Here is a 136,349-nt window from a genome sequence, read left to right on the forward strand (position 1 = left end):
TCACCGTCGCCAGAGATGATGCAGACGATGACGGAGTCAACCTGGGGGAGGAGGGAGGCGAAGCACCCTAAGCGTAACGAGAGAGAGAGAGACAGAGGGAGGAAGAATTTAGCGCCATAATTTGGTAGCTTTAATCGAAAATTAGCGACGGAATTAGCAAGGGAAATATTTCATCGCAAATCCGTCGCTAATTAATGACGGATTTGCGATGAAATATTTTCCTCGCTAATTCCATCGCTAAGTTGCTACAGTTTTTGCGGCAAAAATTTTTGGCGCCAATCTATCGATAATTAGCGACGGATTTACGGCGGAATTTGTTCTGTCGCTAATTTCAAAAATATTTCAAAGATTGGCGAGGGATAATGTTCTCTCGCTAATTTATGACGAAAAAAATCCGTCGCAAATGTCTGTCGTTAATCAGAGTTTTTCTTGTAGTGGCATAACGCGTGTTCCTACACTTGATGCATTTTCTATACACATCCCCTTTTTCGAAAGATCAACCCAGGACGCAAAACTTATTTTTACATCATTGCGTACAAAAGGTTACCAAGATACACCAAATAATTATCTAAAATCAAAACCAAAATATCTTAATTTCAGCAAATTTTAAAATTACTAGGGCATTGGATGATGAAAATCTTTCTACTATCATATTGTCTCAGAAAGAAATGGCACAGTAGGTAAGCTCATCCCTAGAGCAATCATTCTACTGTCACTAAGTTGTATGTTTAGCTTATATAAACAGGCAAAAAAGAAGAGTTATAATTAGTTGGTGTAATCAACAATGTTTTGGAGTGTAAGCCTCACATATGTGACATAGGATTAACAGCAGCCGGTTAGGTCACTGGTTTATCCACTGAAAAGAAAAGGGCCCACAAGTAGGTGACTCAGTCATTAGCTGATGTACCCTTGTTTGGATATGGATCTTTAGGAATTTCCAAATCTCCTATTATTAGAATGAACTCTGAAAATCCCACTTTTCAGACGGGACTTGGCCAGTCCAAGTATACTACACACGAACTCAACTGATTAAGCTGATTTAAGCAAGTCTTGAGCCTTTTCAAAATGTGGGTGAACCCCGAGAAGGAACTGCAAAACTGGACCAAGGTCCAGATCCAATCTCTACCACGCTGCTAATCAATCAAGCTGGCCAAGTCTCTGTGGCAACACAATAATGTATTTTAGTAGGTATAACTGTTTGATGTTGGGAGTTTTCTTGTTTTCTTTCAAAAGGACACCTCAACTCATTTGAACCCAGCTCTAGTTAGATTAGGTAGGTTTTAGAATAGCCTTCCCCAACAAATTCGAGACTATGATTAGGAACATTAGTTGTGCAAGACAAATTATGTCCTCCCACCCGACCTCACCTGAGCTTCAATCAGGCTATGGACCGGGAATCAGTTTGGATCCACATGGGACTGTAAACATTTCAACCAAATCCATATTCAGGTTGGTCTGCATAATTTGTTTAAAATTGCACCCTTTACAGGATACATTTGAATTTGGAAAAGGTATATTTATGCTGGATATGGATCTGACGATGAAATATCCATATCTCAGAATAATCCTTTTCTGAGATTTACATGTCCAATGAAAGGCCGAGATCCAGATATGGGTCTAATTTTTGCCCAACCCTACTTGGATTATGTTTCAACCCCAAACTGAACTTGTGCATGCACCTTGTTGGTTAAACCCATTTGTTCTCAATCATTTTCATTTAAACTGGGTCTGACCAAAGTTGGTACTTCAGATCAAACCCAAGCCCGGCTTTAAACACCAAAACTAGGCATGTGAACGGGTCAAGACTGAGTTCAGTAAACTGAATCTGGATCCGCTAGCTATTCAGAATAGTTTAATATGTAATTGGGTTGGATTATGAGTCAACTTCAGATTTGGATGCGGAGACCAAAACCAAATCTGATTATTAGCCGGATGGTACCTGCTTTAGCAAATCTGATTAACTGGCTTTCTTCTTTTTTTTTCACGTAACATCTGATGGTGACGCGTTTAAACGAGTAATGACATCAACAAATGCAAACGTCTCTTTCTCATTGAAAATCATAGAACAAGAATGTAATGTTTGTTAGAATGAAGGGGTCGTGAGAAGTAGGAAGGGTCTCTTCATCTCTTTGTCTGCTTCTAACCATCCTTTTCCCTGTAGTTTCCTTCCTTCATGTGGTTCTTCTATAAATTGACATCAATTCAACAATTTTCTTAGTTTTGGTGGGGGGTGGGGGCTTATCTTTGTGATAAATATAAGGGCAACCAGCCCTGCAGGAAAATGTGTCGCTTTTCCCACGTCATATATGAATGTTTCATGAATCATAGAAAAATGACCATTTCCTCTTGAGAAAAGGCCATTTTTTGGTGAAACAAATGGGTTCTATAAGTTTGAATGGGATGGATGAAGATGATGTGAGAGACGAACTCAGGAAAAAATTGAAAGAGAAAAGGTATGTGCTTGTGCTGGATGATGTGTGAGGCTAAGGGGTTTCCCAAGCTTAAGTGACTTGATTTGTCGGGGTTGGAAAATTTGGAAAATTTGGTGTTGCCAAAGGGTGAAATGCCAAACCATAAGGAGCTTCCTATCAACGAGTGTCGGCAGCTAAAGAGGGTGCCACAAGGAATTCAATACCTCACCAACCTCAAAGAGTTGTCTCTCTGGGACATGTCACCTGAATTCTAGCAAAGGTTGAGGAAAGCTGGAGGCGAAGATCACTCCCTAGTTCAACACATTCCCTTAATCACTTTTGGGAACTAACCATAACGATGAACACGTCACTTTTTCAAGTGCCCTCCGCAGATTCAAGTGATCCTGCTTCCATTTTCAGTTAATTTCCTGTCGAGGACTTCATCTCAGCAAAAAGTCATGCCCACTTGCAATTTCCTTATGTGTGTACCACTTTATCTTCCATTGATGCCCGAGTTCAGCATAGTTGGCTGTTCCTATCAGGTGGCGGATAGGGACGGAAAGGATGTACACCACAATGACTGCTTCGACGATTTTCTGTTTCGGTTCCGTTGCTCTCCTCCATTGTTAAGTGTTTTTGTTTTTGTTTTCCTTTATCTTTTCCTGTGATTTGTCATTTCTTGTTTTGCATTGATGTAGAAAATGTTTAGCGTGGTGTTCAATGCAATTCCCTTGTTATTTTCAGTTCACCTTTGGCTTTTATTTCTCGATTTCTCTTTCTTGTTCAATTTTTTGTCGCTGTAAATCAGACTGTGTATTAAGAACTCGTTGACTCAGATATGAATTGGAGATGAGGGTGATTCTACACGGAAAGACATGGACAAACATGATGGCATGCATGCATGTATGCTTCAAATCTGTTTGCAGGTTGGAGGCCTCCTATGAGGGTGCTTTCTCTTTGTTATGAGTTGTTGAAAGAAAGCTATGCTATGAGTTGTTGAATCATCTGCAATACTAACAGGATTCTTTATACCATAAGAAACATCCTATGCGGAGTAGAAAACACCTTCTCAACACTAACCTAGTATGACATGCTATGAGTTGTTGAAAGAAAGCTTATGATCTTGTAGCTTTAATGACTTGGGCACATTCTGCGTAATTTACAGCTTTGTTGGAAAAGTTTTAAGACCTACTTGAATTGTTTCAAACTTTCAATTGATTTTTCATGATACAGTTCTAAGGCCTCAATTGAACTTCTAAAACTACTGTCGAAAATGATTACATTGAGTGATAAAAACTAAGAATATACAAGTTTAAAATAACTTACCCTGTTTCCTCTCGACTGCAGCAAATATACCTTCACCCTACCAAGAGAAGATTTTGTTTGATAGTTAATTACTACCATTATAGCATTCTTTGAGGCAAAATAAAGAAATCCACGTTCCGAAAGAATAGAGACCTCTTCGATGACCCATATGAATCTTCCATGTACCAAAATCTTCGGGACGTATGATGTGTGGCAGCAGTTTCTTAAAACCAGAGGCAATCTCAGAAGTGTTGCAACATAAGAACACTTTCAAAATGAAAAAGAGAAGAATAGCCATTAAAATCTTAATGGCTAAACACACAAATTTACAGCTTCTCAAGCTCGATCAACAAGTTTGACACCTTGATGAGGCACATAGACATGAATATCACATTGAAAGGGAGACAATGATAGGAGGACCTAAAATTCAGGTCAATGTGCCTCTTCTTTGTCATTTATCACAACAACAACACCAAGTCAGTATGTGGCATAAATTGACCCCATTAAGTCTAATAACTATGTAATGGCATCCATGGTTGAAAAGATATTCATTGTCCAGCAAATTGGTACTTCTCTAGGAACACAAAAGCAACGTGAAACCAGTAGAATCCAAGTAGGCAATCAGAGCATATAATATTGTCTCCAGGATTTCATGTTTCTCATGCCTCTGGCTACTAATATTGTAAAGACAATGAAGAAAATTTACATGAACAAAAAACAAAGACATTTACAAGATGACAACAATTTAGGTGGTCGCAGTTTATGCACATCACATGTAATAATCTCTTGGATTTCATGCAGAAAACTAATCAGTTTCATTAAAATTAAAAGGCCTACCGTTTCAAAACACTTCCATGATATGATTAACCAAGAAAAAGTTGAAGAAATCAAGTATCATGGAAAGAACCTAACTGTGTTTTTGAACAAAGTACAACCAAGCAGCAACAAACAAATTTGTCAAAAAAGAAGAAAATTTGAAGATGGACCTGACCGGAACCGAATCATTTTCACACCTTTACAGGACAAGGCACTTTGATATATCATTCGTAGACATGAAAATGGCATCAAAGGCAAGAGTCCTACCGTCAATGGCAAATCAATATGGATTGTCTATGTCTATGGTGCTCGAGAGATATTCTACGGGGTATCCATGATTGCATTATATGGCAGGGAAGATCAAAAGCTTTAAACCCAAATTAGGTGTAGTTTCACATCGCTAGGCTGTCAATGGATGTGACATTGGCCAGATGGGATGTTTGCTGGATCAGGATCAAGGTCCCACTGCCTAGGGATGCAAACAAACGGGTTGGATATGATACTGCATTCACAAGTTTGAGGAAAGGGATGTAGTTCCTTATGTGAATCATACTCTGAACTCATAATAGAATCGCGAATTACATCTAATATGTCTGTGATACTGGATCCTCTGATCTTTTTTACTGAAAAGGGAAAAGGATTCAAGTTGGACCTAGTTTGGGATCGTATTTCAACAGACGAGTTTGCCTGTTCCAACCAGGACCAATAGCGCCAGCCTTATTGTTATGAGCCCTAATCCGATTTGGATATATGAAACCTTGATCTGACATATATGTGCCAAATCTGGTTTGTAAGCTGGTTGGAACTCTGGTCCACTAGATCGCTTTTAGGTGGATCAAGATCCAGTGAGGTACACCAAACCAAACTCGTCCAATCTTTTGAGGGACATAAAACGAGTCTTTGTTGGATCTTGGATTGACTACAAATCCAGGTGACCAGTCAAGTTTGGGCCTTACTAGCAGTTGGACACTACCAAATGTAATCCCAATTGAGAGCATATAGGAACCATACTGACAAAAGCTTAAAACAACAATTATTGAGCTATAAATTTCTCACAAGAACCTATTTTTTTATTTTTTGGATTTTGGAAAATCTCATCAAAATTAAATGATAAAATAAAACATAATAACTTATAAGGAAAACATGGTTAAAGGAATTAAATAGTGATATAATAACTTATAAGGAAAACATGGTCAAAGAAAAAAAAACAAATGGGTGACAAAAGAATGATGCCCTTAATTGGTCTGGATCAACAATATAAGTACATGTATTTTACTTTGCATTCAGATTTTATATACAAAGAAGCTTTGATGTTTCCCAACATGAAGTATAGGATGGAACAATGAGCAGCATTCACAAACAATACCCTCACCAATCAAATTAATGAGATCCGTGAATAAGATAAAATGTATGCAAAGTAGTGACAAATATAACATCCATCAAAAAGAAAAACCTTAATGTGGTAGAACTAATCTAAAAACCATGAAAATAATTATCCTAATTTAGTCAACAAGAAAATGTGATGATTTCACATAAAGGAGGTCCAGCATTGGAAAGTAATGCAAACAAAAGACAAAAGCATAAATTCAATTCCTATGAAACACAAAGTGATCATTGATCAAACAGAAAAAACTCCTGGATATTTAAAAAAAAAATAGATATTAAGCTCCAATCCAAGCAGGGATTCTTAGTAAACAAAAACCAAAAACGTTAGAAACTCAGTCAATCACTTATGAACTACAACCTGCTTTTACCTAGGAGTGGACTCCACCAAAATGAAGGAACAACGCCAGTTTGCTAGGGTGTGAATGGAAGTTCCACTGAATTTTATTCCCTCGACGGAGGTTAAGATCATGATCAAATCAGGCCGACCCTACACATAGGCGGCAGCGTATGAGAACACCATTCATTTATGTGTTGTGTGTGGATCTATATCTCACACCGGCAACCGTGTGGGTCGAGACCGAAGATCCTTGAAAAACGGCGGAACCGGAGCCTAACAGATGGACTTTGGTCAAGGTCTCACGGTGGTACCAGAACCACCGTCGCTAACTGCCTCCTTCTTCTCCATCTCGGCCAAGCCCAACCATCGGCCCGCAGATCAGCATCTCTGTCACAGCAGAGTACTGCAGTTGGCACCTGCCAGAATCGAGGCCAAACCCTACTTCAGAGAGGACTATGTCCCAAACTACCGCCATGGCAAGTCCGACACCTGTGGATCCTCAGGTACAGGGCACAACTCATTAGAGAAGTTGCCGACACCTGGCATGCCTGCTCAGCAGGCGGTGACACCTGGCCTGGCTTCATCGCCCTTCTCCTTCCCTCCTCTCGAGACAGTTGGTTGGGGCTCCTCGTTCTTAAGAAACGTGAGATCAGGCCAGGTTGTTCGGTTGAGTATGAAATGTTACGCCACTGAAGTCGTACATGATACTTCAAGTATAATGTTTTGATGATGAGCAAGTGAAATCAACTGCATTTCAGCTAAGGCAATGAAGACATTGAAGAATTTGATAAAGAATCTTTGAAGACTAGTGTGCAAATGTTAAATTTATTTAAAGTCTTAGATTCTTGTAAGAGCCTTACTTAGAGTGCATATTTAGGTTGCATTTTACCTAAAATGTCTTTAGAAAAACTTTTCTAAAAGAACCCCTCATGAAAATCTTTTTAGAAAACTTTTTTCTTAAATTTACGTGTTTATTAGTCGACCAATAGACTCACCAGTCGACTAATCCTTTCGCGCCATATTTTCTAAAAAGTCATTTTTGTCAAATTAGTCGACCAAAGGTTTTATCAGTCGACTGGACAAAATGTCTGTTTTCTGAAAAATTTAGCAGCAGTCGACTAATGCTTTTATCAGTCGACCAAACAGAATGTATGTTTTTCAGAAGATTTTAGCAGCAGTCGACTGAAAGGTTTTTCAGTCTACTGATGATATTATCAGTCGACTAATTTTATCTCTAGTCGATTAAGTTTCAAATGTTCAGATTTTCAAACGGCTCGATTAACAGATCAGTCGACCGACGATAACTGTCAGTCTACTAATAACTAATTATTAGTCGACTAACTACTGTTTCAGTCGACTAATTTTGTCATTTTTCCTGAAACTTTAAAAAGGCATGTCTTTTCATTTTTCAAACATTTTGAACATTCAAAATGGACTGTTTTGGCACCCTTTCATACTCTCAACGTATGAAAACTTTCAACTATAAATATGAGTGCATTTTACACTCAAAAGCACTGCAATTTAATCAATTTGAATCAATTACTCTTTGCTTTTCACTCATATTCATTTTCTCACTCACGTGATATTTTTCACTTTAGTTTTTCACTCAAATTCCTTTGAGAGACAGTGAATTCGTGAGTAGAGTATTTCAACAACCTCAAAAGCCAATTGCATCTTATTTGCATTTATAAGAAGGGCTCATAGGTTGTATTATAAGTTGTTACTTGTTTTACTTTTCTGTAAAAGAAAGGACTCCTTGGTTTAAAGGAGTTGTTTGCTTTCAGTAGGGTTGTTACTGAAAGTGTGGCCGAATTTAGTCTGTATGATCTTGTAGTTACACAAGGTTGATAGTGGAAATCTCAAGCGGGTTTTGCTTGGGGACTGGATGTAGGTCGGGAAAGACCGAACCAGGATGAATTATTGTGTTCTTTGTGTGATTGCTTTGCAAATTGCAAAACACGTCAATATTCCGCAGACAATTTTTAAAAGCACTATTCACCCCCCCTCTAGTGCTCGTTGCTTCGATCTTACTGCACTTTCATTTGGTATCAGAGCAGGTTTGCTATTATTTTGATTTGATCATCATCTAGCATGGCAACTACAACATCTCAACACAAAGAAGAATGCTACTCTGTTCGTCCTCCTCTCTTCGATAGAACAAACTATGGATACTGGAAAGTGAGAATGACAATATTCTTACAATCCATGGATCTCGATATTTAGAGAGTTGTTTCAGATAAATACCAAATTTCATCAACTGATTTCAGTCGATGAACCGATGAAGAAAAGTAGACTGCTTCACTTAATGCCAAAGCTATGAATGCATTGTATTGTGTCGTTGACAAGGTAGAGTTCAATCGCATCTCTCAATGCTCTACAGCAAATGAAAGCTGGCATACTCTTCTCGTGACTCACGAAGGTACGTCAAAGGTAAAAGAATCTAAAATTGTTTCTTTAGTTCATAAATTTGAATTGTTTAAAATGAAGCAAAATGAATCTATATCGGACATGGTAACAAGAATGATCATTATAACTAACACTCTGAAATCCCTTGGAAAAGAATATTCACAAGTGGATTTAGTCATAAAAATTTTAAGGTGTTTAACTCCTGAATGGGAGAGAAAAACCACTGCTATTGAAGAGGCAAATGATCTAAACACTCTCACTCTTGAAGATTTGGTTGGTAACCTAATGACATATGAAGTCCAACTTCAAGACAGACAAGAAGAAGAACCCAAGAAGAAATCTCTTGCTTTTAAGGTTACTTCTGACTCTGAAAATTCAGAAGAAGATGAAGATGAAGATATTACCCTCATTATAAGGCAATTTAGAAGATTCATCAAAAAGGGAAGATTTCAAAGAAAGGTAAAGAAAGCAGATTCTTCCAATCCAAATGAAGTCAAGTGTTTTAATTGCAAAAAGGCAGGACATATCAAGAAAGATTGTCCTCTTCTCAAAATCAAGCCCAAAGACCAATTCAAGAAGAAAAAGGCATTTCAAGCATGTTGGGATGATAGTGACTCCTCTTCCGATGAAGAATCAAATGAAGAAGTCGCCAACATGTGCTTTGTAGCACAAGAAGATTCGGTAAGTCAATTTGACTATGATGAGTTACTAGAAGCATTTAATGATTTATATGCTAAATTTAAGAGTCTAAGTTCTAAAAACAAAGAGTTAAAAACTGAAAACTCAACTCTTGACTATCAAAACAAAGTGTTATTTCAAGAGATAGAAGATCTCAAGAAGGAAAACTCTTGTCAAGCATTTGAGATAAAAGAAATTGGAATTAGAACCAATCTCTTACAAAAAGAAATAACTAGTCTAAAAGAAAAATCAAATGATCTTCTTTCTATAGTGACCAAATTCACAAATGGTCAAGAGAATCTAGAAAGACTTCTTGGTTCTCAAAGATGCTCGGTTAATAAAACCAGATTGGGAAATAGCTTATTTGATACTCAAAATAGACCAAACTTTGTTGTGAAAAATCAAAGACAATATTCTCAACCATTTGTTCATAGAACTAAATTTTTTAGTTCTAATAGAAATGCATCTAATCATGGAACTTATAATGCTTATAAGCCTAGACATGATTACTCTAGAAATACTAAATCTTTTTATAGAAAGAATATTTATTATCAAAGGAAACCAAAATCCAAATGGATATGGGTTTTTAAGACTAACTCTCATGGACCCGAAAATAGAAATGGGTCAAATGATTTGTCTTCTAATTTTGTTGTAGGTACACAAAATAAAGAGCAAATGGATATTGGACAGCGGTTGTTCCAAACATATGACTGAAAGGCCGAAGTTATTTTCCACCCTCCAAAGTAAGGATGGAGGAACCGTCACCTTTGGTGACAATAACAAGGGAAAAGTAATAGGTATTGGTAATATTGGTAATCCAAAATTTCCCTTGATAGAAAATGTTCTTTTAGTAGATGATTTAATGCATAATTTATTATCCATTAGTCAATTATGTGATAAAGGTTTTCATGTTTCTTTTGAACATGATTTATGCTTAATTTCTGATTTTCAATCTAAAAGGATCATTTTTAAAGGTAAAAGAAGGAACAATGAGTATGAACTATATCTAGATGAGTTACCCATTTTTAATGAAAAAATGTCTTATTGTTTCAAATGAAATTCAATGGTTATGGCACAAGAGACTTGGACATGTTAACTTTAAAATTATTTCCAAGTTATCCAAGAATGATCTTGTTAGAGGCCTACCTAAAATACCATATAAGAAGGATCACTTATGTGATGCTTGTCAAATGGGAAAGCAAATCAAGAGTTCTTTTAAAGCAAAAGATATAGTTTCAACAAAACGTCCTCTTGAACTTTTACATTTAGATCTATTTGGACCATCTAGAATTCAAAGTTTGAATAGTAGCAAGTATGCTTTTGTTATAGTAGATGACTATTCTCGATTTACATGGGTGATTTTTCTAAAAAGCAAAAATGATGCCTTTTCTGAATTTTCCAAACTTTGTAGAAGAATTATAAATGAAAAATCTACATCTATAATTAAAATTCGTAGTGATCATGATGGTGAATTTGAAAATGAATCTTTTCTAAAGTTTTGTGATTTACATGGTATATCTCACAACTTTGCTTTTCTTAGAGCGGCTCCACAAAATGGAGTTGTTGAAAGAAAGAATAGAATTTTGCAAGAATGTGCTAGAACCATGCTTCAAGATAAAAATTTACCAAAATACTTTTGGGCTGAAGCAATAAATACAACATGTTATGTTTTAAACCGTGTTCTTATTCGAATACAGCATGTTCGGATCTCTATTATACCTAACTGCTAGTCGACCTGATATAATGTTTAGTGTTTGTATGTATGCAAGATTTCAAGCTAATCCAAAGGAATCTCATTTAACTGCAGTAAAACAAATTCTTCGTTATTTGAAAGATACTTCAGATTTTGATTTATTTTACCCAAAATCATCTTCCTTTGATTTAGTTTCATATAGTGATGCAGATTTTGCAGGAAGTAAATCTGATCGCAAGAGTACTAGTGGAACTTGTCATTTCTTAGGAAATTCCTTAGTCTCTTGGTTTAGTAAAAAGCAAAATTTAGTGTCACTCTCAACAACTGAAGCAGAATATATAGCGGCTAGTTTAGCGTGTTCACAAGTACTATGGATGAAACAGACCTTAAAAGATTTTGGTTTGAATTACTCCACAACAACTATTTATTGTGATAACACTAGTGCTATAAATCTTTCAAAAAATCCTGTTCAGCACTCAAGAACTAAGCATATTGAAGTCAGACATCATTTCTTAAGAGATCATGTGTTAAAAAGAGACATTTCGTTAAATTTTATTTCCACTAATGAACAACATGCTGATATCTTCACTAAACCACTTAAAAATGAAGATTTTATGAGAATTAGGAGAGAACTAGGCATTTGCTCATTTTTAGATTTATAAAATATTGATTTTTGAATAAAATCTCAAAATCGTACCATATTAGTCGACCGATAAATTTCTAGTCGACTGATGCTTTTAAATTTTTTAGAATGAGTCGCACCTTATTAGTCGACCGATAAAATTTTAGTCGACTAAAAATTTTTTTAAAATTTTTTAACTAAAGGGACCCGATACCCCTTGGATTTTTTCACCCGTTTTTTTTTTTTTTTTAAAAAAAAGGCATCACTTCATTTTCACACACACTTTTTTTTTTTTAAGAACGAAACCCTCTCTCTCTCTCTCTCTTCCGAAAAACCCTCGGAGTGCCGTTCGAACCTCTCCTCGCCGGAATCCTCTGGCCGTGACAGGGAAACGCCAGAATCCTCTTGCAGTAATCGGCGCATCTTCAGATCTCGCCGGAATCCTCTTGCCGTGACGGTGCATCTTTAGTCCTCGCCGGAATCCCCTTGTGGCAGCCTCCTCGCATCTGCCGTCATCCACCGCAGACTCCTACTCGTCTCTTCTCTCTTGCCTAAAATCTATGGAGAATCGACATCCCTCTTCAGTGGGTTTGTTTTGGCCACTACCAACGAATTTGAAGGCACATCGTTCACTTTGCACAAAGTGTTTCTGTTGCACGACGACGGATATCTTCTCCCGGCGGACGTCATTTGGAAGCCGACATCATTCTCTGCAACTGATTTTTTTGGTGAATCTGATTCAACCATGCCTCGTCAGAAGACTATATCCGCAAAAGGTTCTCCTCCGACTACACCTCCAGCAAGACATGGATTTTCTCTCAGATTACTCTGAAATCCTCTTTTATATGATACTTTTGGATCGATTTCTGCACTTCCTATTTTACCAAGCCAAAATGTCCTCTTTCATCTGTTTTCTCGTTACAAAATCAGAGAATTATTTTCAGGTATTTCACATCTTTTTGATGCCTATGCAGACACCCTTCACTATCCTTTTCTGATTCACTTGTTTTATACAAATTTACAAATTGATCATGAAACTAGAGTTCTTTCCTCTCTTGTTCGTGATGTTGAAATTAAGTTTGATTCTAAACTACTTGGAGAAATCCTAGAAATTCCACCTTCAGACACTCTTTTCAATACTGTTGAACTAAATGATGAAAGAATTTTTGAACAAATTCTTCTTCCCGGTGCACCTCATTGTCCTCCTTTCAAAAATACTAATCTTCAAACTCGTGCACGCATTGCTGGACGAATCCTTGCCCATAATGTTCTACCTAAAACTGGTTCTTTTGATTATTATTCCACAGATCTTTCTACGGCTCTTTATGTTTTATTTGAAAATATTTCTGTAAATTGGGCCAATGTGTATTTTACTAATTTGTGGAAACAAAAACCATTTCTTCCTTATGGATGTCTTCTAACTCGTATTTTCAGACATTTCAAAGTTCCCTTAACTAATGAAAAATATATTGAGCAAAAAGAGTTCTTTGATCAAACTATTTTTAAAAGAATGAAAATTAAATATCTGCCTTCTTTAAATGTTGATCAAACTGAATCATCTGAACCATCAATTTCTGAACCCTCACCATCTTCTGCGACACCTTCATCTCAAGTAAAACAAAAGAAATTTTCTACAAGTCAAGACAATGATGAAGTTTTGCAGCGACTGGAAGCTTTGGAGCTGCATCAACGCACTTTTCGTGAAGATGTGACTCAACAACTTTCTTCGATTCAGAAAAATGTTACTACAATCAAGGATTTTCTCAACTCACTTTTCTGATCTTTGTTTTGTCTTTAATAAACTTTGATACTTTATGGGTTGTAATATTTTAAACTTGTATTTACATTTTGCTTATGCTATTTCTGCCCTTACTCTTTTTTTATTATGACAAAGGGGGAGAAAAAGATAAAATTAGATACATGCATGGAAATTATAGGAGAAAAAGATAGACCTTGCAGGAGAAAAATAAAAAGATAAAATTAGATACATACATACATTTTTGAAAAATTTTAAAAAATGCATGAAGTAATGATGAAAATGCAATCCAATCAATATGTGATATATGTGCTTTGAATGTACTAAATTTTAATGTTTTGCAGCATATTGATAGGGGGAGTAAAATCTCCAACTATGCATCTAAATGCTTCATCTTTGATTAAGTTTGTCATCATAAAAAAGGGGGAGATTGTTACGCCACTGAAGCCGTACATGATACTTTAAGTACAATGTTTTGATGATGAGCAAGTGAAATCAACTGCATTTCAGCTAAGGCAATGAAGACATTGAAGAATTCGATGAAGAATCTTTAAAGACTAGTGTGTAAATGTTAAATTTATTTAAAGTCTTAGATTCTTGTAAGAGCCTTACTTAGAGTGCATATTTAGGTTGCATTTTACCTAAAATGTCTTTAGAAAAACTTTTCTAAAAGAACCCCTCATGAAAATCTTTTTAGAAAACTCTTTTCTTAAATTTACATGTTTATTAGTCAACCAATAGACTCACCAGTCGACTAATCCTTTCGCGCCATATTTTCTAAAAAGTCATTTTTGTCAAATTAGTCGACCGAAGGTTTTATCAGTCGACTGGACAGAATGTCTATTTTCTGGAAAATTTAACAGCAGTCGACTGGACAGAACATGTGTTTTCTGGAAATTTAGCAGCAGTCGACTAATGCTTTTATCAGTCGACCAGACAGAATGTATGTTTTTTAGAAGATTTTAGCAGCAGTCGACTGAAAGGTTTTTCAGTCTACTGATGATATTATCAGTCGACTAATTTTATCTCTAGTCGACTAAGTTTCAAAAGTTCAGATTTTCAAACAGCTCGACTAACAGATCAGTCGACCAACGATAACTGTCAGTCTACTAATAACTAATTATTAGTCGACTAACTACTGTTTCAGTCGACTAATTTTGTCATTTTTCCTGAAACTTTAAAAAGGCATGTCTTTTCATTTTTCAAACGTTTTGATCATTCAAAATGGACTATTTTGACACCCTTTCATACCCTCAACGTATGGAAACTTTCAACTATAAATATGAATGCATTTTACACTCAAAAGCACTGCAATTCAATCAATTTGAATCAATTACTCTTTGCTTGTCACTCATATTCATTTTCTCACTCACGTGATATTTTTCACTTCAGTTTTTCACTCAAATTCTTTTGAGAGACAGTGAATTTGTGAGTAGAGTATTTCAACAACATCAAAAGTTAATTGCATCTCATTTTCATTCATAAGAAGGGCTCATAGGTTGTATTGTAAGTTGTTACTTGTTTTAATTTTCTATAAAAGAAAGGACTCCTTGGTTTAAAGGAGTTGTTTGCTTTCAGTAGGGTTGTTACTGAAAGTGAGACCGGATTTGGTCTGTATGATCTTATAGTTACACAAGGTTGATAGTGGAAATCTCAAGCGGATTTTGCTTGGGGACTGGATGTAGGTCGAGAAAGACCGAATCGGGATAAATTATTGTGTTCTTTGTGTGATTGCTTTGCAAATTGCAAAATACATCAATATTTCGCAGACAATTTTTAAAAGCACTATTCACCCCCCCCCCCTCTAGTGCTCGTTGTCTCGATCCTACTGCACTTTCATGAACCCCCCCCCCCCCCCCCTTGTTTTTTACCCATTTTGTTGGATTTTTGTACCCTCAAACAGACCCAGGTCGTGGACTCAAGTTCGAATCATAGCCCCATGGATCCACATTTTTGGAACTGATATTCACCAACACTTTGGACCCTCCTTAGCAGGATTCAGTCAATAATGTCCTTAACTGAACACAACTCAATGAGATAAACAAGACCATGTGAAGTCGTTGAAGTAAGTCCAAAATAAATAAGTCTTTTGGATGTGTTTGACATAAAATCAACCACTGCACACATTGATTAATTATTCAGAGGTGTTGTCTGAGCTCATTATCTACCTTGCTAAGTCAAAGTTTCTCAAAAAAAAAAAAATTGTGAAGCACCTTGTAAAAATGCATGCATGAAGGTGAGAGTTGTATCAACTGAAAATGATGAAAAGACTCGATAAATGTTTGGTATTAATGAAGGTAAATAATTATTGAGTAAAAAAACATAGGTGAGAGTTGTATCAACTGAATTTGACCATACAAGTGTATTCAACATGGTTGTTTGCTAAGGATCTGACCTTAGATTACATTTTCTGACATGAGGGCACTATTAAACCCTTGGAAAACCTAATTACATGTTGCAATCACATTATTCAAAAGCCATTTATTAATCAACATACCATGCAGAACACATTCGCAGGTCTTGAACTACAAAAACTTGGCAAAGTTTTAGAGTAAGGGCCTGATTAGATTTACGGAATTGTGAGGAATGCAATTCTAGGAATTAAATTCTCAAGAATTCTTATTTCACTGTTTTGATTTTTTTAGTCAATTGAAATCAAAATCTCATTCCCAAGCAATAAACAAATTAATACATGGACCCAAAACCTAAGATTCTGAGTTCGGAGTACACCCGAAAGACGGTGACACCCTCTAAATTTTTATTTTTCAGGTTGCGAATCAAAATCACAGAGAAATTATGGGTATCGCTACATGTGGTACCAAGGGACCATACAATTCGAAGGATGCCTTGTGGAACTTTGATAGCATTGTTATTCTTATTATTTATGGTTTTACATGTCATAATTCAAGATAATGTTTAATTATTTTGTTGAATGGTACAAAGTTTGCTATTATTCGCCTGTAACTCGCTTGATCTATTTAACCAAAGTTTTAGTATACAAGTTCATTGTGATTTAAAAAAAAAATCATAAATTTTTGAGTTAAATATTTTTGGTGCATTACAACATCGAGCTTGATCAACCTTCTCAGTTCAGTTCATCGTCTCCTGAACCTCACTCATTCCCTACCTCACCCCTCGCTCTCTCGAGATCTCCAGATTCATTCTCATCCAGTTCAACTTCATCTTTAATTCACAATGATCCTTCTATTCCAATTGCTAGTCCAAGCATTCATCGTCTCCCTTATCATTCTCATCAAATATTCAAACAATCCATGACTGACTCCTTAAAATCCAAATCGTTCATGCCCTCTCTCTAACCTCTTATGTTTTTCAGCTTTCATGCCTCTCTTCTCGAACTCGAACCTTCTACCTTTAAATAAGCATCTCACTTTCTGTAATGGCAAAAGGCTATGGCCGCTGAATATGATGCTCTTATGTGCAACCATACCTAATACTTAGCCTCTCTGCAATCTCACTTTAATGTTATTGGCTACAAATGAGTTTATCGTATTAAAAGGCACTCTGGTGACATCATTGCTCGCTACAAAGCTCGTCTTATGGTCAAGGGGTTTCATCAGGAAGAAGACATCGATTTCTTTGAAACTTTCAGTCTTGTAGTTAAGCCTACTACTATTCGGGTTATTTTCTCACTTATTGTCTCCTTCAACTGGGTTTTGCATCAAATTGATTTCAACAACTCTTTTTTTCAATGGTTATCTTGATGAAAATATGTACATGTGCCAGGCTTCGAGGTTTGAAGATGTTAAGTTTCCTAATTATGTCTGCAAACTCAACAGTGCTATCTATGGACTCAAGCAAGCCCCTCGGGCATGGTAACAATGCTTGAGTACTTACTTACTTTCTCATGAATTTGTCATTTCACAGTTTGATGCATCATTTTTTATTTATAAATATCGTCTTCTTCATGTCTTTTTACAAGTCTATTTTAATGATCTCATCATCACAGGTAATCCTTCAGAAGCCATCACCCACATCATCACCAATCTTGACTTTACCTTCTCAGTCAAAGACCTTGGGCATCTAAGCTATTTTCTGAGTATTAAGGTTCACTATCTTAACCATGGAGTGCATTTGTCTCAATGTCTCTACATTCCCACTCTTCTCAAGAAAGCCACTATGGTTAATACCAAGCCTGTGACCACTCCAATGAGTTCATCTCTCAAGCTCACCACAGTGGACACTGCACTATTTCTGTATGCAACGTTGTATCACAGTATTGTGGTTGATCTACAATACTTGTCTCTCATTCGCCATAATATTGCGTTCATAGTCAACAAAGTTTGTCAGTACATGCATCAGCCTCATGAGGCTCATTGGACTGTTGTCAAATGCATTCTTCACTACTTGAATGATATAATTGAATATGATCCACTTTTTTGTTCATCTTACTTTCTTGCCCTCGTGCATACTCTAATGCAGATTGGGCAGGGTGCCCTGATGATTGAAAAATCACTAGAGGTTTTGTTATCTTTTTAGGCAACAATATCATCTCTTGGTTCTCCTGCAAACAACGCACCGTTGCACGATCTAGCATCGAAGCCGAGTACAAATCTCTTATCTGTGTGGCTTCTGATTTGTTGTGGTTAAAGTCATTATGCATGAAACATGGAGTTCACCTGCGCATCGCACCTGTTTTTCGGTGATAATATTGGGGTGTTATTCTTAGTTGCCAATTTTATGTTTCATGCTCGCACAAAATACGTTGAGATAGATCTTCATTTTTTTGAGATTATGTTCGCACCGAGAATCTCCAAATCCAGTTTATTTTCTCTGGCGATCAACTGATGGACTCACCAAGCTGTTATCTATGGTCAAGTTTCAAGACTTTCAATGTGTGTGCCCCCCATTGAGCTTGCAGGGGGTGTTAAGATAAGCACTAACTTTTCAGAGTTACGTTTAGAAGATTATACATAACTCGTATTGAGAAAATCACGTGGGACCCATGCAATGTGAGACGCAATAGTACTGTTGCATGCCACCAACAATACCATTGGGATTTGAACTTGCAACGTCCCAACACAAGATAATGTGCAGCTCCTACAAGACAAGCGGAGCCCCCCACCAACCAAATGTACCCACAACATCCAAAACAAAGGGAATATATGTATCAGCCAAGTAGAAGAAAACAATCTATCAAAAAGGAAGTAAATTTGGGGATGGACTTGACCCAATCCAGTACCATTTTCACACAACTACAGGGCAAGGCATTTTGTCATTTCTGCATCAAATGAAAGCCCCTCCATCCACTGAAAATCAATATGGATTACCCTTGTCTATGGATATGGTATCCATGATTGCATTATATGGCAGAGACCAAAAGTTATAAAAGGGTTAACAATGGTACATCAAAAAGTTCATTAGAATCTCTGAAGAAATGAGGTACGTGTGATGCACAGCTCTGGGTTGAGTGCAGGGATGTCAAATCGTATTCAGATTGGATATCAGTCCAAATCGAGATCTTCTATTATAGGCAGTATTTAGTCAGACTTGGTAAAGAACAGCCGCATCTAGTTACTAGTTGAATTTGGATGTGGCAGAAAGCTTTGCATTTGAATATGAATCCATTTAGTATCTGAATAATTTTAAGTGTAAATTCCCATATCTGATTAGCTATTTTAGCTAATCAATCTGGATTCAGCAATAATGCCTTACATTTGCCCTTAATCTGATTGGACATACCAGACTATGTGGGATTTGCTAATGTCAAGATAGAGGTCAGGAATCAGTGAGCTGGCAACACAAAGCTCCCTTGATCGATTGGAAGGCTTCAGTACCTACATCCGTTAGATATAAGCGGGACTGGTATTTCAAGTCTTCCAGAAAGTATTTACTAAATACATAGCTTGCATCATTTATTTGCTGGTGATATTGATGGTATTGATTGCGTGCCGGAGGGTATCAGCAATTTAAGAAGCCTAAGAACCTTGCTGACTATAATTTGTTCAGGAAAAATGAAAGCGAAGATCACTCTTTAGTTCAACACATTCCCTTGATCACTTTTAAGAACTATCCATACAGATGAACACTTCACTTTTCCAATTGCCCTCCGCAGATTATATTGATCTTGCTTCCATTTACTGTTAATTTTCTGTTCGGGACTTCATATCGGCAAAAAGTCATGCCCACTTTCAATTTCTTTAGGTGTTTACCACTTATCTTCCATTGATGCCTGAGTTTGGCATAACTGGCTGTTCCCATCATGGTGGCACATATTTGACAGAAAGGAAGCGAAAGTTTTCACGCCCCGTGATTCTGTGTGCACCACAATGCTTGGTTTGTCGATTTTCTATTTCGGTTCTGCTACGCTCCTCCATTGTCATGTGTTTTCGTTCTTGTTTTCCTTCATCTTTTTCCTACTTTGAATTTGGATTTATGTCTTGCTGTTTTGTGAGACGTTGAATACATAGAGACAGAAGGAATGCTGTTTGTTAAAATGAAGGGGTCATGAGAAGTAGGAAGGGTCTCATCGACTCTGTCTGCTTCTAACCATCCTTTTTCCTGTAGTTTCTTTCCTTCACGTGGTTCTTCTAGAAATTGGAAATGGTCAAGTTTGTGTGCTTTCTTATCACCGCGTTGCCAAAATTGACATGGTACCAAGCATTAGTTAGTAGCAATTCAACAACTTTCTTAGTTTTTTTTTTGGGGGGGGGGGGGGGGAGATTTTCTTCTTATCTTTGTGATAAATATAAGGGCAACCAGCCCCACGGGAAAATGTATGAATGTTTCATGAATCATAGAAAAATGACCATTTCCTCTTGAGAAAAGACCATTTTTTGGTGAAACAAATGGGTCCTAAAAGTTTTAAGATCGTTTCAAGCAATTCACTAATCTCTCTCATAAAAAACAACCACCCAGTGATTCTGTGTGCACCACAATGCTTGGTTTGTCGATTTTCTGTTTCGGTTCTGCTACGCTCCTCCATTGTCATGTGTTTTTGTTCTTGTTTTTCATCATCTTTTTCCTACTTTGGATTGATGTCTTGCTGTTTTGTGAGACGTTGAATACATATGGCCAGAAAGAATGCTGTTTGTTAGAATGAAGGGGTCATGAGAAGTAGGAAAGGTCTCATCAACTCTTTCTCTGCTTCTAACCATCCTTTTTCCTGTAGTTTCCTTCATGTGGTTCTTCTAGAAATCGGAAATGGTCAAGTTTGTGTGTTTTCTTATCACCGCATTGCCAAAATTGGCATAGTACCAAGCATTAGTTAGTAGCAATTCAACAACTTTCTTAGTTTGAGGGGAAAAGATTTTCTTCTTATCTTTGTGACAAATATAAGGGCAACCAGCCCCACTGGAAAATGCATGAATCATAGAAAAATGACCATTTCCTCTTGAGAAAAGGCCATTTTTTGGTGAAACAAATGGGTCCTAAAAGTTTTAAGATCGTTTCAAGCAATTCATTAATCTCTCTCATAAAAACCAAACAACGAGGTGGTATCCCATGTGGTAAGCGGGGTCCTGTGTCAAGCTGAAGGCTCAGGATCGAACCCCTCTGCCACATGGGGCGGCTGTTGTTCTTGTAGGTGTCTCGGCCTAACCCCAACTTTGCCTTTGAAGAAAAAAAAAAGTTGAGGCTAAGCATGCTCTACCAAAGGATGTTGGTCCACCACCACCAAGTGGATGCTATCACAACTATGGCAATGGTGGGTCCACCATCAACACTTGTGATGGTAGAATGTATACAAACCAACATGGGCAACCTTCAACAAAAGAGGCAGTGATAAACAATTGTTGTTTATCCAGCGATTCTGGCATCGGTCATATGCATGTTTTTTTACAAACTATGATAAACAATTGTTGTTGGATTTGGAATTGAAGCTTATTCGATATATAACTTGATCCAAACTCTTTTGCACCACTCTTACGGTGATAAATTGGTCTGCCTTAGCAAAATTGAGAGAGAGTTTAAAGCTAAACCCGAATATTAATTGCTCTTTTTTTTTTTTTATGACGAAGGAAGTCTCACTGAAAACCAAGTCACTTAATGGGCCCGTCTCCCTGATTGGTAAAACTCCAGGTTAAAGAAATGACCTCTCAGGCCTATGTGCCCCCAGCCGAGATAAAGCAATGGCACCCCCACATGCGCCAACGGGATTCGATCCTAGGCGTTTAATCCTAAACACAAATATCTCAAGGGCCCAAATTGGCTATAAATAATTTTAACATTATTTTTCACAATCATGTAGGGATGGCAGTGGACCGGGGGAAAGCGGGGCCCCGCCTCGCCCCGTTTGGACCGGGGATGAAGGGTATGAAACGGGGATGGAGGCGGGGGTGGAGGATAAATTCCATCCCCGCCGCGGAGGCGGGGCGGGGGTGGACGTGCACTTTTCCCCGCCCCGCCCCGTCCCCGCCACGATCCCCGCCTAATCCCCGCCCCAACCCCGCCCCAACCACTTTTCCCTGCAATATCCCCGCCCCGCCCCGCCTCCGCCCCGTTTGGACCGGGGATGAAGGGTATGAAACGGGGATGGAGGCGGGGGTGGAGGATAAAATCCATCCCCGCCGCGGAGGCGGGGCGGGGGTGGAGGATAAAATTTTGAGGCGGGGCGGGGGTGGAAACCTTGTCCCCCGCCCCGCCCCGCCCCACTGCCATCCCTACAATCATGCCCACCTTGTGCTAGATTATGAAATCCATCACTATCTTATCTCATTTACCAAATTTATTCCCAACTTATAAACGAACCTCCATATTCGTTACCACCTTATACGGATTCCAAATTATTCCCCATCTTATGAATGATTCTCAAATCTGTCACTGCCTTGTGCTTTTTCGTTATTCATTATTGAGGACAAATTTGTCATTTCATAAATTCTAATGTTCTCCGTTGTTTCAGAGTGCAGTAGTAACCTCAAGGATGATTTTGTAATGACTAATGAAAAAGCAGAAAAACTCTCATAAGAAAAAAAGTTTTGCTTATAAGAGTTTTTGATATAAGTTGTTCAAAAGAAAGTTTTTCACTTGTTTGTCTAGCACGAGAAAAACAGAATGTGAAAAAATGAGAGGGAAGAAAAAGAGGGTGGTGGTGGGTAGTAGTGAGCATAGTGGCAAAAGTTAAAAATGGCACAATCTCGGTGGGCTTCATCAAAATCTCGAGAATAAAAAATAAATTTAAAAAATAATTTTTATAAAAAATATAAATAAAACGCATTTAAAACTAAAATTCTTGAGGGTGTTCATGATAAATATCTTTTAAAAATATAAATATCCTGATATTTGTCACGGTTTGAAAATCTTGCGAGAAATTGCAATTTTAAACTTTCAGGCAATTTCTCGTTATATATCGGCGATATTTGTCACAAAAGTAGTGAGATAGATGGTGGCGGTGATGGTGAGATGGTGGGTGGTAGTAGTGGTGAGATGGGTTTGGCAGCCTCTGGTTGTAGACTAGCACAGTTTGACGAGCCCTAGCTTCCACCGACAATGGACAATTCTATAAATTATGAAACTATACAGAACTGCCCATTTATCGATGAAAGTAGTAAAAATTAGGCTTTTTACTAAAAATCAATGGACAAAGGAGATCTAGAAGTGAGAGAGAGATGTTCAGGTCCTCGACAATCAATGGACAAAGGAGAAAGATACGCTTTTTACTAAAAATCAATGTTTAATGTCAAAAAATGAGAGGGGCAATAGAGTAATTTTAGTCAGCTTAACCATGGGTAAACCCACATGAATAAAGAGAAACTGGTGTTTGAGTATTAGTCGGCTAACCCAAAGTTAAGCGTGTTTTTGTAAATAAGTCAAAAGTGAGAGGGCATTTTGTAAAATTTTGTAAATTATATTCAATCCTAATTCAACAAGGTCGCCCAAAGACAAGTTGATCGTGGACTGAATGTGAACAAGCAAGCAGACCACGTGGAACATGCACGGACAGATAAAGTTGAATTATATTGAATCCTTTATATGCAACTTGCATGAAAAAAGAACCAACGAGGGCTCCATTTGTCTGGTAAGAGCAGCCAGTGCACGTCACCTTGTGTAGGATTGTTGCAATTGATCAAATCCCAATGGTATCGTTGTATAACTGGTTAGCGATCGGAAGCTTGCCATTCAAGAAAGAAAAAAAGCTATAGAATAATTATTTAAACGAGCAAGTGGGATCGAATAAAGTGGTACCGGTCGTTGTGAAACTTAGTCTCATATTCATACCAGTTCACTAACTCAATTAAATATTAAACTGCTTCTGACTTGTGAAAGAAGGAAAGAATCATAAGAAAATTGAAGATAAGAAAGAATATTTTGTTTGTATATAAAAAACTTGTTTGTTTGTTTACATTACGGCAACCATTCAACAAAACACTCTCATTACATGCTGCCTTCCTATAGTACGCCGACGACAATCTCTTTCCATCGGCTGCCTTTCCTCCACCTTCTTCAGCTTGTACCACCATTTCCGGGTCTCTCTTTTTCTCTCTTTATTTATATATATATATATATATATATATAAGATTTTTATTTGGTACAAATGATTAAACCATTTTTTTTGACAAAAAAAAACACGTTTTTATGAGTAAAAAAAATAGATGCCTTCATAGCCATTAATTTTTTTAATCACCGAAAAAACCTGTTTATGGGCTGGATCTTGGCTATCAAAAAATAGGTTCCTACCAAACAAAACCTATAGATCTCATCTATGATGTAAGCTGTGACAAAAAAAAACGAACAAAGAGGTTCCACCCATTTACTAGGTCATTTGCACATACAAACGGTTTTAGCAAATCTCTCTCTCTCTCTCTCTCTCTCTCTCTCTCTATATATATATATATATATATATATATATATATATATATATATATATATATATATATATATATATATGGGTCTGGTCCATTCTCCTCTCTCATATATGATACAACATAGTTTGGTTTCTTGGTGTTCAAGGATAAGACACAGTTCTCTTTTGTTCAATTTTTCAGTTTGTATTTCTCATGATATATAAAACCAGAAAAAAAATATTTTCAAAAGTTGTATCAAAACTTTTGATAGGTAAATTTTTCTTTTCCTGTAAGTTTTTTATTGGTTCCAACGTGTGCCAACATAAACTTGATCTAGAAAAGAAAAAGGACAAGTTCCAAGCAATCGCTGGAGAGAGAAACAAAGATGGTTGATTTAGTTGTTGGCTTTTTTGGTCAAAAAGTTGACAACTTAGAGAGTTGTAGTGGTTTTGTCTAGCTTGAGAAAAACAGAGTGGAAAAATGTGAAAAAAGCCAAAGAGAAGAAAAAGCGAGTAGTGTTGGTGGGTGACAGTGAGATGTATGGTAGAGAATGTAAAAATAAATTTTTTTTTGGTAAAAAATATTCCTCCACCCTTTCTTTTTTATAAAAGAATGTTTCCTGTAAAAAAAATGTACTTTTTAGGAAAACTCTTTCAATTATAAAGTCTTGTCATATAATTCATACTAATTTTCTAATTTGCATCACTTTTGGTACATTAGACGTGCCCTCATAGTAGATGGAATTATCAATGGCTTAAAAGTTTTTAGTAAAAAAACGGTTTGCATTATTTTAAATTTTTAAAAAAAAAAGTAAATCTAGGGTCTCAAAAAGTAAATGTCCCGTAACTCCATGTACAATTAGCAATTGAAACGCCTCTCCATTCTCACCCTCCTGTAACACCACCACCACCGCTAGACATTCATCTCTGGCTCCACAACTCATGTAATCAACAATAATAAAAAAAAAATCTCAAAAAGAAAACCTTAATCTTCACTAAGGATGCACACGGAACCGAGTTGGCTCGGGCTCAACCCGATTAAAGCTCAGCTCAGGCTCGTCTGCTTTGTAAATGGGCCGAGCTTGAACTGGTGTATAAAAGCTCGAATGAGCTATCGAGCCAAGCTTAAACGACCATGTCGAGCCCGTTAAAGCTCAATTCGTTATGAACCCAATATATATAATATTTGTGCAGATAAATTCAATAGTTTATTGTTACTTTAATGGGTAGGGCGTTAGACTTTTCTTTAGATGGTGTTGGGTTTAAATCTCGTCTTTTGCCTTTTCTGCTAAGAATTTTTAGTACGTGTACAAGTTTTTCAGTATCAATGGCCAAAAGACATACTTTGGCTTAATGGTTGGTCCTACTTCTACGAAACAATTTTTTACTAAATCTTGTTGAAGTTCAACTCGAGTTCGGACAATGCCATACACGGGCTTGGACAAAGTCATTTTGAACCAAGCCAAGACTTGACTCGAACTCTGACCATGTGAATCCCAAATCCTCACCTAGATAGAACCCAAATTCCATCCACCAAAAGTTAAAAGATCCTAATATTAAGTGAAACTAGAAAAGGAAAATCCACATAAAGAGATCTTGAGGTGAGAGAGATGTTCAGGTCCTCCGGCAATCAATGGACAAAGGAGAAAGATACTCTCTATTTTTTTTACTAAAATCAATGTTTAATGTCAAAAAATAAGAGGGGCAACCGAGTAATTTTTAATCAGCTTAACCATGGGTAAACTGACCTGATCAATAAAGAGAAACGGGTGTTTGAGCATTGTTTTGCAAACCCAAAGTTAAGTGTGTTTTTGTAAATAGGTCAAAAGTGAAGTGAATTGTTGTAAAATTTTCAAAATTATATTCAATCCATCTTCATCAAGGTCACCTAACAATAACATGGACCAAATTAAGTAGGAAAGAATAATAAGTGAAAAGTGAAAATATAAAAGAACATTTTATTTCCTACTAGGAGGCTATAAAAACCCTTCTTTTTTTGCACAAACTCTCATTCCATTGGCTGCCTTTCTCTCGTGCTCTCGCAAAAAATCTCATTCAATTGACTGCCTTTTTCTCGTGCTCCGGCAAACAATCTCATTTCATCGGCGGCCTTCATTTGTACCGCCCTTTTCAGGTCTCTCTCTCTCTCTGATCTGGAAGACATGGTTGCTTACAACTTGGTGGTTTGTTTGGATGGCATGCAATGATGCTATTTTCCGTCAAATTCCGGTCATCCTTAATCATCTTGTTCATAAAATCCTGGTTGACGTATATGCGATTTTACGTATGCATCTTAGAGACCTCTCCTTTCATTTGAACAACGTTCACTCAACTGTGGTTTCTTCTAATCCAACGGATCCTGGTTGAGCTGGCTTTGTTGTTTGCTGCTAGCTGTTTGTAGTTTCTTTTTCTTTAGCTTTTGTTTTTTCCATATTTTAGTTTTGTTTCTATTTTGTTCGGTTCATGGGTTCAACATTTTGTTGATCTTCATGAGTATTAATGTTGATCTTCTTTCGACTCTCTCTCTCTCTCTCTCTCTCTATATATATATATATATATATATATATATATATATATAAGATTTTTATTTGGTATAAATGATTGAAGGGATTTCATGATGCAAGTTGTTTTGACAGAATCTAGACTCAGATGTATTCAGCATGCTCAATTAGATTTAGTAAGAATAAACTCACATGTTTTTATGAGTTAAAAAAAATGAATGCCTTCATAGCCATTGATTTTTAAATCGCTGAAAAACTTGTAGCTATGATGTAAGCTGTGTGAAAAAAAAACAAAATAAAGGGTACCACCCATTTGCTATGTCGTTTGCACATACAAACGATGTAGCAAATCTTAATCCATATATATATAATTTTCATTTAGTACAAATGAGTTTTCTTACAGTCTAGTTTGAATCTCATGATGAGAGTTGTTTTGGCAGAATCTAACCTCATAGCTGTGTTTCACTTCATTCTCGATTTAGTAGGAATGGAATCTTTGAGCATTTTTTTCGATAAAAAAATATATTTTCATGAATCGAAAAAAATGGATGCCTTCATAGCCATTGACTTTTGAATCGCAGTTATCAACTGAGTTTAAATATATATATATATATATATATATATATATATATATATATATATATATATATATATATATATATATATATATATATATATATATATGAACTGAGCTTAATTGGGTTTATAAAGCCTAACCGAGTTGGACTACTTGTTCAAGCTGCTTGTTTAAGTGTACCGAGTCTAAATCTTTATTCAAGCTCGGCTGATTTATTTTTCGAATGAGCTTGAGCTGAGTTTAAACGGGTCAAATCAGACGCAAGCTCGAGTTATCAAGCCAACCATTCAACAAACTGCCTTCTTCTCGTGCTCCCCAAAACAATCTCATTCCATCCGCGGCCTTCCTATATCCTCACCTTCATTTGAAACCGCCCCTTTCAGGGGTCTCTCTCTCTCTCTCTCTCTATCTATATATATAAGATTTTTATTTGGTATAAATGATTGTACGAATTTCACGATGCAAGTTGTTTTGACAGAATCTAAGCATGCAAAAATTTAGTATGAATAGACTCTTATAGCATCTTTTTTCAATGAAAAATATATTTTCATGAGCTAAAAAAAATGAATGCTTAAAATAGCAGTTGATTTTTGAATCGCCGGAAAAACTTGTAAACAAGCAGCATTTTGGCAATCCAAAAATCTGTTCCTACTAAACAAAACCTGTAGCTAAGATGTAAGGTGTGAGAAAAAAAAAACTCAAACAAGGGGTTTCACCCATTTGCTTGCTAGGTCATTTGCACATACAAACGATGTAGCAAATCTTAATCCACACACACACACTATATATATATATATATATTAAAATTTTATATTATTATGTCAACATAGCCTAATTGGGGGTTTATCGAGCCTAACCGAGCTAGACTACATGTTCAAGCTCGCATGTTTTATCAAGTCTAAATTTTTGTTCGAGATCGGCTCATTTAGTTTTGAATGAGCTTGAGTCGAGTTTAAACCGGTAAAATCCCACACAAGCCTTAGCTAGCTCGGCTCATTGGGCATCCCTAACTCCAGTTGACTGTTGTTATTGTTGTAAACGATCCAAGTTCAACTCTTTAACCAATCTTAGCTTCCACCTACAACGGACAATTCTAAAAATTATGAAACCATACAGAACTTCTGGTTTATAGAAAAGTTTACAACTACATCTTCAATTCACTAAAAACATGTTTAATATTTGAAATTTTACAATAAATTTTTTTTTTTAAAGGCAAAGCTGGGTTTAGGCAGACACCTAGCAGATATCCCTTAAGTCCCAAGTAGCAGGGGATTCCAACCAGAGCCTTCAACTCGTTGCCTACCTGAATTAGCAAAAATAATTCTCAAACAACACTTCGTAACCCAATTAGGTTCATGGTTAGGCTTAGAGAAAGTACCTGATTACCCCTCCTCTCTCTTTTACCGTCCGCTTACAATGGATACTGTTGACAATGAGGATTTACTCACTGTCTCTCTTGCCACCAGAGTTGTTCGCCAGTGCACCTAACATCATTCTCTGTTGTTAGCTTTCTTATTTAAAATGCCCCTCCATCCTCACCTCATGTAACCACACCACCACCACCAGCACCATGTTGGGCATCTTTCAAGGTGTTCCCACCATATCCATGTAGAATTAATAACTAAAACGCCTCTCTGTTCTTGACTAAAATAATGTTTAATGTCAAAAAAATGAGAGGCCCAAAGTAAATGAAGAAAAAATGGGTGTTTGAGCATTATTTTGCTAACCTAAAGTTAAGAATGTTTTTGTAAATAGGTGTAACACTGAGATTTAGGACCTCAGGAGTTCGAGTTTGATTGGTATTACTTTTCAGAAAAAAAATACAAAGTTTACGTCGAGAAAAGTTGGTTAAGTTTTTTTTTCCTTCTAATTCACAATAACTCACTTTTTATTATAAAGTTCATCATTTATAATAAAAGAAATAATAAATATATTATTGTTCAATGACATAAAAATAAAAACTATTGATTTTCTGTCGAAGAAGAAGTTGATAAAGCCATGCTTATGTTAGTGTGCGTAAAACCTACACTTATAATAAAACAAGCGGTGAGTCTACAACTCACTAAAAAATAATTGTAAACAAATGAACTTGCAACTGTAATGTGCTTTATGCCCTTAGTTTGAGTTTAGTTTTTGACACACCACACAAGTTTGTATATTTTAATTACTCCCATTAACTCTTTTAAACACTCGATCACCACAAACTGTCACTAGATCGGTTATATCGGTTATAGTTGTCTATGAAAATAGCAATCTGCGTAAACCACCTCAATTTTACATGTTGGCTAAACAATGAACCATACGATCTCAATGGTTTTCAGACCACTAAACACTACAATGAAACAAAAATGAAACCCCATTAATAGCTAATCGTGAGGTCAAGCTCTCAATCTCGGTATTGTTCATGCTAAATCCTAACCATAATGATTATCATCATACATGGTCCTTTAGAGTCCCAAACACTGTATGAACGTAACCCCAAGTCAAAAACTAAGTTCAACACACTTAACTATATTCTCAAACTCATAATTTACGCATTCTTTCACGAGTGATATCGTGAATTGATCATAACGGATCTCACTTTTTAATCTTATAACGACATTAAGATTCATACTCATCTAAAAATGTAGTGTCTTCATATTGTTAAATCACCGATGACCCACTCTCCATGGTGACTGTACTCTGATTGCGAACCATATAACTTTTTTCATAGATCGCAATTTTCAGGATTTAAAAGGTTATGCATGATGAACTCAATATAATCATTCATATATCATGAATAAAATAAATAAAACTCTAATATAAAAATAATTTTTTACAATGGTATCGTTGTATAACTGACAGGGCCAAAATAAACTTTGAAGAAAAATAATAATAATTGCGAACAATTATTTAAAGGAGCAAGTGGAAATGGTAACAATCAATGTGAAACGAACAAGTGGGATGGACTAAAGTCTATAAACTCAATTAAATTTTAAATTGTTTCTGCCTCGGGAAAGTAGGAAAGAATTGGATAGGAATCAAGTTTGACAAGATCTAGATCAAAATCGAGAGTCAATCCAGTTTATGACTAGTTTGGTTAAGTTCTGGCTCATGACTAAAGTGGTAACAATCAATGTGAAACGAGCAAGTGGGATGGACTAAAGTCCACAAACTCAATTGTTAAATTGTTTCAACCTGGTGAAATAGGAAAGAATAATAGGAAAAGTGAAAATAAGAAAGAATGTTTTATTTCCTACTAGGAGGCTATGAAAACCCTTCTTTTCTTGCATCAAGGCAACCATTCAACAAAGTATATATATAAGTTTTTGAAATAACAGAAGATGTGTTTAATTGACGGTGGTGGCCTGCGCTGTAACAGAGGCAAACACAGATGTTGTTAAGTAAACAACAAAACACAGGGGAGGTGCTGAGTACCTGAGGCAACCATTGACGGTGGTGGGGTTCGACTGGAGCAGAGAAGGCCCAACCAGACGGTGATGGTCGATCAGGCAAAAGGGGGATTTCTGCTCAGTCGGGCAGCAGTCACCATGAGAACAGACTGAACCAAATGCAGCTGGTGAGTAGACCTCTTTTCGCTTTAGATTGCACACACACACTTTTTCTGATAAGGGTCGCTCATGATAACATAAGGTTGGAACGCTTTGCATAACCGTTCTCCCTTGATCCCATGTCAGTTTATCGGAAGCGATCAATACAGATGTGGGAATGAATCCACATCGTGGATAACCACCATGTAAATCGTGGTAGTTAATCCAGCATTCTCTCACTTGATCCGACGCTAAACCCTTTAACCAGAAAACCTTATGAGAATAACTTGATGAATAGAATGACCTTTTTATTCTATTTTATAGGTCCTTAGTTGAATATTTAATCTTTAAGAGATTAACAACAAAAAATAATGAGAATCAAGAATTAAAAGTGACACTCGACATCATCTCGATGTCTGGGACCAGCTCCAGTCAACTTACGTGAAGATTTTCACTTTTATCTTCTTATGGTTGATGATTTTTCTCGATTTTCATGGTTTTTTCTTTGTGCACTAACTTACAAGTTTTTGAATGCTTCAGAGCCTTGAAGTTTGTTATTGAAAAGCAACTGCAAACCTCCATTCACACCTTTCAATCTGATAATAGAGGAGAGCTCATCAGTTGTGAGTTTGAAAACTTCTTACGAGACCATGGCACACTATATCGACTTTTGTGCCCGCACACTCCCGAGAAAATCAACCTTGCTGAACAAAAACATCGGCATGTTGTGGAAACTGGCCTAAGACTACTTTATTCTTCGTCTTTGCCACACACTTTTTGGGTCGAAGTTGTTCATACTATTGTCTATATCTTTAATTGACTCTCTACCTTAGTCTTTTATCGTAAAACTCCTCATGAGCTACTTTTTAATAAATCACCTACCTATGATCATCTTCGCGTTTTTGGTGCCCGTTGTTGTCCCCTATTAACACTATATTTCCCCATCAAATTTCACCCCAAGATCATCCCCTGCATCTTTCTTGGATATGCCTCTCGCCATAAGGGCTATCTATGTCTTGATTCGTCTCGTAACCGCACTTATGTTTCCCGCCATGTTTACTTTGATGAGTCCACTCTTGGACTTGTACTTTTAGAACCCTGTTCCCCTTCACCTTGCTTCTCTATTTGGAGTCTCTCCCTCACCCCACCCCCACCACACGTTATTCTTCCTCCCCCGAATTCCCTAACCCCTGGCAGCTTTTGAACCACCGCCACCACCTCTGCCATATTCCTCTCTTCATCCTCCGTCCTCCACTCATGGTATGAGTCCCACAACTATTACTCGACTCCCTAAACTAGCCCCACAACCTTCATCTCTACCAACCATTTACGAATCCGTTCTAAACCGCTCCCTGACCATGTTCATCCTGATGAGTTGTGGAGCCAGATTCATAGTTTTTGCCTTTTCAGGAGGGGGGTCCGGGGGTTCCTCCCTGACGCGGGGGTCCAGAGGGGACGCGCTTTTGGCGGAGGGTTATAGGGAGGCAGTGCCCCCCTAGAAGAATTTTTTTCTCAGGCTTATGTTTGAGACCCGATTTATTATGGATCAAGCTCGATTTGGTTAGGGTTAGGGTTGTCGCCTTGCCTTGTATAAATTCTCACTTTTCTTTCCTTCTTGTAACTGTCGAAAAAGAGCAATAAGATCTCTCTCTGGGCGGCCGTGGTTTTTTACTCTCTCTCGGATTTGAGGAGAGTTTTTTTCACGTAAATCTGTGTGTTCTTTCTGTGTTTTGTTTGATTATTCTTGTTCATTGTTTCCTTCAGTTGTTTCTTGCTTGCGGTTTTCCTAACAACTGGTATCAGAGCAAGGTTTGTCGAAGCAAGAATGGAAGAAGGAAAGATAAAGATCGATCGGTTCGATGGCAAGGATTTCAGTTTCTAGAAAATGCAAATCGAGGATCTGTTGTATCAAAAGAAACTGTATCAACCTCTATCGAAAAAGAAACTGAAGACAATGGGAGAAGCAGAATGAGTATTGTTGGATCGACAAGCCCTAGGTGTGATTCGTCTCACCCTGTCTCGCAATATTGCATTTAACATTGCAAATGAGAAGACAACGATGGATTTGATGGCGGCATTATCAAACATATACGAGAAGCCATCCGCCTCTAACAAAGTGTGTTTGATGCGGCGGTTGTTTAATCTGAAGATGGTTGAGGGAGCTTCTGTGACAAATCATATCAATGAGTTCAACACCATCACGAGCCAATTGAGTTCGGTGAGCATCGATTTCGATGATGAGGTAAAAGCTCTCATTCTACTTTCCTCTTTACCCGAGAGTTGGGGTGCGATGGTAACTGCGCTGAGTAGTTCGTTTGGCCAGAAGATGTTGAAACTCTTAGAAATCCGAGATATAATTCTCAGTGAGGATATTCGGAGTAAGGAGTCGGGAGAATCCTCAGGCGCTGGCTTGAGTTTCGAAGGCAGAGGGAAGAACTTCCAACGGGTCGGGCTTGGGTAGCATGTGAGTAAGTAGACCATGCCAAACATGCAAGGTTGAATCATATTGAATCCTACATTGTTTATATGCAACTTGCAAAGAACAACAATTATTAAATGTCCTGTGTGACTCCAGCTGGCTTCACCAATTATTAAATCGGGACATAAGAAGATGCGACATCACATTAGGGGATAAAAACTAAATGTCTGATGAAACTCCAGGCACACCAGCCGGATTAGAGCCTAGCTCGGCTTGGACAGAGAAGGTGTCAGTTCAAGCTCGACTTGAGCTATAGCCTAACCGAGCTTAAACAGCTTATGACAGGGCTAGGCTAAAATTCGAGTTCAAGCAAGGCTCGGATTGAGCTGAATATATTTATAAAAAAATAATGTTTCTTCTTATTTTTATAAAAAAATAAGTAGCTAGTGGAATTTAAACCCAAGTCATTTTTTAACGAGGCTAAGGCTCTCTCATTAATTTTTTTATATAATTATGTAAACTGAGCTTAATCGGGTTTATCAGGACTACATGTTTAACTCACTTGTTTACGAGTACCGAGTCTAAATCTTTATTAAAGCTCAGCTGATTTATTTTTAGAACAAGCTTGAACCGAGTTGAGCTCGGGGTAGCTAGGCTCATTGTGCATCCCTAACTCCAGCTGGCTTTAGCAGACATGACATGAAAAGATGTGATATTACATCACAAGATCTCTCTCTCCATGATTGGGCAGCCGCTGCTGCTTATGATTGTAAACGAGCCGAGTTTGACTCCTTAACCAGCCCTAGCTTCCACCGAAAATGTACTAGTACATAAATTATCAAACTATACAGAACCATTTGTTTATCAATGGAAGTCATAAAAAATTATAGAAAAATTTATAAAAACATCTTCAACTTTTGACCTATCCACAAAAACGTTGGTAATATTTGAAATTTTACATTTTTTTTTTAAAAGGCAAACTGGGGTTTGTCACATATAGCATAGGGATTCTAACATTGGCACAGGACACCACTTACCGCATGGGATACCACCTTGGTGGTTTGAAATTTTATAATTGCCTACCAGAAATAGCAAAATAATTCTCAAACAACACTTCCCATAACTCAAGTAGGTTCAGTCATGGTTAGACTTAGAAAAAGTCCCTGATTACCCCTCCACTCTCTTCTACCATCCAGACAAACAGACGACTCTAAAACCTAAAGATATAGAGATTTTGACATTTTTTGAAGAAACAAACATTGTTTTCATACAATTCCTAGATTAAAAAGTGTTGTATTTCAGACCTAAGTCTATGTGAGCATGCATAATTCTCCTCAATATGGTCCTACCAAACCATGCCTAGTCTACATGCAATCCATGTCAGCTGGGTTCAAGTCTAGGCTCCTAGGTTCACATGATATCAGAAATTAAAGCTGATATTCTATAGAACATAATTTTGATAATTGAGTTAAGTTAAAACACATAATTGATCAGACAAAGACAGGTCCCATCACGGTCGCCAAACCTATTATCATAGCAAATTTTTTCTCCTCTCTTGCGAGAGAGAAACAAATTTCGCGAGTCAAACTCGACCAAAGTTTTGAAAATGGTTTTGAAAATTATTCGCCTCCGTTTTGAAAATTTGCGGGAAAATTTCGTGGAATGGGATCCGCCTGTCGGTACGAGGTTCAACTGTTCCTGGCGCCTTTACCAGAGATAATTGAACCAAGGATCAAATGTGCGCTTTGACTAAGTTAAATTATCTAAATTATGCTCTATTTTCCTAGAATGCACAGAGAATCAGGCTTGTGCTATGAAATCTTGAGAAATAATGCAAGTTTGAGAAAATATGATGTTTGCTTGAAAAATTGAGATGCATTTGAAAAATGGTTGGAAAAGTGCTCGAAAATGAAATTCCTGGGAAAACCATTAAACTTCATTGGAAATCAGAAATTTACATTGAAAAATGAATTCTCAGGAAAACTTGAATCTTGGGAAAATCGATTTTTGAGATTTGGAATTGCTTTTATGAGGAAATGGATTTGAAAATCTTGAGAAAATCAGGAAATTCATTGGAAAACGATTTTTGAAATTAAAAATGGATTCTCAGGAAAATGGAAACTCTGAGAAAATCGATTTCTAAAAACTTGGGATTTTGAAATTTGAGAATGTTAAAACATTGAAAAATCTTGATTTTCACTTGGAAAATGCTTTGAAATGTCATTTGAAAACTTAGGATTCTGAGAAAATCAAATCCTGAGAAAGACTTAGGAAATTTTTGAGAAAATTGATTTTTTCTGAAATTGAAATTGGAATATGAATTTAAAAATAATGCAATTTGAATAATATGAATGAATGAATATGAATTTGAAAGAGAATTTCAATTAAGGAATTGGGAAATCCTTTTGAGTTTTGAGAAATGCAATGCATTTTTGAAATTAGACTAAGTATGTAGGCTGAATGTGGCTAATATGAAGATCATAAATCTATGTTTCATTTATATTCTGACTTTGGCCAAAAATACAAATTCCACCAAGTTTATAAACTCTATAAGAACTTGTGCATGTGCCATTCGTGTCAACCATAGTGAATTTGAAATAAATGCATATGAATCATACATCAAATATTGAAAATTGCTGAAATTAAACTATATGCAATGCAGTCCTATTCTAAGCAGAAATCTAAATTCTTATTCCAAATTATTACAACTTGATATTACATTGAATTGAAAATAAAGAAAATTAAATTAAATTGCTAAGTCTTCTTCTTGAATGTTCCTGCAAAACTTGAAAACAATGTTAGCACAAAAATGTAGGTTTATCTAAATTTATCCAAAAATATGAGAAATTATCGGATATTATTCAGATATAAACCCAGAATCATACCCCCTTGATATAAACATGAGAAATAAGTAATAAATTTCGAAAATAAACTTGTAAATTCGAAATTGGGGTCAAAATGACTAAAATGCCCCTGATGACTTTGAAATCAGGGTTTTCTGAAAGAAATTTTATAAAATTGGAAAATTTGAAAATCAAATGAAATAAATCAAATATAATATGATGAAATATGATGATATGAATGAATATTTATGAAATTAGAATTGAAATTTCGAAATTTAGGTCAAAATGACCAAAATACCCCTGATAACAAGACTATGGCCTTGAAACTAGGGTTTTCTGAAATAAATTTTGCAAATTTGAAAAATATGAAATGCAAATGATATTGAAATTAATCCTAGTATGATTCTATATGCTTATTTACATGAATAAATCCCTAAAATGATGAAAATATCATAAAATATCAAAATTAACTTGATTTTCGCCTAATTTTCGCTTCTGAATTTAAAGAAAACTAACATATGAAGCAAATGAACTCTAAATTAAACCAAATTTGGCATTAACACCTAGACTAACCCTAAAAACATAATGGAGCTCGAAAATCTATTTTTTTTGTATTTTCTTAATATGGAAAATAGCTAAAATCCTAAGAAAATCAAAAGTTTACCTAAAATACTGATTCTAAAGGAGATTTTGGATATCAAATTTCCATAAAAATTTCCCAAATTATATGGGGTGACATATGAGAGTAAGGCAAGGATTTTTTCCTTTTACACTTTCTGGTTTTGACCTATGGTCGGAGATGTACAGCTCCGGCAAGTCGGATCAGAATCCGGCAACTCTAGGGTTTGGAAGAAACAGACAGGTTTCAGTATAAAATGTGGGAAAATAGCAGAAAGATGAGAAAATGGCTGAAATTGTGGAAAACTGTCCCTAACAAACAGAGAAAGATTTTCTCTTTTTACATAATTGGAATTCGGGTTATGGTTTGGAAATGCTCGCATCGTTATTAGAGATCTGGATCTCTGGAATTTCAGGATATTGGAATCTGTCAGACAGAAAAGCAATTTTCGGGAAAAATACTGAGACAGTTCCAAAAATCCCCAAATTTTGGGAAATGACAGGAAAACATGTTAGAAATAACTTTTGTGTTGAAAGTTTTTGCAGAAGGGCTACAGATTGAGCGGACTCGGTGCATTAGAGTCTGTCTACACCTTGACAAAGGAAAATCGAGATTTTCCCAGGGTTCTGGGAAATCCGATTTTTTACAGAGGTCAAAACTAATTAGAAAAACCTCAAAATTTTCAGATCATTAGTAGACTCAATTATGAATCCACTGTGATTTTTGGAGAATGATTCGAATCCCCCACAAGGGTGAATCCGAAGGTCTGTGTCTGATAAAACAGAAATTGAAAATTCCAGGGAATTAAATTCCAGGGAATTAAATTCCAGTTTAGAACATGATTTATTGAATGGGGTTTCAAAACCAGATTTGACTTGGGTTTTTCATAGGAAAACAGGAACACATAGATGCATTTAATAAGAAATTATCAGAATTTATGGGCAAGAAATCAAATATGAAATGCTGACTGGATTAGACACCAGAACTAACCTCTACAAACTAAAAGATACATATTAATGAAACTAAACAAGATACTTATAAAACAATAACATAAACTAAGTATGGTATCTAGAGTATGTAATCTATATAAAAACAATAATAAAATAACAGAAAATCGTGGAGATATGAATTTTTATATTTATATTGGCTTTTGAAATGAGGGATTCAATCCATTTGAACGGATGAATCGCCTCATTCGTATAGCCTTGTCATACCAACATTTCATGTGGCTTAAACCTATAATGCAAGGTCAATCCAATTTTCATTTTTGATTTCTCATTGTATTCATAACACAATACTGAAGAACCTTATATTATTATTCAGCAAGAAAACAATAATCAAAACAATGAGAAGAATCGATATTTACCTTAGGAAGGGTGGCCTTACTTGAACCGGCTGAAGGAAGAGGCTATGGAGCGTTGGCTGGAGGTCTTGGAAGAGCTGAACTTGCTGCAATGGATGATGGCAGAAGGTTCTGCATGAAAAGGAGTCGCTGCAGAAGCTGAAGGTGGCGTTGTAGTGGTGGTTTGCGCCGATGGCTGGGATGCAGCGGGTGGCTGATGCTAGTTAGAAGTGGAGGTTGTTGTTCTTGCTGTAGAGAGGATGGAAAAGATGCAGCCTCTTTGTTGGTTGAAGGTTGCCTTAGAGATAGTGCTGGAGGTGTTGCAGACTTGCTGAGGATGGCGTGCTTATGGTGGAAGCTGCTGGAAGTAGAAGATGGCTGCTGGCTGGTGCTTCAAGGTGGAGCAATGGCTGCCACAAAGGGAGGAGTTGCTGTGTGTATAGCAGCAAAGGAGAGAGGGAGATAGCTAAAGGGAGAGAAAGAGAGAGAGAGAGAGAGAGAGAGAGAGAGAGGAGCAGTTGTTCCTTTTTTTTTCTCTTTTATGATAACTTAGGCTTTAATGTTCTCCTCAACTTAGGTCTTGATAACCTAATGAAAAAGAAGATCCCACCCTTTACGTGAATGGGTTGGAGGCTAGGGAAAAAGAAGGAAGTAAGGGAAGAAGGAAAGAAGGAAGGGAAGGAAAAGGAAGAAAAGGGAAAAAGAAAGGAAAGAAGGAAAAGGAGGGAAAAAGAAAAAGGGAAAGAAAAATGATAAAAAAATGGAAAGTGGGGCTAGAGGCTTGGTTGACCCGCTTGTGGGTCCCACCTCTCTAAAATAAAATAAATAAATAAAAATCAATAAAAAAAAACAAACAAATAAAAAGAATCTTTTTTTTTTAATAAAACAGAAATGTAAATGAATGGGCCATCTCAGAGCAAGTCCAAATTTCAATTTTGAAAATCATTTTGAAGATTAGAGGGGTAAAATAGTCTTTTCAGAAAGTTTTCGAACGAAACGAGCTATTTTTGGTAGTTTTTGAAATGAGCTCGGATTTTGAAGTTCAATACCTCGTTGCGAAGCAAATCCAGTGTAGAATTTGAAAATTTGAGTTTGAAATGAATCTAGATTGTTTTTCTCGAGAAAATATTTCCAAATTTAGACTCCTGGGGTAAAAATGTCAATTCTGGAAACCCAGGGTTTGAAATTGATTTTTGAAAACTTTTAAAACTCAATCTGGATTGAAATTTATAAAACAGGAGTTCTGGACTTCGAAAATGAAATGAAATGTGATGAAATGTTATGAAATGCTGAGAAATGATATGAAATGATTAGTAATGACATGCGAAATGCAGACCCTGAATGAAGAATTTTGGATATTAAACCCCGATTGGCAGTTGTACTAGTTCAAAAGGTGTTAAAATTGATAAAATTTGCAAAATGATTCAAGAAATGGTTTTTGGACTCTACCGAGCTAGAGTGACACTGAAAATTAGGGTTTGAGTTAGATTAAACTGAAATGAGCTGGGTTTTAGAGTTTTAGAACCCAAATGAACTGACCAGACACTGACTCAACTGACCTTTCCGACTAAATTTTCAAGAAAAGCTGTCATTTTTAGAGAAATGGTGCGGAATGGTCATTGGAGTGAAGTGAATTACAAATCTGAGCTGGGTTTGAGCTATAACAAAGGTCAGTAATACTGACATGAACTAAAATCGAAGCTCGAACACTAGCTCAATTGACTGGATTCAACTCAATTTCAGTTAAAAGAGCTGAAATGGACTAAAATGGGCTCCTAGACACTTGGAAATGGTTTTGAACTGAAACTGGAGCACTTGAACTTCTGGTAAGCTCAAGTTAGACTCAGAGGAATAGGATTGACTGTGAATGACTGACTCAGAGACAATTGGCTTGGATTTGAATGAGAAATGAGCTCATTTATGAAGAAACAATCCCATTTTGGCAGGAATTGTCAAAAATGAAAATGGTCTTCTCACTGTCAGCTCAGATGAGCTTGAAATGACTAATATTTTAACTATTCTGAACTGACCAATAAGCTTGGTTGACTCCGACTGACTGGAGTCCGGGATGACCTAGGGGTAAAATGGTAATTTTCCTAGTGAAAGTGGGTAAAATGATAATTTTCTAAAACTGACTCGGGGTTTGACTCCTACACTGACCTAACAGGGTTGGCACTGCACTTGGAGGGTTGTTTGAGAATGGATGAGGAAAATTTGGGGTGTTTACAATAACAATTTATACAAAAGAAGACAAAATGTTGAATGCGATTATTAGTTAAGAATGCTAAACATTACAACAATTTACTGCAATGAAAGTTAGATGCAAATGTGATAACGATTTGTACTAAGGATAACGATATGCTGAATATGATGATTACTTGAGAATGCTAAACATTACAACAATTTATGGTAATGAAAATTAGATGCAAAGGCGATGACGATTTGTACTAAGGAAGACAAAATCTTAAAGCGATGATTACTTAAGAATGCTAAACATTACAACAATTTACGCTAATAAGAGTTAGATATAAATGTGATAACACTTTTTAATAAGAAAAACAAATTCCTAAAGCGGTGGGCCAGGGGAGGGACGGGCAGCAGAATGGGAGGCGATGGGCCAGGGGAGCGACGGGCAGCGGGCGGCGAGCCGGGGGGAGTGCATCGGGTGGGAGAGGACAGTAGCCGAGGGAGTGCGTCGGGCGGGAGAGAAGAAACAAAAAAGAGAAAGAAGGGTTCTGATTAGGGATTTACGTGAAACTTAGCGATGAATTTGACGACAACCTACTTCCATCGCAACTCCATCGTAAATTTACATGACTAGTTAGCGATGAAATATTTCTGTCGCTAACGTCGTCGCTACATAGCCACGAAAAAACCTCTGTTGCCAAATTCGTCGCAAAATGCTGTGGGTATTGCGACAAAAACCTGACGTCGCTAAGCCATTGCTAATTAGTGACGGATTTGGCGACAGAAGTTTTTTCGTCGCTATTTTCATAAATATTACGAATTAGCGACGGATTTGTTTCTCTCATTAATCCACCGCAAAGTTGCGACAAAAAAAATCTGTCACAAACTTCGTCGCTAATGGCCATTTTTCTTATAATGTTATACAATGAAGGTTACAAGTGGCAAAAACATCAGATTTATTCTTCAAAAAATAAACTCATACCTTTCTGGTAGAATTATCAATGAAGGTCACATAGTATCGTGATCCTCCAAGGGAACAAACAGGGGCCGGTCCCCAAACATCAGTGTGTACCAACTTCAATTTCTCTGCCCTCGGTTCTCTTTCGATCTTCGAGAAACTGACTTATTTCTGTTTGCCTAACACCCAATCCTCACAGAAACTAATGTGTACAGACTTCAAGTATGGCAATAGTCCCTTTGATGCTAACACCTTCATCCCTTTCTTGCTTATGTGCCTGAGTCTACAATGCCATAACTTAGCATCTGCTTTCGAACTCACCGAAGCAACAATATCTCGATCGTTATCAGTCATGTACAGGGTCCTCAATTTTCTTCTCTGTACAACAACCAAGATTCCTTTCACAATTTTCCAGAAACCATATCCAAATACCGTTTTATATCCGACACTATCCAATTGACCTATTGAGATCAGATTTCTCTTTAAACTAGGTATATAACGAATATTATGCAATGTCCATTTGGACCCACAAGCAGTCCTAATATGCACATCACCCCTCCCCATAATATCTAACTACTCATCATCAGCTAAATAAACCTTACCGAGCTTTTCGGCCATGAAGTTGTGCATAAGCTCTTTGAACGGAGTGGAGCGAAAAGAGACACCTGAGTCTAGAATCCACGACTTGATTGGACTATCCACGCTCAAGATCAGAACGTCCTCAAAACATGTAGTTTCTTCAACTGTCGCATTCATAGACTGAACATTGTTCTGGTTCTTCTTCTTCTTAGAGGCTTTGCAATCCTGCTTTAGATGACCCTTCTTATCATAGTTTCAACACACAAGGTCACCACGAGGTCTCGATTTACTCCTTCCCTTTGACCTTAACTTACCACAATTTAAACTCTTGCCCCGTTGGAAGTTCCTCCCTTTGCCTTTGAAACTCAAGGCAGCGCCTGAGGATTCTCCCGACTCTTTTCTCTGAATATCCTCATTGAGAATCATATCTCGAATTTCCAAGAGTTTCAACTTTTTTTTTCCAGACGAACTGCTCACCGCAGTTACCATCGCACCCCAACTCTCGAGTAAAGAGGAGAGTAGAATGAGGGCTTTTACCTCATTATCGAAATCGATGCTCACCGAACTCAACTGGCTCATGATGGTGTTGAACTCATTCATATGATCTGTCACAGAAGCATCCTCAATCATCTTCAGATTGAACAACCGTCGCATCAGATATACTTTGTTAGAGGTGAATGACTTCTCGTACATGTTTGACAATGCCGCCATCAAACCTGTCGTTGTCTTATCATTTGAAATGTTACACGCAACATTGCGAGACAGGGTGAGACAAATCACACATAGGGCTTACTGATCCAACAATAGCCATTCTTCTTTACCCATCGTCTCTGGTTTCTTTCTCGATAGAGGTTGATACAGTTTCTTTTGATAAAGCTGATCATTGATCTGCATCTTCCAGAAATCGAAATTCTTGCCATCGAACCAATCGATCTTTATCTTTTCCTCTTTCATTCTTGCTTCAACGAACCTTGCTTTGATACCAGTTGTTAGGAAAACCGCGAGTAAGAAACAACCAAAGAAAACAATGAATACGAATGATCAAACAAAACACAAGAAGAACACACAGATTTAAGTGAAAAAACCTCTTCTCAAATATTTCGAGAGAGAGTAAAAAATCACGGCCGCCCAAAGAAAAATCTCATTGCTCTTTTTCGACTGTTACAAGAGGGAAAGAAAAGAGAGAATTTATACAAGGCAAGGGCGACAACCCTAACCCTAACCAATTCGGTTCTGATCCATAAGAAACTAGGTCTCAAACATAAGCCCAAGAAAAAAAAATCTTCTGGGAGAGGGGGGGGGGGGGCACTGCCCTCCTATAACCCCCCGCCAGGGGTGGCCCTCCATGAACCCCCGCCCGCTAACCGTGTAATGGGACCCGCATCGGGGGAGAACTCCCGGAGCCCCCTTTTGAAAAGGCAAAAACTATGAATAAGGCTCCACAATTCATCATTTACCACATCACCACCACCGTAATCAACAATCCAAAAAATCTCAACAAAAGAAAACCTTAATCCTCACTAGGGATGCACATTGAACCGAGCCGACTTGGGCTTGGCTTGGTTAAAGCTAGGCTTGGACTCGTTCGCTTTGTAAATAAGAGCTTGAGTTGGTATATAAAGTTAGGATGAGCTGTCAAGCAGAGCATGAATGACCAATCGAACTCAATATGGCTCAACAGACTTAATAATGCTCCAATCATTGCAAACCCAATATATATATATATATATATATATATATATATATATATATATATATATATATATATATATATATATATATGCAGATAAATTCAATAGTTCATTGTTCTTGTAATGGGTAGGGTGTAAGACTTTTCTTTAGAATGTGTTGGCTTCAACTTTAGTCTTTAGCTTTTTCCGCTAAGAATTTTTAGTATGTATACAGTTTTTTTCAGTGACAATAATCAAAAGATGTGCTTTGGCTTTATGGTTGGTCACTTGGTTAAAGATTAAATTCCAACTCTACAAAAGAATGTTTTACCAGATCTTGTTCAAACGCTGAGTTTGGACAATGCCTTACAAGCTCGTCTTCGAGCTTGACCCGAACTTGAACAAAGTCATTTTGATCTGAGCCGAGTTTGAACAACCTAGCCTTGCTCAAACTCAGGTGGTGTGCATCCCTAATCCTCACCTAGAAGAACCCAAATTGCATCGACTTAAAGTGAAAAGATCCTAATATTAAGTGAAACTAGAAAAAGAAAATCAACAAACAAAGATCTAGAAGTGAGAGAGAGATGGTCAGGTCCTCCACAATCAATGGAGAAAGGAGAAAGATACACCTTTTTACTAAAATCAAAGTTTAATTTCAAAAAATGAGAGGGGCAATATAGTAATTTTAGTCAGCTTAACCATGGGTAAACCCACATGAATAAAGAGAAACTGGTGTTTGAGTATTAGTGGGCTAACCCAAAGTTAAGCGTGTTTTTGTAAATAAGTCAAAAGTGAGAGGGCATTTTGTAAAATTTTCTAAATCATATTCAATCCTAATTCATCAAGGTCGACCAAAGACAAGTTGATCGTGGATAAACAAGCAAGCAGACCACGTGGAACATGCACGGACAGATAAAGTTGAATTATATTGAATCCTTTATATGCAACTTGCAGGGAAAAAGAACCAACGAGGGCCACTGGTAGGAGCAGCTAGTGCACGTCACCTTGTGTTAGGATTGTTGCAGGATCAAATGCCAATGGTATGGTATCGTTGTATAACTGGTTAGCGATCGGAAGCTTGCCATTCAAGAAAGAAAAAAAGCTATAGAATAATTATTTAAACGAGCAAGTGGGATCGAATAAAGATGTACCGGTCATTGTGAAACTTAGTATCATATTCATACCAGTTCACTAACTCAAATAAATATTAAACTGCTTCTGCCTTGTGAAAGAAGGAAAGAATAATAAGAAAAGTGAAAAGCGAAGATAATAAAGAATATTTTGTTTGTATATAAAAAATTTGTTTGTTTGTTTGCATTACGCCAATCATTCAACAAAACACTTATTACATTTGGCTGCCTTCCGATCGTGCACCGACAACAATCTCTTTCCATCGGCTGCCTTGCTCCACCTTCTTCAGCTTGTACCACCATTTTCATGTTTCTCTTTTTCTCTCTTTGTATATATAAGATTTTTATTTGATGGGACTCTTGCTCTCTTTATTATGCAGTTGTGATGGGACTCTTGCTCTCTTTAGCTCGGTTTTACTTTCACCTGAACCCACCTCTTTCAAACATGCCATTCTTGATCCTAAGTAGCGCTCAACCATGCAAGAAGAATTTACTGATTTATAGCTCAATCACGCGTGGCACCTTGTTCCTTATCTTCCTCAATATATTGTTGGCTCTAAAATGCGTCTTTTGAATTAAACATCACGCTGATGGCTCTGTTGTTCGATACAAAGCTAGACTTATTGCCAAGAGATTTCATTAAGAAGAAGGTATTGATTTTTTTGGGACGTTCAGCCCCGTGATAAAATCTACCACCATCCTTGTGGTTATTGCCCTTGTGATCTCGTTCGCATGGCCTCTACATCAATTGGATTTTAACAATGCATTCCGCAATGATCTTCTTTCATAAGATATTTATATGGCACAACCTCCTGATTTTAAAGAGAGTTCTCATCCTCATTATGTTTGTAAGTTGGATCGTGCTTTGTATGGTGTCAAACAGGCTCTACGTGCCTGGTATCACCGCCTCAGCTCTTATCTTCAGTCCTGCGGATTCTTGATGTCTCTCTCTGACGCTTCTTTGTTTATCTTTTGGGGTGCATTGATTATGTATAATATCTTTGTCTGCGTTGATGATATCATAATTACAGGAAATTTACATAACCCCATCAACAAGCTAATTTAACATCTTAACCGTGCCTTCTCCGTCAAAGACCTTGGGCATCTAAGCTATTTTTTGGGCATTGAAGTGCTTTATGCTTCCTCAGGTCTTCATTTATGCCAACGTACTTATGCTCTAAATCTCCTTCATCGTACTTCTATGGCGGATGCGAAACCCATCTTCACTCCCCTCAACTCCACTACTCAGCTACTTAAAGATTATACCTTTGTATTCCATGACCCAACACTATACTAGAGTATAGTCGGCGGCCTTCGGTATCTTACCATCACTCGGCCTAATATTGTTTTTGCTGTCAACATGGTGTGTCAATTTATAAATCATCTAACGGTGACTCACTGGTCGACAGTCAAGTGTATTCTTCGGTATGTTAAAAACACCATTCAACATGGTCTCTGTTTCTCACGATCCTCCTCGTTTCAGCTTATAGCTTATTCTGACATTGATTGGGTGGGCACTGTTGATGATCGCAAATCCACAAGTGGTTTTAACATATTTTTAGGTACCAATTTGATCTTTTGGTCTTCCCACAAGCAAATGACCAAAGCTCGCTCCAGCACTGAAGCTAAATACAATTCGCTAGCCTGCGGTGCGTTAGAGCTTCTTTGGCTACAGTCTCTTCTGACTAATCTTGATTGCGCCCCCTCTTCATCACCTATATTTTGGTACAATAATATTGGTGCACCTTATCTTGTTGCGAATCCAGTGTTTCATGCTCGCACTAAACATGTTGAAGTCGACTTTCACTTCATACGGGATCATGTGCAAAAGGGTCATATCAAAGTTCAATTTCTCTCATCACCTGACCAACTGGCTGATGTGCTCAAGAAGCCTCTTCCGTTCTCCAGATGTATCTTTTTCCATGACAATATCAAAGTCGTTGAGCTTGCATGGACATGATAAGGATATGGTAGACACTGGTACTTCAAAAGGTAGTGAACCTCTCCTGTGTCCAAAATATTCCATCACATGAAGAGTCCGATCAATAATGGATTCAACAAGTTTAATGTATGAAGAGTCTGGTCAATAAAGAGTTCAACTAAATGTTGTTGATTATCGCTTTTGATAATCATTAAAAAAAATAATACTTTCAGAGTTATCGTTAAACCATTTTACGGTGTTCAACCTATAAATAGCCTACTCAGCTATCTCTAAAAGAACACAATGCAATAGATATTTTCTTCTCTTTGCACCAAAATCGAGATTGTTATTATTGATCGTGTTGGGAGAGGGACTTCTTCTTTGACCCCTCCCACGACCACTATTAAAATTATGGCTTCGGCCTCGATCTTTGAAAGTGGTGAAGGCTGTTATTTAGATGTTTCAGGAATCTTGATATGAGATAGAAGCACGCACTTTTCTTGATTGACACTACAAGAAAATTGTTAATTAGCGACGGATATTTGTGACAGATTTTTTCCGTCGCCAAGTTGTGGTGGATTAACGAGAGAAACTAATCCATCGCTAAGATTTGCAATATTCACGAAACTAGCGACGAAACACTTCCGTTGCTAGTTAGCGACAACAGGTTTTTGTCGCAACACACACGATGGGTAAAGACGAATTTGGCGACAGAAGTTTTTCTGTCGCTACTTAGCGACGACGTTAGCGACCTAACTGGTCATCTAAATTTACGATGGCATTGCGACGGAATTCGGTCGTCGCCAAATCCGTCGCTAATTTTCGCGTAAATCCCTAATCAGAGCCCTTTTCCCTCTTTCCTGTTTCGTCTCTCCCGCCCGCCCAACGCAATCCTCCGCTGCCTGATGCAATCCCCGGTCCGCCGCCCGGTCTGCCGCCCCCCACCCACCGCCCAATGACTCCCAGGTAAATCCATTTTTAGGTTTTTTCCGATAAAAGGGGCGCCTGCCCCTTTTATTTTTTTCGGCAGGGGGTGGGCTCCCCTGCGTCGTTTGTATTTTTCGGCAGGGGGCGACCCCCTGCCGAGTTTTATTTTTTTCGGCAGGGGGGCGACCCCCCTGCCACTTTTTTTTTTCCGACAGGGGGGGGGGACCCCCTGCCTCATTTTTTTTTCCAGCAGGGGGTCACCCCCTGCCTCATTTTTTTATTCGGGCAAGGGGTCGCCCCCGTGCCTCTTTTTTTTTCGGCAGGGGGGGCGACCCTTGCCTCATTTATTTTTTTCGGCAAGGGGTCGCCCCCCTGCCTCGTTTTTTTATTCGGCAAGGGGTCGCCCCCTACCTCGTTTTTTTATTCGGGCAGGGGGTCGCCCCCCCCCCCCCCCCTGCTTTTTCGGCAGGGGGGAGGGAGGCGACCCTGCCTTATTTTTTTTTTCGGCAGGGGGTCACCCCTCCTGCCTTATTTTTTTATTTCGGTAGCGGGGCTAGGGGTCGGGTGGCGCCCAGCGATCGCCGAGTTCCTGAACCACGGCATCACCCCGTGACTGCCATTTCGGGGGACGATCACTGCCTCCGAAGACCTTGTGTTGCTGTCATACATCGCTGGCCTACTGACTGGCCGGCCGAACTTGAGGGCGGTCGGGCCGAATGGAGAGGTGGTCAACGCCCGGAAGGCATTCCGCCTCGCCAAAATCTCATCCGACTTCGATATTTATTCTAATTTTTTTCCTTTCGACAGAGGGTGACTTCATTTTAACACAGTGTCTTTTGCAGATTTCTAAACGGATCCTGCTTGTGCCCCGCCACCCGTGGTAAGTAAGTGACAAAAATAATGCAAATCGGGTAGATACCCGTGATGAGTAAGTGATGCAACCGTATCACATGTTATTTAATTTATTGGATGCAACACTTTACTGTTCACATACTCACTTAGTTGTTGATATCTAGAACTGCTTTTGTTGGAGTTTGGAGATCATGCTGAGCATGATTTTAATTTATGAGAATAGAAGTTTTCTTATTTTTGGAGTATGGATTCCATGCTAGGCATGGTAGTAGTTAGCGAAATATTGGAGTGTGTTTGCTGCAGGTACATATTTGACATTTTTTTGATATGAATATTTTTGATGTATTGCAATGTTTGATGTGATTGTATCCATGCTTGCATGTAGTTACTTTCAATTTGATTATGACTTACATGTGAAATTGTATAATGAAAGCATGCTTCAAATGAATGTATCGTGTTATGAATAGTTTGCACATGAAAATATTAAGTTATCAATGCACACGTTATAATTCTTGTGATTGTATGACATCATATATTGCATGATAAATTTGATATTTTCTTCATCATACTGATGATTCTCTTTTAACTGGTTAGGATACTATTCGTAACATCATACGACAAAATGACTGCAAACCATGAATGAATGTACCGTAGGATAGTTGACAATGAGTTATCGCATGAATATATGGATGGTGTTGAAAGTTTTATTGAATTTGCAACGACAAGTGTCAGTACAGTGGATCCTACAAGTCAAATTAGGTGTTCCTACAAGATTTGTAAGAACAATCGATTTGTAGAACCTCATGGCGTTAGACATCACCTATACAGGAAGGGTTTTGTGAGCGATTATCAGAATTGAATGTTTCATGGTGAAGAATTTAGAAACAATTTTGATGCACGGTTGAATATGGTGCACGATAATCCATATATGGATTTGATATTTGATGTGAATGATTTAAATTATTTAAATGTATTGTAATACTTGATGTGAATGATTTGAATGTATTGCAATACTTGATGTGAATGATTTGAATGTATTGCAATGATGTGAATGATTTGCAAGTATTCAAATGATTTGAATGATTTGAATGTATTGTAATACTTGATGTGAATGATTTGAATGTATTGCAATACTTGATGTGAATGATTTGAATGTATTGCAATGATGTGAATGATTGGCAGGTATTTCAATGATGTGAATAATTTGAATGTATTGCAATACTTGATGTGAATGATTTGAATGCATTGCAATACTTGATGTGAATGATTTGAATGTATTGCAATGATGTGAATGATTTGCAGGTATTCCAATGATTTGAATGATTTGAATGTATTGCAATACTTGATTTGAATTATTTGAATGTATTGTATTGATGTGAATGATTTGAAACAATTTGAATGTATTGCATGACATTTTTTATTTGTTAGAATATGGTTCGTGGAACTTATAGTGGTCGTTCATCCAGTAGTAGCCAGGCTCAACCTTCATCTTCACGGACTCCTTTGATAGGTATATCATTTAACTAATTGGATGCTTGATTAGTTGAAATGCATATTCAAAGAATTTCTAACATATTTTTTTACAGATGATATTTCGCCTGTACATGACCCACCTACACCAGTTGATCATAAAAGTCTGGAGCCAACACAGGGTGCAGAGTCTTCTCAGTCTGGCATAAGAAGACTCATTCGAATAGTGTATATCGATAATCGACCATAAGTATTTCGTTTTCACTTATTACATATCTTATAAATATTATATATTGATATTTATTGTGTACAAATTCATGTGCAGCACAAGGTTTGAGCCACAAGAAGTAGTACGCGATATTAGGAATTCACTTCTTCAACATCTACCAGGACCGGTCGCTCAATAGAAAGAGTATCCAAAAGAGGTGATAGACAGAGTGTGGTCCTCATTCACGGTATACAGTCATTCATCATAGTTAATGTGTTTCATATTTAATTTTTTATTATAGTCATGTCTACTAACTTTCTGAAAATATATATAGTCTTCGAATCGCTTCGCGACTACGATGGAGGAACACGATGCAAGGAAGGTGTGGCTGCCAATCGATTTGCAGACATGCTGCACAATATGAAGACTGCAGCAAAAAAAACATCTGGCGGAATAGATGATCCAATACAGTGGAAGGGTCATGGCCTTATTACTGTCAGGAGAGATTATTGGGAGGGAATGTGCGACAAGTGGGCGGGGGATGCATTTCAAAATCACTCCGCGACGGCTGCATAAAATCGAGCGAAATTGCCCGAAGCCCATCTACACACAGGTGGATCTAGGACTTTTTGGAGCTACCTGAAGAAAATGGTAACTCATCAATATATATTGTCAATTTTATAAGTATTGTTGCTTATCATTTCACTTCACAGGAAGCAAGAAAATGAGGCATTGTACCATACAAGGATATGTTTGTTGAAACACATAAACGTAAGACCACGACAGAGTTCATATCAGAGAAGGTGAGAACGACAATGATATATATTTATTGTATTAATAATCATTGTAATATACAAGTTATCATAAACATTGTAATTCTTAATTATTAATGCACTGTAAACATTATTTTGTAGGGGGCATATGAGCAACAGATGGTAGAGCGATATGGCGATGACTCTACTCAGCATCCATCATTTGATTCTGCAGCATAAGTGACTGCAGCAGGTGAACCCAAAAAGGGTCGTGTGTTCGAGTTTGGGAGTAATATGAACACCTCACAAGTCGTTGCTTCCTCCAGTCACGGCTCACAGACTTCTCTCGTCGACATCAACTCCAAGCATCATATTTTTTCCGGTGATGATGTACGCCAGATCGTTAAGGACGCAATGCGTGACTACTTCCATGAAACAATTGCGGACATTCTCTAAGATGAGTTCAACAGTTTTTTGCAGAATAGGGGAACTTCGATTGCAGGTGCCTCTCAGGTATGACAGTTTCATGTGATATATTGCATGTCGTTAGATTTCATATCACTTTAATTGCCTTAACTTAGGTGCATTGGATATAATTTATTTCAGTATATTTGTTTATCAATACTGACCTTTTATATAATATTTCAGTATAATATTTTTATTGCCTTTGAACACATATGAGCATGATAGAATCACATATACAGTTTTTTTACTGCCTTAGAACACATATGAGCATGATAGAATCACATATATAGTTTTTTTGCTGCCTTTGAACACATATGAGCATGATAGAATCACAAAAACAGTTTTTTTACTGCCTTTAGAATACATATGAGCATGATTGAATCAGATATAAAGTTTTTTAACTGCCTTAGAACACATATAAGCATGGTAGAATCACATATACATTTTTTTGCCAGCCTTAGAACACATATGAGCATGATAGAATCACATATACATTTTTTTTACTGCCTTAGAGCACATATGAGCATGATAAAATCACATATATAGTTTATTATCTGCCTTAGAACACATATGAGTATGATAGAATCACATATAAAGTTTTTTGACTGCCTTAGAGCACATATGAGCATGATAGAATCACATATACAATTTTTTGACTGTCTTAGAACACATATGAGCATGATATAATCACATATACAGTTTTTTGCCTGCCTTAGAACACATATGAGCATGATAGAATCACATATAAATTTTTTGACTGCCTTAGAACACATATGAGCATGGTAGAATCACATATAGAGTTTTTTTTACTGCCTTAGAACACATATGAGCATGATATAATCACATATATAGTTTTTTGTCTGCCTTAGAACATATATGAGCATGATAGAATCACATATAAAGTTTTTTCACTGCCTTAGAGCATATATGAGCATGATAGAATCACATATATAGTTTTTTAACTGCCTTATAAAACATATGAGCATGATTGAATCACATATAAGTTTTTTTACTGCCTTAAGAGCACATATGAGCATGATAGAATCACATATACAATTTTTTTACTGCCTTAGAACACATATGGGGATGATAGAATCACATATAGAGTATAACTTATTTCAATATATTTTGTTTATCAATACTGACCTTTCTTTTCTTGTGTAGGTTGTTGGCGATAATCAGCGTAGTGGAGCTTAAGGGACAGATCAAGACAATGAACAAGAGGACGCACAAAATCTTGGCGATGATTAGATTCATGTATTGAATTTGTTCTACCTTCTTTTTGTTTCAAAAATGTAAATGTTGAATTGTAAATAATTAAAACTTGCGAATTTTAAAGTGGATTGATTAATTGTTTTAGTTTCCTTTTATATGTATTTTGATGTGTACTTTATTTTTTATTCACAGAAAATATAAATTGTATAGGAAATATTGTATCACGAGAAATTTTTCTCGATATTTAATTTTCAAATATAAATTTTTTTATTTTTTTTCTTTGTTTGCGACGGATTAACGACGGATATATCTGTCGCTAATTAATATTACTGTTGAATGTAACAATGGATTAGCGACGACTATAAATTCGTCGCCAAACCAAAGTCACCGTATAGTAACAACGGATTTGGTGACAGATGTTGGCATTCGTTATTCCGTCGCAACGTAGCGACGGAACGGGCGACAGATACAGTTCGTCTCTACTTAGCGACGGAATGAGCGACATATATATTCCGTCGCTATTTAGCATCAAAAAATTCATGATGAAAGATATCCGTCGCTAATGCGTCACTAATCTGTCGCTAATGCGCCACTAATCTGTCGCTAAGCTGTTTAGAGATGGCTTAGCGATGGATTAACGATGAATTTAGGTCATCGCTAATTCACAGGTTTCTTGTGGTGTGAGACAGATCATATAAATTCGTAAAGGAGTATGATATTGCATTGGTGGTGACAGATGTGACAAAGCTTTCATATTCATGAAGAATATCGTTCAGCGTAATTTGGATTAATTCTTCATGGTCTACAAAGTGATTTGTAGCAGCAAGTAAGTTTTTTAAAAAATTTGATGCTATATCCAAATATCATAACATATCTAAGCTTTCTTTCTTGACGAAAGTTAAGTCTTTCTTTAAAATATCAGTCTTAAAGAAAATTGATACCCATAAGCTTTTTCTAAAAAAAAGTCAAGACCTAGGGTTGTCCAACATGCTCGGCTGACCACAAGTAACTTGTAGCCTGCACCCAACGGGTCAGGCCGCCCATGATTAACTTGTAGCCCGTGCCCCAACGGGTCGGGCTTGGATTGCATGTGAGTAAGTAGACCATGCGAAACATGCAAGGTTGAATCATATTGAATGCTACATTGTTTATATGAAACTTGCAAAGAACAACAATTATTAAATGTCCTATGTGACTCCAGCTGGCTTCACCAATTATTAAATCGTGACATAAGAAGATGCGACATCACATTAGGGGATAAAAACTAAATGTCTGATGAAACTCCAGGCACACCAGCCGGATTAGAGCCTAGCTCGGCTTGGACAGAGAAGAAGTGTGGCAGTTCAAGCTCGGCTTGAGCTACAGCCTAACCGAGCTTAAACAGCTTATGACAGGGCTCGGCTAAATTCGAGTTCAAGCAAGGCTCGGATTGAGCTGAATATATTTATAAAAAAACCAATGTTTCTTTTTATTTTTATAAAAAAATAAGTAGTGGAATTTAAACCCAAGTCATTTTTTAAAGAGGCTAAGACTCTCTCATTAACTTTTTTATATAATTATGTAAACTGAGCTTAATCGGGTTTATGGAGCCTAACTCAGCAGGACTACATGTTTAAGCTCACTTGTTCACGTGTACCGAGTCTAAATCTTTATTAAAGCTCAGCTAATTTATTTTTAGAACAAGCTTGAACCGAGTTTAGCTCGAGCTAGCTAGGCTCATTGTGCATCGCTAACTCCAGCTGGCTTCAGCAGACATGACATGAAAAGATGTGATATTACATCACAAGAGATCTCTCTCCATGATTGGGCAGCCGCTGCTGCTGCTTATGATTGTAAACGAGCCGAGTTCGACTCCTTAACCAGCCCTAGCTTCCACCGACAATGTACTAATGCATAAATTATCAAACTGTACAGAACCATTCGTTTATCAATGGAAGTCATAAAAAATCATAGAAAAATTTATAAAAACATCAACTTTTGACCTATCCACAGAAACGTTGGTAATGTTCGAAAATTTACAATTCTTTTTTTTTTTAAAAGGCAAGCTCGGGTTTTCTAAAAGGCAAGCGTTGGTAATATTTGATATATGTTGAGGTCCTTTCACAATCAATGGACAAAGGAAAAAGACACCCTTTTGTTTTTTTACTAAAATCAATATTTAATGTGTCAAAAAATGAGAGGAGCAATCGAATAATTTTAGCCAGCTTAACCATGGGTAAACCCACCTGAATGAAAAGAAACGGGTGTTTGAGCATTATTTTGCTAAACCAAGTTTAAGCGTGTTTTTGTAAATAGGTTAATTAAAAATGAACTGGGATTTTGTAAAATTTTCAAAATCATACTCGATCCTAAATTCATCAAGGCCACCTATCAATAACATGTCGTTTACTGAGACAAGTTTGATCGTAGACTGAATGTGACAAGCAGACCACGTGAAACCATGGACGGACAGATAAGGTTGTCCTTTATATCCAATTGGAAGATCGTCTCTGCTTTGGTATCGTTGTATAACTGGTAGGGCCCTGATTGCCTTTCTTTCAAATAAAAAATAAAAAAAATTTGCCAACAATTATTTAAACGAGCAAGTGAAAGTGGTAACGGTCAATGTGAAACGAACATTTTATTCGTCAACTAGGAGGCTATAAAAACCCTTCTTTTCTTGCATCAAAGCCAACCATTCAACAAACTATCGGCCTTCCTCTCGTGCTTCCGCAAACAATCTCATTCCATCGGCGGTCTTCCAACATCCTCCTCACCTTCTTCTTCAGGTATCTCTTTCTCTCTCTATATATAAGATTTTTTATTTGGTATAAATGATTGTACGAATTTCACGATGCAAGTTGTTTTGACAGAATCTAAGCATGCAAAAATTTAGTATGAATAGACTCTTATAGCATATTTTTTCAATGAAAAATATATTTTCATGAGCTAAAAAAAAATGAATGCCTAAAATAGCAGTTGATTTTTGAATCGCCGGAAAAACTTGTAAACAAGCAGGATTTTGGCAATCCAAAAATCTGTTCCTACTAAACAAAACCTGTAGCTAAGATGTAAGGTGAGAAAAAAAAAACTCAAACAAGGTGTTTCACACATTTGCTTGCTAGGTCATTTGCACATACAAACGATGTAGCAAATCTTAATCCACACACACACACTATAATATATATATATATATATATTAAAATTTTATATTCTTATGTCAACATAGCCTAATTGGGGGTTTATCGAGCCTAACCGAGTTAGACTACATGTTCAAGCTCGCATGTTTACGTGTTTCAAGTCCAAATTTTTGTTCGAGATCGGCTCATTTAGTTTTTGAATGAGCTTGAGTGAGTTTAAACAGGTAAAATCCCACACAAGCCTTAGCTAGTTCGGCTCATTCACATCAGAAGAGAAAAAAAAAAGCTCTCTCTCGGCCAGCCACCTGTTGTTATTGTTGTAAACGAGCCAAGTTCAACTCTTTAACCAGTCCTAGCTTCCACCGACAATGGACAATTCTAAAATTTATGAAACCATACAGAACTTCTGGTTTATAGAAAAATTTACAAATACATCTTCAACGTTTGACCTATTCACTAAAAACATGTTTAATATTTAAAATTTTACAATAATTTTTTTTTTTAAAGGCAAAGCTGGGTTTAGGCAGACACCTAGCAGATATCCCTTAAGTCCCAAGTAGTAGGGGATTCCAACCAGAGCCTTCAACTCATTGCCTACCTAAATTAGCAAAAATAATTCTCAAACAACACTTCATAACCCAATTACGTTCATGGTTAGGCTTAGATAAAGTACCTGATTACCCCTCCTCTCTCTTCTACCGTCCGCTTACAATGGATACTGTTGACAATGAGGATTTACTCACTGTCTCTCTTGCCACCAGAGTTGTTCGCCAGTGCACCTAACATCATTCTCTGTTGTTAGCTTTCTTATTTAAAATGCCCCTCCATCCTCACCTCATGTAACCACACCACCACCACCACCATGTTGGGCATCTTTCAAGGTGTTCCCACCATATCCATGTAGAATTAATAACTAAAACGCCTCTCTGTTCTTGACTAAAATAATGTTTAATGTCAAAAAAAATGAGAGGCCCAAAGTAAACGAAGAAAAAATGGGTGTTTGACCATTATTTTGCTAACCTAAAGTTAAGAATGTTTTTGTAAATAGGTGTAACAATAGGATCTGGGACCTCAGGAGTTCGAGTTTGATTGATATTACTTTTCTAGAAAAAAAAATACAAAGTTCACGTAGAGAAAAGATGGTTAAGTTTTTTTTTTTTATTCTAATTCACAATAACTCACTTTTTATTATAAAGTTCATCATTTATAACAAAAATAATAATAAATATATTATTGTTCAATGACATAAAAATAAAAACTATTGATTCTCTGTCGAAGAAGAAGTTGATCAAGCCGTGCTTGTGTTAGTGTGCGTAAAACCTATACTTATATTAAAATAAGCAGTGAGTCTACAGCTCAGTAAAAAATAATTGTAAACAAATAAACTTGCAACTGTAGTGTGCTTTATGCTCTTAGCCTGAGTTTAGTTTTTGACACACCACACAAGTTTGTATATTTTAATTAGCCTCATTAACTCTTTTAAACACTCGATCACCACAAACTGTCACTAAATCGGTTATACCGGTCATAGTTGTCTATGAAAATAACAATCTGCGTAAACCACCTTAATTTTATATATTGGCTAAACAATGAACCATACGATCTCAGTGGTTTCCAGACCACCAAACACTACAATGAAACAAAAACGAAACCCCATTAATAGCTAATCGTGAGGTCAAGCTTTCAATCTCGGTATTATTCATGCTACATCCTAACCATAATGATTATCATCATACATGGTCCTTTAGAGTCCCAAACACTGTGTGAGCGTAACCCCAAGTCAAAAACTAAGTTCAACACATTTAACTATATTCTCAAACTCATAATTTACGCATTCTTTCATGAGTGATATCGTGAATTGATCATAACGTATCTCACTTTTTAATCTTATAACGATATTAGGATTTATACTCATCTAAAAATGTAGTGACTTCGCATTGTTAAATCACCGATGGCCCACTCTCTATGGTGACTGTATTCTGATTGCGAACCATATAACTTTTTTCATAGATCGCAATTTTCGGGATTTAAAAGGTTATGCATGATGAACTCAATATAATCATTCATACATCATGAATAGAATAAATAAAACTCTAATATAAAAATAATTTTTGACAATGGTATCGTTGTATAACTGACAGGGCCCAAATTACCTTTCAAGAAAAATAATAATAATTGCGAACAATTATTTAAAGGAGCAAGTGGAAATGGTAACAATCAATGTGAAACGAACAAGTGGGATGGACTAAAGTCTATAAACTCAATAAAATTTTAAACTATTTCTGCCTCGGGAAAGTAGGAAAGAATTGGATAGGAATCAAGTTTGACAAGATCTAGATCAAAATCGAGAGTCAATCCAGTTTATGACTAGTTTGGTTAAGTTCTGGCTCATGACTAAAGTGGTAACAATCAATGTGAAACGAGCAAGTGGGATGGACTAAAGTCCACAAACTCAATTGTTAAAATGTTTCAACCTGGTGAAATAGGAAAGAATAATAGGAAAAGTGAAAATAAGAAAGAACGTTTTATTTCCTACTAGGAGGCTATGAAAACCCTTCTTTTCTTGCATCAAGGCAACCATTCAACAAAGTATCTATATATATATATATATATATATATATATATATATATATATATAAGTTCTTTATTTGGTATAAATGATTGTACCAATTTCATGATGCAAGTTGTTTTTGACAGAATCTAAGCATGCAAAAATTTAGTAAGAATCGACTCTTAATTTATCTTTTTTCAAGGAAAAATATATTTTCAAGATTTAAAAAAAAATGAATCCCTTCATAGCCATTGATTTTTTAGTTGCCGGAAAAACTTGTCTGGATTTCGGGGATCCAAAAATCTGTTCCTACTAAACATAACCTGTAGCCAAACCGAGCTAGAGACTACATGTTTATGTGTATCAAGTCTAAATTTTTGTTCAAGATCTGCTCATTTAGTTTTTGAATGAGCTCGAGTCGAGTTTAAACGGGTCAAATCCTACACAAACCTTGGATATCTCAGCTAATTGGGAATCCCTAACTCCAGTTGGCTTTAGCAAACATGACATGAAAAGACGTGACATTACATCACAAGAGAAAAGAAAAACTCTCACCATCGATGAACAGCCACCCGTTGTAATGGTTGTAAACGAGCCAAGTTCGACTCTTTAACCAGTCATAGCGTCCACCACCGAAAATGGACAATTCTATAAATTATGAAACCATACAGAACTTCTTGTTTATCAATGGAAGTCATAAAAAATTATAGAAAATTTTACAAAAAGGTGTGTTTGAGCATTATTTTGATAACCCAAGGTTAAGCGTGTTTTTGTAAATAGGATAAAAGTGAGACTGGATTTTGTAATATTTTAAAAGTTATACTCGACCCTAATTCTTCAAGGTTGCCTTTCAAAGAAACTAAAGACTCATCCTGTACTTCTTTTTAGTGTTCAATTATAAAAAAATAATATAAATAAATATATTAATTTTATTATATAGTTATGTGAACTGAGCCAAATTGAATTTATTGAGCATACCTGAAGTATATACTGCATGTTCAAGCTCGCTTATATAGAGTCTAAATCTTTGTTCAAGCTCAGCTTATTTATTGTTTGAAAGAGGTTCAAATCCGACAGAAGCCCGAGCTTGCTCTGCTCATTGTGCATCCCTAACTCCAGCTGGTTGTATCTGACATGCCATGAAAAGATGTGACATCACATCACAAGAGAAAAAAAGATCTCTCTGGGCCAGCCACCTGTTGTTATGGATGTTACGGTGGTAAATGAGCCGAGTTCGACTCTTTAGCCACCTGTTGTTATGGATGGAAGTCATAAAAAAATTATAAAAATATAATTGTATGAGTTTCATGTTGCAAGTTGTTTTGATAGAAATCTATTCTCATGCATGCGTTCGACACTCTCATTTTAGTAAGAATTAATTTTTAAAGCATTTTTTTCGATGAAAAAATGTTTTTATGAGTAAAAAAAAATAGATGCTTTCATAGCCATTGATTTTTCAATCACCTGCCGGCCCAATTCAGGCGATCCAAAAATCTGTTCCTACTAAACAAAACCAGTAGCTATGATGTAAGCTGTGAGAAGAAAAAAATGAAACAAGGGGGTTACACCCATTTGCTAGGTCTTAATCCACATTATAAATATATGGTCGACTCTCCCTTCTCTCATATATGATACAACATATAGTTCGGTTTCTTTTTGTATCTATGGCAGAAACAACGTATGATGCAACACACTTCTGTTTGGTTTTCTCACAATTTTTTTAGTTTGTATTTCTCATGGGAGAAAAAAATCTTTCTAAAAAGTTATCACATCAAAACTTCTCGCAGGCAAAATTTTCTTTAGCTTCGAAACATGTGCTAACATAAACTTGATGTAGGAAAGAAAAGGACAAGTTCGAAGCAGTGGTTGGAGAGAGAAACAGAGATGGTTGATTCAGTTGTTGGCTTCCTACTACAGAAATTGGACAACTTGTTGGTGAGCGAGTTGCAGTTGCTGGGAGGAGTTTATGAGGAAGTGCGAAAGTTGAAAGATGAATTAGAGATGATGCAAGGCTTTCTAGAAGATGCTGATGCAAAGAAAGGCAGGGACAAGGGGATCAAGGCATGGGTGAAGCAAGTAAGGCGTGCTGCTTATGATGCGGAAGATGTTATTGACGAATTCACGATTCGATTTATGAGTCGTTACAAAGGTGGTGGTGTTAAGGGTTTTCTTAGGAGATCCACTGGCAAGGTGAGTCTATTAATAGCACGTCATGACCTTGCGAAGAAGATACAAAAAAACATTGTCAATATCAATGAAATTTCACAAAGGGCAGAAAAGTATGGCATAAAAAGGGGACCTATTGATATGGGTTTAGTTGCTACAGATCATGTGAAGAGGAATGGTGATGCATATATTATGGATCAGGGTACTTTTGTGGGGTTCCAAAAGGATGTGGATTTCTTAATAAAAATATTGGTAAATGCAGAAGAGACAAGTAGTGAAGTTCCTAAGCTTATGTCCATTACGGTGGCAGGGATGGGAGGATCTGGGAAGACCACCCTCATAACCAAAGTTTATAATGATCCAAAAGTGAAGGAACATTTTGATTGCCGTGCTTGGGTACCAGTTTCCCAAAGTTTTAAAATTAGAGATCTTCTAAAACGCATGCTCAAACAGTTCCGTAAAAAGAGGGAAGATGATATGAGAGACAATGAGAAGGATGAAGATCATATGAGAGACAATGAGAAGAATGAAGATGATATGAGAGACGAACTCAGGGAATACTTGAAAGAGAAAAGGTATGTGCTTGTGTTGGATGATATGTGGGATGCACAAGCTTGGGATGCCATCCAAGCTGCATTGCCTAAGAATTTTAATGGAAGTGTTGTTATAGTTACAACTCGTATAGCAAGCGTAGCTTCTGCACTTGAAGCCAGTGATGTCTCAAATTTGAATCATCAAATAAAACCTCTAACCACAGATGAAGCATTGGACTTGTTTTGTAAGAAAGCATTCAGGAGTGAAGATCCAGTTCCTGAAGAACTAAAAGAAGTATGTGATAAGATGCTGAAGAAATGTGGAGGTTTGCCGCTTGCGATTGCAGCACTAGGAGGCATTTTGTTTGGGAAGCAAAATACACAATTGGAGTGGGAAAAGGTGTATAAGAGCCTCGAGTTTCATTTGAGTGACGGTTCTCCGTACGGAAAAGTAGGAAACATCTTAAATCTGAGCTACAATGAATTGCCCAGACACCTTAAACCATGTTTCCTCTATTGCAGTTTGTTCCCCGAAGATCATGTGATTGATAAAGAGAAACTCATCAGACTTTGGATGGCAGAAGGATTCATAGAAGAAAGAAGAAGAGGCATGTTAGCGGAGGAGGTAGGGGAAGACTACCTCATGCAACTGATTCATAGGAGCATGCTATTGGTTGCAGACACATACGCTGATGGGAGCGTAGGATTTTGTGGAATGCATGACCTTATGAGAGACCTAGCAATGAGGATAGCAAAAGAGGAGGAGTTTGCAAAAACCGAGCAGGAGGACATTGCGAAAAGTCGACACTTATCCATCCACATAACAGAAGAGGAAGAAGAGGTTAATCAGTTTCTTTCAAATAATATAGGGATGTCGAGCCTTCGCTCACTCCTTACTTTTGGTTATGCAATACGGTCGTTGTCGTTGCTTCGGATATTTTCTAGTTTTAAATTACTAAAGGTATTAGATTTAGAGGAGGCCGGAATCAGTAAGCTACCCGACGAAGTGGTAAAATTGATTCATTTGAGGTACTTGAGTGTATCTGACAACAGGAAGCTGAGAAAGCTCCCTCGATCGATTGGAAGGCTTCAGAACTTACAAACATTAGATATAAGGTCGACTAGAATTACAAGTCTTCCAAAAAGTATTTGCCAAATACAAAGCTTGCGCCATTTGTTGGCTGATGATATTGAGAATCTTACTGTGGGTATCAGCAAATTAACGGCACTCCAAAGCTTGCATCTTATAGATTGTTCTGGCAAAAAAATACTTAAAGAGATTGGGAAATTGACGGCACTCCGAAACTTGGGAATAGCGAATATTGATGGGGAAGACAAGGATGAACTTGGTGCGGCTCTTACAAGGATGACAAACCTCTCACGTTTGACACTCTCTTTCAGATTCAATAAATCAGTGCAAGTGCCCTCAATATTTTCGTCTGGTCAAGTTCCGCACCTACAATTCCTATTCTTGGGAGGGGGTCTACAGAAGTTACCCCCCGGGGTTGGATCACTGACTAACCTTGTCACATTAGACTTAATCGAGACCGATTTAAAAGAAGACCCGTTTTTGTACCTTCAATCATGCCCAAATTTGGTACACCTTCTTATGTTTGATGCTTACAAAGGCCAGCAATTAGAGTGCGAGGCTAAGGGGTTTCCCAAGCTTAAGTTCCTTATTTTGTGGCATTTGAAAATTTTGGAAAGAGTGGTTTTGCCAGAGGGTGCAATGCCAAACCTCAAGGAGCTAGATATAGACATGTGTCATCAGCTAAAGAGGGTGCCTCAAGGAATTCAATACCTCACCAACCTCCAAGAATTGTCTATCTGGGACATGTCACCTGAATTGGAGCAAAGGTTAAGGAAAGATGGAGGCGAAGATCACTCCCTGGTTGAACACATTCCCTTAATCACTGTTAAAAACAATCCATAACACTTGACTCTTCCATGTACCCTCCGGAGATTCAATTGATTCTCCTTTCATTTACTCTTAATTTCCTGTCCGGGACTTCGTATCGGCAAAAAAGTCAAGGCCACTTGCAATTTCTTAAAGTGTGTACCACTTTATCTTCCATTGATGCCCGAGTTTGGCATAGCTGCCTGTTCCTGTCATGGTGGCGCATACAGACAGAAAGGAAAAAAAAAGTTTCCATGCCCACTGATTCTGTGTGAACCACAATGTCTGGTTTGTCGATTTCTTGTTTCAGTTCTTCTACTCTCCTACAATGATTGATGTGTAGATATTTTGCCTGGTGTTGAATGCAATTTCTTTTTTATTATCAGTTCACCTTTGGCTTTTATTTCTCGATTTCTCTGTCTTGTTCAATTTTTGCCGATGTAAATCAAACTGTGTATTAAGAATTCGTTGACTCAAATATGAATTGGAGGTGAGGGTGATACTACACGAAAAAAGACATGGGCAGCCATGATGGCATGTGTGCATATGTGTTTGAAATCTGTCTGAAGGTGGAGAACTCTTATTGGGTGCTTTCTCTTTGTTGTGAGTTGTTGAAAGAAAGCTATGCTATGAGTGTTGGATTCCTAGGTCGGATCCCCTAATGGTGATGGCCTGCGCTGTAACAGAGGCAAACACAGAGGTTGTTAAGTAAACAACAAAACACAGGAGAGGTGCTGCGTACCTGTGGCAGCCAATGACGAGCTGCTGTTGACGGTGGTGGGGTTCGACTGGAGCAGAGAAGGCCCAATCGGACGGTGATGGTCGATCAGGCAAAAGGGGATTTTTGCTCAGCTGGGTTGCAGTTACCACGAGCGTAGATTGAATCGAATGCAACCGGTGAGTAGACCTCTTCCTACTTTAGATTGCACACACACACATGATACCCTCACGGTTTGCGTAACAGTTCCCCTTGATCCCATGCTAGTTTATCGAAAGTGATCAATCCATATATGAGAATGAATCCACGTCGTGTAAATCGTGGTGGAGTTGTTGAATCATATGCAATACCAACAACATTCTTTATACCATAAGCAACATCATATGCAGAGTAGAAAACACCTTCTCAATAATAACCTAGTATGACATGCTATGATTTGTTGAATTAGAAAACACTTTTTAATAATAATATTTTTTATCATTTTTACATTGCTTAATCGGAACTCAGGTTGGGTCTGGGTCTGATATAAAATTTTACAAAGTGTACATGAGTCCATGTATTAATCAACCTTCGGGTCGGGACCCAAGCTTTAATCAGGTCTTATTTATGATCATAATCAGACTTTATAGAGTTTGTTTTGGGCCAGGTCCAAGTAAACCCGACCCATTGACACCCCTAATTACTCCATGCTGATTGGGTTTGATTCATATCATTAATACATTAAACTGGTGAAAGGCTAGGTTATTCCCATTAGGACAGCAAAGCAGAGTTGGATCTGGGTCTGAATCCAGCCCAAATTCAACACATTTGTTGCCCTGAACTACTTATAATAGTGTAAGGCACCTTTGTGTTATTTTGGCAAATATGGCATGGTGCCTACTTGTCAACATTCCATAGACATGGCATCCTATAGCCCATGCAAATTAATCATTAGTGTCAACATCATTTTGAAATATTTATTGTACCTTTTTTATTTGAATTTTCCTCCTGACTAAAGGTAGAACTCTACTTATACTTTGACACATCAACAGATGGAAATTGAGGTTACCCATATTGTTGTTGAGGGTGGTTTGTATCAATCTCCAACCTGGATCGACCCATATTGTTGTTGGGTCAAGGTCCAATCATGTTTCATAGTAGATCCAAGTATATTTCATTGGCTGGGTTCCCTCTAAGTTCAGTCATCTGGTAAAAGCCTATTCTTCCCAAAAGAAATTGGATACAGAAACGATTCGGTCCTTGCTTGGATTTAGGGTTTGGGTGGTGTCCACGCCAAGAAATGACCAAGTCAGATTTGGGCCTGACAGGGGTCGCAACCCAGTATGCAATAAGTGTGCACTTACTTTGGTTTGTCTTTGTTCTAATGGGTCAGGGTTAGATCTGACCCGGCCCATTAATGGCATTGAAAACAGAACCAGCCTACTTAATGCATTATTTATAAAATTAGGACCACATTGAATAGGTCAATTAAATGAACAGGTTATTAGGGATGTCAGTGAACCTAGAGGCAGGGGACAAGGTCTTTAACAGGCAGACCAAAACCAAATCTGATTATTAGTCGGATGGTACCTGCTTTACCAACTCCAATTCTTTGAACTATGAGTTTACGAGCCCCCTAAATCTAGATCCAGTTTTACCAAGCCAGACTAATTCATGGTCAGGTCCATTACACATGATGATGAGGACTCATGGCACCTTGAGAAAGCAATCGGCTAATATGCTGCCCACGGGAGAATTCGATCCCAGCTCCTTTTTACTGGGACACCTTTCATAAAACCCTGCTGGCCAGGCATTTCTTTCCAAAGAGTGTTTGGATTCAAGTGAATTTTATATCATGAGAAGGAGAAGCTTCTCATTGAGAAAATCATAGAACAAGAATGTTATGTTTGTTGGAATGAAGGGGTCATGAGAAGTAGGAAGGGTTTCATCATTTCTTTGTCTGATTCTAACCATCCTTTTCCTTCTCCGTTAGTAAAATAATTAAAATACCATTTTGATAGTTTGACCTCTTTTTTTCAAGGATGTCAGTGGACCGAGGAGAAACGGCGCCCAACTTGGATCGGGAATGAAGGACATAGAAATGGGAATGGATAGAGGTTAAAATCAAAACCAGTACGGGGATGAAGGTAAGGATGGAGGGCAGAGCTGCTTTTGTTCCTCAAAGCGGTTTTGTTTGGCATCATTACACTTGTAATGTGATCAAGTTAGTGAACTCTAAGTGGTTTCAATTAGTTGGTGTGCACCGCCGCTAAAGCTCATATTTTCGTCTAAACATTTAGCATCTTTAGACCACCACTAAATGTTTTTTTAACATACACTTGGATGTGCCAAGTGCATCAGACTTTCATCTGACAAAAAGGGCATAAAGAAACATACACTTGTAATGTGATCAAGTTAGTGAACTCTAAGAAGTAAAATATCAACCGTTGATATTGCACTAAAATTTGTATATTTACATTTTTACATTCAATAAATTTGAAACAAAACTTATATTTTAATAAATAAGTAATGATAAACCCATTTCAGATCAGATTTAACATAGAAAGCCTTCAAACTATGATTTTTGGAGAATCCTAACAGTGACCTAACAGAAAAGGCGGCAGCACCATCCCCGTTCTCATATATATATATATATATATATATATATATATATATATATATATATATATATATATATATATATAGCTGTCAATATTATTTATTGTTTTTAATGAAAAAATAACGTATTTTTTATAGTTTCTATGTAAATATAAAAAAAATCTATAAACACAACGTTATAAATGTAATCTACATAAATTATTTAGAAGAAAAAATAATTTAATGGAAAATATGTGAACAAAATTTTCAATAAACCAATGTCTCACAATTAGGGGTGTCAACGGGTCAGGTTTGGTTCAGACCCAGGTGAAACCAGACTTGGATCAAATTTTCGGGTATGGTATTGTGTCCGGACTCGAGTTTAATCATGTCTACTATAAGAAAAACCATACCCGGACCTGATTAAAACTACATGAACCAAACCCAGATCATACACGGTAAAACCATATTTTTTATCATTTTTACATTGAAAATTTGTGGGTCTTAAACTCGGGTCGGGTCCGGGTCTGGTATAAAATTTCACAAACTATTCCCAGGTCCATGTATTAATCAGACCTTTGGGTCCAGTCTCGGGTCTTCTTATTTATCACCATACCTGGATTCTATAGGGTTTGGTTAGGATTGGGTCAGGATAAACCTGAGCCTTTTGACACCCCTAATCACAATATACAATGGTTTCGTGACTCAAAATTATATTTCTATATAAAAATGACACAATTCAAGATGTAATCCTTAACAAACAAACCACCTTGAATGCATCTACGGGGTCAGGATGTTTAAACATCTTTTTATGAGGATTGAAGAAACCACTCCAGGATTAGAGATTTAGTCATATTGGCTATGCTTTTACGGCCTCTGTCTAGATGGTGTAAACCCTTGAGCACCCCCTCTCAAGAGAGTCATCGGGGGAAGCATATCAGGTCATGCTGAACATGAGCGTTTTTGCTCATGCCGACATCGTGGCCGTCTGTTTGCATTTTAGATGAATGCCACGTGGTTTTGTTGACTTTTGAGCTTTTTAAAATGCAAATTGGATGGCCACGATGTTGGCATGAGCAAAACCGCTCATGTTCAGCATGACCTGATCTGCTTCCCCTTGCTACGGCATCAGAAAGAGGCATGAGATACCCTTAAACTAAAAAAGACAGGCAAGGGGCTGTTTGTTTGGCAGGAATTGTTGGTGCAAGTCACCTTGTGTTGAGAGGTTGCAAGTTCAAAAGCCCAATGGTGCCTTGTAAAACCGTGGGGGTCTGCCTAAACCCAGCTTGCCTGTAAAAAAGAGATGAGCAAGTTGGGGTTAGGCAGATTCCCACATGATATACAACTATACTATTGGGATTTGAACTTGCAAAGTCTCAATACAAGGTGATGTTTCCTCACTTTTTAATTTTGTAATAATTTATTACTTTTATAATATTTTTAAAATATTAAAATATTAAAAAAAGTTTTTTATTTAATTTAAAATGTTGTGTGTTCTTCCTCTCTTATTTTTTGAAAAAAAATCAAACTTGCTATTAAAAGCTATGATAAGAGATACCATTTATTTGGTGAAAAGATCAGGTGCAATATGATTGCACAAATATTTGTGCATTAAGCACCTGAACACCCCTCCATCTTGGGGACAGGCCTGTCGACTGTGGGGCCCAAGGCTTGATGGAGGGCCATCAGGTGCCTAATGCACAAATTCTGTGTCATACGATTGCACCTATCGGGACTCACTTATTTGTAATGTAATCAACCACAAATTGGAAAAAAGTATATGAAACCCCCCAAGGGGTTTGGCTTAGTGGGATAGACTGGCTGTCGGTCTAGGTTCAAATCCCATGGGTGTCATCCTTTTGCACAAGCCAAAGCTTGGCAATTCTCTCATAGCGAGGGGTAAACTTTATGAGTTTTAATTACACCACCAAAACAACGGTTAGAAGTATGGCAGGTAGAGCCAGCACAACTAGGTCTCTAATTCTAAAAGGTGATTTTTTTTGTCAAAAAAAAGAGTATTAGTAAATATTAAATAATGGTTCTTTTTTGTCGAAAAAAAAGTATGAGTAAATATTAAATAAATAAATAAAATTAAGGATACATCAATGAGTGATGATCAGGCCTGATAACGCTTATTCTGCACTTGAAGTGTCATGGTGTATCCCGTGTCGTATCGTGTCATAATCGAAACACGTATTCTATAAGCGATTGTGTGGCATAAAAAAAGATAATCCGACTTGGATGCATATTCCAAAACAGAAGCCCATAAAAAATTTCTACATTGTCCTTTGACTCAACAATATTTTTGGATTATCACTCCCGCGGTTATTTTCCCAAAAAAAAATGCACAAGCTTGGAGGAACATTCCGGCGAACAATTGCCGGAATCCGTTCGGCATCTTTAATTCGGTGGCAAGCAACGAACACGTGCACACTCGTCTCGTGGGCCCCACAGGGTGCCGTCGCCATCGAGCACAGCTGGATGCTCGGGACCCAGCTGTTTTATCAACCATTGGTCCGTTCTCCCAATTCAATGAAATTTCAAAACTACCCCTCGGCTTCTTTCCGGTATATATAATCGCCCCCCCTCCCTTCCTCCTCTTTCGTCTTCACGCAGGCGGTGACGGAAAACCGCGTTTCTTGACCCATTCCGGTTTTCCGTCGAGCCCTTTTAAAGCACAATTCTTCAACAAGAACCAGACGGAGGAACAAGAGAGATGCTTGGTTTTCTGTCAATCCTGCCGTTACTCCTCCTCGTGCTCTGCGCCTCGCCGCTGACGCAATCCATCAGGTCATTCCCGAATGGCGGTTTTCCTGGGTACGCCGAGGCGCCGGAGTACCGGAACGGAGAGGGGTGTCCGACGACGGCCCACCGGCGGAGCGCCTCCGTCTGCGACCCCTCGCTAGTGCACATCGCGATGACGCTCGACGAGGAGTACCTACGTGGCTCGATCGCGGCCGTCCATTCTGTCCTGAAGCACGCCTCCTGCCCGGAGAGCGTCTTCTTCCATTTCGTCTTCTCCGGCGACGGCGATCGCCTGAGGACCATCGTCCGGTCGGCGTTCCCCTCGCTCCGGTTCAAGCTATACCGGTTCCAGCAGGAGGAGCGGGTGCGGTCGCTCGTCTCCGCCTCCGTCCGGGCGGCGCTTGAGCAGCCGCTGAACTACGCCCGGACCTACCTCGCCGACATGCTGGATCCCTGCGTCGGCCGCGTCGTCTACCTCGACTCCGACCTCGTCGTCGTCGACGACGTCGCGAAGCTCTGGGGCTCCGCCACCGCCGGCAGGCCGGTTGCGGCGCCGGAGTACTGCCACGCGAACTTCACCAAGTATTTCACGGCGAATTTCTGGGGGAGCCCGGCGATGACCGCGAATTTCGCCGGGCGGAGCCGGGCGCCGTGCTACTTCAACACCGGGGTGATGGTGATGGAATTGGGGGCGTGGAGGGTGGCGAGGTACAGAGAGAGGATCGAGGGGTGGATGGAGGTGCAGAAGGAGAGGAGGATCTACGAGCTCGGGTCGTTGCCGCCCTTCTTGTTGGTGTTCGCCGGAGAGGTGGAGGCGCTGGACCACCGGTGGAACCAGCACGGTTTGGGAGGGGACAACGTGGTGGGAAGCTGCAGGGGGCTGCATCCTGGGCCGGTGAGCCTGCTGCATTGGAGCGGGAAGGGGAAGCCGTGGGCGAGGCTCGACGCCGGAGCGCCATGCCCGTTGGATAGCTTGTGGAGCCCGTACGATCTCTCTTTGAGTGCCGGGAAGGCTGCGACGGAGAGGGGTATCTCGGCGGTGGAGTGAAGGTCAGGAGGGATTAAATGGTGGGACAATTTGTGGCTCTTCGATTGGTCACTGGTGGATCAGATTTGTTCGTTGTTTGATTGGTTGATTCTTTGGGGAGAGATGATTGTACAGAAGGGAAGGACGGTTCGTTTTCTTTTTTCCTTTTCTCTCTCTTGATTCTTGTCTCTGTTTGTATTGATTTTTAGTCTTTTAGGTTCTTTCTTATTTGATTCGTTTGTGTAGAATACTGATAGCGTAGATTGGTGTATTTGTATGATGAGAGGTGAGGGAGAATTACTTTCTTTCTATCGCCTCCGATTGTTGTTGGTGGTTGTGGTGGTGGGTGGGGAGGATGAGATGGATGCAGGGTACTTGGAAGGGATCATTTGCTGAGATGATCATTTGTTGTGATGTTTGTAAACAGTTAACTATCAGATTTGATAGATGGACGAATAATAATGGGAAAAGCATTCTTTTCTGTGTTGAACTGTTAATTTTGTTTGTTTTGTTGTCTTTATTTTCTTGCTGCTTATTCGTTTTGGCAAGTGGCACATCTCTTGTCTCCCTAGCCCATTTTGAATTTCAAACTATGAAGCAAAATTGGTTATGGTCTGATTGAATAGGACAGTGCATCCTTGCAGGCTTCCAGCTTTTTCTAAATGATTGATCAAGGAGTAGATGAACTTGGCTAGCTCAGCATGGATATATACCATTGTTAGCAGTGTATGTAGCACTCCGGAGGTTCTAGCCCACAAAGGCTCTGTACACTTGGCTAGGTAGGTCAGCTTTAAGAGTTTCATCAAGTTGGATGGGATTAGCAGAGTGGGATTAGACGGGTGGTCAGGGTTTCATTCTCACGGATGTCAGCTCCTTGCATATAAGAAAGGGCAAGGTTATTATGTCTCTTGCTCTGCAAGGAGACTCTCTAGGGGTAAGGGGTGCACCATGGGTTTACACCTTTAGGAAAGCTACCGTAAGTACAATAGGCATAGGCAGCGCAACTAGGCCTTTGATCCTGGGGTGGTTTCCTCATTCTTCCTAGATAAAAAAAAGTTCAATGATTCCCAAGATTCAACTCGGTCTGGTCTTGGAAAGAAAACTGTAATTGAGCTACCCAGCCATGGTAGAGGCCAAGTCCAAGGTGTGGGGTGAACTAGTTTGTGAGCAAGCATTTGGATCTAGACAAGGCCATTTTGCAGAGTGTTTCTTCCACAGATTGACCTCTCAAGCAAAGACAAGTTCAACTATAGTTTGCTAGCACTAGAACATCTCGGCCACACAGTTGAGCTCACCAACCACAAGGCGAGTATCCTGCTCAACCACCTAATTGAGTTTAAGCTGAAAGTCAGCTGATACTTTCCCCACAAATAGTTCACTTATCAAACATTAGTTTTTGACTGGCCTGCACATCATGAGCCCACCGGGCTCCTCAAGTAATCACCCTAAGGGCAAGCCAACTAGACGTGCCGTTCAGCACGGGTGGTTTCCTTCACCATAAAAAAGAAGTGCAGAGGTCTAGCAGCATGACAGGAACAAGTCTTTGAACACTTGAATCACCACTAGAGATGTAAACGGTTTGGATTCAAATCAGATGTGGCCAATACCATATCAGACTAATAGGATGCTGCCCAAACTAATTCAGATTCGGATCAGAATGATGAGATGCTCATACTAAATCCACTTTTTTTACATGTATTTGGATTCAGATATCCATCAAATCCATGTATCCGTTTGATTCAGTAGCAAAGAACCAAAACCATGTTCACATCCGATTATAATCTGGTAGGGTTTAGCTTACCAAATCTGACTAGACGGTGGGAGTTGATCCGATTTTCAAATAAAATCTGATCCATTGACATCCCTAATCACCGCACAGAAATGCAACGCACCCGTATTATCAAAGGGTGAGGCAAAGTTAGAGACAGCGCAATCAAACAATAATTCCATTCACTCCTGCAAATGGTGGGGGCCAGGGCTCTAATATATATATAGCTAATGCAGCATTGATCCCACTGTTTTAATAGTAGGAGCAATCAACAAACTATAAATGAGTTGGTTTGTCGTGCACAGAACTACCTATATAATATGCTATTCTTTGTATGAAAACAGAACTTCAGAATCTCGAGCCAAAAAACAACTCATCCCTCAACATGTGTGACAGCTGAGTACAGCTAAATGACCACCATATTCAAAATTTGGCAACATATATTATATAGGCATAACAGTTAATATAGGCCTGCTCAAAATTTGGCATCTTATATTGTATAGGCTTCTTTAACAGTTTTTATTTTTTGAAAGATAATTGAAGAATTCATTAACCAAAGTACATAATATATGCCTGCTCTCACGTGAATGGATGCGCACACACACACCCATGCAAGTGCTCTCGTTCGGTTGAAATTAAATTAACCAATTATAAGCCCATGTCATAGGATACGCCAACTTATCCCCGTGTCGTATCCCCTTGCATATTATTCAAAATAAAAATGCTAAGTACAGCTAAACGGGTACCATATTTAAAATTTGGGATCATATATTATATAGGCTTAACAGTTAGTATACGTCTGATCAAAATTTGGCATCATATATTATAGTATTCACATTATATGCAGCATCGATGCATGGTGGGCATGCCGCGACCTGCTTGACAGTCACCCATCTTGGCTGTTCTCGTGATGGGTATGGTATCCATCTCGAGAAATGTTGAGATGGATGGTCATCAGCAGTTGAGCTGCCTGCTAAGCATGTCGTGCCGCTGCATACAAAATTACCTCAATATATATTATGTAGGCTTAACAGTTAATATATGCCTGCTCTCACGTGAGTGTTCGCATACACACAGACAGACAAATATGCAAGCGTGCAAGTGCTGGCATTCGTTGAAATTAATAATAAGTATAAGTAATATAACGTGCAAGTAGCGTCCCCTGTCAGCATGTGCAAACCCAAGACAAACATGCCTGTGACACCTATGCCTTTCCCAAGTGCCCTACAGCAGGAAACAAGCATTCAGTTCTCCCAGAAGAAAAATATGCACCATGTGGTCAACCACCATTGCAGATCAATGATTAATACATGAGAAGATGAATCCATCCCCTCCATTTTCAAAGGGAGAAAAAAGAAAGATACAAAGATACAAAGATGCAAATATGCAACATGAATCCGCAGGAAAAATTTCAGTTAATGGAGAGGGTAAACAAAAGACTCTGCAAAACTGATTGTGCTACTTGTACAGGATTATATTCCAGGTAATAGTAGAGGCCAAGAGCTTCCTGCCAACTTTATTATTTCATCTGCGATTCAGATGAAGAAAACATGTAATGGGTTGCTTTTCAATCACAGCAGAGCAGCTCTCAGCTCATGTCTGTCAGCTCCAAATGACTGCAATTTATTGATTCTAGCTTAGTATTTAGTGATTCTGTATAGAGTGCAAAAGAAAAGTTGAGGACAACATTAATGTCTTGACGCACCTGAGCTCCAAGTCCCTTTGCATAAACATGTTCAAAGAGTGCAGAAGGATCAGGCATTGGGCTCTCCTGTTAAAGGCAAAATGATATGTAATAAGCTAAATTAACAACTAAACTAAGAAAATGTAGTTACAACCATAGTCACGCATCTCATTCTTCGGAAAATCACGTCGAGGAAAATCTTTCAATATGTTTAGAACTTTGGTTTTCCTCAAATCAATCTCGACATATATAGAATACATAAAATCTGTCACACGAATATGGCTGTGAATACATGAATAAGGTCATTTTTATAAAGTTTCCAGCATCACTTGACTATAAGGGGATACAGAATGGGAGTCAAAATGGAGCATCCATGTGACCTAGCATAAATTTTATATATATATATATATATATATATATATATATATATATATATATATATATATATATATATATATATATATATATAAAGAACCAAATGAACTGTTATTATCATGATAATATCTTGATAATATCACGTCAAAAATGCAATATTTTGAAAATAAGTGATATTTTGAAAATAACATGTTCTTCTAGGCATCATATGGGCCTTCAAAAATCTTGCGATAAAATCACGATATACTATGGTTACAACAGGAAAAAAGTGCTCCAGATCTAATAATGAAGCATTAAACTATGAAGTGCTAACCTTAGCTTTTGCAATGGCATCATCAACTTCTTTTCTAACCACTTTCTCAATGTCCTGCAAGAACACACAAATAAGTTTTCTCAATGCTAAAACAACAATATTGTGTGGCAGTTCCCTGAAAATTTTCCATTTATGCTATCCTTGTATGGTTAGACAAGTGTGCTGGGTTCACTATGGATCATCTATTTTGAAACTTTTAACCATATACATGCACCATATAGGAGAAAAGTGGAAAACCTTGAGTTCAGCTGCGCTAGCGATGTCATGCGCTAATATCAGCTTTCTGATTCGTTCAATTGGATCACGCTCCTATCAAGCAGAAGAATTGAAGCAAACAGTTAAACATATGGAAAACAAGCAATGCAACAGCCAAACTAATTTGCTCCAAATTTATGAATTACCTGTCTTACACCAGAGATTTCATCACGTGTGCGATAAGTGCTTCCAGGATCTGACATGGAGTGTCCGTGATACCTATACGTGTCCATTTCAAGGATCTAAAAAAGGCCAATATTAGACGATAATTAGATACCTTTGTTTGATAAGAAATGGGTAGGCATGCACCAGTTAATATGTTCAGTGCTCTCCCAAGGTGGAGGCAAATGGCCAAAGCAGGTTGCTGAAAAGCATAGAGGAAGAATAAGAAGAAAATAAAGAGAGAGGCCTTAACCTGTTCATCTGTCCTAACCGGTTCCTAACACAGCTGCATGTGTTTTTGCCTAATTATGAACTTGCAGATGTATTCTCTAGAGCTTATTTTGTTGGAACATGCATTAGATTAGGTAACTTTTCACATTCGGGTGGCCCTTTGGAGAGATTTAAAAACAATAGCTCATATTGTACCAGAAATTTACAATTGAAAAATCAAGTTTCTTGTTATGTTCATTTGACTCAAAGCAATTTTTTAGTAAATAAAAGAACATAAATGCCTGTAGGTTCAGATTAAGCAAGCGGTTAGTTAGGATGAGAGAGAGAGAGAGGTGTCCTAGAATATCTAACTATAATATAGGTTGGGAATTTGAGTAGAAAGACAAAGGCCAGACACAAACTTTAGTCCTGTCATACACTCTAATAGCTCAGCTGTGCTCAAAGAAAGATCTTGTCATGATAATCATCTTCATGGACTTGACTGCATGAGATCCAATTCAAACTGACTTGACGTAACATGCCATGGAATATAGGTACTCCCAGCCATTTGCACCAGCCTGAAAGACATTCCGTGTGGGCCTCAGCCTGAATCAGACTAGGACAGCCTAATCAAAATTTTCACTTTCAATGGTCATCCATCTCATGACCTAGGATGCTAGGCAGGTGGTCCAGGTTCAAATCCCATGTGCATCACCCCTTGCGCAAGCCGAAGCGTGGTGACTCCCTAGGGGCAAGGGGTAAGCCCACAGAGTTTGATGCTGCCAGGACAGCGACCGGAAGTACGGCAGGCAAAGCCAGCGTGGCTAGGTCTTTGATCTTGGGGGTGGTTTCTCTGTCCAATATAAAAAAAAAGGTCACCCATCTCAAGGCCCAGAATCCTAAGTCTCTATCATCAACATCCGCCTAAATTGTCATGGATAACATACATACAAGAAAATAAAAAGTATAATCACAGAGGTCAAACATATGCATTTTCACAGGTTCTACTGTCCATCTATTATCATACATGCATAAGGTTTCCAAAGGCAATAAGCTATTAAGATACGTAGTCATACTCGTACACACATCTGTGGTGGACCAATCACATGTAGGGTGCCTTTGAATCCCCATCCACAGACGCACCAAGCACGGGCCCCATGCGCATCCATGCACCCACGCAAACACGAAACGCGCAGACTCTAATTTGATGTATGCCGCTGTTCCATGCCCCCTCCCTTTCACCACTGAACAGCAGACGGCTAATTTTTATGGTGCATGGACAGGAAGGGACAGTGCGTCCTGTCCTCTGCTGTCCGCAATTCAAACGGACCCGTATACAACGAAGAAAAATCTGCCTGAAACACATGATTGAGAAACCACATATAACAAGGGTTTAAGGATTCACAAAAAATGTCACATGGGTAAGATTGATCAATGTAGTGCCAATGCATCATGAAGATCGTGGGACCATGCAAAGCACGGAGTGAAGTTAATGTAGTGAGGATTATGTCCAATGGTACCAGCTGGAGTCTTGTTTATGTGTTAAGTATCTCACCTGATGACACACACCAGAGTATAATCACCAATCGTCCTTGTGACATTGTCTGGTGACTGGGACATCACCTAAGGTTATAAGATTTGAAACTGCCACTAATGATGAGAGGACAGAGTAGATACCAATGTTGTAAGTATCGTTGCTATGGGCAAAATCGATACGACACACACTTGTATCATGATACGAGTATGTGTATCCGTATCAGGTGTATTGTACGATACAACCCTGTAACGTACTGTATCGTCCGATACATGGTGTATCATATAATATACCTTCGGCGCACATTAAAAAGGGAAATCGTATTTTTTCCTTTTTGGGTTTTAAAGACCTCTTAAGGGACGACTTCATCACTTGTGTAGAGGCCATTAGAGGGGTATCCACGCACCATAGGAGTCATGAGAGCGATTTGGGGGTTGATCTGTATGCAAGGAAGAGGGTTTTGCGGTTTGCTCAAGTAAAAGTCATTTCCACCATTTTCTCACTTAAGGAAGTGGGTTAAGGTAAAATCCCTATTATTTGTTTCTTATTGAGTTTATTCTGGAGATGATGGCATCAGATGATTCAACATGGCAATAGGGCACTCAAGTAATGAGTAAAAACCATTTAAAATCGAGTGCAACTATTTCCAACATATTTTTTCAGATGGTATCTCTCGGTTGAAGCATTATTTAGCCGGGACACATCACAATGTTGCCGCCTGCACGTCAAGCCATTTGTCGGGTGCCGTGAAATGACAATGCCAGCAATTACTCATCGGTCTAAGAGAAAAAAGACAAGAAAAATAGATGAATGAGTCAGAAATGCAATATGGGCAGCCTGAGGAGGATGCATATCACGAAGATGAGCTCCCTACTTCTGATCCTATAACTCCTAGCATAGCATTAGAAGTGTTCATAAACTTGGTTATTTTGGTTTTGTTTATGTAATATGAAAATAAGAGTCTTGTGACATTTTATTAATTGCAAGATATTTAATATATTGCATTGTTCTTGTGAGATATGCATGCAATATTATCTATATGAGTTGATGTTTGATGATGTCTTATGTAGCTCATAGAGACATAAATGCTTCATATGTGATTTTTGTTAAGTTGTATATATATATATATATATATATATATGATGTAATAGTTAAGTACCCATTAGGGATATTTTAGTTATTTCAATTCTTGTAATACGCTATGCCCATTGGAGGTAAACTATTACTTTATTTTATTCTTTTCTTTTTGTCTTTTTCTGTTTTTATATGGACTATTTAGTTAAATACCAAATATAGTTGTTAGGTTCTTTTTGACTAGTCAATAGAGCTGTTGGAATAGTCCAACAGCTATATTTATAGTTGTTGGAATAGTTCAACAACCCTATTGAGGTATTCCCCTCTCTTGTATGTGTATAAATAGGGGCTTTTATCCCCTTTCATTTTTCAATGCTTCTCTTAAGCATTTATGCTCAATAAAGATGAATATTTTTATGTTTTGTATTTTTCTATCTAGTTCTTTAATGTTTTATATGCACTTAGTGCTTTTGTTGGTTATTGTATTGTCCCATAGTGGACTTGTGCTTGTGCACATTGTAATTGTGATCTTGTGAGACCTTAGTGACATTGCTTTGTGCTTGTGCACTTTTGTGATTGTGATCTTGTACGCCCTTGGTAGCATTGTTTTTGCATTTTTTGTTATTTTATTACATGGTATCAAAGCCAAAAAAAAAATCATTTTGATATTTTGCTTTTTTTGAGTCTTGGGATTTTTTAGTTTGAGATCATGCTTCGTAAAGGATTCATGACCGTTGTATGGCTTGTTTGTTGGGGTGAGTTGTGTGCACCTCGTTTTATGTCAGTTTAAATTGTCAACTTGTAGTTTGTCTCTAACTGACAGTTATGTGATTTCTGATTGTGTGAGTGTATTGAATCGTTCATTTGTTTTTTGCCATTGCCTTTATTATAGATGCTTATAATTATGTTTATCTATGATGGTTATCTAGTTATGAAACCATAGTATTTCAAAAGATTGTTAAAGATTAATATTTTTATTAGTGACACTAGCTTGTTTTCGTTGCACACTCTTTTACCTCGTGTGTTTCCTCTTATAATGCCTCTTATCTAAGTGTCATTATATGTAGACCTTAGTTGTCAAAGGCGACAAATAACATCTTTTTTTTTTGTTTTCTTCTTCTTCTCTCCCTCGGAGAAGAAAGCAAATGATATGTCTTTAAAAAAAAAGCTTAGGCTTTAAAAGCCTAGGTGACAACCTAGGCGGTAACAACCTAGATGGCAATATAGGGCCCCATCGCCTAGACTTGGTCGCCTTGGCGGTGGGGCTACGCCTAGGTGACTCCTAGTATTCTGTCTATTATTGAGAAAAATAAGAAGACATTATTTGTCTATTGTTTGTATTATGTCTATTGTTGTTGTTAATTTTTTTATATACATGATTTTATTTTTTGTGTATTGTCCATTCACATTATTAGTTGTATGGTTTGTTTATTCAGTTATTAATTTATTCTTAATTTGTTTGAGCAGGTTAAGATTATGTAATACAATTGTTTTACAATGTTCAACAATATATTATTTGTCTACTGCTTATTATTGATTAATTTTATGTTGTATACATGTTTCTTTTTATGTTTTTTTTAATTTTTTTATTTTTGGTACCTCCTATGCTTTTTTAAGGGCTCACCGCCTAGGCTCTGCCTAGCGCCTATGACAACTAAGATGTGGACAAGAGATATTTATTCACATCTTTGTGTGTGTTTTTAGCTCATTAGTGGTGTTCTTGTTATACTCTTGTTCTAGTCGTTGATACACAAAGGTGTTCTTGATATTTGTGAGAATTTAAATATCTTCATATTTTTCGCAAATTGGTATTGATTTGCAAATATCACTCTTTGTTACGTGGGATTTTTAAAATCTCTTCTTGAAATTTCTAAACTTTTACTAGTTTTTCCTTGTATGGAAGATGTTTATAAATAAAAATTTCAAGCATTTTTTCATACTTGTGATGTTTAATAAAAATCATATTCTTTATATTGTGAGCCTTCTTGTATGTGTCCCTTTGTGGGTTTTGAGAGTGTGTTTCTTAAGTAAATACTTGTGTGTTGTCCACTAGATATGGGACACTTTGGTTTGTAATTGAATGCTACTTGATTCTTTACATTAAATTCATGCATTCTATATGCATTTTATTGATAAAAATAGTTATTTTTATTGTCGTTTCATGTGCATTAAATATGCTTTAATTGCATATGTGTGTGTGTTTCATATTAATTAGCTTGTTCACATTATTGTTTGCATGAATTTGATTAGCTCCTCTCTTCGTGAGGTCTCTTTTTGAATTGTTATATTTTATATGCATGTTGCTATTTGAAATGCTTGGGATATCATTTATGCATAATTGTTTATCTCTTCATGATGATTTATATATCCTTTAGTGATCGCATCTTCTTATTGATCAACATTTATGTCTTCTTAAAAAATATATTGATTTTGAGTTTATGGTTTGATTTCATAAAAAATGATCCTTGAGGAATACTCCTCTTATCTTTCTTAATGATTATCTCATGTTTTTAAAAATTATTATCCTTTTCTTGAACATTCTACTTAAGTGTTATTCTTGTTTTGAAAATACATTGTTTTTTAAAACTTTATAACTACTAGGTTAGGATATTTTCCCTGTGTAATTGGAACCTTTGTTTTGTTCTCTCTGCAAGTTCTTAAAGATGCGATGGATTGAGAAATGAATATATTTGATGCATCATATCATGAAGATGGAGACAACTGATGAAGGCGTTTGTGGATGATCATAAATGAAGACATTTAGAGACTTGTGTTTGCAAAAGTCTCTGATGTGACATAAAGATGAAGACTTATAATAAAGACACTTGAAGACTTTGATCCTTCTCGTTGATTTTTTTTGTATTTTAAAACTTTCGGTATATCACACTGTAAGTTTGAAGGGGAGTGCTAAGTTGTATATATATATTATTTATAAATGATGTAATAGGTAAATACTTATTAGGGGTATTTTGGTCATTTCAATTCTTATAATAGGCTATGCCCATTAGGGGTAAACTAATATTTTATTTTATTCTTTTCTTTCTGTTATTTTTTATTTTTATAGGGACTATTTGGTTAAATACCAAATATAGTTGTTAGGTTCTTTTTTGACCAATCAACATAGAGTTGACTAGTCAATAGAGTTGTTGGAACAGTCCAACAACTATATTGAGGTCTTCCTCTCTTTTGTATGTGTATAAATAAGGGTTTTATTCCCTTTCATTTTTCAATGCTTCTCTTAAGCATTTATGCGCAATAAAGATGAATATTTTTCAATTAAGTTCTTTAATGTTTTATATGCACTTAGTGCTTTTGTTGTTGCCCTTTGCTGGTTATTGTATTGTCTCATGGTAGACTTGTGTTTGTGCACATTGTGATTGTGATCTTGTAAGCCCTTAGTGACATTGGTTTGTGCTTGTGCACTTTTGTGATTGTGATCTTGTAAGCCCATTAGTGGCATTGTTTTTGCATTTTGTGCTATTTCATTTCAATTTTATGGTTGTATTTTATTCAATTCATCATTGTTTCATGTGTTATGATTTTTTTAGATTTTTTGTTATTTTTATTTTTTTAGAATTTTTGAAAAACTCTTATTAAAAAATTATGATTTTTTATGATACACTACATATCTATCTTTGGGTCCGACCGATCCGGGTAACGATATGCTACTTACAACTTTGGTAGATACAGTCAGGTGATGTACAAAATGCAATTGAGATTTAATTTCATATTTGCACTTATGGTAAGACAAAATGCTTGGGGATGGTATACCTAAAAAGTATGCTGTTCCACATAAAAAGAACAAAGGATCAGATGTGACAATTTTGATGAAATATGTATAAAGAACAAGACAAGAAGAATGATGAAAAAATGGGCAAGTATTGCTCCAGACATTTACCATAGTAGATGAGCAACAATCAAGCATTGTAGCCAATTAAAGATGAAATCTATATGCTAAAAAGTTAATGATCCATGTGGGAGCGATAATGACTTGTCACCTGTTACACACATTTCTGATTTCAAAGGACAAGGCATAGAACCTTGGCGCACAATCAGATTATGGGGAAAAGGAAGTGAACAAGAAATGTCAGTCATGCAATGTCTATATAAAGGTTTAAAATGACCAATAATATTCTGTACATCACCTACCCTAAGAAAATGGTGTGCATTGCTAGCATCTGATAGAAAAGAAATGAAAGAGCATGATCTTTTACTCACTATAGGCCCGTTCTTCACGGCATGTTCTTTGGCAAATTTACACGCCTGTTTAACAGCAAGAGCGTCCATCCCATCCACCTGTTGCAAGAAAAACCAAAACAGGGTGAAATGATACCATCAACAAAGAAGAAACATAAGGTGTATCAGCATTAACAGATATTTGATAAATGAGACAATCAAGCATCATCAACGTCGGTAACGAAACATTTCATGTAAAGCATCAACATATCCATCCCATGTTGGTCTATGTGCTTTCGAATTTTGGGCCCAAAATTGACCCATCTCAAGCTGGGCATAAAATGGACAATCAAGTAAACCATCCCTACTAAATCAAGGGCCACTGACCTCATTCTAGGATTCAACATCAAGGGGAAAAGAAAAGCCAGTCAGCATTTGAATTAACCTATCAGTTAGAGCACAAATTCTTCTTGAAAGCATTTTCAGGCTTCAGGACTTGGGAAAAAGGGCTACAAACAACAGTTTGGTATTGATAATGTAAAGACTTGCCCCATTAGCTCATATGGCTACTATTCACACTCTAGTAGCTGTTTTCACCATTAAACAGTGAGACCCTTGGCAGTTGAATGTGAAGAATGTCTTTTTCAATGAAGACTTAGACGAAGAAGTCTATATACAGTAGCTACATGGTCTGTTGGATTCTGAGGATAGCATGTATAACCTATGAAAGCTTTATATGCTCTCAAACAGGCACCTAGGGCTGAGTTTGAGAAGTTCACTACTGCAATTAAACAATTTGGGTTTCACATGGAGTTATCACGACTGAGCCAAGTTTGTTTTTCATCTCCTCGGGGACAGTGTTTTACTTCTGTTATATGTTGAAAATATGATTATCACAAGACATGACACTTATTTGATAGTTAGCATAAAACAAAAACTTGGTCAGATGCTTGAGACGAAGGACTTAGGTTTACTCCTTTACATTTTTTAGTTTAAAGATTACATACTCCAAAAAGGGATATCTACTATCATAACACAAGTATGCAATTGATCTACTACCTCAAGCTAGACTGACAGAGGATGGGAAGCACGTCGACACAGCCATTGAAGCAAATGCTAGCTTCAGATAGACAAACGGTGAGCCGTTTACTAATCGTACAGTATGATGCCAACTAGCTGGGAGCCTCATTTATTTAACCATTTCACAACTTGATATTGCCTATCTAGTGAATCTCGTCAATTAGTTTATGAAAGCACTCCATACAGTTCATTTAGCAGTACTAAGGATCATTTGTTATATTTTAGACACTGCACACTATGTATAATTTTCTTCATCAATCTAATTACTAGCGCTTAGAGCTTATTATGATTCTGACTGTGGGGGATGAAATAACAATTATAACACTTGGTTCTCTACTACTGGCTTTTGCATCTTTCTTGCAGACTTCTTGATATCATAAAAGTGTAAAAAGCAGCAGACGATTGCATTTTCTATAGCGAAGGCCAAGTATTAAGTTATGGCACACACTACAACTGGGATTGTTTGGCAACAATGGCTTCTTAGAGATATGGATGTTATCATGTCATCATCATCCAACTTTCAGATAAGACAAGTTTCTTTTGGATAAACAAATCTGACAAGTACTCAACTGTATCAAGCGAAGAATGGTTACCAACTACTTGACTGTATTTTCAGTCTATGCATGAACATTCATTTTCTGAGCTATCAGATTTCAAACCCAGAGAATCCACATTAATTAAAAGCATTATTTAAACCACATCTAACACACCACTAAAAAAAAAAGCACGAACAATTTATATCGCAATCAGTAACCTTTAAGCCCGGAACGTAGTCCCCACGCTTGTAGTAAGCTGGACTTTTGGCTGCCCTCCATTCTGCAGTTCCCATTCCATCTACAACCAAAGAAATTCAACAATCAGAACTTTGACGACAAACAGTATTCCTATCTATTCTCCTACATCACCACAATATCAACAACTTTCATCCGAACTAAAAAGAGAAGCCCGAAAGGCCACACAAATCTTTAGGATCAATCAAGAGTCTTCTGATATCGATGTCTACACAGAAACCATCCATAATCATTAACAAAGTACAACCGAAAACTCTTAAGAATTTCATGCAAATAAGGAACTTCCATCTCTCTCGATCATTAAACAAGAAGCGTTTCACAACCTATTAAATTTCACCCAGACAGGACCTTGGGAAACCTAGCCCACCTCAAAAATTAGCCATCAGCAACCACGAACCAAATCAACGTAACATAGTAGTACAACCACCTAACCAATTTCTTGCAGAATGATGATTACATATAGTCAATTCACAATTAATCTGACTAGTTAGCAATCTTAGAAACCTTATCTCCCATCAAAATCCATCATTCAACATAATCACAAAGAAAACTAACCTAAACCCTAATATCTTTGCGGCATGAACTCAATTGTCCAATCATTAAACCAAAAACAACAATTCACAGGGCAATCAACCAACCATGAATCCAGGACAAATACGCAGCTTCCCCCGAAATTAAAAGACGAATGGATAAAAATCAGCATAGAAGAAGAAGAGGGGGAAATCGAAGGAATTAAGAGATCCTCACAGTGGTTGTTCTCGCAGATGAGAATGGCGGGGAGGTCCCAGAGCGCGGCGATGTTGAGGGCCTCAAAGAGCTGGCCCTGGTTCGCGGCGCCGTCGCCGTAGAGCGCGAAGGTGACGGCCTCGTCCTTGACGTACTTCTGCGCAAAGGCGAGGCCGCAGCCGAGGGGAACCTGGGCGCCGACGATGCCGTGGCCGCCGTAGAACCCGTTCTCCTTCTTGTAGAAGTGCATCGACCCGCCCTTCCCCTTGGAGCAACCGGCGGCGCGGCCCATGAGCTCGGAGAACGCCTCGACGAGGGTCCCGCCGCGGGCGAGGTAGATGCAGTGGTCGCGGTAGGCGGTGATGATGCAGTCCCGGCGGGTGATCGCCGCCTCCATCCCGACGGCGACCGCCTCCTGGCCGTCGTAGAGGTGGCAGAACCCTCGGATCAGCTTGGCCTTGTAGAGCGAATCAGAGGCGATCTCCATCCGGCGCATCATCGCCATGTCCCGGAAGAACCCCACGAGCTCCGCCGGCGTCGTCTCCACCGACCGCGACGGCGGCTCGATCTTGTGCCCCGTGAACGGCACGCTCGTCTCGATCGTCAGCGTCTTCGAGTCGTCGACGGAGAACCACCGGCGGTGAAGGAGGGAGGTAGCGGTGGCCGTGGCGGTGGCAGGGGGGAGGCGGAGGAGCTTGGAGCCGGCGCGAGCTAGGGAATTCATGATTCCGGCCGGGCTTTGCTCCTGGTTTCTCTTAGGAGTTCCTGTTTGGAGTTCTGCTTAGCTCGGGTTCTTGAACGAATTCGCAGAGAAATAGATTGAGTGCGACGAAGGACCCGATGCAGATATGAGATGTGGAAGACGACGACATTGCAGGGGAATGATTCAAGTGAAACATGAACACATGCAAAAGTTAAGCCCTGCAATATATGCCTGCCACTTTTACAGAATCAGGGTATTTTTGTATTTAAATGAAAAATATAGTTATTTTGGTCACGTAGTTTTTTCGCAAGCGATATTTTGTAAAATTCTTCTTTTCAATTAATTTCCTTTTTTTATTAGAAAAAGATTTTTGGTCCCGGGACCAGGAGACTCGGCTATCGGTCCGGATCGATACAAAATTTGAGAAAATTGGGCAAAAGTGAGGAACCAAGATCCAAAGAGGAAATGTGGAGCATAGACCCCAGGGGTTCTAACATCTACGCTGCCGGCACGATGACAGTAGGTATGCCCATTGTTGAAAATTATTATTCGGGTCGGCACTTTTTATGCCCATTGTTGAAAATTTGGGTTAGGGTTGGGTTGCATATTTCAAACGAACCAGACCCATTGACAGCCCTAATTGGTTCGAGGGTTGAGACTATGCAGGGTTTATTAAGTAGGTCCATGTTCAGGTCAGCTGTATTTCTGTTGGTTCAATGTCATACAAATCGGGTTACAACTGGTTCGAATCTACGAGATTTCTAGCTCTAAGACAGTTCGTGATCCGGTCTTATTAAGCCCGGTTCCGTTTGTGGACCATGAAAAGTCAATGTGGACTTGTAACTTGGATCATGGTTCTATGAATCGATGGCTTGAGAAGGACTCACGGGTTGGATCTTGACTAGCCTGGTTTGCCCAATCTCGTATGCGCGACACAAATTGAACCTGGTGGGATTCCTTCAACTGCTTTCCACGGGTCATGATCCATTCCATATAAGGGAGTCCAAAATATATAGCCACCGGACCCAGCCAAGTTTTCAGGATAGGCATGGATCGGGCTCGATCAGACCTTCAATTTTGAATCCAGTACCTTATTATGATTAGATGGATTTTAAAATAAGGCAGAAAGGATTTGAATTCATCCAATCAGAGCTTTCATATTCCAATTTGGATCATATTAACTGCTAAATATGTATCAGATCAGGATCGAACCTGATCCATTTTTACCTTTGCATAAACATCCATGTTTCTGATGGATCCAATAGGATTTAGCAGTTAATATGATTTGGATCCAAATACAGTTGCTTTATCAATTCTAAATTTGACCTGGATCCAGGTTTCAGTCCTGTTGACTAGAATTTGAATTTTTAGTTTGGGTTCTTTACAACTTTGGATATACATAAGTTGACCTTGTATGTGGATAAGTTCGACCATATTACATCTAATTTGATTCCATGCACATGTGGGTGTCCCCAGTTCATTGTGGTGTGTTGCCTTAACATATTTATAATATATAGCATCTGGGCTCCAAATGGGTCAGACTGAGTCTTAAAGTGACTATTTCGGATCCATATACATGTTCAAATGGATCCAATCAGTATGGATCTGGATCCATATGAATTGGATATGAGTCCATAGAAACCTGACATTGCCAGCTAACTTGCTCCATTTCTCGCAGAAAAAAAGATTGGTTTGGGCATGCCTCATTGTGGACCTACACTGAGGATAGAACTAACAAAACTAGGTCTAGCCAACATGTTGGAATCACTTAGGAGGATCCAGACTCCAGATCCATTTTTTTCATATACTAAAAGTGAGGGTCCAGATATGAGTCCAAATTCTGGTTCTTTCCTGCATTCAGATTTTTCAGACAAGGGAAAAGAGCATGTAATGGGTTGGTTCTGATTTTTCAGACAAGGGAAAAGAGCATGTAATGGGCTCCCACCCCAGTCAATAAAATTTTATTTTTTGATTATTTTAACAATTAAAATAGCTTTTTATTGAAATAAATATGAGTTAGGTAGACTTTATACTGGGAAGGAAATGATTTATAAGACACAAACCTATTAAATTATTTGGATATTCTATTTGATCGTCTTGTTGGAGGATTTGGTTTGTTCTATATAAAAAATATCAAGAGCACTAGGTTGTTTTTCACTCCTACTTCTAGTGTATTTAAAAATAGAAGGTTTAAGGTTAAACTTGTCATTAGCATCCTAAACATTAATTTGAGGTTCTACAACAACTCATCACATAATGTAAGAATAAAAAAAAACTTTCAACAAAAAATATATTTTTCAAAACATAATGTTTATTATTTTTTAAATCATAACGCATACAACCTTTTTGGTTTTTCAAGATAACTATGTAAAACACAGAACCACTTTAGAAAAAAAATCGGTAGTTATGATCACATGCTTTAAACCAAGCTGAGAATGGAGGAAGGAGAGACTGAGATAGTCGGAGATAGGGGATCGGGCAGCCATGGCTGGCCTCCTTAAGGGGACCTACTGCTCCAAATGCAATAGGGTCATCCACCACTGAGAACAACTGTGGAGTTAATGCAGCTCCAACCAGACCATCGCAGTCTTAAACCTACTGCAAGTGAGGAAAAAGATGAGGCTACTTAGCTGGGATAGACCTTAGTGTCATACCAGAAAGAAAATGAAATAGGACGGCCGACTCCGCAGCAATCAGTTTGAAGCTTTGCAAGAGAAGGAAAGGAAAGCCCAGATGGGGACCAACAACTGTCTGATGGAGGGGCAAAGGTGAGGTGATGATGGACGTTTATAAAAGCTTCCGAAAGGAGGAAATTCTGGTAGGCAATATGACAAAGGAAAGAAAGCAGAAGGCCATACAAGAGAGGTTGCCCCACTTCAAGAACCAGGGGACAGGGGACGGTGACAGAATAAAATTGTATGGCCATCTCAGAATAAATGATTGCACATGTTTGTTGATTAGGGCATCATCAGGATTGAATTGAGTATGCAGCCTTTGTGTATATGATATGATGTATGCATGATAATAACAAATATGTAGTATAAGCATAAAAATGACTCATGAGTGATCTTGGGTCCAATGAATCTCATGGGTGCCTGCGAAGCACCAAAGAAATAACTGACTGGACAATCATACACATAATCACATAATTGTCTCAAGGAGGTCGTGCTTAAAGTCACTCAGATATGGGGTTTGAACTTCAAGTTGTTTGAATGAGTTAAAATAGCATGTGTTATATAATCTTCTCTAGTGAAAATTGGGTTAGTGAGCCTGTCTATTGAGGGCACTTGAAATTAATTCATGAGCTTAATAATTAAATAATACCTACGACTCATTCAAACTCGAGACTACTTTGGAGAGAGTGGTGGTACATAGGATCGGTTGACCGTTGTCGTTTTGGAGAGTTAGGTGTCTCAATTGGTCCCTAGTTTCTGATTGTATAGGGTTGGACTACCGTATGACCTAGGTGATATGTCATAAAACTCTTTATAGTAGGAATCGATTTCATATGGACCACTAAGAGATTCTCTCGATCACAGACCGCTTCAGTGAAATCTCTGAAAGGAGTTCGAAGATTCTTCAAATCGATGAAGCTAATAAAATACATAGCATAATAAACACCTCATTGGATTAATTGAATAAGAGTTAGGAACCTAAGAGTGTACCTTCAAGGGTAGAAAAGAGAAACAAATTATTAAGTACAGAATCACTAGTTTTGAGACAGTCTTTGCATAAATTTATTGGTTTACTTTGGATTTGTTTATTGTAGCATAATTGTTCTGAAATTAACTCCAAGCATGATTGATTGTGATAATGTATTTATGCATGTCATGATATACTATGTAGCCCACAAACACCAAACATGTTATGTATCACATCTTAAGATTCATGAAGGTTAAGGATCAACTGGGATATTAACCAAGTTCCTCATTGTTGCTATATTGAGACCGACTTCAAGATTCCAGACTCGATAAATCAAATCATTAATAATAAAAAATGGTGTCCTGGAATGCCTCATCGGTTCATTTGGATGGATAATAATGAATTCTTCACGTCTTATGGTCAGGTATCTAGCAAAATTTAGCTAAAGAGGGACTTCAAAAGTCATCAAAATATCACCCCCTGATTGGTTTCAGGAAAACAATGAAATATAAATTATTGTAACAGGATTTTACAAATTAAATAAAATTTGGTAGGGGCCTGACTAACCCTAGCTTGCCTTTCAAAAAAAAGTTTGTAGTTATGATTTAGTTTTATTTTAAAAAGTTTTTATATATAAGTAATGTTTTTCAAAAATGAAAAAAGCATTTTATTTATAAGATAATTGTTGTTAGAGCAGCTTTAACCTAAAAATATTTTATCACATTGTTTAAAATAAATAATATTTTAATTTCTCAATGATGCACATATATTTTCTTTCAGCTAAACCATTTTGTTGATCAGAATTAAGGACAAGACTTTTGGTGAACATATCCATTTGAATCAAGATAATTTTGAAATTATTTCAAAGATACATTTTTCTTTGAATCAATATAAAATATAGAAATGTTTAAACTAAAGGTTGTTTCTATGATGGTATTGTACCACCATAACTTATGATAGTATACACTTGATTTACATAGATATAAGTTTCAAACTAGATCCATACAAATAAGAGTGCATACCAACATATGGTATCATGGTACAAAACCACCTTACATTTTTCTTAAATTAAATTGGTTTTTGATAAAGTTGTAAAACATCTAAAAGTAGTAAAATACTTCAGACTTATTCTTAAGAAAATAAATTCAGGTATATATAGAGTGATCATCTAAAATAATTACATAATATGAAAAACCTCCTTTAGAAACAATAGGAATAAGACCCTAAAAATTCTAATTTAATAAAGTTGCTCTTTCTAAAAGATAATGATTTCATTTTTTAAAATACACAGTCAACATAAGTAAGTTTTCAACATTATAAAAATTTTCTAAATTTGAAAAGCAAGGTAGTTTTAGTAGATTAGGATAATCAATCTTTTGTGTCGTGAATTACTATCATTATTTTTAGTGATATTACAAAAGTTTTTAAATAACTTCAAAAAATTCATGTAGGAGAGGCTCTATTCTCTATCACATATTCCAATCAGCTTCTTTGACTGATGATTCTTCTCCCAACCACCCCTTGATGAGAAAAAAATATTACACCTTTGATCAGAACTTTAAGAAATCAAAAGAAGATTTAAATTTTGGTAGATGTCAAACTTTTAGAGCAAAAGAATTTTTTAATTTTCAATGTTTCTTATAATTTTTACATTGAGCAAAGTTTTATCGGTTTTAAAAACAAAAGAATCATATGAATTGGTACAATAATAGGTGAGAAGATCCATATTTGAGATTATATAAAAGGATGCTCTAAATTTAAAACCAAAAATACATGCTAAGATGCGAACAGATAAAGAGATTGATGTAGAGACCACACCTCCTATCAAGGTAATGAGCACTTTAAGTGTAATTAAAGTGTCTCCACCAATTGAGATATGGATAAGGACTCAATTTGTTTGGAGCCATCATCGATCCACCCTTATTTACTTTTTGGAAATAGCCAACAGAAGCCACATTTTTTCTTATATTTCTTCTTTAACTTTGAGTAATAAGGTTTGATATATCTAAACTCATTATAAAGATGGCAAATAAGGTTTTTCTTTTTATCTCCACCAAAATGTTACTTCCCACATAGTAGAAGTTTATAGGTCCCAAAATTGGAACCAATCCTAGGGACTACCAAAACTCTTTCTTTTGAGTTCTTAGGCTCCACCATGGTGCACACCTCTGCCCAAACCTCATGAAGAGGTAGAATCTCATACCGATGAATGATAACAACTTGCATATGCTCAAACATGGCTCTCAATCTTTTCATAAATTGAAAGAATTGTTCATTATTAATTTCTTTCTTTCTTTGTTGTAAATCATTTAGAGTATCCCAAATTGGCTAAAGTCTAGTTGTTCATCTCATAACCTTTTTTAAGACACCATAATACCCTTTAATGAACTTGTCTCTTTGTTTGTAAGAATGGATGTGGTATGTAATTTCTCTCACTTGCATGTAACATCTTTTGAGTATACATTTCCTTGAGAAATGTTCATATTTTATGGACTCTTTTTCCAAGCGTAAAATATTGACACACTCATTCATGCTACTAATAAACTAATAATGAACCTAGGCATGTCCAACTTTCCATACTTTCATGGCCTTCCAATAATCGGCCAATGCTTTCTCTGCCTCCATCTTTGAATGTTTCCTCGATGCCACTGACTTTTTTGGTGAGAATGAGTTGTCGTTCCAACATGGATATGACCACAAGGTGCCATATTCGACTAAGAATATTTTAATGAGCATTGCTCATATAGGATAGTTGGTCTCATCAATCTTGATTCAAACAGCCTCTTTTTTTTCCATCATGATGAGAGAAGATAATAAAAAAAGGAAGTGGAAAGGATGAAGATCCCTCAAACAATGCTTCAATATCATGAACACTTGAAGGTCACAAGCAATACGATCACTTGAGAAGAAAAAGAGTGTCTTCAATCACGAACAAACGCACGAAGAATTAAGAACCAGATATTTGAAACAATATTTTATTAATCCTTCCAATGCACAAAATTCCATTAAAAATCATATTTACACGATGGGGTTAAACCCTTATTTGTAAGAAATACAAGCACTATTAGGGTTTGCACATGTTCAAGCTCGGCTCGGCTAGAAATATCATTGCTCGAACTCGGCTCGAGCTTGAAGGACTGTTCAAGCTTGGCTCAGCTTCGAGCTTGAGCAGAGCTTGACTGCATTCCAAAAAAATATATTGTATTACATTTTTCAAGGACCGGCATTTGAACCCGCCACCTCTAAAGAGGGAGGTACAAATCCTTATCACTAGATAGGTTAGGGTTGTACCTTTCTAATTTTAAAAACAGAAATTATATAAAAATAGATTTAACAGTCGGATTGTTCAAAGCATTACAACTTGTCAGTGGCATGATTTACACAACTGGATTGTTAAAATTAAAACAAATTTAGGCAGTCGCAGGATGTGATCCTATCACCTTTGGGTAAAGGCTATCGTCATGCCCGTTAAGGTGAAAATACTTTTAATATCACATGATAAACAAATATATACACACTACATACTACATGATCAAGCATAAACGAGTTTTTTGAGCTTAATCAAGTTCAACAACTGGATTAATCTTGGCTCATTTATCTAAGTCGAGCCTGGTCTTATGTTCAAGCTTGGCTCGTTTATCTTCACGGACAAGCTTAAACCGAGCTCGGGATAGCTCGACTCATTGTGCACCCCTAAACACTAGCCATTAGAGAGGAGTATGGTTTCAGTCATCCCCTATGCCATCCCCCATCTTCATATCCCTCTTAAATCTTATGATGCAAGTTGTTTTGATCAAACTTTAACAAGAATCAACCCTTGAATCGTATTTTCTTGCCAAAAATATGTTTTTCTTTAATAAAAACAATTTGTGATTTGTAGGCAATTGAGTTTTGAATCGTGAAAAAATATTTCATGATTTTGGTTATTTAAATGTCGAGCTTCACTAAATGAATGATGTAGATGACATATGGACTCTGATTTGATCAAAACAACCCTTTTTATGTTCAAGTTGGGGGATTAAGGCCCCCCTCATTTAAAGTAGACAAACCCTACTGACAGCTATACAACCACCCATACCAATGGGGTTGGAACTTGCAATGTTCCATCACATGACGACTTGCACAAATTTGTCCGACCAAACAGACGGAGCCCCCTTTGTCAAAAGGACTTGCATCAATGAAAATCTTAAAGAGGGGTACGAAGATAGGGATGACATAAGGGATGAGTGGAACCCATTTGATTAGAGAGGGTGCAAGTGCTTGTTCATCTAGTTATTAGGTCCTGAGCACTAACACAAACTAGTCTAGAAGTGGATATAATAAAGATTAAGTACATGAAAACAATACAAAAAGAAACATGTGTATAACCTAAGTGCTTTAACAATCAACACCCCGTGTGTACATATGTGTACAACGTACAAAAAATTACTGTATTGTCTTGTAAAAATGGTGTGTTATAGTAAAAACCTACAAATATGCCAAAGTCCTAATGTCCAAAATCATTGATTCTCAACTTTTTAGGATCATTTGCACAAATATATTGCAAACCTCCCAATATAGTTAAACTTACCGAGAAAATTCACAACATATTTTCGTGAACCTCCTGATATTTGCACAAACATGTTGTGAGCCTCCAAATATAGTTAAAATCACTAAAGAGATTTGCAATATATTTGTAAAGACCTCACATTTGTACAAATATGTTGTAAACATCTTAATATAGTTAAAATTATTATCAACATATTTATGCAGAACTTCACACGTTCGTACAAATATCTTGCGAACCTACAAAAGATTAGAATAAAAAAAGAGTTTTCCATGATATTTGCACCACCTAGATATATTTGCACAAATATCTTATGAACTTCTGAAATATTAAAATCAAAGGATATTTGCATGATATTTACATGGACCTTTTGACATTCGCAAAAAATATCTTGACATCTTATAGTTGTATGATTTAATACCCATATAAATACTTGTATTTTTTATAACTATTCTGAATCTTTTTGATGATTTTAACTATATTCGAAGGTTCACAACATATATGTGCAAACATGAAAATGTCTATGCAAATATGTTGTCAATCTCCTCGATGATTTTAACCATGTTGAAGGCTTAAAACATATTTGCATAAATGTGAGGAGGTTTATACAAATATGTTGTGAATCTTCTTAGTTTGATTTTAACTATATTTAGAGGTTTGCAAAATATTTATGCAAACATGAGAAAGTTCTCACAAATATGTTGTGAATCTTCTTAGTTTGTATGTTGCAAATCTTAGTTTGATTTTAACTATATTTGGAGGTTCCCAAAATATTTATGCAAACATAAAGAAGTTCTCACAAAAATATTGTGAATCTCCTCGATAATTTTAACCATAGTATGAGGTTCATACAAATATGTTGTAAATCTATTTGGTGATTTTAACCATAATTGGAGGTTCGCAACATATTTGTTCAAACGTGAGAAAGTCCTATATTATGAATCTTCTTCGTGATTTTAACCATATTTAGAGGTTTTCAACATATTTGTGTGAATATGAGAAGGTTCTCACAAATATATTGCAAATCTCTTCAATGATTTTAACCATATTCAGAGGTTCGCAATGTATCCGTGCGAATGTAAAGAGGTCCATGCAAATATATTATGAATCTCTGCAGTGATTTTCACAATGTTCATATGTTTACAACATATTTGTGCCAACGTGAGGAGGTCCGCACAAATATATTGTGAATCTCCTTGCTAATTTTAATTATATGTGGAGATTCACATCGTATTTGTCAGGCCCTCATGCAAAGAATTTTAGATACTTATGAGTTTTTGCTAGAGTTTTCCATATATTTTATGTATACATGAATACAGGCGTTGGCTTAAAGAGCTCCAACTTGAAGGAGGCATCACAAGTTAGAAAAACAAGAGAAGACGTTGGCAGTGGCCATTGAGCAAGAGTGGAAAACTAGAGGTTTTACATGAAGGGATGGTTGAGGTCCTTGCAAGTGTGTGCCAGAGAATCCATCTTTATATATATATATATATATATATATATATATATATATATAGAGAGAGAGAGAGAGAGAGAGAGAGAGAGAGAGAGAGAGAGAGAGAGAGAGGCGTAACTAGGTTGGTTCAGACCCGACTACAAATCGGGTCTAAAAGAGTCAAACCCGACCCAATCTAATTCGGGATTGAGTACGGCTAGAAATTGTGAACCCATATGGGTTAACGGATTCCGGTATGTATTAGGTCGAGTATAATTGGATAAGCTCTTTAATAGACCCATTTTGATTCAGGTAAGGTTGGGTTCAGGTATGGGTATGATCAGCTTGAGTTCTAACTGGTTCGAGTTTCAGCTCGGTTATTGATATGATGTTCTAAACCTAATTGCCCACCAATAAAGAAAATATGTTAACTAATGAAATCAACTATTTGTTAAGAAGATTATATGAAGTTTATTAATTAATCTAAATTATAATAAAAAAACTAAATATAAAAAGAATATTTGCAACCAATTATTTGAAGTTGAAACAAAAAGACAACAATGATATATCATATTCAAAATGTATCATAATTTTGAGTTTGGTTCAAGTCAGTTCACATATAAAAATGGTTTTGGTCGGTTCATGTACAAAGCAGGTTCGGGTTCAGGTTGGGGTCAATTGACGAATAAAATGAGTTTGGGTACATAATCGGGTCAGTTCGGTTTTACAATATGGAGAATCATTTGGGTCAAGTATAAAAATAGGGTCGGGTCCAAACGGGTTCGGGTCTTCATTTGCAATACCCAAGACCCAGCCAGTTTTCATTAGGGATTTATATTTTGAACCCAACCCGAACCCATGGGTCCACTAAAATCAGGTCAGGACAGGTATAATCGGTTTCGGACGTCGGGCTGGGTCAGGTCCAACCCAGTAACACCCTTGTAGCAGATATTAGTAGCCATGACATTTATGAAGAAATCTCAATATTTCCAGTTCTCCATAATAGAAGATCTAACATTGCATTAATGCATTCATACTAAAAGAAAAAAAAGAGAGCACGTGCTACAGAAAGGACACAGAAAGAATCTGTTTTTTTCTTTTGCATGACAATTTCTTTTAGAATAATAATGTTATGAATTTCATATAGAAACAAAGAAAGGAAAAGGGCATGTGCATGATAATATAATTAATATAATAGTTGGCTGTCCTAAAAGAGGACAAATGCAGCCATCGTGAAGAGGTTCTGTAAAATGAACTATGAGATACCATACAGGAGTTATGCAACTCAAAATATGAGTAATACTTTCCTTCTGTTCCATGAGAAATGAATGACATACCTTCCAGCAAAGAATCAGAGTGACTATCATGCTTTGAGGTATCCCTGGGATGTGAGCTCCAGTTCTTACCACCTCAGGTCACGAGAAAGCTCAAACTCTATCATGCGACCAGAATTCTCCCGGAATAAGAGCACACACATCCTTGAGAGTAAAATTCAATAATAAGGCTCATATCACCAACATTGGCTGCAAAACATATCAGGTTGCGCAATGAATCTGAACTAACTTGTTGACTTCTGACAGTTCTATTTAGCTCAGCGGATAGGTTTTTCTTGCCACGAAGTTTTTTCCATTAGAGATCAATGAAATTGAGCAGCACCAAAGAAGAAAAGAAAAGATCATAATTCTTCATATACCAGATTTGATTTGGGTCCCTCCACAACTTGCATATAACACCAAGGGAGTGGTCATAATTCTTCATATAACATCTGCAAATTTAGTCCAACAAGCATCAACTACCCAAAAGCAACTAAGAGAAGGTCTGAAAATCAATTCAAGATTTGAAAATGACACATATAGACACACACATGCACATGCGCATGCAGAGTTTGTGTTATTGTCCATGTATTGGCTAACAGTCCTTGCAGAAAATTAAAAAATGTGCAAAAAAATAGAAAAATACCATAACATGTTTAGTTATTTCATACAAGAATTTCTTCAAGAAAATACATGAGCAACAGATTGAACATATTAAGATAATGGTTTCAGGTATCTTCTGATATCTCAAAGATATTCAGGAAACAACAGGAAATTCCACGAAGAGTTGGATGGAACATTGAGATCCTCCACGCTAATGAACTATTCTTCCAAAAAAGTCACAAGATGATAAGACATGGTAAGAATATCATGGTATGATTGATCATATGTACTTTCTCACATATCATTTCTCAACATAAGGTTATTTGTGCACCACATAGACAGTCAACGTCCTTATGATGACAATGGTTGGATTAGGTTAACTATGCAGAAACAATCTTGGATGTAAGTACTGAGAAAAATAAGTCGCTAAAGATGGTTAAATGTGATAAACCTATGGCCAAGCTGTAGCATTTTAACCATGGGATATCTTTCTGTTTGGATAATCAAGCAGCAGGGCATAGGCCGCCCTGCATTCACTAATATTTAATAAAGTTGCACAATTACAAACAACCACCGTTGGCATGGTACAAGACATCCATCACCCCTCAAGCTTCTTGGATATCACGACTATGTTTCAGCAGTCCTTTTTGTATCTCTTCTCTTCCTCATTAAATACACTAAATGGGATAGGATAAAATAGAATGAACCTATTAATTCTAAAGATAAACCAACAAATTAATAAGCAGTCACACACTTGGCAGCAAATTATTGATATCATATTCCTCAAAAGAACCAACTTATTTATACAGTTCCAGACAGATTTCCCAACGTCCTCTTCACATCCAGCTCTAATCCTGGGAACTCAAAAAACATAATCTCGTGATTTTCTATAAAATGCAGAACTATGTGTTGGCAAAATAACATAGACCAAATGCCTGACCAGTCCATTATCAAAAAATAAAATTACCAGATCAGTCTCCCGATGATTCAACCCAAGATCAGGGACCCACCAAACCTTTTCCATTGTCCAGACTCCAGACATATACTATTTCTTGCAGCACTTTTCACCTACAGTACATTCACTGTAGTTAAATGAATGTTGACAAACGAAGGCAGCATCAGATATGGATTATACCATCAATCATGGTCTGTGTGCATACTAGGAAAGAAAGAAAAGACAACAAAAATTATATAGTAGACTTCCCAAATAAAGATAGTAGATTTCAAATAAAGCTTTATGAATTGTTTCTTTCGTCAGTGCAAACATAAATTCATTGTGCAGTACATCAGCACCAAGTCGCTGTTTGCAACACCAAAGTCTACAAAGATTTCTATTGTGCAGATCACCCATCCGAATTCAGTGTCTACTGCAGATTTATACAAGGGTAGGAGAAATTTCCTGGCCAGATGTATTTAACAAAATATTAATGGTGTTTTTCCAGATATTGAATAAAAAAACTAATTTTCTGAGTGAAGAAAAGAAAAAGAAAACGAAAAGGAAACTGTAGAAATGAAGTAACTGGTAAGAAACAACTTTACATGCATGATGTTCATCAACTACATCTTGTTTTAATTGTCACCCATCCAGTGATGTATTTGAAATAATGTGTTTTTGTATAATTTTGAGAAAAAAATGTGAAAATGTTTCTTCTATTGTTTGTTTAAAAACTCCTTGGGGTTTTCTGACAAAAAACACTGATTTTTAAAGTTCTACCTAGAAAAAATCCTAGACAAGATATTATCAAGATCAATGATGGTGACTGCAGCTTTAGTAAATCAAAATTGAAAGAAAATTACCTGCTAATCAAAGGAATCCATGAAGCAGCTAGGCTTTAGGATCCAGTAACTTTATTTGGTGGATCAATGTCACAGTTCTAATCTGAAACCACCATTATCCAATTCAAGAAACTGCTAAATCATGTTGTTTGCCAGGATGTTGAAGTCTCGCTAGCAAATCCTTGCATGAAATACTAGTGTTTCTCTTTGCAAAGATTGGAAGCAAGTCCTTCAAGTTAGAATGCTCGTCATCTCTACAAATATAGTTCAAGATAGTTGTGATCATTTTGACATCAAGAATGATATCATTTGCTGCCATTTGATGGAGCAGGTCAATAACTCTCTCTGTTTCACCCAGTGCTCCGAAACCCTTGACCAGAGAATCATATATAACCACATCTGGACTATAACCCTTTGAAAGCATATTTTCAAACAATGCAGTGGCTTCATGCAATTTTCCAGCTTTGGAGTACCAGTTTATTAAGATTGAATAAGTAACATTATCAGGAACTAAACCCTTTCCAATCATATCTCCAAGCAACTCTTCTGCATCTTGAAGGTCTCCTTCTCTGCGTGCTCCATCTAATAGAGTATTGAAAGATACGATATCAGGCTCACAGCCGTCCTCGTTCATTTTGTGATATAAGCTCACTGCTTCCTGGAAACAACGTCCCTTGCACAAAGCTGACATCAATGTGTTATAATCAAAGAGTGTGGGACTGTGATCATGATCTCTCATTCCATAGAAAAGTCTTTTTGCAGTGCCAATCATTCCATTTTTGCACAAACCATCTATCGTTACACTGTAAGTAACAGCATTTGGCTTGAGTCCCATGTCAATCATGTTTTGTTGAAGCTTCATCGCCTCATCTGCATTGCCTATCTTGTATAACCCATCAATCAACATGTTAAAAGTCACAACATTGTGGAGGTTCTCTCTCTCAACCATCTTAGCAAAAAATTCCATTGCTTCGTAGATCCGGCCTTCTTTGCATAACCTGTGGATCAGTGTATTATACGTCACCGCATCTGGTCTAACACATGAACCATCAGCAGAACTTGCTTGAAGAACTTTGTCAAAGAGTTCCTTTGCTTCATCAACTTTGTGTGCATCACAAAGTCCAACCATCAATGTGTTGTATGTTACCACATCAGGATTTCTTCCTCTATCAATCATTCTATTAAGAAGCCTAATGGCATCAGACATCTGACCTTCCTTACAGAGTCCATTAATCAAAACATTATATGTCACTACACTTGGTTCCACTCCTTTCTGCAACATTTCATCAACCAACTCCATGGCTTTATCCACCCTTCCATCTTTACATAGCGCGTTGAGAAGTCCTGTATATGTAACAACATCAGGATTGAGATCCTGTCTAACCATATTATCATACATTTCTATTGCATTCTTCCAGTTGCCAAACTTACAAAAACCATGAATCAAACTCGTATAAGTCACAACATTAGGAGATATCATCTTCTCATGCATCTCGCCGAATAGTTCCATAGCCTTCTTAACATCTCCTCTGTTACAGAAACCATTTATAAGCGAGCTATACACGAAAACATCAGGATTAAGGCCTTTCTCACACATCTCCACTAACAAGCCCAAAGCTTCATCAAATCTACCATTTTTACAAAGACCATCAATGATAATCGTGTAAGTAGCAACATTAGGACAACAGTTATGCTTCCCCATTTCAATCAGCATCCCGAACGCCTCCTCCAATTTCATCAATTTACACAACCCATTCATCACAACATTAAAAGTTACAACATCACAGCAAATTCCCACTCTCCCCATGTCCCTAAACAACTCCATCGCCTTCGAGTTCCGCCGCTCCTTGAACAAGCATTTAATCAAAATATTCAAAGAATGAACCTTAAACTCATACCCATGTTTCAAAATCAACCCAGTTACTCCGAACGCGAATTCGGGCTTGTGGGTGTTGCAGAAACAGATAAGAATCGAGTTCATAGTCACGTAATCGGGCGAAATCGATGCTCTGGCCATGTTTCTATGCACCAAGAGTGCGGTTTCGTACTTACTCGACTTCATCAACGCATCGAGAAGAATGTTACAAGTAACAACCGAGGGTTTTGATGCAGAAGAGAGCGCAGAATCGAAGAGGGAGACGGCTTCTTCGAGCAGGAAATTGGGTTTGCAGAGAGATCTGAGACGATGGTTGATGCCCATAAGATGGGTTTCTTCGGAATTGGTTCTAGAAACGTTGCCAAATGAAGAAGAGCAACGATGAGAGAGTTTGATCAACGGAGAAGAGAGATTCTTACAGTGAGAGTGCAAGCGACAGCGGTTGATGATAGCCTCTGTGAGTGCCATCGCCGCTGCACCAGAGAAGCAAAGACGAGGCCTTTGCAGTGGTGAGGGGAGAAAAGGATACAGACTACAGAACTACAAACTCTGTGAGAACAAGGAGAGAGAAGGTTTCATCTGGTTTTGAAATAACGTATTATTAACCCATTAGAAAAGCAAAAAACAAAACGTGTTCTTCACGATATTTTCCAAAGGATGCATAATTAAACAAATTTTCATTAATTTAATGATAAATAATAGCACTCCCCTTTCTCCTTTTGACATAGATTGAGGTGAGGGTGGTGTATGGTCTCCGACCAATGATGCACTTAATCCCACATTTCGTGGAATGAGTGCCACGTATGTAAGCACATGTGGCTCGTATTCTCGTGTATGTCGACATCACTTAACATAGAATCTGGTGCGGTTGCAAAGACTTAAGTACCCTTTCTTGTTATTATTGTCATAAAACGACGGCTTGAAAAAATAACAAAAATGTCTTTCATTAAAAAAAAGGAGAAACAAACAATTCAAAAAAAAAGATAAACATGTCCTTCGTCCAGAAAGTCGAGGATGATGTTGACTCTTCAAAGTCTAAACAGGGAAACGAACCTGAGCCGACGATATGATGGTGATCTGACGAAACAAACCTGAGCCATCAAAAATGTCTGTTTGAAATTTTTATCATCATCTTCTTTTTTCTTCTCCGTAAAACACTCTAAAACTCTCTCTCTCTCTCTCTCTCTCTCTCTCTCTCTCTCTCTCTAGAGAAGAAATCAAGGGAGGCAAAGAGTCGACGATCTGATGGTAACCTGAGCCGACGATCTGATGGTGATCTGACGAAACAAACCTGAGTCATCAAAAATGTCTGTTTGAAATTTTCATCATCATCTTCTTTTTTCTTCTACGTAAAACACTACAAAACTCTCTCTCTCTCTCTAGAGAAGAAATCAAGGGAGGCAAAGAGTCGACGATCTGATGGAGATTGTCACCCTCTTTCTGCTAGCAGTGGTCAGAATGCTACTCTCGTCCAGCGGATAACCGATTGCGATGGCTCCTCCTCCGCCTTCGAGGGACACCTACAATGGAATCTTCCTCCAATACACCTACAACGGAGTACAACCTCCGACTTTCCCATTATGAACCTCAAGACTGTCATCGGGATGGCTGGCGACTACAACCTGATCGCGACGAAGATCGTGCCCAAGGAGGCGGTGTTCGGCATCGTGATTTATGAAAATCGCATCGCACAAAAAAAAATGGCAAATCGTAAAATCGAGTAGCGATTTATGAAAATCGCGTAGCAAAAAATAAATAAATGGCAAATCGCTATGCAATTTTCGTAAATCGCTAGATCGAGTAGCGATTTACGAAAATCACGTAGTGAAAAAAATGTCAAATCGCTAAATCGAGTAGTGATTTATGAAAATCGGGCAGTGAAAAAAATGACAAATCGCTAAATCGAGTAGCGATTTACGAAAACTGCATAGCGAAAAAAAAGCAAAAAAATCGTAAGAAAGGGTGTTATGAAAATCTCGAGTAAGAAATAATCGAAGAAAACATGAGCACTACGATTAAACAAAACACTTTATTTCTCTTTTTCGAGAGTTACAAAAGGGAAAGAAGAAAAAATTTATACAAGACCCAAATTTTTTTTTTACAAGGACCCGCGTCGGGGGAGTCCCCGGACCCCCCTCCTGTAAGGGCAAAAACTCTGAATCAGGCTCCACAACTCATCAAGTTGAACCATGCTACAGTCAGTGTGCAGGTCAGTCGGTGCTTGATGGAGCAGTGTAGGATCGTCTGCTGGATGTGCACAAAAGCAGAAAGAAAAGGGAGAGAGAGAGGGTTGATGTTCATGGCCTTCTCCAGGGGGGATTCCTTTCTCGGATAATCCTGCAGTGCAGGGACTGGGTCTTAAATAACCATTTTCAGGGTACTTAAGTCTTTGCAACCGCATCGGACTCCAATGCTAAGTGATGCTGACAAACATAGGGATACAAGCCACACATGCTTACATACGTGGTGCTCATTGAGACCCCCGAACACAAGATGTAGCTAATGGCCGTCTTCTTGGGGGGGGGGGGCATATAACCTGCTTCGGAGATTGAGTGATCAATATTCCTCATGTTAAAATCAATATCTAACACAGCAACACCAAACTCCCATGATTGAGTCCAACAATGACCGCCACAAAAACCAAATGGTGAGGAAACATAGACTTCCGCCCGAAGCTCTCTATTAAAAGAAATACCTCTTTAATTAGGTGGGTAATTAATCTAAATGATTCTCAAAGGGGTTTGGCCTAGTTTCAAATCCCATTGGGTGTCATCTCCTATGCAAGCCAAAGTGTTGGGACTCTTTAATTAGGGGTAAGGGATAAGCCCACGGACGTTGCCAAGACAGAAAGTACAGCAGCCAGAGCTAGCACGGCTAGGTCTCTGATCCTAAAGGTGGCGGTCATGGCTTGACTCTGTTACACTCATATAACAGCTTGTTGGGGACCCCCTACCAGAACAACAGCCGCCCCATGTGGCAGAAGGATTCGATCATGGGCCTTCAGATTGACACAGGAACCCACTTACCACATAGGATACCACCTCGGTGGTCAGCTTGTTGGGCTCTTAGAAATATGCTTGGTGAGCCAATTTTCTAAGCTACTCGCGTAAATTATCATATCTAGTACAAAGAAGTGATTAGCTTTGCCCGTATAGGACCCATGTGTATGTGTGTGTGCGCCCCTGTGTGTGTAAATTTGTTGTATCTACTTCCATAAATTATCATACCAAGCACAAAGGAAGCGTGTTTAGCATTTCTGTGTGTGTGTGTTCGAGTGCATTTGTTGTGTTACTCGTGCTGCATAATATGGTATAGAACGTGTTGATGGCATATTGGCTTCACCATTTGCAATCATCAAGACTGGCTTATTGGGTCTGGATGTTTCACGGAGTATAGTAGATTGGATTGGAGGATAGGGAATGGTGTGCATGGAGCAAGATTCCCCTTTCAATCAATCAAAACAAGAAAATTGTCGTGGAGAGTGGACGGTTGGATTTAGTTCACAGTGTGAGGGAAGCGTTGGGAGAGGAACAACAGAGAATTCCCACTGAATTTTCTGTTCATTTTGTATAGTTTTTTTTATAGAATACAGGTTAAAAAATCCTTTCTGTAAATGCGATGTTTTGGCCATACATCTAGCGAAGTTAGCTAGATCAAGGATGCAAAAATCCTGAAAAGATCATCCCCATGACTGACACCCTCATATTGAGGAGAGAGAGCTCTTGCACTATCATGTTATGTTTTGAATAATCCAGTAGGGGTCCGCATAACCCCAGCTTGCCTATCGAAAAAATCTATATATGGCAGAGGACTGTTGGTTAAGGTACATGGTTTACCAACAGCATTTTGTGAAACAGAAGCCCAGTAAGGGGGTAATCCGCACACACACATGCGCGCCAAGGGTTCGAAAACTTGGGGAGGCAATTCCTGCGTAGAAGCCTAAGCAAGTAAGGTCAGGCAATAAAGTTTCATGTACCTGAGAATGAGACCATAAGCTTGACAAGTTCCCAGTGCAGCTAGGTGACCGACCCAGGCCCAGCTTCATGTAAAATATACCTTAGCATCACACACCTGACCACCATAACAATAAGAATTAGGAGTGACCCCTTCCACTCTATACATGAATGCAATTGATAGGTGGAATTTGTAAATTATCCTTTAGCTAATTCTTTTTTACCGTTTTCTTATTCAAAATCAAATAGTGTGGAAAGGTAAACATTTACTTTTTAGCTTTTCTCGATAGTAGCATACTTTTAATTTTTGATAAGTATCAATATATCTGCCTTTGGTTTAAGAATAAAAATATCAATAAATCTCTGATATACAAAAGAATGGCGTCTCCTAAGCACACAAGAAAATGTGTATGAAAGTGATGTAGAGTGCTTGTCCAAAAGCTTCACCAATTGCAATATCTAGGCACTTCTGAGAACTGAATCAACCTGCTGTATTGAAATAATTATTGACAGTGTTACAGGAAACTTTACAGAATCCAAGCAAAGTTTAAACTTTCATTACAACCATGATGACAAATGGGTTAAGCATCCAATGAATGACTAAAACAAATATTTATGTAGTTAATATGTAATTTTCTGCCTCATAACTCAATGACAAAAATCAATGCAGGGAATTTTAAATGACTCAATGCTATGGTTGAGACCATTTACTGAAGAAACACAAACCAAGGTTTCAGCATTGCAGCTGCTTGTACAATTCTTCAAAATCAAAACAATTGCCGACTGTGCTGCCAAAAAGAGACCCATTGAACAATCTTCTTATCATACTGGGATCAACTGGAGCCACAGATGATTTGTTTCAAGCCTGCTGTCTACAAGCCCCGCTCCCCACAATCCTCATCATAATTGAAATCATGGTGGCATCTAATGGACTGGGTCTTTACTCTTGATCAATTAGGATGACCAATTATAGAATTTAAGAAAGGACAGCTGAAAATCGGTGCTACCTTTGGTGGAAAGTTTCAGTAAACCAAAGAAAATGATCTGAAAGCAGATGTATTTCATTAATAGTTAGGGTGTGTACTGTAAGTTACGTTTTGTCAAACTGCTAAATGGAGATGTTTTATGAACACTGGGATTTGATGCCAAATTATATGCCAAAGAGAAAACAATTGGAGAAACAGGGTAAGTGTAGAACTGCATCCTCCACCATGAATAGCTGTCTAAACGGATTCATTTGGACCTGCAAGAAGAACTCATGGTTAGAACTTGGAAGAAGTAAATCAATTGCAACCACTCTGAAAATTAACTGACAAATCATTCGAATACGGTGATTAGAAATACAGGCAGTGATAATGAACGGCCGGTTATGGTGCTTATACAACATTCCGTAAGATGTGCTGCTGCTTCACAATAATCGAAAAATATGGCTGGCATATTCATCTCCCTTAGTAGTTCCTGCAAAGAAGACAATTTGGAAGACCTTGGTAAGGGCATCTGACATGACAACAGTACAAGTGGAAAGTTTTATAAAAAAAAATCATCACCTTTGCCCCCCTCCACAGGCCAACAATTTGAAGACTTGCTAGAGCAAACATTATTTATATGGAATGAAATTTCATGGCAAGATTACTCCATGACTTTATATACATAGTAGGGGGTAGCTGCTTACTCCAATCCGTGCCTACTACCAGTATACCAGGCTTCTAAAGGGTTGTTTTCATGTTTTTCTCATATCTGACTGTACACATGGTCTACATGCTTCATTTTATAGGAATGGACTCATGGATCGTCCGACTCCAACATGTTGGTAGTCTTTTCTAAGGTTTGAAAATCAACACTAAAATTTTCATAAATATTCAAGATTAAAAAAATAGACACCTACTCCCCCCCTTCCGCTCTCTCTATATGTAGTGAGGGAAATATGCTAAATGGGTTTTTCGGCATTTTCAGTGCTTTTTTCGAAAATCTGATCCCATAGATGTGTTAGGCATGGTCGATTTACTAGGAATTGATGCCCAAACCATGTGGTTTCGATGAAAAAAATGATATTTGGAGCCTTTAAAATTTACAAAGATTTTGGATCGTTGATTTTTCAAATTTTATAAAAAACCATCCATGCGTTGGAATCAAACGCTCAAAGAGCTTATCCCTATACAATCTAGTAAGTAGATCACATCAGTGTGGTCTGAATTTAAAAATAAATCAGAAAAAGCTCAAAAAAACCATTTGGCATTTTCCCTCCTGTCACAGGGACTCAGAATAGAGGATGCCACACCGCATCGATGTGACGTGTCATGACATGATGTGACACAAATGCAAATGCGAATGCGAATGCGGATGCAACACCCAATCCGGTCAATGTGACCATGAGTGTGGTCAACCCGCACCCATGATTATTTTTATTTAAAAATAGATTCGGTCAACTTTGATTGCGTTCATCTTAGTACATTGAAAAAAAAAAAGCTCGATAATAGTTCGAGAATGATGTACCTCGAGGCCCCTAGGGGTACCCATGAAAAGATGCATCTCGCATAAAATTTTAAAAAAAATAAAGTTTTGTCTCATTTACAAAGTATTAAATGCTCTAAGCCACATACATTCTTTTATTGTTTTTACAAAGCTTTGTAGTAAAAAGTTGAGCCATGTACATTCTTACTGCCGGAAAATGATTAAGTGAAACATGAACACATGCAAAAAGTTAGGCCCTACCATATATGCTTGCCATTTTTACAAAGGGTATTTTTGTATTTAAATTAAAAATATAGTTATTTTGGTCACCTAGTTTTTTCGCAAGTGATATTTTGTAAAATTCTTCTTTTCAATTAATTTCCTTTTTTTTATTAAAAAAAATATTTTTGGTCCCAGGACCAGGAGACTCAGCTATCGGTCCGAATCGATACAAAATTTGAGAAAATTTGGCAAAAGCGAGGAACCAAAATCCAAAGAGGAAATGTGGAGCATAGGCCCCAGGGGTTCTAACCTCTACGCTGCGGGCACAATGATAGTAGGTATCTCAGGCCGAGCTACTGCAAACAGGTATTCGTATCAACGTGTCAGGTACGTGACCCATCAAAGTCTACCAGGACCCGCCCAAATAACAAATTGTCAGGTTCATGTTTTGCCAGGTCACGAAAAAGAAATTCCAAACCCGGATCTATATTATTTAAAAAGTTTACTTTTACCCGTTGGGCATAACGGTAGACGCCAGTCATCGAAGTGAAAAGATCAGGTACAAAATTTTGTGCATCAAGCACCTGATGGTAATGCACATTTTTGTGCATGATTGCACCTGATCCTGCCTCATCATAGAGCGATGGTCGAATGCATCCGTGTGTCGATTTTACGTACAAAAGAAAGAATACTTTGAGTGTTCAATGTTACTCCCATCTAAGGATGCACCCGAGATGGGTTCAAGCCGAGCTTAAGCTCAAAAAGCTTGGCTTGTTTAAAAAAATTATGTTCAAGCTTGAGCTCGAGCTTGAACACCTTGGTTACGAACTTGGCTGACTCAAGTTCGAGCCTGACTTGTCTCGGCTCAAGCTGAGTTGATTTGTTGTAAAAATTTTGAAATAAGCATGTAAACGAAGGGAATTGGACTCAGTCCCTCACAAAATAAGACATTTAATACCTTAATCACTTCGGGTGAAGCCAACTTTTGAGATTTAAATGGAATAAAAACTATACATATAGTAGGACTTTTCATGACAACTACATTAACCGAGGTTGATCGAATTTTAAAGCTTGATCAAGCTCGATTCATTTATGTTTAACAAGCCTGAGCTTTTGTTCAAACTCAGCTTGTTTACTTACGAGATGAGTATGAGCCAAACTTAATCAAGTCGAGTTCGAGCCTAGCTCGTTGTGCAACCCTACTCCCATCTCTACTTTTACTAAAAATACATATACAACACTCAGGTCGCGTTTAGGACCAGCAAAAAAGGCCAGATCTGATCGAATACCAAGTTCATGTTATATTCCAAATGCAGCCCACATATTGCTCAGGTCAAATTATTATTCGGGTCGGCACTTTTTATGGCCATAGTTGAAAATTTGGGTTAGGGTTGGGTTGCGTATTTCATACGAACCAGACCCATTGACAGCCCCAATTGGTTCGAGGGTTGAGATTGTGCAGGGTTGAGAACTGGTTCGAGATTTCTTGTTCAAAGAAGCGTCGTGGTCCAGTCTTATTAAGCCCGGTTCCGTTTGTTGACTTGTAACTTGGATCATGGTTCTGATGGCTTGAGAAGGACTCACGGGTTGGATCTTGACTAGCCTGGTTTGCCCAATCTTGTATGCACGACATAAATTGGACCTGGTGGGATTCCTTCAACTGGTTTTGACGGGTCATGATCCATTCCATATAAGGGAGTCCAAAATATATAGCCACCGGACACAGCCAAGTTTTTGGGTTAGGCATTGATCGGGTTCGATCAGACCTTAAATTTTGAATCCAGTAGGAGCGACATGAGTGGGTCCTACCCAACTAACTTGAAAGCTGAGGTTAAGCTAACTCCTAATATGACGTTACATAGGATTTTGAACTTGCAACATCCCGACACATGGTGGCATGCACTAACTGCTCCTGCCAAACAAGGGAAATCAGGCAGAGGCATCGCCCCTGCCTGCAAAAATCAAGTAGGCGACAGGGGAAAGCCCCTTCCTGTCGAGAACAAAGAGGCAGCAGGGGAAGAGCCCTTGCCTACCGCAAACAAAGAGGCAGCAAAGGCGTCCCCTGCCTGCCCAGAATAAAGAGCCGGCAAGGGCATCACCCCTGCCTGTTGGGATCCCAGAGGCAGCAGGGGGCGAGCCCCTGCCTGCCAACAACAAAAAGGGAGGGGGAACAAAGAGAAAAGGAGGGCATGACAGGGGCCGCTGGCCACCTGTCGGCCCTCTGACAAACAAGGGGAGTGGGACAAGGAATGGTAGGGGGTCGTCGACCTTCCGGCAAACACAAAAAGAGAGGGGGGAGGGTGTGACAGGGGGGCGCCAACCTCCCAGCATACGCAGAGAGAGAGAGAGGGGAGGCATGTAGGGGGCCGCTGGCCTCCTGGTGTACGCAGAGAGAGAGAGAGGAGGCATGTAGGGGGCCGCTGGCCTCCTGGTGTACGCAGAGAGAGAGAGAGAGAGAGAGAGAGAGAGAGAGAGAGAGAGAGAGAGAGAGAGAGAGAGAGGAGGCACGACAGGGGTTGACGGCCTCCTGGCGAACACAAAAGAAAGGGGGAGAAAGAAGAAGAAGATAGAAAGTAGAGGAGGCGTACCTGGGGGAGAAAGATGACATTGTCGGTCAGCATCATCAACACCACCGCACGTAGAGAAGGAGAGGCGAAAGAGGAGGAGGAGAAGGGAGGTGCAGTCGATGGGAGCCCTCCCTCCCTTCTCGTGCTTTTAAAGGGGATCTGGGGGGAAGCCCAACAAGGAAACCCCAAAGGGGTTTCCCATTTCATTGAACGAAAAGGGGAATGCAGAGGTGGGGGGAGTGCAGCACATTTGATGGGGGGGGGGGGGGGGGGGAGGGTTTAAAATAAACCCTCGCCCCTCCGTGTTTTAACCCTAATGGGCCCAGGTCGGGTCTGAATCTGACTCGGGTCTGATATAAATTTTTTTTAAAAAAATCATGGGTTTTACAAAGGTTCTTCTCTTGGCCACAATTTTAGGGAGAATCTACCACTTTACCTAGGGGTGGTGTATAGACACAGTTGTTGTTTTGGTATACCAAGAAAGTGACACTTGTAGATATGGAGGTTCATGGTGTCCCGACAGTAGATGTAGAGGTCTAGTTTTCGAAGGTTTCGATCGAGGGCTAAGTTTAGAACCTAGAAATAAAATACAACTTATGTGCTAAGTTACCTTGAGAACTCTACTTGACCTTAGAAATTCTTACCTGTTTGGAGTATCCGCGGGCAACGGTAATTAAAAAGAGAAACTTAAATGGTATGCATCATAATAGGGACACGCATATAATAAAAGAACTTGATAAAGATAATAATTTATTCATGTATGTGCACTAACATCATGCATTTTTCTGTTATGCATTAGATTATGCATATTTACTTGTGCATTACTTATGATGTATGGTTGATTGCATGATATTGTACCTTGTTACATGATGAATGTCTTTAATGCTTAAATGAATTATGAATTATGAAAATTATTCTAGTAGTAGCCCTCTAAAATATTGTATAAATCTTATTTATACTCTCTTTACTTATTTGATTCATTAGAGGGATTCATACACATAATTCTTTGGATTCCCTACTTTTATGTTTTTCGCAGTCACAGAGGTCCAGTGAGGCGACTTGCTTTTGAGAAAAGCTACGAAAGGACTACATGACTGTTTGACAAATTTTTTTTGACAACATGGCTCTTTTTTTTATTTGATTTTATTCACTCTGATATTTTGCATTTGTCGCAGACTTTGTCATTTATAATTAATAAAATTGACTTGGTTTGGTGTGGAAGATGGGTGTAAGATCCCTTGTGGTTATGGTTGTGATGGAACTGTAAAGGCCCATGGTCTCCAGGAGTGTTTTCTGTAATTATTTAAAAAAAAATGGCACTTTTCATCGATTATGAGGTGGGGTCGTTACAGGTTTGGTATCAGAGCATACTAAAAAATCTTATATTTTATCATCTTTTTGTACTAAAAATCTATGTTAGTAATTGAGCCTGTCCAAGAATGTCAGCAAGTCGTGCCTTGTACTTCAGAGAGTCTCCTTCAGTGGTAAGGCTATTAAATATTTTTATGAAAGTAGGTGAATTTCTCATGTATTGATGGTTTAATTTTTTGTTTTTGCAATATGAATTAAATTTTTATGATGTGCTTGTATAATTGTATTTGTTGTAAGCGTACGAGATCAATCCTAAGAGGGTAGAATCGATCAAGGTATGACTCTAAAAAAAAAATCTTCATGTTTTAGATGTATCGACGCAAGGGAGCTTCGACTTCTTCTGGTGCTCCCGCCAGGAGCAGAGGGATTTCATGATGAATGCCCTTCACACACCGATGGAGACTATGACGGTACAGGCAGTGCCAACAACACAGGCTACACATATAGCTACTTGTATCGATCTTGTCGAGGTTGCTCTGAATCCCAACAATGTTTCTTACATGTGATTCCTAAAGTTGGATCCATCATCTTTCACAGAGACGAAAGAGAGCTGGGTCAAGGAGACTGAGCAGACATTCAATGTCCTACCTATCCCCAAGGACAATAAGATCACTTTTGGTATGTACCGTCTGAAGGGTGATGCCAAGAAGTGGTGGGACACCCTGCGAAGGGTGAAGTACAGTGATGTCAACATGATTTGTTGGGAGGTGTTCATGGAGGAGTTCTTGGACACCTACTTCCCTTCCTTTACTCGGAAGCAGATGCAACAATTGTTCCTTGAGCTTACTCAGGGAAGCATGAGTTTGGTGGACTACGCCACCAAATTCAGGAGCTTGAAGTGGTACTGTCCAAACTTGTTCGCTGGTGATAAGGCGAGGGTGACCAAGTTTATGCGTGGGCTGAAGGACAGGCTTCGAATCCGCATGATAATGAGCCAGCCTACTACTTTGGCTGATGCAATAAAGTCAGCTACAGTCCTGACAGAGGAATGAGAGAGGTCCAGAAATGGATCTTAAAAGATGGGCGACAATGGCAGTAACACAGCTGGTGGAACGAGGAAGAATCCACCTGCAGGCGGGAAGGCGTACGGTGGCAAGAGACATCGAACCTGAGAGGGACGTTAGTAGGGCGCACAACAGGAACAACCTCAACAGAAGCAGTTGTAGGGGAAGGCCCAATCAGTATGTTGCAAGTGCAACAAAAGCCATCATCTGGGCTTTTGTACAATGTTCAAGGGGGCTTGCTACAAGTGCCAGCAACCTAGACATATTGCTCCATATTGTCTGAACAAATCAGCAGCTCAGGCAGAACAACATCAGCAGCAGCCACCGCAACAACAACAGAAGATGCCTCAGCAACAAAAGGGTCAGCGTAGGACCAATGGGTGGGTCTATGCTGCTATGGTCACTACGCATGGCGATCAACCTGACCTGATCGAAGGTATCTTCTTAGTCTCCATTCATTATGCGCGTGTTATATTTGATTCTGGTGCTACTCACAGTTTTGTATCCTCATCGTTTGTGAGTCTACTTGATTTGGTTCCCTCTAGCTTTGAGAAGGCTCTTGATGTGATGTCACCTATGGGTGCATCCTCTTCTTAAGAAAAGTATTTTTCGACAGTTTGCATTGTGGTCGAGGGGCATGAGTTTTTTGCTGACTTGGTCATACTAGATATGACTTTTTACGATGTCATTCTGTGTATGGACTGATTGTCCAGACATAATGCTACCCTCCAGTGTCAGGGCAAGAAAGTAATTTAGAGCATTCTGATTTGTCTGTGTAATTTCATTCGACTAGACCAACGAGTGAGGTGAAGATAGTCTCGACTTTGAAGATCTCCAAGTACCACAAGCAAGGTTGCATGGTGTTCTTGGCTAGTGTGTCCATGCAGAACAGTCAGGCGACACCCTTGGAGCAGCTGGACGTTCGTGAGTTCTCGGATGTTTTTCCCGATGATTTGTCAGGTTTACCACCACATAGAGAGATTGAGTTCTCGATCAAACTAGTGCTTGGTACGTCACCTATTTCTCGAGCATCGTATTGCATGGCACTTGCAGAGCTAGTGGAGCTGAAGAAGCAATTGCAAGAGCTTCTTGACAAGAGCTTTATTAGACCGAGTGTATCTCCTTGGGGTGCACCGATCCTCTTTGTCAAGAAGAAGGATGGTTCGATGCAGCTTTGTATTGATTACCGCATGCTGAACCAAGTGACGGTGAAGAACAATTACCCCTTGCCTAGGATCGATGATTTATTCGATCAGCTGAGGAAGGCAAAGATGTTCTTAAAGATTGACCTTCGTTCTGGGTACCATTAGTTGCAGATCAGGGCGGAGGATGTTTTGAAGATCGCATTCAAGTCTAAATACATGTATTATGAGTTCTTGGTGATATCCTTTGGACTTACCAATGCTCCGACAACGTTTATGGACCTTATGAATCGAGTCTTTAGTTTGTGGCTGGATTCTTTTGTCATTGTGTTCATCAATGATATTCTTATATACTCGAAGAGCATTAAGGAGCACCGAGAGCATCTACGGATCGTATTGCAGACACTAAGAGAACGGCAGCTTTATGCTAAGTTCTCGAAGTATGAGTTTTGGCTCAATAGGGTGATATTTCTTTGCCATGTGATCTCTGCGAAGGGCATTGAAGTTGATCCATCTAAAGCACAGGCTGTATTGTCATGGGAACAACCAAAGATGGTGTTCGACATCAGGAGTTTCTTGGGATTAGTGGGTTACTACCATCGATTCATCTTGAACTTGTCACATATAGCTGCCTCGATGACACGATTATTATAGAAGGGAGTGAAGTTTGATTGGTCATCTCGATGTGAGGATAGATTTCAATAGCTAAAGAGGAGGTTGACTACAATACCAATTTTGACGTTGCCTTCTGGGATGGGTGGTTTTGTTGTGTACAACGAAGATTCAGGAATCAGACTGGGCTCTATTCTTATGCAACACAAAAAAAGTCATCATGTACGCTTCTCAGCAACTGAAGGTGCACAAGAAGAATTACCCCACACATGACTTGAAATTAGCGACAATGGTCTTTGCACTGAAGATTTGGCGCCATTACCTTTATAGAGAGTAGTTTGGGGTCCTGTCTGATCACAAGAGCCTCAAGTACATATTCACTCAGCGTGATTTGAATTTGAGGTAGCATAGGTGGTTGGAGTTTCTAAAGAACTATGACTTCTCCATCGCTTACCATCCTGGTAAGGCGAATATGGTGGCAGATACGCTTAGCAGAAAGACGTTGGTCACGATGGTCAGTCTAATCGGGCGTAGATGAGATCTGATTGAAGAGTTTGTTAGATGGCAACCATTTATAGATGAGTCAGAACGTATCCTTTGTGCTGAGATGCAGGCACGATCTAAGATCATAGATCAGATCGATGAGCTTCAGTTAGTCGATCCGAATTTTAAGAAGTTATGTGTGAGTGCTCAGAAGCCAAATGCACAGTTTCGTTGAGAGGAGGACAAGACCATCATGTTCGAAGATAGATGGTGGGTCTTAAAGGCATTGTGGGAGGAGATGATGAGTGAGGCCCACAGGTATAGATATTTCGTTTACCCTAGTTTCACCAAGATGTTCAAAGATCTTTAGAGGACTTATTGGTAGAATGTAAAGAGACGAAATGTCACTGAGTTCGTGTCTCTGTGTCTCACCTATTAGCAGGTGAAGATCGAGCATTAGAGACCTAGTGGACTTTTGTAGCCGCTTGATATTTCAGAGTGGAAGTAAGATGACAACTCGATGGATTTTGTTGTAGGTTTGTCGAAGACCCGACGACAATGCGATGTCATATGGGTGATAGTGGATCGTTTGACAAAGAGTACCCACTTTCTGTCGATCAGGATCAGTAAAAGCTTGGAGAGTTTGGCAGATCTCTATGTGGATGAGGTGGTTTGACCTCACGGGGTGCCACATTTGATAGTGTCAGATTGAGATCCTCATTTTATGTCTCAATTTTGGCGTCAACTTTAGAAGGCCTTGGGCACTACATTGAAGTTGAGCACAACTTTCCATCCAGAGACGGATGGACAGACGAAGTGTACGATCCAGACACTCAAGGGCCTGTTGAGAGCATGTGTTTTTGATTGGGCAGGAGATTGGGACAAGCATGTGAAGCTTGCAGAGTTTTCATAAAATAACAGCTTTCATGTCAGTATTGGTATGGCCCCATACAAAGCTCTGTATGGTCAACTATGTAGATCCCCCGTGTGTTGGGATGAGGTTGGAGTGAAAGCAGTGGAGTCTCCAGAAACCATCTAGCACTATGCAAACCAGGTGCGTTTGATTCGTCAGAGGTTGGTTGTAGTGCAGAAGAGCTATGACGATCAACGGCGTAGAGAACTCAATTTTGAGGTAGGCGATCACGTGTTCATTCGAATCTCACCTATGAAGAGTGTTTTTTGGTTTGGGAAGAAGGAGAAGTTGAGTCCTCGGTATGTCGAACCCTTAGAGATTCTTGAGCAAGTTGGGAAGACCGTGTACCGTGTGGCACTTCCTCAGTTTTCATAGATCTACTATGTTTTTCATGTTTTGATGTTGATGAAGTATGTAACTGACCCCTCACATGTGATTCACTATGAGGTGATCGAGGTACAACTTGACTTGATGACAGAGGAGAGACCAATTGAGATTGTTGATCGTCAAGAGAAGACGTTGCGTAGTAGGACGATGCTATTCATGAAGGTACGCTGGCAGCATCACGAACTGAACGAGTGCACTTGAGAGCCTGAGGTGGATATGCATTAACACTACCCACACTTATTCATTACGTTTAAATTTCGTGGACAAAATTCTTTTAAGGGAATAGGGATATAATATCACATTTTTTCAAACTTAGTTAAATTTGAAATTTTTGAAAATTTGGCTAAGTATAGAAGAAAAATCAATAAAATCTTGATTCTAGGTCGATGATTGTGAGTCTGGGCTTGGCCTAGGTCTCATCGACAAGGTCGAGATGTGCCAATCAAAATGTAAGAAAGAGTTTTATTTTTAACCTTTAAATTCAAGCAAAATTCAGGTTATTTTTAGGCAAAATTTAGAATTTATGTTCATGTTATATATCATTGGATGTGTCTCTGAATTCCGAGCATAATGACATTTTACTTTTCAGAATTCGAGTTCCATTTGGCCCAAAATTTGTACTTTTTCAAAAAAAGAGTAGTTTATCAGTTCAGATCCAGATTTAGATCAAACCGGATCTTATGGATTTGATCCAAATTAATATGGATCTGGACTCTATCCAAGACTCATATTAATCTGGTATTGATCCAGTTCAAGACCCATTTGGATTTTTTGAGATGGATTTGGATCTTGGATCTGAATCTAGATCCAAATCTATGCCCAATGATTTTTCAACTTTAAATTCATTAGATAGCTTGAAATTGGAGTTATTTAGTGTTAAGAAGTCTTCTATGTTATTAAAATAACCTTTGGAATTTTTTAGATACTTATTAATCAATTAACACTAATTAAGTAATTAATTAATTTCAATTTCAAAATTTGATTTAAGTCTTGGTTTAGAACTCTAAGTAGAGTCCTTAAATCCATATAGAATCACTTATCCTAGTTCAATAAAATAACTTTTAAAAGCTTCTAAGTATTTATTTATCAATTAATATTTAATAATTAATTAATTGTATTTAATTCCAAAATTTTAAGTTGGCTTTCGTTTAGGACTCTTAAAAGAGTTTTTAAACACATCTAGAAGAATCTAAGAATGTTTTAGAAAGTCTATTAAAATAAAACTTGGAAAAGTCAATATTTTGTAATTTTAAATTTTTTGAAACTCTCAAGAGAGGAGAGCCCATATTGGGTTATACTCTCTTCTCCAGCCCATTTAGAAGGGGCTGGAAGGGGGGGGGGGGGGGGGGTCACCCCACTCTTGGCCTATTTAAAGATAAAAAAAAAGAAGGAAAGAAAAAGAGAAAGGGAAAAAGAAAGAGGAGGAAGAGGAATGAGGAGTCTTCTTCTTCGATCGTCCGGTGTTTTTTCACCATTGTTCTAGTTATCTTTTCGATTTAGGGTTAAGGTACGAGTTTCTTCTCTTTAATCAAGTGAGAAATTAAATATAGATTGGATTTTCATGCAATATTTTGATGGAAATTCATAAGAAAATAAGTAAATATAGATGTTTACCCTAAAATACATGGATGAGGAATCATGGATCCTTTTTCATGGATGTGTTGGTAATTTTTTTCACCATTTTCTCAAATAAATTTTTTTACATGTCTAATCTCATGCTAAAACAGAATTTATTTCATAATGAAATAGCCTATGGAGTGCTTGTTCTATGCTAGACTTGATTTCCTTTTATTTTCATTGAATGAGTCATTGAATGTATGTTATTTTGTGAGAGAAAAAAATTGTTTATGCATGCATATCACTTTGAGAGATCAAAAAATGCAAGTGTTCTAGAATAAGCATACATATATAATCTAACCATACATATCATGTTTAAAAGTCTGAATATGCATGTGCTATTGATTGGTGAATAAGCATATACATGCAAGTTGAATATACATATCTCCAAAACAATCTTTTTGAGGATGTTTGTAGTTTGATGAATCTGACCATACTTAAAAGAAAATTTATATGCTCATCATTAAATTTTTCTGCAATCTCGTGTTGGCATGTTATTTTTACTTTTTATTGCTGTTACTGGGCTCAATGGTAGCCTAGCCGAGACATACTCGGCTGGCCTATCATGGTCTGGCCAGTAGACCAGCCGAGCCTTGCTCGACCTTTATTTGAGTTGTTTTATCCATTGCTTAAAATAAACAGTAGAAACAACAAAAAAAAAGGGTTTGGGCTGGCTGACTGCCAGACCCGGTGTTGCGACCCATAGTGAATTCCTTTGCCAAGAGGCGCAACCAACATCAGGTTCTATCACAGCAGACTTATAAGTCTGCAGAAGTTTATTGTCAGCATGTGAATTCCTACGGATGAACCATTCAACCAATGGTGCAACCAACGCAGCATGCTTGCTCAGCATTGAGTCACCAAATGGGTGACATGGCAACCTGCAGGGTCTGGCAACAAGATGCGTCGGGTGAGATGACTAGGTGCAATGCACAAGAGCGTTGGCTTGGGGACCACCTGCGCAAGTGGCCAGCATAGCATGCCACCTCAGTCTACCTGTCAGCAGGATCTACTGGCCATTTAGTTGCACAACTTAGTGCGCTACATCTGAACGTCCAGATTCATTGCATAAGAACCTTGGGCGGCACTTCAGTAGGTCAGATTCAATGTATGTGCACCTTGAGTTGTTTGGACCACTTGTGGCAGTTAGGAAACTGATGTGGTTTGTACATTCCGGTTTTTTGTTTTGTTCAGCCTATAAATAAGGCTCATGTTGATCGAATTGTAACTTTTGAACATTTGAATAGAATCAGACTACGGTCTTTTGGAAAGAGAGAAATCTCTTAGGTGCCTTAGAGCATTCGGTTTCCTTAATCAGGGTAATTCAAAATTGATGCTCAACATCTATCTTTGGGCCAATTTTGATTGGTATTATGCCGTTTGAGTTGGATTAGGCCTTGATCGAGTGCTTCGATACTAGATTGGATCCATCGCACATCCGACGATTTGCGGATTCCTTTGGAGCCTTTCATTGCAGCGAAGACGTCAAGATTGTAGTGCTGACCTTCTCATAGAGGTGAGTACTTGACACCTCTTGCTCTTTTAGTGTTCTACATGTTTAGCGTAAACTCTAAATGCATACTTCATTGCATGTGCTGACCTTTGACATAGGGCAATCAGGTTGTTGTTGTGCGGGAGAAATCAACTCTGCTTAACATAGAGGTCTTCTTAGCTCTGCTATAGCGAAGGGAGGCTTTTCGTCTCATGCTGCCTCGCAGTGAGGTTGATTTACCAAACACATTCTTCCAGCTGAACAACACACAATTCAGGTTAACACTAGCCCAGAATCGTCCATGCAACCCTTGTGCAATCTGCCAATGTGCAAGGCATCACTGCAGTGCAACTGGTGCTCATGCACTGTTATAGCCACACTGTAGTGCTTTACCGCACCATGCATGACCTCACATTCACCGCCGCCTATGGCGCACATCAACACATCAGCATAACGCACGACAACATCCATGCATCTCACACGACACACACATTGACTGTGCACCGTGCCTCTCCTACAACGCACGTCAACGTAGTACAACAACATGCTATATCTGCTGCATCGCTCCTGTGATGTGCATGTTTGCTGCACAACAAGGTGCTATATCCACCACAGTGTTCCTGCGACGTGATTTTATTCTGCACAACAATGTGTGCCATCCTCTACTCTGCTCCTGCGATTCGCAGCCTAACCGCACGTCATCCAGAGAGGGCACGACATCAAGGCATGATTGTCTTGGCACAACCTGCGGCAAACCACCTGCAGACTAACCGCAATCGCACTCAGGCTGTAAACCTCCCTCAACCGAAAGATGGTTGTAAGCTTCCTGTGTGAGGCATATGATTGTGTTCAAGCTGAGTGTAGCCTAGAAGACTGCAACATTCCCTTGTAATTAGTGTGTGAAAGGAGCTTAAGGCTTGATTGTTGTTATATTCATGAGCTTGTAACCTAGCCAACGGCTAGACTAAACCTCCCTAAGCCTGTAACAATGTAGAATATAGTGAAAGTTATCACTCAAACACACTACACTTATGTTACAGTGTCTATATTCATTCTGCGCGCTAGTTTTCAAAAAACCTATCAAAGGTCAAGTGTCTTCAAAATCAATCCGAAATTTAGGGTTCCACCAAGTTGGTATCAAAGCTAAAGAAGACCATGCAAGCGGTTTCTATGCTAAAGAAGACCGCGAAAGCGCTTTCAAAGCGAAAAGAAGTCCATGATCGTGCTATCAAGTCTGAAAAAAGATTATAAAGTGGTATCAAGTTATTATGCGGAAGAAGAAAATCTTACTTCACTTTTGAAGTAATTTTTTAGGATCCTTCGACGTTATTCTGGTCATCTCCAACAAAGTTCGGATGATTGCTACAAATGCTAAAGAAATGTGAATTATTTCATCCTGCTAAAGATGATTTACAATCATCGATCAGAAAAGAGTAGCCTCAACAAATTCTAAAACTGTCAGTCAGTTGATTGTGAGTTTCAACTATCTTTGTCATCACCGTGTGACGGTTGTCCATCAGTTTCGGCAAAGTGCCTATGTCAATATCATTTTTTATTGTGCCGAGAAAAGAAAGTATTTGAAGGTTGTCCTTAGTTGATCAGCCATTTGCTCTGGAGAGTGGTGAAAAGTTGCCCATTGTGTTACAATATTCAGTTTGTCTGCATAATTATGTGATAGTTTACAAGCGGCTAACTTTGGTAGATCACCGCTCAATCATCCGAGTTCAGATTGTAGTGAAATTTGACAGGTTGCTTGACTTCCATATGGTGCATCCAACACATCTATTACAACAGAAAAAGCACCTACAGGATGACCTGTAGAGCAGACTGATCAGTAGCATTCAGTCACAAATTATGGACGGTTACTGTTGTGCGCAAACTGAACTAGTCTTCATGGATTCGGCAAATTCACTGAAGCTGATGAAAAATAAAATAGCGAAGCTGAGAAATATTTGCTATAAGTTCCGGCAAGAATATGAGGAAGACATGGATGTCTTGGCTTAAGTGAATGATCAGTTAAGTAGAGGAAAAAATGAGTTCAACAACCTCCATTTAACTAAGAAGATTGACAAATGCCAAGTCTTCATTTCTACACTACTAAACTTAGTAGAGCAATGTGCTCGCATGATGAAAAGCATGTGCGAAATAAAAAAAGGTCCAAGCATGCGACAAGTGATTGTCTTATGCAAAAAGATTTAATGTCTCTATGCAATTATGAATGAACAAATGGAAGGTGCAGAAGATACCTATGTGCGACTGTACCTAAAAGACATTGAAGAGGTGTTAAAGAGACTCGATTGGGAGTTAACGAGAGTGACATATTTTGAAATTAAACTGACGGTTCACATGTATAACAGAAGTTGCAAAAGGTTGATAAGATCGACATCACATTATGAGTTGGAATGGCTGACACTGCAAAGCAATTGGTTAAGTAGAGTTAGACCTTCACGAATAAGTGAAGAAGAGTTTCTAGAGAATGCAGACTTAGCCACATTCCTCCAAGAAGAGGAGAATGACTTCCATTCCTCACCCATGCTTGTGTCGATTGTGCAAGTCAACCCATGCAGCTGCAGAAAGCTTCAACATGGTGCCATGAAGTATTGTGAGATAGACTTCTTCGATGAAAGGGAGTCTAGTAAAAGTGACATTTGGGTTAAAGTTGTCACTTGTGGGTTAGCTATCCAAGAGAGTAAATGCAACAGAGGAAAAGAGCTTAAAGAGTTCAAAGGCACATTACATTTGAATGCTTTTCAAATTGAGAAGCAAAGTGTCGGAAGAAGATTGCTTAAACTAAAATTAAAAGATGCCAAAGCAATATATATGAATAGGAGGCAAAAGCATGAATCAACAACCATATTCTATTAAGTAGACAACAACCATATGTGGCCTTGTTTGAATGGGTGGTTCAAAAAGTGGGAAATCCATGCGTGCAAATTCAGTGGATGCCTATAGGCCGACACTTGACGGCCAATAAGGAATGGCCAAGTGGCCAATGGCAAACCAAGTCACTAATTTAGGAATGGGACAAGTTTCCTTTTGATCTGGGAGGACAAATACTTGCCAAGATCAGTGTTTTGGTTATATATAGGATAGAAGATTCAAGAATAATAGAACGCCATGAAGCTGCAAACCGGAACAGTGAGATCAGCCCCAAGTGTATCACAACATCATTCTCATTCGGTGTGCTTGATAAGGCACAAGAAAGGATATTGTGTTGCATACCTTTGTGCATGACAGAAATGTGCAACGCAGCAACATTAAGTGCGCGAACTCCTATGCGTGTTCTTCTGCTACTACAGCTTAGAATGGAGCAATTACCTGCAATGGGTTTTCCTGTACCACACGCCTCAGCCGATACATTTTTCGACAACAACCAGCATTAAGTGCTTCATCACACTATATGATTCCGCACTTCAGCAATGAACAAGACAATATGCCACTTGTGTAGCACAACTATGCAAGATGAACACACAATGTTCTTCATTGTCGACAATGCCTTAGTCACACAGTTTAGAAGGTGCCACTTCCTGAAATGGACGGGGTTAAGTCTTGTAGCGCACTACAAAGTTTTTGATCCACAACATAGCATATTACAGTCATTGTACTATTGCTTGGGCAACGCTTGTTATAGTTTCACAAAAAGGCCATCAAGAGGAGAAGGTTTCCTAGGGTGGTTCAGTGATGAAGAATTAGGGATGAATCTATTCAAAAGGAAAAGGAAGCACTATAGCAGTTCACCTTTGAGAGCAAAGGTAAGGGAAGCAGTGGTGGAATGTTGCCACCCATAGTGAATTCTTTTGCCAAGAGGCGCAACCAACATCGGGTTCTGTCACAACAGACTTATAAGTCTGCAAAAGTTTATTGTCAGCATGAGCATTCCTGTGGATGACCCATTCAGCCAGTGCTGCAACCAACGCAGCATGCTTGCTCAGCATTGAGTCACCAAATGGGTGACATGGCAACCTGTAGGGTCTGGCAACAAGATGCGTCAGGCGGGATGACTAGGTGCAATGCACAAGAGCATTGGCTTGGGACCACCTGCGCAAGTGGCCAGCATAGCATGCCACCTCAGCCTACTCGTCAGCAGGGTCTACTGGCCATTTAGTTGCACAACTTAGTGCGCTACATCAGAACGTCCATATTCGTTGCATAAGAGCCTTGGGCGGCACTTCAGTAGGTCGGGTTTATTATATGTGCGCCTTGAGTTGTTTGGACCACTTGTGGCAGTTAGGAAACTGATGTGGTTTGTACATTCCGGTTTTTGGTTTTGTTCAGCCTATAAATAAGGCTCATGTTGATCGAATTGTAACTTTTGAACATTTGAATAGAATCAGACTATGGTCTTTTGGAAAGAGAGAAATCTCTTAGGTGCCTTAGGGCATTTGGTTCCCTTAATCAGGGTAATTCAAAATTGATGCTCAACATCCATCCTTGGGCCAATTTTGACTGGTATCATGCCGTTTGAGTTGGATTAGGCCTTGATCGAGTGCTTCGATACTAGATCGAATCCATAGCACATTCGGCGATTTGCGGATTCCTTTGGAGCCTTTCATTGTAGCGAAGACATCAAGATTGTAGTGCTGACCTTTTTATAGAGGTGAGTACTTGATGCTTCTTGCTCTTTTAGTGTTCTACATGTTTAGCGTAAACTCTAAATGCAAACTTCATTGCATGTGCTGACCTTTGATGGAGGGCGATCGGGTTGCTGCTGTGCAAAAGAAATCAACTCTGCTTAACACAGAGGTCTTCCTAGCTCTGCTACAGCGAAGGGAGGCTTTTTGTCACATGCTGCCTCGCAGTGAGGTTGATCTGCAGAACTTACGCTTCCAACTGAACAACACACAGTTCAGGTTAACACAGGCCTAGGATCATCCATTCAACCCTTGCACAATCTGCCAATGCGCAAGGCATCACTGCAGCACAACTAGTGCTCACGCACTGCTGTAACTACACTCTAGTGCTTTACCGCACCATGCGTGACCTCGCATTCACCGCCTCCTATGGAGCACATCAATGCATCAACGTAATGCACGACAACATCCACGCATCTCTCACGATGCACACATTGACTGCGCACCATGCCAAACTCCGCGCATCTTGCACGATGCACACATTGACTGCACACCACTCCAGACTATGTGCCTCTCCTGCAGTGCACATCAACACAGCACAACAACGTGCTACGTCTGTTGCACCGCTCCTACGACGTGCACGTTTATCGCACAATAAGGTGCTACATCCATCGTAGTGTTCCTGTGATGCACCTTTACTCTGAGGAGCAACGTGCGCCATCCTATGCTTTGCTCCCGCGATTCACAGCCTAACCGCACCTCATCCTGAGAGCGCACGACATCAAGGTATGATTGTCTTGCCGTAACCTGTAGCAAGCCACCTGCAGACTATCTTTATAAGGATGTTTGTAGTTTGATGAATTTGAACATACTTAAAAGAAAATTTATATGTTCATCTTTAAATTTTTCTTCAATCTCCTCTTGGTACGTTATTTTTACTTTTTATTGTCGTTACTGGGCTAGATGGCAGCCCAGTCGAGACATACTCGGCTGGCCTGTCATGGTCTGTCAGACCTACACAGGCTCAACCTGTGCAAGGTGGTTGTTGGCCAGTAAACTAGCCGAGCCCTGCTCGGCCTTTGTTTGAGTTGTTCTATGCATTGCTTAAAATAAACAATAGAAACAATAAAAAAAAATTGGGTTTGGGCTGGCTGGCAGCCAGCCGAGTGGCACTCGATTGACTGTCAGCCCGTGTGTTGCGACCCATAGTGAATTCCTTTGCCAAGAGGCGCAACCAACATCGGGTTTTGTCATAGCAGACTTATAAGTCTGCAGAAGTTTATTGTCAGCCTGAGAATTCCTGCGGATGACCCATTCAACCAGTAGTGCAACAAACGCAACATGCGTGCTCAACATTGAGTCACCAAATGGGTGACATGGCAACCTGCAGGGTTTGCCAATGACATGCGCCAGACGGGATGACTAGGTGCAATGCACAGAAGCATTGGCTTGAGGACCACCTGTGCAAGTGGCCAGCATAGCATGCCACCTCAGCCTACCCGTCAGCAGGGTCTATTGGCCATTCAGTTGCACAACTTAGTGCGCTGCATCAGAACGTCCAGATTCGTTGCATGAGAGCCTTAGGCAACACTTCAGCAGGTCGAATTCAATGTATGTGCACCTTGAGTTGTTGGGACCACTTATGGCAGTTAGAAAATTATTGTAGTTTGTACATTTCAGTTTTTGGTTTTGCTTAGCCTATAAATAAGGCTTATGTCCCTCAAATTGTAACTTTTGAACATTTAAATAGAATCATACTTTGGTCTTTTGAAAAGAGAGAAATCACTTAGGTGCCTTAGGGCATTCAGTTCCCTTATTCAGGGAAATTTGGGATTGATGCTCAACATCCATCCGTGGGCCAATTTTGATTGGTATCATGTCGATTGTGTTGGATTAGGCCTTGATCGAGTGCTTCAAGCCTAGATCGGATCCATCACACATTCGGCGATTTGCGAATTCCTTTGGAGCCTTTCATTGCAGTGAAGACGTCAAGATTGTAGTGTTGACCTTCTTGTAGAGGTGAGTACTTGACGCCTCTTTCTCTTTTAGCATTCTACATGTTCAGCGCAAACTCTAAATGCAAACTTCATTGCATGTGCTAACCTGTGATGGACGACGATCAGGTTGCTGCTGTATGGGAGAAATCAACTTTGCTTAACGCAGAGGTCTTCCTAGCTCTGCTCCAGCGAAGGGAGGCTTTTCGTCTCAAGCTACCTCATAGTGAGGTTGATCTACCGAATGCACTTTTCCAGCTGAACAACACACAATCTAGGTTAACACAGGCCTAGGATCGTCCATTCAACCCTTGCGCAATCTGCTAATGTGCAAGGCATCACTACAGCACAACCAGTGATCACGCACTACTGCAGCCGCGCTCTAGTGCTTTGTTGCACTAGGCGTGACCTCGTATTCATTGCCTCCTGCGGCACACATCAATGCATCAGTGTAATGCACGATCGCATCCATGTATCTCGCACGACGTGCACAATGATTGTGCATTGCGCCAGACTCCACACCTCTCCTGCAGCGCACGTCAACGTAGCACAACAGTGTGCTATGTCTGCCACACCACTCCTGCGATGCGCACGTTTGCCGCATAACAAGGTGCTACATCCATCGCAGTGTTTCTGCAATACGCCTTTACTCTGCACAACAACGTGCGCCATCCTCTGCTTCGCTCCTGCAATTCGCAGCCTAACTGCACCTCATCCTGAGAGCGCACGACATCAAGGCGTGACCGTCTTGTTGTAACCTACAGCAAGCCACCTGCAGACTAACCACAGTCGCACTCAGGTTGTGAACCTCCCTCAACCGAAAGATCATTGTAAGCTACCTATGTGAGGCAGATGATTGTGTTCAGGCTGAGTGTATCCTAGAAGACTGCAACATTCCCTTGTAATCAATGTGTGAAAGGAGCTTAAGGCTTGATTGTTGTTACATTCATGAGCTTGTAACCTAGCCAATGGCTAGACAAAACCTTCCTAAGCCTGTAACAATGTAGAATATAGTGAAAGTTGGCACTCACACACACTACACTTGTGTTACAATGTCTATATTCATTCCGTGCGCTAGTTTTCAAAAGACCTATCAAAGGTCTAGTGTCTTTAAAATCAATCCAAAATTTAGGCACCCACCACCAGGCAGGTGGTGCCGGCCCAACCCGGGCCGTGTGGTACCTTGTCAAGCCCAACCGACCCAGTCAGCTGGGTTAGAGCCAAGCCCCAACCGACTGGGTCGGATGGGTGTTGGACTATGTTTTACAAAAAAAAAGGTTTTAAGGAGTTTTTTTTAGCAGACTCAGTGGGTGGTCTGGCCAGACCTGGGCAGCACCCAAACAGATGTTGGCAAGCCTGTTTACCAAGCCTTATAGGCCCAGTCGAGTGGGCTCGGCTGAGCAACTGGGTGCCTTTCAAAAAAACAATTTGAAACAGAATTTTAAAAGAGCAAAAAAATAATAAAAGTTTTGTGACAGGTGGGTGGCCTGCGGTGCTCAGCTGGGTTGGGGTTGAGCCCTAGCCGACGGGTTCGGCTGGGTCCAATCGACCAGCCTATTTAAAAAAAAAAAATTAACACTCTTGCGCTTGTTTAAATCTGGGATTTGAATGTGTTATGCATGTAATTTCCAGATCTTGTTGCTAAGCATATTTGATTTTAATACATGTTAAGAATGGATTTTTTACATGCCTTGACTTGATATGACATGTTTGAGCAATATGTTATTTTAAAGTTGTTTCAAGTGCATGTGCATACATGAAATTGATTTGTGTTTGCATGTATGTAAATGCATGAATATTCACATGTTCTAATTGAGATGATTCGTAAATGAAAGCATATGGGTGGTGTGATTTCACAAACACATGCACATGAATAGTGTGGACACATGCATATGAATGTTGTGATTCATGTACATTTTTAGATTGACATATATGAATATACATTGAAAGTCATGTTTACATCATTGCATATATCGCATGTTGTTATGATTTTTGCATATGATGCATCGATGATCAAATAATAGATCATTGTAGGCCTAGTAAGAGTTGAGCCTGAATTGCTTATTTTTTACTTATTTTAGTGCATCACAAATGTCACATTGATATTGTTTCTCTATATTTCATTGTTCTATATTTTTCACGGTCTGTGGTTCTGTGATGAGTCTCACATGGGGATTTGCGAACTTGTATTATTAATTTGGCATGCTGAATTACAAATTAATGGATGACTATTAATAAAAAAAATAAAGAAAAAGAACAATGTAATATACGTTTTGAGATATCCCGTCTTTGGAATGAGACTTTTAGAGTTGTGATTTTGGAAAATCGTGAGGATACTAAAGCTTTGTATGCATTGTTGCTACTCCTGAACCCAATATTGAGGTTTTTCTCCTAACCACGGTTTTAAGGAGAATCTACCACTTTACACGGAGGTGGTGTGTAGACACAACTGTTATTTTGGTATACCAAGAAAGTGACACTTGTGGATGTGGAGGTCTCTAGTGTCCCAACATTAGAGTAGATGTCTAGTGTTTTGAAGGTTTTAATCAAGGGCTAAGTTTGAAACCCAGTAATAAAATACATCTTGTGTGCTAAGTTACTCTAGAAACCCTAATTGACATCAAGAATTCTTACCCGTTTGGAGTATCACGGGCAATAGTAATTAAAAAAAAAAACTTAAATGATGTGCATCTTAATAAGGACATGCATATAATAAAAGAACTTGATAAAGATAATAATTTATTCATGCATATGTACTGACATAATGTATTTTTCTGTTATGCATTAGATCATGCATATTTACTTGTGCCTTATAATGTATAAATAATTGCATAATATTGTACCTTGTTACATTATGAATGTCTTTAATGCTTAAATGAATTATGAAAATTGTTCTAGTAGTAACCCTCTAAAATATTATATGGATATTATTTATGTTTTATTTACTTATTTGATTCATTAGAGATATTCGTAAACATAATTCTTTAGATTTTTAACGCCCCTACTTTTGTATTTTTTGCAGCCTCAGAGGCCTAGTGAGACAACTTGCTTTTAAGATGAGCTACGAGGAGACTACATGACTGCTTTACAATTTTTTTTGAACTGCGTGACTCTTTTCTTTTCATTTGATTTTATTCACTCTGATATTTTGCATTTGTCGTAGACTTTGTCATTCATAATTAATAAAGTTGGCTTGGTTTGGTGTGAAAGATGGGTGTAAAATCACTTGTGGTCATAGTTGTGATGGAAGTGTAAAAGCCCTTAGTTTCTCGGAGCTTTTTTCGTAATTGTTTAAAAAAAATTTGCACTTTTCAACAGTTATGATGTGAGGTCGTTACATATAAAAAAACTTATACCTAAGTTAGTATCTGATCACAGTAGAATCCATATCACCTTTGCTCGCCTGCTCAAACCAATTACTTCAGTTAAGTTATTCAATTGCTGGTCCCTGAAAGATGACTATGAACAAATCATTAGAGAGAGCTGGGCAACCGAAACACATGGGAAAGCTATGTTCAATCTCACAACTCGTTTGGAGGCCACCAATCGAAACCTAAGCAAATTGGCAAAGTCCGTAGGATCCATTCATGAGTGAATTAAGAACGTTTACACAGAATTAGAAGAGTGCCATAGTTAGATGGATCAAGGTGATTTAGATGACATAACAAAGGAACTTCATATAAAAGATGAACTCCAATCACTGTAAGAGATCGAGGAGTCCATGTGTAGCCATAAAGCCAAATGCTGATGATTAGAGGAGGAAGATCAGAACGCATCCTTCTTTCACTCTACACAACATGAATGTAAAGAGTAACTGTCTCACTTCTCGTATCTTGGAGGATGGTTCTTCAGTACAAGATCAAGAGGGACTCAAGGTAGATGTAGTCAAATACTTCAGAAAACCACCACCTACCTGAATTCATTCTTGGGGGAGTTTGAACTTAGGGTTAAAGCTGAAGGTGTGAGAGGATGAAGTCAAGTGCACAGTTTTTGAATTAGATGCCAACATTGCCCCGGGCCCGGATGGTTTCCCAGGGTTTTTTATAAAAAACTTTGGCCTATTGTGGGAAAAGATGTGACAAAAGCAGCTAGGATTTTTTTTCAAACTAAAAAAAACTTTTAAAGACAGTAAATCGTACTCATATAGCTTTTATTCCCAGAATAGACTCTCAATTCTGGTCTATCGGTTTGTGCAATTTCGTATACTAAAGCACAACAAAGATCATGGTTAACATGATGAAAGATATTATGGATCGCATTATAAACCACAACCAACAAGCTTTTTTTAAGGGTCGCAGTATACATGAAAGTATTCTCATGGCTCATGAAATTGTTGACTTCATGTTCTCAAGAAAAGAAAATGTTGCTATCTTTAAAACGGACCTTGCTAAAGCATACAAGTGGATTGGGACTTCCTCGAAAGTACGCTCCCTTTTCTTCAGTTTTCATAAGAGTTGGACGGATAGGATTATGATGCGTGTCAGAACTCCATCTTATGTTGTGATTATCAACGGGGAAGCAAGTCACCAGTTTTGAGGAAGTAGGGCGATCCGCCAAGGCGATGTCATGTCCCCCTACTTGTTTTGCTGATTATGGAAAGACTTGCAAGACACTTAAACCACTCAATTTTCTAACGGCCTTATAACTCTGATATCTGTAGGGGAAGCCAATGACACCACTCCTTCTATGTAGATGATGGGTTGTTCTTCCTGCATGACTGAAAAGTGGGTGGCAACAAAAGAAACTACCTATCACATATTTAGGGTTGCATCAGCCCTATTGAGATCGGTGGGTGTCTCAAGTTGAATTTTGGTTTGATCATGGTGTCCGCAAGGCCCTCTTGTGAATCTCATGCCCACAAACACCAAACATGTTATGTATCACATTTTAAGATTCATTCAGGTTAAGGATCAACTGGATATTAACGAAGCTCCTCATTGTTGCTATATTGAGATAGACAATCAAATCATTAATAATAAAAAATGGTGTCCTGGAGGGGCTGACCAGCTCATTTGGGTGGATAATAATGAATTCTTCATGTCTTATGGTCAGGTATCTTGCAAAATTAGCTAAAAGGAGGAATTCAAAAGTCATGGAAATATCACTCCCTGATTGGTTTCATGAAAAGGGTGAAATATAAATTATTGTAACAGGATTTTACAAATTGAATGAAATCTGGTAGGGGTCTGACTAACCCTAGCTTGTCTTTCAAAAAAAAAATTCAAGTAATGAGTTAGTTTTATTTTTAAAAGTTCCTATATAGAGGTAGTGTTTTTCAAAGATGAAAAGCGCATTTTATTTATAAGATAAATTGTTGTTAGAGCAGCTTTAACCTTTTGGCACATTGTTTGAAATAAATAGTATTTTAATTTCTCAATTATATGCTTATATTTTATTTCAACTAAACCATTTTTGTTGATGAGTAAGGACAAAACTTTTGGTGAACATATCTATTTGAATCAAGATAATTTTGAATTCATTTCAAAGATATATTTTCCTTTGGATCAATATATAATATAGAAATGTTTAAACTAAAGGTTGCTTCTATGGTGGTATTGTATGATAGTATACACTTGATTTACATAGATATAAGCTCCAAACTACCGTGTACCACCGTGTTGTATCATGGTACAGAACCACCTTATGTTTTTCTTAAATTAAATTGGTTTTTGATAAAAGTTGTAAAAAATCTAAAAGTAGTAAAATACTTCAAACTTATTCTTAAGAAAATAAATTCAGGTATATATAAGGTAATCATCAAAAAATTCTTTTGCTCTAAAAGTTTGACATATACAAAAATTTAAATATTCTTTTGATTTCTTAAACTTCTGATCAAAGGTGTAATATTTTCTTCTCATCAAGGGGTTGTTGGGGAAGAATCGTTAGTCAAAGAAGCTGATTGGAGAATGCAATAGAGAATAAAGCCTCTCCTACATGGATTTTTTGAAGTTATTTAAAAACTTTTGTAATATCGCTAAAAATAATGATAGTAATTCACGACAGAGAAGATTGATTATCCTAATCTACTAAAACTACATTGCTTTTCAAATTAATTTTTTTTTATAAAGATGAAAACTTATTATGTTGACTGTGTATTTTAATTAAGTTACTATTTTTTGGGTCATTGGGAGTGGCTCCAATATGATTGTTAGAGCTGCTCCCAACGGTTAGAATTCTGACCGTTGGGAGCAGCCCAACCGTCACAATGGGCTGCCCCAACAGGCCCTTCTTGTTCTATGAATTGGCCCTAAAGGCCTTGTATTTGTGTAACACTCTTTTGAGTGATTATATGTAATATCAATATTTGCTAGACCTTTGTGTGGGTGATTCAATCAAGTATTCCACTTGATTAAAAATGTGTTCTAACATATTCTTGCACGTATATCGGATTCAATCCACTTCATTACACACACTTCTGCCAAAACCTCATAAAGAGATATAATCTCATACCGATTATTGATAACAACTTGCATATTGATGTCTATGAAATATTATGGTAATAGTAACATCGGATAGCACATTTTAGAGATGAGAAATATTGCATTTCAACTTAATGACATGAAGTTCATCATTTCTGATTTTGACCTTGTTGCATATTAAATATGAACCCTTCAGGATCTCCAATAACATACATAACGATAAATGATCTTTTAATGACCTCTCAACTACGTGTGTTGAAGAGAAAAAAAATTAAATGGTGAAAGGGTGTCGAGTGCATATATGATCTCTTTAGAAAAAACATATTGTTCAATATTAATTTGTTTCTTTCTTCATTGTAAATCATTTAGAGTATCCAAAATTGACTAAAGTATACTTGTTCATCTACTAACCTTTTCAAGACACTATAATACCCTGTAAGGAACTTATCTCCTTGTTTGTAAGGATGGACAAGGTATGTAATTTCTCTCACTTGCATGTAACATTTTTTGAGTAATACATTTCCTTGAGAAATGTTCATATTTTATGGACTCTTTTTCAAAGGCTAGAATATTGACACACTCATTAATGCTACTTATAAACCAATAATGAATTCATAGCCTTCCAATAATCGGCCAATGCTTTCTCTGCCTCCATCTTTGAATGTTTCCTCGATGCCATTGACTTTTTTGGTGAGATTAAGTTGTGGTTTCAATATGGATCTGACCACAAGATGAGATAGCTCTTCTTCGACTAAGAATATTTTAATGGCCATTGTTCGTATAGGATAGTTGGTCTCATCAAACTTGATTCAAGCAGCTTTCTTTTTTTTCCATCATGATGAGAGAAGATAAAAAGTTATACATCTTCTTAGACAACTTATTGAAAGATATATAGAGAGGAACAAAGATTTGCATATGGTTTTTATTGATTTAGAGAAGGCATACGATAGAGTACCTAGGGACGTTCTCTGGTGGACAATGATGAAGAAAGGTGTTTCTCTCAAGTACATTAGTATAATTAAAGATATGTATGAAGGAGTAGTAACCAATGCCCGCACTTGTGGAGGGGTGACAACCAATTTTCTGATAACGGTTGGGTTACATCAAGGATCTGCTTTAAGCCCTTTCCTATTTGCGATAGTGATGGATGAGCTTACGAGATCAATTCAAGAAAATGTACCATGGTGTATGTTGTTTGCTGATGATATTGTTTTGATTGATGAGTCTAGAGCTGGGGTTAATGCTAAGTTAGAATTATGGAGACAGACATTGGAAGCTAGAGGTTTTAAGTTGAGTAAGAGTAAGACTGAATATATGGAATGTCGGTTTAGTAAGCAACGAAATAGTGATGGGAGTGTAGTGAAGCTTGGTGAGCAAGAAATACCGGTGAATGATTATTTCAAATATTTGGGATCCATCATTCAAAAGTATGGAGAAACTGATGGAGATGTAAATCATAGGATAAAGGTTGGGTGGATGAAATGAAAAAGTGCAACTGGAGTGTTGTGCGATCGTAAAATGCCATTGCAGTTGAAGGGAAAGTTTTATAGGACGACTATTAGACCTGCTTTACTATATGGTACGGAATGTTGGGCTGCCAAGAGACATCATATTCAAAAAATGAGTGTAGCTGAGATGCGGATGCTTAGATGGATGTGTGGAAATACAATAAAAGATAAGATTCGAAACGAGGAGATACGTAAGAAGGTAGGTGCTGCACCCATTGAAAATAAGATGCGAGAGAATCGTTTACGGTGGTTTGGATATATTCGGCGAAGGCCTAATGATGCTCCAGTTAGAAGGTTGGAGAAATGGGAAAATATATTAGTTAAAAGAGGTCGGGGTAGGCCTAGAAAGACTTGGATGGAGATGATAGGAAATGATATGAATGCTTTGAACCTCACCGAGGACATGGCATTGGATAGAAATGATTGGAGGAAAAGGATTCATGTGGAAGACCCAAAATGAATTTCTTTTTTGGTTCATATCGCTGACCCCAATTGTTTTGGGATGAAGGTGTAGTTGTTGTTGTTGTTGTTGTTTGATGAGAGAAGATAAAGAAAAAGGAAGTGGAAAGGATGAAGATCCCTCAAACAATGCTATTTTATTAATCCTTCCACTACACAAAATTTCATTAAAAATTTATATTTACACGATGGGATTAAACCCACAAAGAATCTTCTTAGTTTGTATGTTGTGAATCTCTTCGATGATTTTAACCATAATTTGAGGTTCACAACATATTTATGCGAACGTGAAGAGGTTTACACAAATATGTTGCAAATCTCTTTGGTGATTTTAAGCAACATATTTGTTCAAACGTGAGAAGGTTCACCCAAATATATTATGAATCTTCTTCATGATTTTAACCATATTAAGAGGTTTTCAACATATGTGTGAATGTGAGAAGGTTCTCGCAAATATATTGCAAATCTCTTCAATGATTTTAATCATATTCAGAGGTTTGCAATGTATCTATGCGAATGTGAGGAGGTTCGCACAAATATATTGTGAATCTCCCCAATTATTTTAACCATGTTAGAATGTTTACAAATGTGAACGTGAGGAGGTCCGCACAAATATATTGTGAATCTCCTTGCTAATTTTAATTATATGTGGAGATTTACAACATATTTGTGTGGACCTCATGCAGAGAATTTTAGATACTTATGAGTTTTTGCGAGAGTTTTCCATATATTTTATGTATACATGAATACATATGTTGACTTAAGGAGCTCCAACTTGAAGGAGGCGTCACAAGTTAGAAAAACAAGAAAAGACGTTGGCAGTGGCCATTGAGCAAGAGTGGAAAACAAGAGGTTTAAAATGAAGGGATGGTTGAGGTCCTTGCAAGTGTGTGCCAAAGAATCCATCTTCAGCCATCACGCAGTGGTAGAGAGAGAGAGAGCTAGGGGCGTAACTAGGTTGGTTTGGACCTGACTACAAATCGGGTCTAAAAGAGTCAAACCTGACCCAATCTAATTCGGGTTTGAGTATGGCTAGAAATTGTGAACCCATATGGGTTAACGGGTTCCGGTATGTATTAGGTCGAGTATAATTGGATAAGGTCTTTAATAGACCCATTTTGATTCAGGTCAGGTTGGGTTCAGGTATGGGTATGATCAGTTCGAGTTCTAACTGGTTCGAGTTTCAGCTCGGTTATTGATATGATGTTCTAAACCTAATTGCCCACCAATAAAGAAAATATGTTAACTAATGAAATCAACTATTTGTTAAGAAGATTATAAGAAGTTTATTAATTAATCTAAATTATAATAAAAAACTAAATATCAAAAGAATATTTGCAACCAATTATTTGAAGTTGAAACAAAAAGACAACAATGATATATCATATTCAAAATGTATCATAATTTTGAGTTTGGTTCAAATCAGTTCACATATAAAAATGGTTTTGGTCAGCTCATGTACAAAGCAGGTTCAGGTTGGGGTCAATTGAAGAATAAAATGAGTTTGGGTACATAATCGGGTCAGTTTGGTTTTACAATATGGAGAATCATTTGGGTCACGTATAAAAATAGGGTCCAGTCCAAACGGGTTCGGGTCTTCATTTGCAATACCCAAGACCCAGCCAGTTTTCATTAGGGATCTATATTTTGAACCCAACCTGAACCCATGGGCCCACTAAAATCAGGTCAGGACGGGTATAATCGGTTTGGGATGGCGGGCTGGGTCAGGTCCGACCCAGTAACACCCTTGTAGCAGATATTAGTAGCCATGACATTTATGAAGAAATCTCAATATTTCCAGTTCTCCATAATAGAAGATCTAACATTGCATTAATGCATTCATACTAAAAGAAAAAAAGAGAGCAGGTGATACAGAAAGGACACAGAAAGAATCTGCTTTTTTTCTTTTGCATGCCAATTTCTTTTAGAATAATAATGTTACGTATTTCATATAGAAACATAGAAAGGAAAAGGGCATGTGCATGATAATATAATTAATACAATAGTTGGCTGTCCTAAAAGAGGACAAATGCAGCCATCGTGAAGAGGTTCTGTAAAATGAACTATGAGATACCATACAGGAGTTATGCAACTTAAAATATGAGTAATACTTTCCTTCTGTTCCATGAGAAATGAATAACATACCCTCCAAGCAAAGAATCAGAGTGACTATCATGCTTTGAGGTATCCCTGGGATGTGAGCTCCAGTTTTTACCACCTCAGATCATGAGAAAGCTCAAACTCTATCATGCGACCAGAATTCTCCAGGAATAAGAGCACACACATCCTTGCGAGTAAAATTCCACAATAAGGCTCATATCACCAACATTGGCTGCAAAACATATCAGGCTGCACAATGAATCTGAACTAACTTGTTGACTTCTGACAGTTCTATTTAGCTCAGCGGATAGGTTTTCTTACCACAAGAAGTTTTTTCCATTAGAGATCAATGAAATTGAGCAGCACCAAAGAAGAAAAGAAAAGATGGTCATAATTCTTCATATACCTGATTAGATTTGGGTCCCTCCACAACTTGCATATAACACCAAGGGAGTGGTCATAATTCTTCATATAACATCTGCAAATTTCGTCCAACAAGCATCAACTACCCAAAAGCAACTAAGAGAAGGTCTGAGAATCAATTCAAGATTTGAAAATGACACACATATAGACACACACATGCACATGTGCATGCAGAGTTTGTGTTATTGTCCATGTATTGGCTAACAGTCCTTGCAGAAAATAAAAAAATGTGCAAAAAAATAGAAAAATACCATAACATGTTTAGTTATTTCATCCAAGATTTTCTTCAAGAAAATACATGAGAAACAGATTGAACATATTAAGATAATGGTTTCAGGTATCTTCTGATATCTCAAAGATGTTTAGGAAACAACAGGAAATTCCACGAAGAGTTGGATGGAACATTGGGATCCTTCACGCTAATTAACTATTCTTCCAAAAAAAGTTACAAGATGATAAGACGTGTTAAGAATATCATGGTATGATTGATCATATGTACTTTCTCACATATTATTTCTCCACATAAGGTTATTTGTGCACCACATAGACAATCAATGTCCTTATGATGACAATGGTTGGATTAGGTTAACTATGCAAAAACAATCTTGGATGTAAGTACTGAGAAAAATAAGTCAATAAGATGGTTAAATGCTATGTCACATGGGTGCGGGTGGGGGTGGAGGTGCGGCACTTTCAAAAAACTTGGGTGCGGAGGTGCGGCAAAAAAAAAAAAAAAAAATATATATATATATATATATATATATATATATATATATATATATATATATATATATATATATATATATATATATATATATATATATATATATATATATATATATTTTATGTTTTAAGAGTTAACTTACCCCCATCATATTTTTTATGAATTCTTTTATCTCCCTCATTCTCTAATAAAACCATTAGATTAATTTGAAAGAAAAAATAAATCCAGGTGATCGTGATGTTTCGAAAA

General features: G+C 38.1%; 3 protein-coding genes, 1 long non-coding RNA gene and 1 pseudogene across 5 annotated transcripts; 2 read left to right on the forward strand and 3 right to left on the reverse strand.

The window, feature by feature from the left end:
* Positions 1-26,172: 26,172 nt before the first annotated feature.
* On the forward strand, positions 26,173-62,963 carry LOC149812812 (disease resistance protein RPM1-like). The gene is made up of 2 exons (XM_089990702.1): positions 26,173-26,282; positions 59,821-62,963. The coding sequence occupies exon 2, from the start codon at positions 59,868-59,870 to the stop codon at positions 62,613-62,615; it is 2,748 nt and encodes a 915-aa protein (XP_089846828.1). The 5' UTR covers positions 26,173-26,282; positions 59,821-59,867; the 3' UTR covers positions 62,616-62,963.
* Positions 62,964-68,470: 5,507 nt separating this feature from the next.
* LOC149812813 (putative galacturonosyltransferase-like 9 pseudogene) lies at positions 68,471-70,143 on the forward strand (annotated as a pseudogene). Its single transcript, XR_016428278.1, has one exon. The product of XR_016428278.1 is annotated as a putative galacturonosyltransferase-like 9 pseudogene (transcript).
* A 2,538-nt stretch (positions 70,144-72,681) lies between these two features.
* Positions 72,682-84,628, reverse strand: LOC149812814 (pyruvate dehydrogenase E1 component subunit alpha-1, mitochondrial-like). Its single transcript, XM_089991327.1, has 8 exons — positions 83,816-84,628; positions 83,032-83,111; positions 81,240-81,317; positions 74,188-74,283; positions 74,024-74,095; positions 73,787-73,840; positions 73,120-73,185; positions 72,682-73,030 (listed from the first exon to the last, which is right to left on the reverse strand). The coding sequence occupies exons 1-8, from the start codon at positions 84,516-84,518 to the stop codon at positions 72,986-72,988; spliced, it is 1,194 nt and encodes a 397-aa protein (XP_089847453.1). The 5' UTR covers positions 84,519-84,628; the 3' UTR covers positions 72,682-72,985.
* Positions 84,629-97,936: 13,308 nt separating this feature from the next.
* LOC149812815 (uncharacterized) lies at positions 97,937-100,156 on the reverse strand. The gene has a single exon (XM_089992300.1). The coding sequence runs from the start codon at positions 100,154-100,156 to the stop codon at positions 97,937-97,939; it is 2,220 nt and encodes a 739-aa protein (XP_089848426.1).
* A 34,576-nt stretch (positions 100,157-134,732) lies between these two features.
* LOC149812816 (uncharacterized) lies at positions 134,733-135,431 on the reverse strand. Its single transcript, XR_016428230.1, has 2 exons — positions 135,360-135,431; positions 134,733-135,185 (listed from the first exon to the last, which is right to left on the reverse strand). It is a non-coding gene; the product is annotated as an uncharacterized LOC149812816 (long non-coding RNA).
* Between the last annotated feature and the right edge of the window lie 918 nt (positions 135,432-136,349).

The sequence above is a fragment of the Nuphar pumila genome, chromosome 16 (assembly GCF_984573655.1).
Source record: "Nuphar pumila chromosome 16, dmNupPumi1.hap1.1, whole genome shotgun sequence".
Classification (NCBI taxonomy): Eukaryota; Viridiplantae; Streptophyta; class Magnoliopsida; order Nymphaeales; family Nymphaeaceae; genus Nuphar; species Nuphar pumila.

Bases quoted from the DNA above. Each gene is read 5' to 3' on its own strand.
- LOC149812812 (XM_089990702.1), top strand. From the start codon at position 59,868: ATGGTTGATTCAGTTGTTGGCTTCCTACTACAGAAATTGGACAACTTG.
- LOC149812814 (XM_089991327.1), bottom strand. From the start codon at position 84,518: ATGAATTCCCTAGCTCGCGCCGGCTCCAAGCTCCTCCGCCTCCCCCCT. The intron at 81,318-83,031 runs GTTACTGATTGC...TTCTTGCAACAG, and splicing joins ACTACGTTCCGGGCTTAAAG to GTGGATGGGATGGACGCTCT. The intron at 74,284-81,239 runs GTGAGTAAAAGA...GGCCTTTTTTAG, and splicing joins CCGTGAAGAACGGGCCTATA to ATCCTTGAAATGGACACGTA.
- LOC149812815 (XM_089992300.1), bottom strand. From the start codon at position 100,156: ATGGCACTCACAGAGGCTATCATCAACCGCTGTCGCTTGCACTCTCAC.